Source organism: Chionomys nivalis, chromosome 8 (genome assembly GCF_950005125.1).
Source record: "Chionomys nivalis chromosome 8, mChiNiv1.1, whole genome shotgun sequence".
In the NCBI taxonomy this organism is placed as follows: domain Eukaryota; kingdom Metazoa; phylum Chordata; class Mammalia; order Rodentia; family Cricetidae; genus Chionomys; species Chionomys nivalis.
This window is the reverse complement of record NC_080093.1, coordinates 64,602,180-64,746,358: the sequence shown is the minus strand read 5'-3', so window position 1 is coordinate 64,746,358 and position 144,179 is coordinate 64,602,180. Positions and strand designations below refer to the sequence as shown.

The 144,179-nt window shown below is 48.4% G+C and overlaps 1 protein-coding gene across 4 annotated transcripts; it reads right to left on the bottom strand.

Annotated features, from left to right (window-relative positions):
- Window positions 1-26,492: 26,492 nt before the first annotated feature.
- On the bottom strand, window positions 26,493-109,103 carry Chst15 (carbohydrate sulfotransferase 15). 4 transcript variants are annotated; one of them, XM_057778926.1, is made up of 8 exons: window positions 108,189-109,103; window positions 62,903-63,899; window positions 61,801-62,140; window positions 59,383-59,529; window positions 54,980-55,136; window positions 39,955-40,111; window positions 31,686-31,833; window positions 26,493-29,118 (listed from the first exon to the last, which is right to left on the bottom strand). In XM_057778926.1, exons 2-8 carry the CDS (start codon window positions 63,446-63,448, stop codon window positions 28,928-28,930), a joined length of 1,686 nt encoding a protein of 561 aa, XP_057634909.1. In that variant the 5' UTR covers window positions 63,449-63,899; window positions 108,189-109,103; the 3' UTR covers window positions 26,493-28,927. The 4 variants fall into 4 exon arrangements, with proteins under 4 accessions (XP_057634909.1, XP_057634911.1, XP_057634910.1 ...); XM_057778928.1 differs by having other exon boundaries at window positions 108,311-109,103; XM_057778927.1 differs by having other exon boundaries at window positions 108,935-109,103.
- Window positions 109,104-144,179: the final 35,076 nt, after the last annotated feature.

Sequence of the window (144,179 nt, the reverse complement as noted above, 5' to 3'; positions counted from 1 at the left end):
CTGGGGCTATATTGGGATTTTATGAGTCTCTGTGTGAAAAAGATTAACATTCAGTGTGAAATTCTGCTCCTTTTGAAAACTCCCCTTCCCACTGCTGCCCATCATTCAGTCACAGCAGCCCTGGCTGCCTCAGGGACCGGCTCCCGGAGATCTTCAAGTTAAAGTAAACCACAAGCATTCGAGAACAAGCGGGGATCAGCCACCCTCCCTTCACATCCAGGGTGACTATTTTTAAGTGTTCATGCCACTTTTCTCAGCACACTGACACAGACAGAGCCTTCTAAGTGGTGCCCTTCCTTCCTCAAACCTCTACCTCAAGAGAGTGTGAAAGGGTGGACCAACCAGGCTGGCCCAGCACTGCCTGCGGTTTGGCCTTCGGGGTTCCCTGTCTGTGAATCCTTCTGTCCTGAGCAAACCAGGATTATGGGTAGCCTAGAAGGAGAGGTCATTTCCCAATTAACAATAGTAGAGTTGGGAGTCCATGATCTCAGCTTCCAGGATGCCCAACTGAGTGAGGGCTAGATGATGATCGGGAAGCCCCAGGGTGCCAGGCAGAGGTGCTAGGCGCCTGTCCAGTCATCCCAGCTGGGGAGGAGTGCCTACAATTTACCCTAAACATGGAAATAAACTATGATGATGATGATGATGACGACGACGATGATGATGGGGTGTGTGTGTGGGGGTGTGTGTGTGTGTATGCCCATTCCTGGGAGGGTAGGAGCTATCTGTGTCTCTGAGGCTTCCTACCCCTCTCCACCTGAAGGCAAGCCTCTCCATGTGGAGACTTAGAGCTGATCCAAGCTGACCATGGCACACAGGACCAAGACCCATGGACACGATCCATTTAGCCCTCACTCTGACAAACCAACAGAACAAGAGGAGGATCCGAAGTAGAAGCAAGAAGCTGCAGACTACTGTCGCATCCCCCAGCTGGTTCACAGGAGAGAAGGAACTAGGTCTAGCTCCAGCTCCCTCCACTCTCCACTAGGCGACAATCCCACTGCTCACAGAAAGCTGTTACCCGGGTCCAGTACTTCCATTAGCCCCTGTAAGGCCCCCAACACTGGCCCTCAGCTGCCCATGAGCACACGTTGCTTTCTCAAACTTTATTTTTCCACATGCCCTATTTGTTTACAGGTGGCAAACAGGTTCCCCCTACTCCCTGTCTGCTCAAGAACCCCCAGAGCTCCCACATCTGCTCTGACCACCCCCCCCCCCATCGCTCCTTTCACAGCCCATCCCAGGAGCCTCCAGCGCCTATGCCCTTCCTAATCCAAAGACAGTTGCCGGCTCCCTTTTGGGTGAATGACTCAGTGTGAGAAAGAGAAGCCTGTGCCCTGCCCTGTGGCCCCACACTCAGATCAAGGGGTCCTCAACCTGCCCGTTTCCCTTCCCAGAGGGCCCATGCCCTGCCTGGCTTCTATAAATCATTCCTTGGTCTTAAAAGAGTTTTGCCACTTGCAGACAGTTGTCCATGCTAGACAGAAAGAAGCAGGGAAGACCAACGATGAGGTTCGGGAGGCCCTGCATCAGACGGTGACCTAGAGCAAGGATCTCCCTTCCCAGCCCTGTTCCTAGTCTCTAAGGAAACACAGTAGAACGCCCCCTCCAGCTTGACAGCCCAGCCATCTTTATGTAATTAATATTTCAGCTGGCTAAGGTCATCAGTGGAAACCAGACAGAGAAAGAAGGGTAAAAACAAAAGAGGCTATGTTGGAATTCGCAGCATACACTCCCAGGCCCTGTCCACGATAAAGACTCTCTTAAAATTGGGGCAAAACCAGCCAAGATCTGATCTCTACTACTGAAGCCAAGGGGGAACCTGAGATCTTCCCAGGGGCTTTGGCTGGGAAGAACTGGGGTGGGCATGGCAGGGAGGAGCCGGCACAGAAGCTTGAGGACAACCCTGGTCTCCAGGGGTTGGGCCCAACAAAAGAGTCTTGTGAAGTGAGGAGCTCGGTGCCTGGCTTCCTGTGCTTTGGTGACCCACACAGAATAGTGTATGACCGCGTCTGGACATGGTTGCCATTCCTCCCGTCATGCTCTGGGCCTCGCTTGGCTGGAACTCAAGCCCTGGCCGTGTCCATGGTCTGTGCCCAGGCTGACCCATCCCAGGGCAGCGAGGAAGGCTCAATGGCTCTCAGGAGTTCTCAGAAGGCTGGCATGCCTCTAGGGGTTTCTGGAATGAGCCCCACCTGTATAAAATTTCAGAGTTTCCTTCCTTTTCCAGAGTCTGAGCTGAAACTCAACCTCAGCATTTAAAAGCAATAACAGAAAACCTTCGTCCTCTTCCCTCTGCAGCACACAGGGACAAGAGCCTCACAGTCTGGAATCTCTGTGGAGGAAACTCGGAATCAATTCCTGGGCCAAAACTGACCTGGGAAGGGCCAATGCTGATCTGGGAGGGGCCAGTGCTGACCTGTGAGGAGCCAGTACAGACCTGGGAGAAGCCAATACTGACCTGGGAGGAGCCAGAACAGACCTGGGAGGAGCCAAGGCTGACCTGGGAGGACCCAGTGTTGATTGGGAGGGGCCAGTACTGACCTGGGAGGGGCCGGTACAGACCTGGGAGAAACCAATGCTGACTTGCAAGGAGCCAGTGTTGACTGGGAGGAGTCAGTGCTGATCTGGGAGGGGCCAGTGATGACCTAGGCCTCTGCCTGGCAAACCAGGCCCAGGCCGGTTCTGACTGGTGGTGGGTTAGCCAGCATCAGCTGCCCCACCCTACAACAGCATTGTGAGGCCCACTGGCGAGTACCAGAGGAGAGTGTCCCACAGTCTCCCAAAACTTCAGGCGTCTATATCAATAACATCTCTCACATGTCTAATGCTAAAGCTGCCTTCTAAGCACTTCACAGAGATCTAGTCCCTTTTATCATTTCCTTTTTAAAAAATTAGGTGAATAGCCGGGCAGTGGTGGCGCATGCCTTTAATCCCAGCACTCGGGAGGCAGAGGATCTCTGTGAGTCTGAGACCAGCCTGGTCTACAAGAGCTAGTTCCAGAACGGGCTCCAAAGCTGCAGAGAAACCCTGTCTTTGGGGAAAAAAAATTAGATGTATATGGGCATTATCTGAATGAATGCATGCCACATGTGTGCAGGGTGCTGGGAGGCTAGAAAAGGGTGCTAGGTCCCCTGGAGCTGGTGTGGAGGTGCTATGAATCACCCCATGCAGGTTCTAGGAGCTGAACTCAGGACCTCTGGGTGAACAGCAAGCATTCTTAACTACTGAGCCATTTCCCCAGTCCCTCCTCGCCCTACATGTGTGCCTTGTGACAGGTTCTCATGTAGCCCAGGCTGGTTACATAGCCTTAAAAAATCTGACCATTCTGCCTCCATCCCCCTACTGCTAGAATTACGTATGTGTCCACCATGCCTGGTTTATGCTCAGGATTGAACACGGGGCTTCACAAATACCAGAGAAATGTGCTATATCTTTTGTAGTTCTGTGAAACAAAATGTCGGGTAGCCCAGGATGACCTAAAATGCTTTAAGTTGCCCAGGCTGACCTTGGACTTCTGCTCCTCTGGCCTCCACTTCCCTAGCACCGAGATTACAGTTGTGTGCCACTAGGCTCTGCGTTTAGTCCCATTTTACAGGTGAGACAGTTCAGTGCATAGGGAAGGTTGCACTGGTCCTGCATAGGTTGGGCCTGGAAGGGAAAGCGGTGGCAAGGGCTGATTTGGGGCCGACTCGGAACCACACTCCCCATGGGAACTGAGAGAATGATCTCAAAGGGGCAAGGGAGGGGTAAAGCAGGGATCCAGCTCCTGCAGAAGATGCTGGCTCAGAGCCCCTAAGGGACAGATTCCAGGCCCTGGAACAGAAAGGGCAGGGGACAGGACCTAGCCCAGAATGCCAGAGATCCCTCTCTGGTGGGGAGGAAAGCATCCTGGCCCTAACTGGTGGAGGGTGGGGCTGTAGAGGATGCCAGCCCCCACTTTCTTGGAGTTTGGGGGAAACTGCCTGTCGCTGGTGGAAAGGGAACATTTTGAGTACATTCCCAGGCCCAGCCTGCCCCCTCCTGGTGGCAGTGGAGGACATAAAAAACCTCCAGCAAAGGGTTACTTTGTAGCATTCTCAGGGCCGGTTTCAAATCCAATTCAATTTGAAAGCTTGTTAATTGTGTGCTGTGTACGTTTGCATCATCCTTTCCAACTCTTCACAGGATGGAGAACTTTCATTTCCAGTCCATTTGTCAATTAGATCATTGCACAAAAGGCATAAAATGTCTGGAATATTCCGTCACACCTGGGGCTAGGAAGGTGAGCATCAAAGTTCAGGGATAAATGAGCTGGACTCCAGGGCCCCTCATCCTAGTGTTTCTGAGGGCCACTCAAGATACATGGAACAAGACCGTGACTCGAGCTCAGAAGACTGCCCCTTGACCCCGTGTCAGCAGAGCCTTGGTGAGGGCCCTCGGGCACGGGGTGGGACTCGGGGTCCAGAGGTGCTTGGAGAATGCCTCTCAAGACATAAATACCTGAAATGTTTTATTCAGAACTCAAGAGCAGGGTCTCAAGCAATCTTAGCTGGGTTAGCTGACACACATCCCTTTCCTGTTAGTGTTATTGAGTCAGCGGAAGTAAAAGCCCTTTCACAGTAATGTGATCCCACAGGCTCCTTAGAGGACCATAAGGCCAGCAGCTGTGTGTCTTTCATTGATCCAAACTTAATCACTAACAGAATCCCAGACAGGCTTTCTGCCTGCTGCTGGTATTGAAGCGCTGGCAGCAGAAACTGCCATGTTGACAGCTGTTGGCCAGGACCCTGGGCTTCTATCTAAAGCAGAAATTAATATCTAGGCCACAAGCAGAGCAGGTGCTATGTTCTTCAAGCTGGACTTACCTTGGAAATCAAGCCCCCATCCACCAAATACCAGTATTATGAGCCCCCAAGGATGGTTCCAATCTTTGAGAAGTGATAGGATTGTGAACACCATGACTTCACCCCGTTACCAGATGTTGCTGTCCGGACCTAGGATTTCCATGTTCTTGGAGCCTTATTCAAAGAATTAAAGGAACATGAAGATTTAGGAGTAATGAATAAAGGTGTTTCAGAAGCAAAGCAATCATGCAGACTGGATGTGGTGCAAGTGAGCAGTGGGCTCCCCGAGTTGTACTCAATAGCATTAGTCATTTTCAGGACTTCCTTTTATGGGGTCTGGATAGAGGAAGAATTAGTTACCAAGGTGCATACCATGGGTGGATCTCTGGGTTAACTGACGGATTTGAATTATGTACATCTAAGCTACCTGTGCACCCCTTTCCCATGATGCATCTGATTTTAACCACCTGCATACCCAATTAAGCACAAGTATAAGGTGGGGTCTTCATCAGGGTTTCTGCTGCTGTGATGAAGCACCCTTTCAAAAAGCATGGAGGAAAGGATTTATTTCATCTTATATCTTGTAAACCATCATCCAGGAAAGTCGAGGCAGGAACCTGGAGGCAGGAGCTGGTGCAGAGGCCATGAGGAATGCTACTTACTGACTTGCTCCTTGTGGATTGCTCAACCTGCTTTCTTATACAAGCCAGGATCCCATGTTCAGGGGTGGCACATGCACAGTTGACTGGGCCCTCCCCTATCAATCTTACGGAAGCATTTTCTCCATTAAGATACCCTCTTCCCAGATATGTCGAGGTCTGTGTCAAGTTGACAAAATCTAACCAACACAAATAAAAAATGGGAGGCTCAGTTTGCCCCCGCACCCCAAACTAATTCAGGCCACATCAGCCCCCCACTTCCTGTGCAGAAATATGTCCTGGTGCATACTTCAATGGAAACCAAATACAAAACAAAGAGATACTCAAGGTTTCCGGCAGGAAGAAAGATCATTTCTCCCTCCTGCTCTCTGTTTCTCCCTCTTCCCAACCCCTTAGATTTCAAAGACCCATGGTCACCTGTAGAGAGTTCTCAGAGTCCTGTGGTGACCCTGCTCCCAGACCCATAGCTCAGGGAATTAGGACAGGAAAGAGGGTCTGGCTCCCACTTCCCTGTGTGACCTCCAGCTAGGGTGACTGGCCCTCATGAGGCTTCCTGGAGTAAGGGACTTGAGTGCTGAGGTCACAGAACTCCTGGATAACCAATGGCAAGTCAGTCACCCCAAAGCCAAACATTCTCTGTGGTGTGAACAGTACTAGGCCCCAAGAGAGGAAGCCTGCTGAGGGGAAGGGCCCCTCCTCCTCTCCCTTCCCCAAGGATGCGCAGGCTTATTTCTCTTATTTCTCTGTGTCTGGACATAAACTTATCATATTCAACTAGGGCTGGAATATGCTTTACTCTCTTGGATGCCCTGTTATTTATGAATTCCTAATCTGGAAGCAGCGGATTTTTGGCGTGGTTGCTGGCACTGGCTCTCTCCAGCTCTTATAGATCAAGATTCTGCAGAACCTTGCAGGACTGTGCAGGACAATGGGGCCTGGCACATTCTTCCCCGGTTTTGGCCGAGCTGTGCTGCTTTGAGCATCTCAAGTCTTGTCATCTCTCATGTATTCTCTTGTCTCCCTTTGTGTTCAGGACTACTGCTGATGAGCCCTGTGCCGCTGACTTACTGAGCTCCTGGGCTCACGCTGCTCTGAGCTGTGCTAGGCTCTTCTGAGTTCTGGTGGTTAACCCACTTCCCTTCTGAAGGCAGGTGTGCTGGCCTGAGTCAGAAATGGAGCTGACTGTTAAGAAAAGAGGAATTATTTTCAGATCTTTCTTAGTCTTTTGCCTGTTCCTAGACAAGGTTCTTGAACCTAGGTGGCCTTAATATTTCATTTCAGTGTTGGTTTATCATGGAGTAGTTGGTATTGATTTACCCTGGCTACAAAAACAATTTGAGTCTTTGGGGAAGTTAAGAGACAGCGAGGAGCTGGGAGTACAGCTCAGTTGGTAGAATGCTTGTCTTGCATCCACAAAGCTCTGTGTTCTGTTCTCAGCACTGCATAAACTGGGCACGGTGGTGTACGTTTGTAGGCCTAATGCTCAGAAAGTAGAGGCAGAAGGATTAGAGGTAAAAGGTCATCACTGGCTGCATAGCAAGTTCAAGGCCAGCCTGGGATACATAGGACCCTCTCTTCACAAAGAAATTAATCTAGTGACTATTTTTCTTTTCTATGTCCTCCTGCAGGTGACACAGGTGACTCTGCCTGATTTACCTTTCTGAATGACTCCCAGCTTATGATTCCTCCTTTAGAAACAGAACAAGTGCCCTAGCATCCTACCCTATAAGTTGACAGCACCCTCTTGTTGGGTATGGCACCCTCTTGCTGGATGTGGCACTCTGCTCACTCCCTTGACTCCGTGTGACTTGCTTAGGCTAAGCATGGCACAGCAGAAGTTAGAAGCAATAGTGGTTCCTAGAGGACAATCAGCATGAGGCAGAGCCAGGTGACCCCAGAATTCCTGCCACATCCCTCCTAGACCAACCAGCCTATGACTGACCACTCAACCAAGACCAGGAGAATTGCCCAACTGAGCTTGTTCACATCCCTAACCCACTGATCCTAGTTACAACGAATACTGTGACATCAAGATGTGGTTGGTGGGTTATTTTGTTTGTTTTGGGGAGATTGAAGGTTTAGGTGTGTGTATGTGTGGGGGTGTGCCAGTGTGGGCACCTGTGTGTGAGTAAATGTGAATACAGGTGCATGAGAAGGGGGACTTGGAAATGTGGAGACCAGAGGTCAACACTGGGTGTCCTTCCTAGGGACCTTGATTTCTGTGACAAGGTCTTCTACTCATTTATGGCTAGGCTGGCTAGACAGCAAGCCATAGAGGTCCCCTTGTCTCTCTATGCCAACAGCACTGGAAATGCAAGCATGTGCGGTCATACCAAACTTGTGTGCTTTGGGTCTGGGGATGGAATTCAGGTCCTCATTAGCACTTTACTGAGTGAGCCATCTCTCTAGCCCTGGGGCTGGTTGCATGTCTTCTTGTGTTGGGTTGTCTCATCTCTGAGTGATCATTGCAGCTAGTAAGTCTGATAGCCACTCATGGAGCAATTGTGCAACTGGAATGACTTGAAGAACTTTGCTTAGATATAGCCCCTTAAATTTTCACCACAGCCCAGTAACATGGAGCTGTTTTGCTAGTGGGAAGACTGAGCTACAGTGAGATTAACTGAGCAAGCTAGGGAACATAGCCCATGCTTTGGGTCTGTGTGTGTGTTTCTTTGAGCAATGTGTAGAAGTGTTCATATGATGGCATAAGAACGATTGACATGACATGATACAGGGTCTTTTTATATAATATGACATAATGTGGGATGGTATAGCATGGCATTGTGTGGTATGACATGACATGGCATGACTTCATATGATTGACATGATCTGATATATGATCAACATGATATGATATGTTACCATATGGTTAACATGTTATGACATGATGTAATATGCCATGGCATGATGTACATGGTATAAAATGACAAGGAATGAAAAGATATTGTTGACAGAGATCTCTGTCCTGCCTGGTCCTGCAGGCATGCAGGTGTTTAGTCCCAAAGAAACACACAGAGGCCTACATTAATTATAAACTGGTTGGCCTAATTAGCTCAGGCTTCTTATTAACTTTTATATTTTACATTAACACATAATTCTTGTCTGTGTTAGCCATGTGGCTTGGTACCTTTTATCAGTGAGGCATTCTCATCTTGTGTGCTCTGTGTCTGGGGGACGACTGCAGACTGAGCATTTCTTCTTCCTAGAATTCTCCTGTTCTGGTGGCCCCGCCTATACTTCCTGCCTGGCTACTGGACAATTAGTATTTTATTAAACCAATATAAGTGACAAACCTTTACAGGGTACAAGACCATTGTCCCCCACAGCAAGATATTATTGGCATGATAAGACATTTGATTGACATATGGCATGACATGACATGATATGGTATGGTATGATTGACATGACATGTTATATGATATTGTATGTTTAACATATTACATGATATGATGTGGCAAGACATAGCATGAGATACGACATATATTCTTGACCTGTGACATGGCATGATATGGTATGATGTGATTAGTGTGATGTGAAATATATATTTCACATAATATGGTAGACATGACATGACATGACATAGTGACATAATTGATATGATATGATACATGATTGACATGATCATTGATGTTATTGAAATAATATGATATACATGGTGAGGTATGAGTGAGATGGCATGATATCAATTAAGCCAAATGCATAGGACAACTGGAAAATGAGATATGTAAGTAGCACTTTCCGTAAGTACTGGGTTTTAATCCTTTCCCTTCCTGTTGATGTTAATCTCTTGGAGGCAAGTATTATCTTTATGTAAAGTGTACCCCTTGGATGGAGTGCTGAACATCATGCCTGAGCTTGATCTCCAGGACTGTTAAATATCTTAAATGTTCCTCTCCTCCCAGCATTTGACTCATTTCCTTTATCTCACAGATATCATGGATGTCTGGTTTCAGAATGGTAGCCCTTGAGTTTTTATTGCCATGTACACAAGAGCCATCAACCTGGAAGAGCAGCTATTGTAGGTCACTTTCTCCTAACAGCATTTCCTGTGTGTAGGCTAAAATTTGTATCTGGTAGAGGAGGGCTGTATTGGGGTAACACAGAGGCAAAATACACTGTGACCCAAACACAAGAGGGACCGAACACAGCCACACTCATGACAAAAAGTGTCTCTACCCCCAGCAGCCATCAACAGCCAATGACTCTCAGTTAGGAGGTGGGCCTCTGCTATCTGAGCTAGAATTTTGACTGGCTTGACCTCATGTGAATCTTGTTTAGGCAAACACAGTTATTGTGAGTTTGTGAGGACAATATTTCACAGCAATCACCCCCATCTTTGCTCTTGTACTCTTCCTGCTTATCATCTGGAATGTTCCCTGACATTTTTGTGGCCATTGTTGTTTGGTGGGGGAGTAGCATGGCTGCCCCATTCTTAGTGACTTAAATTTGTCTTTGCTCTTCAGATTCAGCCCTGACAGTTCAATTCCAGGCCTAGACACCTTAAACCCCGAATAGCTTTTCCCAGTTCTGCTGCTCTCACATTTGAGGCCCACTTGCACTATCTCCATGGTAAACCTTATGTTTAAAGTCTTTGTGTCATTGTTTCTGTTAATGGAGTTGATGTGAGTGCTACTCCCAAGGTTTGAACTTCTCTGAGATGAGGGGCTGTAACTCAAGAGTCCCTGGAGCCTCTAATCCTTGGGGTGATCATGATCCTTGTGATCCTTGTGGATCTCTGTTTACCTTTATCCCTCAGGCAAGCACCTTCTCACGAGAATAGAGACAAAGCTCGATTTATATCCTGCTCTAAAAATGCATCTACTGGTAAGGCCAGTGTCCCCTTTTAGGCTCTCTTCATTCTCAGCTGTCTCCAGATGATGCTGGGAGAATTCAGGTTTCAGAGAACATTCTTCCTAGCGAGGACAGGAATACGGATGCATTTGTCAGAGGTTCTGGAGGATTTCAGAGGCCCCAAGATGGGGAGGCCATGATTCCACAAATGCTGGCGAAGATGTGGGTGGAAGGAACTATTTATACACTGCTGATGGGAGCATGCATTCCAGTCCCTCCAGAAATCAGTAAGGACATGTCTCAAAAAAACAAAAAATCTAAAAATAGAACTACCATATGATCTTGCTGTGCCACTCCTGGGTATGCTGCCAAAGGCAGCAAAGTCAGCATATCACACAGAAACTTGTACATGTGTGTTTATTGAACACCCTTCACAGACCCAATGTATGGAACCAGCCTAGGTACCCATCAACAAATGAATGGATAAAGGAAATGTGGAGTATAAACCCAGTCCAGCTTCATTCATGCATAGAGAAGAACAAAAGTAATTTGTTCTTTCCTGGAAAATGTAAGAAAATAAGCCAGTCTCAAAAGATAAACCCATTCTCTATCATATGCAATATCTAGACTATAAACAAGTACATGCTTGTACATATACTTTTTGGAATGAGGAAAGGGACCAGGTAAAGGGTGGAGGTGGAATAAGAGAGAGTGCTGGGGAAACAAATAGGAGTCATGTATAATAATATACCTGAATAAATGTATCATAATGAAGACCAGAGTTTTGTACAGTAATTTTTAAAAAGTGAATAAAAGGATAATAGCTGATAGTCTTCCCAAAATGGAGACATTGATGTGATGTGGGATTCCCCTCTGTATGCTATGAATATGTCTTATTATCATTGGTTAATAAAGAAGTTGCTTTGGCCTATGACAGAGCAGAATAAAGTCAGGAGGGAAACCCGAACAGAGATATACAGAGAGGGAGTAGGCAAAGTCATGCGATGCCATGTAGCTGCCCAAGGAGAAAGACACCAAAACCTTACCCGTAGGCCACAGCCTCGTGGTGGTACATAGAGTAATAGAAATAGGTTAATTGAAGATGTAAGAGCTAGCTAGAAGTACGCCTAAGCTATTGGTCAAACAGTGTTGTAACTAATATCGTTTCTGTGTGATTATTTGGATCTGGGTGGCCAGGAAACAAATTGCAATCTCCCTTTACATTAAATGCACAAATTAAAAATCACTGTATGACCTAAGCAAGATATATGTAAAAGAAACCATAACTTGCTATAGTTAAACTGATAAAATAATACAGAAATACATTAAAGTTGCTGCAGGAACTGGGCATGGTTGGTGCCCCCACCACTGGGGAGGCAGAGGCAGGCAGATTTCTGTGAGTTCACCACCAGCCATGTCAATGTGGCAAGTTCAAGGTCAGAAAGGAATGCAGAGTGAGATCTTGCTTTTTGAAACAAGTCACTGAAATAAGGAAAACTCACCTGTAATTCTATGTACAACAAAATATCATACAGCCTTCAAAAATAAAGGGATTTGACTTAGTTAGGTTTTAGTCTTTGTGACAAAAACACAAGATAAGTAATTTAAAGGAAGAAAGGTTTCCTTTGGCTCTCAGTCTTTGAGATTTCAGTCCTGGGTGAGATTTCACTTGGCCTGAGGTGAAGCAGTTCATCATGGCAGAAGAAAGAATTCCCCTCATGGAAGGCAGGACGCAGAGAGAGGGAGTCAGGAAGTGGGCAGTAACCAAATGCCTCTATGATCTACTTTCTCAAACTAGGACCCATTCTGGCTGTCTCCCAATCATGATATCAATGGATTAAATCATTGATGAGGTCAGAGCCCCTAGTGACCCACTTCCTCCAACAAGGCCCCATCTCCTAAAGTTTCCACAACCCCTTGCAACAGCGCCTCCAGCTGGGAGCCAAGTGTTCAAACATCTGAGCACGTGACCTCACTCATGTGGAGACATGTGCACATGCACCCCCACACACAAACATGTACACACACATAGCATACCTACAAAAAACAATGTCAAAAGAGGGCTGGGGATGTAGCTCAGTGGTAGAAGGCCTGCCCAGTGTATCGGGGGAGTGCTCTAGCTTCCATCCAAACAAAGTAAAAGTGATGGTACCAGCTATGGGTGTATTTACGAGTCAATGCCACAGAAGCCAGGAAAACACACATGGCCCTAAGCTGTAAACTGCACCCTAAACTCCCATAAGGGAAGCTTTGGCCTATATGAGGCCTAGAAGACCTGGGCAGAGTGTGCCCAGCACTTCTACTCCTTTCAAGCAAAGCCAGGTCACAACACAAAAGGCATGCCCAGGACAAGCCCGGCTCTGCTCAAAAAAGGTACAGAAGAGCGTTCGGTTCAAAGGGGAACCCACCCTAATCAGATCCCACCAAAGCAAGAAAATTCCTCCCACTTCCAAAGAAACACTGTTTCTATGGCTGGGTCTCATTCCAGCTCCAAAGGCCCTTGGGGGGGGGGGCGCATAAATGCCCTTTGGGGGGAAAAAACATCAACAGCACTCAAGAAAAACCAGAACTTCTTCATCGTTTACTCCTTTTTCAGTTCACATACAAAGAAATAGGTTTCCTAACAACTTCTGCCAGTTCCTCTCCTTTCTACCCCCTCCCCAGCCCCTCGTACCTCCCAGTATCTCCCTTCCATCTTCTCATCACTTCTTTAAAGTTACAGGCCTCGCTTTCCACTCAGAATAAGGGAAGTAAGTAGATGCGATCACCAGGGTAACTGGGTCCCCCGGCACTTGCTAGCAATGGCCCAGATCAAATTATAAACCAAATATGTTTAAAAAGATTAAATGCATACGAAGGATTACAAAATATACTGAAAGAGCAATATTCTATGAAAATAAAATAGCAGGCAGACTTGAAAATGGACCAAATCATAGTTTGGGAACTAAAAATAATTCCCCCCAAATCATTTAAATTTTAATAGTTTTGATATTACAATCGATGGTATAAACCCATAGTAGGCATTAGCGACCTGGGATGTAAATGCACGGGAGGCTATGGAAGCTGTGCAGACAGTGGGGGGGGGGGGGGGCGGGGAGTCAAACAGCAAGAGGCAGAGGCAGGTGGATGGGAGGGGACAGCAGGAACACAGGAAGATTCTGAGCACAGCGGGGACCCATCCGCGTGTTCCTCTATGCTGGGATGATCACAGCCTGTCCGCGGGACAGGTTAGCACAGGTCTATCTCAGGCTGCTAAGAAAGTACTTAATGGATCGCTGCTCAGTGGAGCTAAGCAGGTTCCCTTTGGGTGCTAGGCTGGGAAAGCTACTCCAGAGGGTGCTGAGGGAGGTGGGCAGATCTGAAGGTGAGAAGAGCCTGGACAGCTAGACAGACAACTAGACAGACCCAAGGCCACAAGCCCAGGGCCACAGACTAGACCTTCCAAAAACGTTCAGAGTTCAGTCAATATTCACCCAATATCCAGGCATCTGGAATCTGGTCAGTGTGAGCCTGGCTTGGTTTGGCTTCTTGTGGGGACTGTGGGTGCCCCTAAATCTGTACTGTTGCACTGTGGCACTTCTCTAGCACCTCTACCCTGGGGTACCCCAAACCCAAAGCCATCTGTAATGATTAACTTTGACCATCAACCTGAATGGGCAGAGAGGTGACCAGAAGACTAGCAAAGCCTCCCTCTGGTGTGACGTGTGTCTGTGAAGGGGTGTAGGGAGAAGAAAGAGGGGTGACCCGCCCTGAAGGTGGGCAGTGCTATCTGAAATCCCAGTAAGAGGCCCAAACAGAATGAAATGGAGGAAAGACAAAGACCATAATCCTCCCTCCCCATCCCTTCTAGTCACCATGATGCAAATGGCTCTTCTTGGCCACACCCTCCCTGCCAAGGAGGACTAAAATCTCTGAGTCTGTCAACCAAAGCAAAAACCTCCTTAGGATGTTCGTGTCAGGTGTTCAGGCATGCAAGGAGAAAGCTAACCAACACTACAACCCAGTCTGGTAAAGCAAACTTTGTCACTGCTGGAGAGACAGCAAGGTGTCATGGTGGGTGGTGGGGGGAAGAACCCAAAAGCAGATGGTCAAAGAAGGATGGATTTGCCCCACATGGTGATTTGAATAGAAATGACCCCACAGATTCATAGGTCTGAATGCTTGGCCCATAGGGAGTGGCACTTTGAGTAGGTTCAGCCATGGAGGAAGTGTGTCACTGTAGGGACAGGCTTTGAGGTCTCCTGTGCTCAGCTAGGTCTAGTGTGGCCGTCTCCTTCCGCTGCTTACGGATCAAGATGTCGACCTCTCAGCTACCTCTCCTGCACCATGTCTGCCTGCAAGCCGTCATGTTACCCCTTGACGATAATCGACTGAACCTCTGAACTGTAAGCCAGTCCCAACCAGATGCTTCCCTTTATAAGAGTTGCCATGATCATGGTGTCTCTTCATGCCAATAGAAACCCTAACAAGGACACCCACCCCACTTGGTCACTGTAAAAGGCTGAGAGTGCAGTCCAAGAAGATAGTCCTGGACCTGTGTGTCTATACTAGGCTGGATGGATGGATGGTGAATTAACACAGGAGACAGCATGGGAAAGGGTTAGGAATGGGTGAGTCACGGTTCCCTGGGCCTGCCGAATCTCTCCCCATTTTGGAGGGAAGAGCTGGATGGCAAAGACTGAGCAGTCAGAGGAATGGAAGAAGTTGCCTGGAGCCAGGCAGTCTTTCCACAGGGTGGGGAAAGGAGAATCCAGAGCAGAGGGAAAGTTTGGAAAAAGCTGAAAAGAGAGGGGTAGGGAAAAGCCCTGCTCAATCAGCAGGTAGATTGATGGCACCTCAGGCCCTCTGTCCTCACACGGTCCCCTGGCAAGAGGAACAATCCCTAGACAGTGGAAGCTAGCGGCCAGGCCAGCTTCTGTGCACCCTCTCCCAGCCTCACTGCTCCGATGGTCTACAGGGTTCCCTGTCATTCCTCCTAGGAGCAAGTAGCATGTGGGACTCGCTACTGGGGGGTCGACATTACTCTTGGACCTCTTCTTTATTCCTGGCCCAGGTCAAAGGTGATCCCTAAAGTTAAAAATGGTCCTGTCTTGGTGGAGTTGCTTATTTCAAAGATTAGGGAAGGCCTTCCTAATGCAATGCCTGTGTTGACCACAAGAGGGCAGCACAGGGACGCCTATTGGGTCTTCCTGGTCGCTGGGAGAAAAAACTCTAAGGTGCTGAGGAGGGGACTATCCCTCCCCGATACACACACACACACACCACCACCACCACCACCACCACCACCACAACAACAACAACAACAACAACCCCACCTTACCTCTTTTTACACTTTTGCAAAAACACTGTAGAAGTTAGTGGCTTTAGTGACAGGGCAAGTGAATTGTTTTCAAGTCGGTAAAGAGGGAGATCTGCAGAGGCCCCTTGAAAGCCTCTAGACTGCACTCCAATCAGAAGCCCCCAGTTTAGCCCTCTCTCCAGGCACCCATCCCTAGAAACTGCTGCACTGCTGTGTGTCTGGGGATGGGGCAATCCAGTCAGCACTTGTAGAAGCTGTAACCTTTGAAGTTGGTCTTGGGGTCCAATAAGGAATCAACCCTGTGGACCAACAGTGTGGACAGAGAGCATGGAACATGTCGGGGGTGGAGGATGAAGCATGGATAGGACATTGGCCTAAGCTGAGTCCTTGCAGGCTGCCTGGGTCTCTGCCTTTAGAACAACTGCTGGCTCCCTTCGGAAATTTCCAGAATTCCATTTTGCTGAAAGTGCTGTCCATGGCAGGAGTTCCCCAGATTATCTCATATTGAGGTGGGAGTAAACAGTGGTTGCCATGGCCACTGTGGAGAGGTTCAATGGCCCCTCTGTGGGCTGGAGGGCAGCCCTGGAAGAAATCAACCTCAGCTCCATTCCTCCACCATGATTTGAACCCACCGCAGTCCAGACTGACCACAGCTGACTGACTGTGGCAGCCCCGGGTTCCTAGCCTCTACGATGGCCTCACCCAGGAGGTGCAGGGACCACATCTGGGCATTTCCTCACAGGATCCACAGCACAGGGCACAGAGCCCACTATCCAGGTTCAAGCAGGTTGTGGGAAGGATGTAGTGGGGGCAGTGAGGAGGCAGCGAGGTCACTGTGTCACTCCTGTGGGTATAGGATGAACTAGAGTCCAGAGGGGTCCCAGTGGCCATTTCTAGGCTTTGTGAGTGAATAGCATTGAAGCTGCAACCCGGCCTACACTCAGTCCCACTGCCTGCCCACTACTCTGCTTTTAGAACTACCTGGCCTCCCAGCCCACACATGGTCCAGAAGGTGCCACCTGCCGCCTCCTTAAGAATCTTCTTCATGCCGGGCCAGTGGTAGTGCACCTTCAATCCCAGCACTCGGGAGGCAGAGGCAGGCGGATCTCTGTGAGTTCGAGACCAGCCTGGTCTACAGAGCTAGTGCCAGGACAGGCTCCAAAGCCACAGAGAGAAACCCTGTCTCAGAAAACCAAAATGATAAAAATTAAAATTTTTTTTGAGAAGCTGGTGTCAGGACCGTCTCTGAGCCAACAGACCTAAGCTCGGGGCCCTGATCTGTTTCTCGTGGCCTCGGGACCCGGGTATGTTCTTTGACCCCTCTGACTGTCTATTCTCTGGCCTTTGTAATGGAACCAGAGTACAGACAGGACATGCCCCAAAGGCTGTGGAGAGCCCAGTAAGGAACTCATGGGTGCCCTTTCATGGGGCCTGGTCCCTACCTTGTGACAGCAGCGTTAGCATGTCTCATTCCCACCCACTCACCAGCTGGTCTCCCAAGTGACAGGCTTCTCACCACGCCAGGAAACATCCCAGATGATGCTAGGGACATGCGCCGGCCCTCCTGGTTTTAGGCCAGTGTGCAGAATGCTCCAGTCAATTTTATGTTCACCACAATTCAATTATATTTGTCCCCAGGCCTCTTTATAACAGTTGTTTTGGACATTATAAATATGCTATTTAATTAAATATTAGATAAATCAGCAGTTTTCCAACTGGCTCATCCCAGGAGCCTTTACAGTCTTGACATTACTCAAGACCACAGGAAACAGCATGTATTATGTGGGTAGGTGTGTCTGTCTGTCTGTCTGTCTTCTCTCTCTCTCTCTCTCTCTCTCTCTCTCTCTCTCCACACATACAGAGAGAGAAGGGGGCAGAAGAAGAGAGAGGGAAATAAGAAAAGAAAGAGAAAAGTGGGGAGTGATTGGAAAGGAGACCAGATGTCAACCTCTGGGCCTGCCCAAGCATTTGTGCACATGAACTTGACACACTTGGGCACACACAAAAGACACAAGAGCATAAGTGAATTGCTTGCTGAAAACCAGGCCGGCAGCTTCGGAAAGCCACGCTCACACGTGAAGAGCCAGAGCGCCACCTCAGCGGCTTTTCAAACACCCCCTGGTTCCCAGGCCCATTATAAAAACCGAAACCTGAAACTTGGGCTGACTCATCCCAGGGGTTCTCTATGGCAGACAACACTGCGTGTAGACCTATGCTGGGAAGAGGCTCTGGCCCCACACCACGAGACAGACAAGCGAGCATGCTTTAAATATGGCATTTAGTAGCATTGCAGGGCCCTGGGTTCAACTCCCAGCACCGTACACTATTTTAAACATGTGAGAAATGTTTGTATGTTAGGTTGGTAGGAGTTGCCAACCTGTCCAGGTTGCCTAGTGTTCTAGGTTCACTCCCCTGCTGTGACCAAAGGCTGAAGGTCACTTGGTGTGTGGGGAGGTGGGAACTTACATTTCTAGGTCATGGCCCATCATTAAGGGAAAGGAGGACAGGAAATGAATCAGAAGCCATTGAAGAACTCCCCTTACTGGCTCATGTTCAGCTTCCTTATACAGCTTGGGACCAGCTACCTAGGAAAGGTGCTGCTCACAGCGGGCCAGGCCTTCCTATGTCAACTAGTAATCAAGACATTCTCTCCTAGTCATGCACACAGACCAACGTGATCCAGGTAATATCTCAACGGAGGCTTCTCACAGATGACTCTAGGCCACACCAAGTTGACAATTAAGATTAGCCAAGTCTCCAAACTACCTCCATTTACAGATGATGACCCAACCAAGCCTCCTCCCATCTTGGCAAATGGCCCTCCTCCACCTTGGGCTGGACACCAGCTCCAAGTCTCATCCTTGCCTTTGGTCATTTTGCCTTTAGCCTTGCCTTGACTCCTCTGCTAATTGTTCTACTCTTTATTCATCCGATAGCGGAAGCCGGCCTTGTGTGTTTGAAAAGCAGTTTCTTTGTGACTTTAAAGAAGCCACCTAACCTCTCTGAGCCCCAGTGTCCTCCGTAGTGAAGTGGGAAATCACATATAAGCACGCGTGTAGACTCACTCCCAACAGCCAACAGTTCCTGCAGTGTGCTGGTGCGGCCACTGTCACATCCCCCACGGGCACAGTGCCTCAGAGATGATGCTCACACATCCACACCACTCTCTCCCCATCCCTGTGACCAGCCAGGACCACCACAGGCCGTAATCTCAGTCTGCCCTCTGGCTTGTGCACACTCCATTCGTGATGACCCAGAGCTCTGCTCTCACGGAGTAGCTGACTGTTTACAGTGTCTGGCAGGAGGCTCAGTACACACTCCCTCACCCAGCCCTCTGGTTTCTAGAGTTTTCACTTCTCTGGTGGAGCCTCACCTACTAAACTCAATGTTGATATCTCCCTGACTAGGATATAGATGCCCAGACATAAACTGCTTTCTGGGACCAGAGACTAATCACATCCCATTCTGCAGGGAAGAAGGCAGAAGCACAATGGCACCAAGTCCCCTATATGGAGCCACACATATGAGCTAATGGAGGTCAGTCCATATGTCCTCGATTCTGACCACCGCATTCTTGGGGACACTGAGTTTCTCCAGCTCCTGTGTCTTCCCACCTCCATCCTAGGTCTTCCTCCTAGGCTGATCTCCTTGCCAGCCTTCAGGACTCTGCCCGAAAACCATTCCCTTATCTGACTGACTGACGGATTGACTGGCAGCTTCGGGGATCAGCAGCCCCTGTCCATGGTCTGAGGACTCCAAAGATCTCTCTGCCAATTTCTGAGGACTTGTCCCTAAGGCCAGCAAAATCCAAGGCCAAGCCTTACTCCTCCATAGCCTGGGGTACCACTTTGCATTTCTTTGCTCTAAGGCTGCTCAGTCTAGGCTCCCAGGACTCAATGTTGACAGAAATATCTTCCACCTAAAGCAGTTGATGGCTGTGGCAAGAGGACAGCCCATAAGCAGCAGCAGGACACAGGCGACACATTTCAGGTGACTGGTATGTGATGAGTGCTCTTAACATAGCCAAGTGAGCAAGGCTGGGACACACACAGACACGCCACACACATACACAAACATACATACTACACACAAATACATGCACAAACACACACACAACATACACACACATACACAAACACACATACACACACAAATACATGTATAAACACACACCACACATATACAAACACACCCATATACAAACACACATGCCACACACATACACACACAAATACATGCACAAACACAAATACATATACACCCATATACAAACGCACATGCCACACACATACATAAACAAACATGCCACACACAAATATATGCACAAACACACACACCACACTGTAACATGAGGGCCTGCTAGTTGGGGTTTCTGTCCTGCCCAGTTCCCACAGCCGGTAAGCCCCCCCCAAAAAAAATCACACAGAGAGTCTGCATTAATTATAAACTGATTGGCCTATTAGCTCGGACTTCTTATTAGCTCTTGTAGCTTATATTAACCCATTATTCTTATCTATGTTAGTCACATGACTTGGTACCTTTTTTCAGCGGGGCTGGTCACATCTTGTTTCTTCCGTGGACTTGGGGAGGAATGGGCTTCCTCCTGCCCAGAATTCTGTTCTCATAGCCCCTCCTGTACTTCCTGTCTAGTTGACCCGCCTATACTTACTGCCTGGCTAATCAGCGTTTATTTAAAACATGATTGACAGAATACAGACAATTCCCACACCACCACACATACACAAACACACATGCCACACACAAATACATGCACAAACACACATACACACACATACACTAACACACACATATACAAACACACATGCCCCCCCCACAAATACATGCACAAACATAAAAACACACATACATATACACACACGTGCTCGCACATGTCAGCCACCAGGTCTCACTGTAGGACCACAAAGGCCTAGAAAGGGTGTGTGAGACAAAAGTGCCTGGAGCACTGAGAGCAACGAGAGGCAGCGATTGGCGCTAAATGAGAGTGAGTTGAAAAGCTGAAGTCTGAGTCTGAAGGAATGCCTTGGTAGAAGGACAGGCCTTCGCGGTCTACCCCGCATGAGCTGAGGATGCCCAGGCTTCAGAGAGGAGAGCATGCAATTAGGGCAGTGTGTATGTGCATGTCGAGGGGTGGGGGATGAGGGAGTAATGGGTCCAGGCGAGCCACGTGGGGCTACGGTGTTGCTGCGGGAAACGGTACCGAAATGCTTCTTAGTCCCTCGGGTTTGAAGTGTCAGGGATCCCTTAAGAAAAGAGCTTGTCACTCACAACTCCACCTGGAACTGGGCCACCCTACACCACACCACCCAGGAGGGTCAGGAGGGAGGCCTGCCCTTTTTCTAGGGAAGAGTTGGAGACAATCAGGGGAGCAGTTAGTGTGCCACTGGGCAGAGTTTTATACGGGGTACTAGGGTACAGGACCTGCCTTCATTGTCTGGCACCTACCTGATGTAAGGGATGGTAGTGAGGGCCCCCTAAAAGATCCATGAATGAGGGGTTTCCTGAGCTTTGCATTGATGTCCTTACAGGCGAGTGACTCTCTAGGGATTGGCCAGCCTGGGAAGATCCCAGGAGCAAACTGGAAACCATTAGGTACCAATGGTTTAACAGAGAGAGGATTGTTCTCCAGTGACACTGATGTCTTCAGATGCAGAAGCACAGCATGTTGGCGCGGGTAGGGCCCGCTCATGAGAAAGGGCTTCCTTTCCCACTTGGCAAAGCTGGTGCAGCCTCTCAGGTGGAGGGCAGGTGCCCTCCACAGGTGTTTTCTCTACCTCAGCCTCTCAGCCCCATAGGTCTCTTTGACAGCTTCCTCCTTCTGAAATGCTAACTCCCTGCTGGGGCTCCACCAGCCTCCACTGTGACTGTTCCTCCCCCTCCTACTCTCTGAGCCTGCAGCAGGGGGCCCCAGGAGCCCAGGTTACAGCCCTCCTGCTCAAATGGCCTTCCCACAGCTGTTCTTGACTAGTCCCTGATGCTGAGCTTCTCTTGCTGAACTCCCAGCCTAAGAATTCCTAGCCGGTGTACCTTCTGGAGCCAACAAGGGCCAATCCAACCTGAGTGACAGGGCAAAGAGCTTGGGCTCCATCCCTCCCCCATAGAACCTACCTTAGCCTTCAGGCTGAGCTCCCTGCCAGGTCCTGCTCCCTGAGGTGCCAACCCCTATACTTCTCTCACCCACCCTCTCGCTCCCACAAATCTTCATTGGGAGCCTCTACCCTTGAGTGCTTCTTCGGGTCAACCTCTGTGCCTACACCACTCCTACCACCAGCCTCTGGGACAGCCCTTGTACTAATCGAATGTTATTACACTTGGTATCTTGGGCACTCGCTGATCAACTGGCCTTTTAGAGCAAGAAGGTGCCTGGTACCTCCTGAGAGAGGATGGGGCAGGTGCAGTAGCTCTCACGGAGGACAGAGAGTGGACACCCAGAGCAGGAGTTAGGGCCTTGGGGCTATCTGGCCAGCATGGACTCTAGCAGGACCTGGCATGTGAGGAAGCTATCCTTACCCTGCGTGGGGAAGACCAGATCACTGGTTCCAGCCATGCGTGCTGTCAGGCTTGGTCTGGGGGTGAGCACACAGGGAGGTGACCAAGTACAGCAGCTAAGGAGAGTTTGGGAGCCTCAGATCAAAGGTGTTGCTGCCCTCATCGCCTCGCTCTGTGCTGCTTTGGGTAGATGATCGATTCCCGTCCTCGGCAGCAGGTGCCACATGACTGGGGCTTCTTCTGCTCTCAGATACCAGGCCACATGGATGACCCCCCCCCAATCCTTACTGAAAACAGAAAAGATCAGCACATAGGCACATGAACTACAGGCCAACCTCGCCCCATTGCCTGGCCCAGGGCCTTGTGCGAAGTAGATGTTCAGAAAATATTTACTGAGAAAATGAAATGTTAGTTCTTTGAGCAAGTTCTAGCTAGGGTGTGTACCTTGGTGCCGCCCAGGCAGGCCTGGGGCCAGAGGGTGGAGCTGTCCTTTTCGGGCTGTGACTCAGGTCTTGAGGGACACCTCCCCATAGGTCAGCCTCCGGTAGCCTGTCTGTGTGGGAGGCTTAACCCACGGGCCAGCCAGCCAGGGGCAGGGAAGGGAGGGCACCTCTGTCAGCCAAGACTCAGTGCAGCAAGACTTTGAGTGGAACAGGTGTCTTGAATGTCCTTTGGTTCCCACGAGGAAGCTTGTCACCACTCAGACCCCCAGCCCAGGTGATACCAGAAAGAGCTATTCCTTCCTGAGGACATCTGAAATGAAGCCTGTAGAAGTGAGTCAGGACACTCAGAATGCGGACAGCCCACCGACCAGGGGCACCAGGGTGCCAAGGACACGCAGTGTGGCACCAGGGCTAAAAGCGTTGACACGGAAGTGAAAGTTTAAGGACTCCAAGTTGACATTGCGCACCGCTTTCTGGGGACCCGCACTTTGTGACGTCGGCTTCTCTGATACTCAGCCTGCATCAGTTAACTCTGATATCTACCCACTCACGAGGACAACAGAAAAGTTGTGTCCCCATGGTTACAGAGTGGATCAACTGGGACACTGGCCTTTAGACCCAGGACTCACTGTCTTCCTCCATGATATTCTTCTGAGGGTTAAGAAGGGTGGGGGGGCTGGAATCTGAGGATGCCAACTGGAGCATCCTTCTTGGTAGAGAATAGCTAGGTCAGGGGAGGTGCCACCTCCTCACCTCCATTCCCAAGACCCAGCCTTTCTCTGTTTAGCCATGAAGGGAGTCTTCAGGGACCTACTGAGTTCGGTCCCCATGGTCATTCCACTATTTTGCCTTGGGTAAGCCACAAGTGTACTTGTGACCTTTATTTCATCCGTAACTGAGACCCACCTGCTTCTAGATATGACCAGGGTATGACTCTCTTGAGGACTTTCAAAGCACCCCAGAAAACAGGTAGAACCCTGGTGACCTCTTCACTGAGAAGACAGATGAAGCTTGATGTCCCCCAAACTGCTGTTCTAGCTATGGATTCTCCACTGTGAACTAGAAGGTCTCTTTCACACCCTTAGCTGTGCCTATCACAGAGCTGCTGCCATGTGCTGCCCAGCAAAGAGGACATTCCTCTCCCCACTGCCCTGAAGACCCTGCACGGGACACACCCACATATCAGTGGCAACCGAGGCACACGGTTGCTCCTCTCCAGCTCATATGCCTGATTTGCACGGTCACCTGAAGGTATGATAGGATTAAAGCCCCATCATTAATCCCACATCACTCCTCCTGGGACAGCAACCTGCAGTTTCAAGGACCCCATGGCTGCTCACAGACAGTTCTTCTGCCTGAGTCATGCTCAGGAGCAAAGGAAGACAAAGAGGAAAAAGGATGCTGGCCAGATGGGCAGGACCGGGGCCAGAGCCTGTGCCAGGGCAGAGGCAGAGGTTATGAAGGCAAGGCCAGCCTGGGCCATTATGCAGATGGATGCCAGCAGGGTTGGAGGTCAGCCTTGCAGAAGTTGGGGCCAGAGAGGCTGTGAGCTTGAAGATCTCTTGGGAACTTAAGAAAGGATTCTATTTTTTGCAACCTTTACAAGCAGTTGTCTCCACAGAACAACAACATCAACAACAGCCAGGCTTTGGAACCTCTTTGCTGCCTCACAGCTGCAACCGGGGGACGGCCAGAGTAGGCTCACAAACACTAAAAAGCAAAGGCAACCACAAGCCCTTAAAAGATGCTTCTCGTAGAGCTCAGTAGTCTATCTAGGTTGCACAGCAGTCAGCCAGGTGAGCATCTTGGCGGGAAAGGCACAAGCCAAAGGGCTTACAACTGTGCCTCCTGTCCCACTCACCCCATCACAAAACACTGGAGTATCATCACAGAGCCTCTAGTGAGCTGCTGCCCCCTCAGTCCTGCTAGGGCTCCATATGGTAGAGCCACAGGCTCCTAGGGCCCCTCTCCTGTGGTCAGCGGCATGACAGCCTCCGAAGATGTTCACATGCGCGCCCCAGAACCTATTGGTATGTTCCCCTAACATGGCAAGGGAAACTTTGCAGGGGAGGTCTTGAGATGGGGAAGTAACCACAGATCGTCCCATGTAACTCCAAGGGTCCTCACGAGAAGCAGGGGGTGAAGAGAGGCCACGTGACCAGGGAAGCAGTGGCAGACAGAGATAAGAGTCTAAATATGCCATTCCAGAAAGGAGCTTATGATTCAAAGCAACTGGCAGTCTCTCAGAGCTGGAAAGGCTTGCTCATAGCTTGGTCTGGGGTCCCAGAAGATACAGCCTCGCTGGCCCCTGCTTCAGCCTAGGATGACTGGTGTGGGACTTTTGTCCTCCAGGACTGTATGATGAGAAACTCACTCTGTTTGAAGTCACTAAGATGACCTGAAGGATCGATGGAAAGGGGCTGGGGTCATGGAAACAAGCCGGAAGCCATAACAAGGATGGATGCTAGCGAGGCTGAAGGACACTCTTCCAAAAGCCCTGACTAGGGAGATTACTGCCCGAAGCTCCCTCTGGGATGAAGATACATTCCAGCTGAAGTGACTTGTCACAGCAGTAGCTAAAACCCTCACTCAACTCTGCCCAACCCCATTCCTTCTCTGGTGCCTGCAGGGGAGCTGGTTCCAGGGAAATCTGAACTCCTTGAAGCTAACTCTTCCTGCAAGTCTCCACTAGATTGGCGTCACACACAGGGCACCAGGATGTCCTCAGGATGTGATTGCTGTCCCAACAGAGAAATGCCATCCTGCACAGCACCACCCAGGCTTGAGGCTGTAGCTGTGGCCTAGCAACAAGGGTTGGAAGAGCTCCTGCAAGGGAGCACAAGCCCTCAGAGGCATGTCCTGGCCTTGGCCTGCTTCCTGAATCCCACCATCCTCTAACTTCTCCTGAAGCATTCTCACTGAATAAAGCCAGCCCCAGATTGTGCTGAATCTAGCCCCACACTCAACACACCAGAGTAAGGAGCCATGCTGGGAGACAGGTCCCAGAACTGTGGGACAGACCAAAGGGCCATTCTGTGTCCAGGATGACCCAAGCTTCTAAGTGTGGAATAAGCCCTTTCTGTGGACTGAATGGTTTCCATCCTCAAATTCATGTGTTGACATCCTGAGTGGGTGGAGCCTCTGAGTATGACTGCATTTGAAGGGGAGTCCTCTAAAGAAGCGATGAAGTTAAACGAGACCCCTAGGGTCTCACTGTCATCCTTACGGCAAGAGGAAAAGGTATCGGGGACCTGCACAGAGGGACATCCATGCAAAGAGGAGGAAAGAGAACAGTCACTAATGAGCCATGGTAAGAGGTCCCGGAGAAACCACTGTGCTGGTCCCTTGAGCTCACCTGAGCACTGACAGACTAAGCATGTGTTGTGTGGTGGCTGAGTGTGAAATGTCCCCACTGGTTCACGTGTTTGAACACGGTCTTCGGCTCTTGACATTGTTCGGGAATGTGGAACCTTTGAGGGCTGGAGCTTCACTGGGAAACGTGGCCCAGTGTGTAAAGGCCCCTGTCTGAGTTACTTTGGTATGGAGGCCAATGCTGAGTGGGACACCCTCTCCTTCTTCAAGCTTGCCCAGCTTCCTCAAGCCCCAGCAATACCCTGCCTACCCAGTGATAAGATACACCCAGAGTCACCAAGCATCCAAACTCACATCCCTGAGGCCAGTGGTCTCTCAGTCTTAGATTCCTACATCTGAAGACCATGTGAGGGCCACTAGGAGCTGGACAGGACCTCCCAGCCTGTCTGCCAAGCACTGCAGGCCTCCACAGGGATTTCCCCAGGGAACAGGTGTGGCCCTGTGACTGCTCTGGGTTTTCTTCTGCTATGAGGATCATGGGCGACCCTTTTGTGATGAAGAAGGCAGGGGAGGTGGTGACCATCCCCCCACCCCCAGTGACTCGCTCGCGCACACAGGACACCATGGAAAGAACTGGCTGGCAAGCTTGTGATGGAGGGCCCACTCCCCGCAGGCACCAGCTGTGTGGGTCCATCTTTAATTCTGTTAAATATGAATAAAAGTACAGAATAAATGTGACTCGCATATCATACCTTATATGACACAGGGAGGGAAGGTTTCATACAACCTGGCACACAGCTTTGGGAATACGAAGTGTCTTCGGTACCAGGTCTGTGTTTTGCTTTGGTTTGGGGTGACACACTAGGGAGCTACCACCAAAAAAAAAAAAAAAAAAACACTACCTGTGCTCTCAAACAAGAGGAGGCCTCGACCGAGCAAAAGCAAAGGCAATGCTGGTGACGCCTGGGGAGAGACCATTAGAGGCCAAGCCGGGTCTGGATAGCCCCGGATGGAAGAGAGGGGGGAGGGGCTGCATATTTTAAAAAGATCAGCAATGAACCAAATAATATTGGAAATAATACCTTTGGCAATACTTCTGTAAGAAGCAGAATTACGCTACATGTTATTCACATGCATAGGAGTGCGCAAGAAAAAAATGTCTTATAATTGTGGATGGGGTGGGGTGGTGAGAGATATGTTCTGGAAAATGACAGGCTAACTGGTGGAGAAATTAATCCATAAAGGCATTGTGTCTCTAATGGAGGGAGAAGCCTCATCAGCAAGATAGCTGAGGGGAACCCACTCGGTATAAGCACCCGCCACGCATGTGCACTCTTGCACACGCCACACGGCCATATGTACACACACACAGTATTCCAAATAAATATTCATTCTCTCTCTCTCTCTCTCTCTCTCTCTCTCTCTCTCTCTCTCTCTCTCTCTCTCTCTCTCATCATTTCTTTCCAAAGCATCCTTGTTCTCTGGCCAGATTTCCCCACTGGCGACTCAGCCAAGTGCTGGCTGTGAGAAAAGCGGGGATTGTCCTGGAACGCAGACTTCAAGACACACAGCCCCTTCAGTAGCAGAGCTGGCCCAGTCCATGCTGATGCTCAGAGCTCTGCGCACCTTCTCATGAGCTGAGAGTCCCATCTCCAGCAATGGTGGACGGCAGAAGGACTCACACAGCCGAGCAACTGCGCATCCTCCTGCCACCAACGCCCGGCTTTTCTCACACATTCACGTGACAGTCGGGTATGTAGTGTGTACACTTTCTGACGCTGGCGGACAGGATCCTGACCTGAGAATACAGCTTCCCAGGAAGCATCCCTTCGCAATACTCCAGGGAGAAGCTTTGTGACATTCCCCCTGGCCCTGTGTGCCAAATGGGCTTAAGCTGTTCTCCCTGGTATTCCCTGGATGACAAGACCGTCAGCTTATCCATTGCAAACCAAGTTCCTAAAAGGCCCAGAAAGGCCCATAGAGAGCCAAGCTATCTCCTCGTCACCACACACCGCGTTTAGCTCAAGCTTAGTCTGTGAGATGTGTTTCTGAGGACACGGGTGTCTTGAGATCCTTCGTGAGTATGGAACTTTGGCCACACACGACAAAGAATGTGGATAAAAGGTTCTTCCGACAGGAAGATGGAGGAAGGGAGCCTGTAACCAGCCAGAACCAGAAACTGAAGCAGCTTGCACTCTCTGGTGACCTTCCACACATGGCGAGGGCTTCACTTCCTTTCCCGCCAACTGTTCAACGCCTTGAGGTTGCTCTATTCTGGCATTAACACCAAAACTTCCCTTTCCAAATACAAACTGAATTTCTTGAGAAAACATCCAAAGGTGCAGAAAAGAGAGGCAGGGTTAGTCAAATCCAAGGCGCAGTTTGTTTAAGAGTGCCCCTTCTCTATGCTGGGCATAAATACAGTCTGCGGGGGCAGATTAGGAGGTCAGAGAGATGAGCGTGCTGCCAAATACCAGAGTTTTGTTTTGCTTTCTTTTGGGCACAGCAAAGGGAACAGGGCTTATTTCTGATGTCACTGAAGGGCTGACTTGGGAATATGAACCAAAATGAAAAGTGCCTGTATTCTCCAAGCAGCTCCATTCCCTGCTAGATGGGGTTAGCCATTTAGGCAAGGTGTGCTGGGAAATAACACATGAAGAGTGGTTCCAGTCAGCCCCAAAGCACGGCCTCTAGTGAGCTTGGACTTAATCGGATCTCAGAGCTGTCCAATCCTACACCCAGACAAGCTCTCCTGGAGGTAGGAGGTCAGGGGTCTGTGGGTTCCCCAAACCTCCTCTTCCTACCCACTGGGTGCCAGTCTACCGTCCTAAGCTCCAAGGTACTCTGGGAACAGACAGGAGCCTAACCCTAGTGTACTTTCCAAGGCTTCAGGTGGAAGAATTCAAGAGCAGAGCTGTTGAACATGGCAAAAGAAATGTCAGATAGTTCCCATTGACTATCGCCTTGGAGGAGAAGAGGGCGCCGGTGGCTTTCTCCACACTGTGGGTGACAGTTCTCCATCAGGAGACTTTTAAAGTCATGGCAATGACAGAGTCTGTAGGTCTGGCTCCGGCAGAAGGGACTCAGCTCTCACGTCGTCTTCCAGGCAAATGCTTCATCATCTAGGACCTGTGCCAGCCTAGTGTTGAAAGGCCCATAGAAGTCCTGCAAAATCTTCTGTGTGATTGGCCACATTGGCCCCAGGCTACGATCCTCGGGACGCCGTGTGTTAGATGCAGGGCTCTTGGTCATCAACGCTTCTTGCTTCTCACTTAGAGGCCCTATAATGAGAAGGAAAATGAACCTGTAAGGCAGGAGGTGAAGGGACATCACAAGAGTGCCAGCTGTACTTCGGGCAAATACAAGACGTTCCTGTAAGAAGATACATGGCCGGACTGGAAAGATGGCTCAGTGGTTAACCTCCCTGATTCTTGCAGCAACTACAATCTTGTAACTCCACTTCCAGGGGATCTGATACCGTCTTCTGACCTCCGAGGCCACTAGGCACACAGATGGTACATGCACATACATGCAGGTAGAACAAACATAAGATAAAACTAATAATTTTTTTTAGATAAAATGAAATGAGAAAGATCTGGTTAGACCCACTGGAAGAAACCAAAGAGGGAAGAAACCACTAGATGCTGTAAAGCGATTCTAAAGTCTAGGGTCATGTCTGCCCTTGTGGGATGGTGTCCCTTTACCTGCAGCCACTCTGCATTGGCCGCCCTTCAGGGCCCTCAGTTGTCCTAGGTAACTAAGTACAGGGACTTTGGTTGCCTGGAATTCTGCCATCATCGTTTTCACGTTGGGTTCCTGAGTGACGCAAAGGGCCTAGACCCGAGTGAGTTCTATTTCCTCTTTCTTGTGTAGTGGCCATAAGGGTGGGGGGACTGGGAGCCCCTGCACCTGCAGCAATTGCGTCCGTTGGGAAATGCCTCAGGGCAGGCCAGCAGGGGTTACACATGAGGCTACACCTCCACACCCCAAACTTCTGAGTCATCAGCTGCTCACTGGCTCAACCTCTCACTAGAACACTATCTCCTTGTGCTTCTGGACCCCAAGCATGCAGGACCCAACTAAAACCATTGCAATAGCACATTATCTCCGGGTTATACAAGCCAGAAAATTGACCTTACAGTCCTGCCCCTATTAGGAACAGAAAGCAACCACATAATTCAAGAGATTTACAGGTGGTCAAATCAAAGAAAAATGGTTCTAAGTCTTAAATGGAAAAGAGAGTGTCTATATTTCAGCCCATACCAGTTCTAACATAACAACAACAACAACAATAATAACAATAATAAAAGAAAGAAAGAAAATTTACAACATAAGAGTCCTGAATACCAGTGGTAGCCAAATACATTTCAAGAAGCATTGAGTTAACAGAACTCCTAGGTCAGGTCATTGGACCGGACTATAGGAAATGTCCCGTGAAAAAGTGGTGTGGGCTGACATTTACAGCCTTAGCAGTTGTCCTTGGGTGACTCATTCACACCCAGACAGCACTCCTCACCTTGTATGTGCCTCTACCAGCCAGGGGCACAGCTGGTTAGCAGAATGCCCTTCAGCTGGTATCCCCAGGCTGAAGGCAGGCCAAAGGTCAACCATGAGCCATCTCTGACTTCAGGGATTCCCTACCAAACACCTGAGATGCTACAACAGCCATACTTCCAAATTCCACGTCCCTGGAGAGCTGTCCTAGCCACCCACTGCAACCTTGAACTGCTTCAAATTCAAGCTGTCTCCTCTGGCCTTCCATTAACGCCTCTATGCTCCTGAAGCATCTGGGGCCCCCCATCATCACTAGGCCCACCGTGACAGTACCTACCTTCCCCATGGATATTCATTTTATGAGTTAGACCAGGCTTTCTTCTCCTAGGTTGAAAGAGCTGAGAGGAGTACCTCCTCGCCACAGCCTGCCCAACACTGCGTGCGCAGGGCTACATGCAGCGATACCTACCCAGTAAACAGGAATGGAGGACTTCTTCAGAAGTCCCTGGACCTCACACAGTTCATTTCTTCCCATTTTATGCTTAACCTAGTACACTCCTAAAGAGCCATGGAGAAGGGAAGTTGCCTCAGAGGGTAAAGTACTTGTAAGGCTTGTTCTGGAAACATGAGGACCTGAGTTTAAATCCTCAACATCCCCTTTAAAAGCTGGGTATGGCAGCATGTGTCTCTAACCCCAGTATTGGAAGGGAGGGAAAAAAAAGACAGACCCTGAGACTCCCTGGCTAATCAGCCTAACCAAAACAACAAGCTGGGTTCCATGAGATCCCTTTCTCAAAAAAATGAGAAGAGTAGGGAAGATAACGGATGTTGACTTCTTACCTGTGTGCGCGTGCACACATCCACCCCCATCACACACACATACACACACATGCAGATACACACTCACACACAGGTGCAGATACACACACACGTGCTCTCTCTCACACACACACATACACACACTCTCACACACACACACACGCTCTCTCTCTCACACACACACACACACACTCTCTCTCTCTCTCACACACACTCTCTCACACACACACACACACCAACACACATAGGTAGAGCTACACATGCATTCTCTCTCTCTCTCTCTCTCTCTCTCTCTCTCTCTCTCTCTCTCACACACACACACACACACCAACACATATAGATAGAGCTACACATGCATTCTCTCTCTCTCTCTCTCTCCCTCCCTCTCTCTCTCTCTCTCTCTCTCTCTCTCTCTCTCTCTCACACACACACACACACACACACACAAACACATACTGCAAATACACACACAAATGAGAAAGCTCATGTCCCTGGGGTTTATGTGGAGCCCCACTACCTGAAGCATGGCACATACCCAAGTTTAGAAACTGGAAGACCCTGTGCATGGTGTACTTGACATTGGATGCGTGGTCTTCCAGACGCAGAATGAGGAACTGTTCCTTACTAAAGACAGTGAGCCAGTCCAGAAGGTACACAGCATACAGCCCAACCTGGAGCCTCACCTAGGAAGGAAGAGGAGGATGTTACTGCAGAAAGCACTTCCCCAGCCCTGTGTGGTGCTTTTCCAAAGCATGACAGAAATCTCTCTGTAAAGCAACACAGACTCAGCTAATGATTGTTTTCTGAAGTCAAATATTAACACAAGGCGTCTGTGCCACATGTGCGAAGAATCCCCACACTTAGGGCTGCACATAATCTTCATGACAGCCCATGGGTGGCTCCAACTTTTACTCACAAGTGAGAACAGAAGCCTAGGAAAGATGTCAAGGGCATGCAAGTCCTTAGCATAACATGTGGGTGGCTGTCTCCCTGCTGTCAATCACAAGAGACACCTCAAAGGCAACCATGACCGTGAACACGTGTGATGTCCTTAGAACATAACCATAGAGGAATAAAACCAAGCACAGGCAAAGCCTTCCTCCTTCCCTCCTACTCATTTCCTGAGTCTTTACCCTGTTTCATCTTTCATGCCAAACTAGAAACTGGTAGTAAAGAACTGATCCACTCAAAGATAGGTCTGGCTCTTGCCCTCTGGCCTGGCAGGTGACTGCTAAGGCCTCTGGACTGCACTGCCCAGCAGGAGCAATTTTATTTCCCTAGATGTGAGTACCAGTCAAGCTAACAGTGATTTCTAATGGAGCTGTGGTCTCCAGAATAACCAGAGGGTCAGTATTTTCTTAATGGATTTTATTGAGCTCTACATTTTTCTCTGCTCCCCTCCCCTTCTACCCTCTCCCATGGTTCCCATGCTCCCAATTTACTCAGGAGGTCTTGTCTTTTTCTACTTCCCATGTAAATTAGGTCCATGTATGTTTCTCTTAGGGTCCTCATTATTGTCTAGGTTCTCTGGGATTGTGAAGTGAAGTTTGGTTTTCTTTGTTTTATGTCTAAAAGCCACTTATGAGTGAGTACATATGATGTTTGTCTTTCTGGGTCTGAGTTACCTCACTCAATATGATGTTTTCTAGATCCATCCATTTGTCTGCAAATCTCAAGATGTCATTTTTTTTCTGCTGTGTAGTACTCCATTATGTAACTATACCACATTTTCCTTATCTATTCTTCAAATAAGTGGCATTTAGGTTGTTTCCACGTTCTGGCTATGACAAACAATGTTGCTATGAATATAGCTGAGCACATGTCTTAGTAGTACGATTGAGCATCCTTTGGATATATACCCAAAAGTGGTATTGCTGGGTCTTGAGGAAGGTTGTTTCCTAATTTTCTGAGAAATCACCATACTTATATCCAAAGGGGCTATACCAGCTTGCACTTCCACCAGCAATGCAGGAGTGTTCCCTTTACCCAACATCCTCTTCAGCATAAGTTGTCATCAGTGTTTTTGATATTGGCCATTCTTACCGGTATAAGATTGAATATCAGACTTGTTTTGATTTGCATTTCTCTGATGACTAAGGATGTTGAACATTTCCTTAAGTGTCTTTTAGCCATTTTAGATTCCTCTGTTGAGAGTTCTCTGTTTAGGCCTGTACTCCATTTTTTTTTAAAAAAAAAAATTGGATTATGTGTTCTTTTGAGGACCAATTTCTTGAGTTCTTTGTATATTTTGGAGATCAGACCTCTGTCTGATGTGGGGTTAGTGAAGATCTTTACCCATTCTGTAGGTTGTGGCTTTTGTCTTGTTGACCGTGTCCTTTGCTTTACAGAAATTTCTCAGTTTCAGGAGGTCCCATTTATTAATTGTTTCTCTCAGTGTCTGTGCTGCTGGGGTTATATTTAGGAAGTGGTTCCCTATGCCAATGCATTCAAATGTACTTCACACTTCTCTTCTATGATGTTCAGTGTGGTTGGCTTTATGTTGAGGTCTTTGATCCATTTGGACTTGGGTTTTGTGCATGGTGCTAGATACGGGTCTATTTTCATTCTTCTACATGCTGATATCCAGTTATGTAAGTACCATTTGTTAAATATGCTTTCTTTTTCCATTTGATATTTTTTGTATCTTTGTCAAAAATCAGGTGTTCGAAGGTGTGTGGATTAATATCTGGGTCTCTGATTTGGATCCATTGGTCCTCCTGTCTGTTTTTATGCCAATACCAGGCTGTTTTCAGTACTGTAGCTCTGTGGTAGAGTCAAAACTTCAGAAGTTCCTTTACTGTGCAGGATTGTTTTGGCTATTCTGGGTTTTTTGCTTTTCCATATGAAGTTGAGTACCGTTCTTTCAAGGTCTGTGAAGAATTTTGCTGGAATTTTGATGGGCATTGCATTGAATCTGTAGATTGCTTTTGGTAAGATTGCCATTTTTATTATGTTAATTATGCCTACCCAAGAGCATGGGAGATCTTTCCGTTTTCTGGCATCCTCTTCAATTTCTTTCTTCAAAGGCTTAAAGTTCTTGTCATGCAGGTCTTCCACTTGTTTGGTTAGAGTTACTCCGAGATATTTTATGCTATATGTTGCTACTGTGAAGAGTGATGTTTCTCTGATTTCTTTCTCAGCCTATTTATCATCTGTGTACAGGATGGCTACTGACTTTTTTGAGTTAATCTTGTATTCTGCTACATTACTGAAAGCATTTATGAGTTGTAGAAGCTCCTTGATAGAATTTTTAGGATTGCTTATGTAAACTATCATATCATCAGCAAATAGTGAGAGTTTGACTTCTTCTTTTCCGATTTGTATCCTCTTGATCTCCTTTTGTTGTCTCTTTGCTCTAGCTAGAACCTTAAGAACTATATTGAATAGGTATAGACAGAGAGTGGACAACCTTGTCTTGTTCCTGATTTCAGTGGGATCACTTTGAGTTTCTCTTTAATTAGTTTGATGTTGGCTGTTGATTTGCTGTATATTGCCTTTATTATGTTTAGGTATGTTCCTGTATCCTTGCTCAGAGGGTCAGTATTGATGGAATCCCAATAAGAACTCTGGACATTACAACTTGGGGTGGCAAGATTCCTCACTGTAGTCATGTGGTCATGCATCTATCACTGCTTGGAGGTGCTGGCACACCTCTGACTGAAGGGAGGTATGAACTGGAGGCTCTGCCATTCACTTTCCCTTGCGGATGTGACTCTGAATCCTTCCATGCCATAAGTTATGGTCATGGTCATAGGAGCCTTTGGTGTGCCCTATGAACCCTTCTACAATACCAAATTTGAAGATGGTTGGTGACTTTCCCCCAGAACCCCCAGCTGAGCTGGCGTCAGAAGTGGGAGCATCTCACCCCTCCAACCTCCCTACTCAGACCCTTTTGTCTACTCCTATTAACATCCACTATACACCCACAGGCTCCTGGCTGGATCTCTCATCGCTATACTCCGTCCTTCCACCTGTCACGGGCATGTGCTTTATAAAGCAGTGAGCCAGCCCTCACTGGCCCTGGCTCAGGGCCCTAGGGCTCTCCATTTGGAAAGCCCCGAGCTGCCTCCAACTTCCAATTCATTCTTCCTCTGTGGCTCCTCCTTGGGGCATTCTCTTACTTATTATTTATTTATTTGTTTATTGAGGCAAGCACTCTTCATTATTCTCCCTGACCAACTTGACTTTGAGATTCCTGGGGGTAGGGCCATCAAGTCACCTTGTACAAAGCTTTGTGTCAGCGCTCAACGTCAGCTCCTGGCAGAACAGTATTAACACAGCAAGGGAACATTTTACAGAGTGTGCATGCAGATGCTAACCGTTTTCATCTCTCATGGTCTTTTTTCCAGTTCATCATTTTGCTAACAATGGAGGAAGCCAGGGAGGAAGGAAAACAATTAGAGGAAAGGCCTAAGTTGTCTCTGAAATCCCTTGGCTGTCGCTAAGCCTCGCTTTGGTACCACACACCGGCTCACATAAAGACTTCAGACTGGGCTGAAGGCAATGGGCATGTGCCAGTCCCAGGAACAAGCAGACACGTAGCCTCCAACACGAAATAAGGATGAGAACACCATGGTAGGTCAGGACTCCAGGGGCTTTCCCCATCTCTTCCCGACCAGTTTGCAGCCAGCCTGGCCTCTCAAGGTTCATCGCTTCCAGAAAAACTAACTACTTTTGTAACTTGACAGCTTTCCAGAAGGAAAGGGGGTGACTGGTCAGCGACAGGACACTGGTGCTTAGAGCAGTTGTATCCTGCCCCTGCATCTGCCCTGGTGGCAGAAGAACCTCGGAGACCATCTTGGTGAGAGTCTACCACTGCCCTCAGGACACAGCCCTGCAAGGTCCTGGCTTCACGGGGCCCTCCTCACAGGGAGGGCTGGTCCAGGGAGTGAGGACGTGGGATGCCGATAAATGTGCTGGCTCCCAAGGGGAGAGCCTCCCACCCACTGGTTCCAGAACCCACCTCCCCTTCAGCCAGGGAGAGCTCTGGGCCCCTCAGGGACATTGTCTATGCAACAACACGATTGCAACTGGGAACCATGAAGATAGCCCTAAGACAGCAAGCACCACACAAAGTACTGCTTAACTACTATCTGTCCAGCTTAGGATGGGAATCAAAACAGAGTTAGAATCAAAATAGAACCAACACAGAGAAGATATTTAGGGCAAGGGCCCAGTACATTTAAAATTAGAGAATGCCAGAGTTGAAGGAAGCCTTTGAGCTATGGATGCCTGGTGACTCACTGACAAAGAGTCAGAGATCAGGAGGGCAGTGGTGTCTGCCTGGACTTAGCAGCTAACTCCTGACAAAGTCCATGAGGTCCAGTCCCTCATAGACATGATGCCTGTTCCACCACAGAGCAGCTCTGGTAAAAACCCCCTATGGGGCGCGAGGGACTACGTTATGGGGGACCCAAGGCACACCTCAGGGAGGCATAGGAAGCAACACAGGACATCCTAAAAAGTACCTTGAGGAATCTAAAGACCAGTAGGGACCAACTCATGGGAACCCCAGAAAGCACCCGAGGGGATCCAGTTTTGAGCCGAACCAAGTGAGAGGCCCAACTCTGGCCCAAACAGGAGCCACTGCAGCCCTCACTATTCCCCCAGTTTCCGGTGGGACCGCCACCCAGCCTCCATTCTCACTGAGGCAGTCACTTTCATTCATTCAGCAAATGCTGTGTGTGTGTTCACACAGTGTATCAAGTACCACACCAGGCAGTGAAGATGTGATGCTACTTCACAGACAAGGCCCTGACTCCTCAGAGACAGCTCTAAACTGATCAAGGAACAGACATCTGTCATCACCAATTGTAACAAGTGTTATGGGGGAGGTCAGACTAAAGATAGTTATTAAAGATGAGGAGTTCTTGGACAGGCAGGCGAAGCATGTCGAGGAAGAGGGGGAAGAGCCACAGAGAAGACTCTGGAGCACAGCATAACTGAACACACACATTTCCACAGAAGGCCAGTTAGGCAGATGGGTCTCCCCACCTGCAGCCTCACCCCCAGCCTAGACGGGTCTTCACACCTGCACCGTCCGGCAGAATCTGCTATATGATATCTAGGGGGAGCAGAGGCCCTGCCCAAAGGCCATCTGAGGACCTAAATGGGGAGAGGGTAGCCATGACACAGTGATGGAAAAAGAGGGACTGTAGGGAAGGGAGGAGGCCCTCGGGCAGTGAGGTGCCTTATGAAGGCCTTAATAGAGTACCCAGGGCTAGCTGTGGTGGGTACGCCTGCAATACCAGCACCCAGGAGACGAGACCACATTTCCCATGCTATAAATGGGCTGCATGAGCAGCTGGAAAGGACTTTTCTCCCCATCCCAGTGAAAAACCATCTCCTGAAGTAGTCTCTTTTCCATCCCTAACTGCCTACTCCTCTTCCGGTGCAGAGCCCCTCCTGGACTTCAGCTACCCTGTCCACTGCCAACGCCCCTGGAGCTCTCTCCCTTAGACAGGAGGTGCCACACTATGGTGTTGTCAATCTCGGCAAGTCACAAATGAAATTCAGAGTACATGCCTCCTGCTGGCTCAGAGCCACTTTTAAGAGCGAGGAAAGGAAGACCAGTTTCAAAGCCTATCAGAACTGGCCGCCTGTTGTTAGCTGTAGGTGGGAGACACATTCCATGAGTCTCAGTATCCCCATCTGTAAAACGGGAGTGACTTCAGAGGTCAGGGAGGAAGCAGAGTTTAGGATAGTATCCAGTGAGCAGTGAACTGAAGTTAGATACTTCCTGTCTCTCACCAGTGGACTTGGCAAACATTTAGTAAGGATGTTTCTAGTACACCCAGAGGTGGAGAGTATCACACAGCTGCCCATGAACTTTCCACCCAGTCACAATGGTGTCCCAATGTTCCGTCAGCCTGTAGCCAGGAAGAAGTGAGGAAATACACCAGGCACGGCCCCTCTTCTCTGTGGGAGGAAACGGCTATGGATATCCTGTCTCTAGAAAGGCTATTTAGAGACAGCCAAAGTACATCCAGTTTGACTGGTGCAGGCTTTGTCTTTCCCGGGGCAGACCTCAGGGTAGAATGAAATGTCATCTCATGCGGATCAGCTTCTATCAGACACTGACCCTTCACAGGGCGGTAGAAGTTCGGTTTACAGCTATTAAACCCAACTACGCCTGTGTCAGGACACCCAAAGCCCTGCCTCTCTCTCTCCATGAAGCCCAGCCAAATGAGGCAGGAATGAGCCTACATCTGTCCCTCCCTCTCTGAAGTCTTCCTCAGGAGAGCTCCCAAAGAGAGAGCTGGGTGCTGACTGCTTGGGTGAGAATGTCCTTGCCTCTCTTGGGAGACACACTAGCCAAACCCCTCACTCCTCACTGCCCATCTGGCCTGCTCCTGCCGCCCTCTCTCTTCCCTTCTTTGCGGGCTTGTGTTGAGAGATGCACACCACCATCACAAACAGGAAATTCCAGAAGGTCCGGGAAGGAAGTAGCCCTGAGGCAGGCGGCATCCAGGATTATCTGAATTCTCCCAACAGACCACCTGCCTTCTCCTACCCTCCAGCACCTGCTGCGTGTTAGCGCACGAGAGCGGACTTCTGGAGACAGGCTGGAGCCCCAAAGAAAGCTGGGTTCAAAGCCTAGACTGGGGTCTCAGATTCCCCATCTACTGCGTAGCTGGCTACAAAGGGCAACAAGACAGAGCCTCACTATCCCTGTCTGTAAAAGCAAGCCCCAGACACAGGAGGGTCTGTGTCTAGGGACACCCCCAGGCTGGTGCGCAGCCAACATGGGCAGAGTCCATCACTTCCCAACCAGGTTGGAGCACTTCCACTCTTCGGGGGGATCCAGTTGTACCAGGAGGCAGTACCATACGTGTATGAATGCAGAAACATGCGAAACAACTCTCAGTCTTGAGTTCCCATAAAAGCCTGGCCGTTTTATAATGAAGAGCTGAGCTTCAGAGAGGCCATGACAGTTGTGCAAAGTCACACAGCCAGAGGGAACCCACGCCACCGACTGCCTCCAAAGCTTGCCTAGCTGAAAACGTGGCTACCTCTGCTGATCTTCCTTGCCAAACGGCAATGTCTGCAGGAAGACACCCCTGGGTAAAAAAAGATGGTCTGAGAAGCCAGGCAGAGAGACTGAAGTCTTTCCTCTGAGCCTCACTGTCCTGGAGTGGGAGGGCCTCACCTACAGTCATCTGTGCATACCTGACGTGTGACACGGCTTTACATGGGAGCCTACAGCGGAGATGCGACCTCAGCTAAGTCACTGGATTTACAGCCAGCAAGAGTTTTGTGTTGTTTGCATAAGGCTGGAACTTTAGGTGTATTACTTAAGAAGAGGCGGAGAACAACAGAGAAGTCGAGAGAACATTCTTCAGTGAAGACCTTGCCGGAACGTTCAGACTCGCAAGCGGGTAATTTGGAACCTGACGGAATGGTCCGTGCCGCAGTGATGCCGGAGACAACCTGAGGACCAGAGTCTTCCTGTCTCTAATTACAGAGTGCGCTTTGGAGCCTTACTAAATGGCAGGCCTCTTAAGTGCACCCTGGATCCCTAGTAGAGGGAGGAGATGCATGATGCCAAGTGTCTGGGTGACAGGCAAGAAAGAACACAAACAACAGGCTGGAAAGATCCAGCTGCTCTCGCGGCTCTCCAGGCGGGAGTATCTGCTTCCACATTAGCCACCGCTCCGAGGCAGCTCGGTATCATACGCACATTCGGATGCTCTGTCCCCCATCTCTGCGCTAAAACCCTGTTCACACAATGAACCCCGCCCCCCCTCACAGAATAGTATCCAAGTGGCCCCACTCTGTACTGGCTTGGCTTGGCGAATACGCACGGGCATGGCGTTGTTCAGGGTGTTGTTGTAGACACAGGCACGCAGCGAATAATCCAGCATGCAATTTTCAAACAGCTGCAGAGCCTCCGTCACCTTCTCGTGAAAGTCGTCCGCAGATTTATTTGAACTTGCAAAGTAGAGATAGTCTGAGTACAGCCTGTGAATAAAATAAATGATACTCTTACCACCCAAGAATGGGAAGCCACACCACGTGGGCGACAATGAAAATCATCTCGCCATTACTTTAGCTAGCTTGAGTTATTAAAATACAACAATTTCTCTTCCCTTTCTTTCAGATGAGCCCCCTCCCTCCCTTCTCTTCTTGTTCCCACCCATAATGCACTGCCTACCCTTCCCACTAGGACATGTCTACCCCAGCCCCAAACACCAGTCAATGGTGGCTTTTGTTATTAGCTTGTGGTTGTTTGATGTCTTTCTTTCGTTAATTTTATTTTATTTATTATTGGGATGTGGGAGGTCATGCAGATGCCACAGTGCCTGTTGTGTGGTGATTAAAGGACACCTCTCTGCAGCCAGTTCTTGCCTTGCACCTTTGTATGGGTTCCATACACGAAACTCGGGGCCAGCAGGTTTGTCGCTAGGTCACCTCGCCTACATCTGCTTTTTAAAGAAAACCCATTTATTTATTGGGAGTGGGGGTGGTGTGTATGCCACGGCACGCGTGTAGAAGTCAGAGGTCAGCATGCAGTTAGCGGTCCTGTCCTTCCACCATGTGAGTCCAGGGACTGAACTCAGGCTCTCGGCCTTGGCAGAAGGCGCCTTTCCCCACTGAGTCACTCAAAACCCACCTTGCTGCTTAAAATTCCTTCTAGTTCCCTCAGACGGCAGTTATTTCCACAGGTTTCAAAAACCATTCAAAAGCAAAGAGAAGCCATGAATGTTCTGCACTGTCTCATTCCCTTCTCTTGAAGGGACCTAAGCCAGGGTATGTGCCATCCAGACAGGATTACAATCCCCTGTAAGCAAAAAGCTTGAGGCAGGTGAATGTCTGAATTTGAAGCCCATGGGGGATAGATATAAAGTCATTAGGCCAGTTTTGACTACTGTGTAAAAACCCTGTCTCAAAACAGACTAAAAGCACCCACAAATATGCATGGAAACACCTGCAGACCGGTGTGCTGTGCAGACACCACACATGGGCATTTGCATGTAACCACATTTTCCACAGGAGTTGACCGTCTCCCTTAACCTCACTTGTCAGTGGTCCATTTTTCTGTGTGCAGTGTCCCATTTGAGCAAGAATTCTGCTGTTAAAAGAATGGCACACGCCTTTAATCCCAGCACTCGGGAGGTGAAGGCAGGCAGATCTCTGAGGCTACCCTGGTCTGCAAAGCAAGTTCCAGGACAGCCAGGAATACACAGAGAAACTCAGTCTCCAAAAAACAAACAGAAGAAAAAGAAAGAGGGGGTGGGAGGGAGAGAGGGAAGAAGGAAAAGAGAGAAAGAGAGAGACAGAGACAGACAGAGAGAGACAGAGACAGAGAAAGTTAGTTAGTTAGTTAGTTAGTTAGTTAGTTAGTTAGTTAGTTAGTTAATTTATGAAGGTATGTGCTAAGGCACAGGCCTATAATCCCGGCACTCAGAAGGCTGAGGAAGAAAGATCTTGAGTTCAAGGACAACATATTGGACAATATAAGGAATAACACATTAAGTTCAAGTCCAGTTGTGACTCAAAATCTAGACCCCTGGAAGAGGGAGGAGAGGAGAGGGAAGAGGAGGGAAAGAAAAGAGACAGGAGGAGGGACAGAAAATTCATGGGAGGCCACTAGAAAACTAAACAGCTACAGAAATCTGTTGATGTTTAGGTTGTAGATGTGGCTAAACTGACTAGGCTGTAACCCACCCCCACTCCTAAATCGTGACCACCCTCTGACTTGGCAGGGAGCCTCCTAGCCCAGAGATGTTCCTTGCCTGCTGAGTGCTGAGGGAGGAATCCTGGTGCAGCAGCTTAGCCAGACTCCCCCCACCCGAGTTCCCCTTTAGTGATGTCCACTGCCAGCCCATTTCTTGCATCTTAAAATCCTGCTTCTGCTGTACTCCAAGCTGAGCTCAATCGTTCCCCTCCACAGCAGAGCCCCATCACAGCAGCCGGAAATGAAGTCGGCTTGAATGTTTCAGCAGATGCTGGGATAATTTCTTCCCTTTGAGAACTCCTGGGACGTGTTTTCTAACTATTTCACCTCCGTTGCTGCTTGCAAAGAAAGTAAGAATTCCCCGCTGTCGGCTTTGTTTTTCCAGATGTTTCCCTTTCTGCTCCTCTTGCAAACACCTGCCCGTGCTCCCACAGCTCTGTAAGACATCCTTCATGAACACGCAAACCCTAACTGCACCCCCTACCAAGGGCGATGCTGGCTGGGCTGGTGCCAAGAGCCTGGGGCTCTATGGCATGCTGCCCTCTCCTCCCAGCGCTGTACTCTCAAGCCTTCTGCATCCCCAGTCTGTTATCTCTCCTTCTAATGAGTCCCCTTATCTTTATGTGTCTAAGGATGGGATATCGGCATTGAACATCACCCCTGTGCTCCCACCTCCACTGAGCTACATGCATCCCGCAGAGGTCATGGCTTGCTTCCAGGCCTCCTGCTGGGCACTCTCTCCACTCGTATCTCTGACAACACGGTAACACTCTAGGTGTCGACCCCCACCTGGTGCAATGTCTTTGAGGTCTCTCCCTCGGTATTCTTTCTCAGCCAGGTTCACAGAGGATGTTTTGAGGTGTTTGGGGTTGCTCGGAGGTTGCCTAAAAGCGGCAGCACACAGGTGGGACTGGAGTGTTTTGTTTATTTCAGCTTGGCCAGCCGAACATTTCAAAAGAACTTGCCTTGGGCCAACAAGATGACTCAGTAGGTAAAGATACCAGACACCTAGCCTATGGTTCTGAGTTCAATACCTGGGACCCATGTAGTATGTAAGAGATCCTTGTAAACACAGATAAGGAAGCTTGTATCTTCAAAGAAAGATGTTTACCTGTCTACCCAGAAGGTTGGGAAACCATATAGTTTATGATCTGGTGGTCCTTTGCTATCTCTAAGACCAGGTTTCACACAAATCCCACAGAATATTGTATTTGTTTATTCCAGACCTTTTCCCACCAAACCTTGAACTTTGCTTCTCGGTTCATAAAATGTACCCTTGTGAGAGGTGTCACTCGTATTTTACAACAGCCTAAGTGACTTCTATGTTATTTTAGGGCCAGGCCAATCCTGACTCCCACATGTTTACCTCAGCCATTCTCCCTAGAGCCTTAGCTTGATCACTGTTTCTAAGTCAATGGAACTCATCTTTATGGAAGACGCCACACATACTTTGCAAACAGTTTCAATATAAACATATCTTAAATTCTGTTGTACAAAGGGTAGTGAGTTAACTGTCATCAGGAAACTTTTCTCCAAAATGGTGCTGTGCTTAAATATGGCTAACACCTACTATCTGGTGTCAGATTCAGGAAGTTTGACATCGGTGATGGCTAACGATAGTTAAACTGAGTCGAGTTTCATTCTTGCCTCGAACTCAGATTGTTCCACTGCTGCCCATAGAGATTGCAAGGACCCTCAGGGGACCCACACGGCAGAAGGAAAGTTCTAGCTCTTGAGAGTTATCCTATGGCCTTCACAAGCATGCCGTGGCATATGTGTGCATGCACACTCACACACACACACACTCACTCACACACACACAGAGCCACATTGTAAATTTTAAAAAAGAGTACTACTTTCAAACTGACTTTCCTCATGACATCACATGCTTTCACAAGGCATGAGCAGAATGATCCCCAAGATTCATATGTTGTGGTATTTTGAATGTAGCTGTCCCCATAAGCTCATAGCAAGTGGCGCTATTAGGAAGGTGTGGCTTCGTTGGAGGAGGTATGATCTTATTGGAGGAAGTATGTCACTATGAGGGCGGACTTTGAGGTCTCATATATGCCCAAGTCGTGTCCAATGCTACAGTCAACTTCCTGTTACCTGCAAGATGCAGAACTCTCAGCTCCTTCTCTCCAGCACCATGTCTGCCTGCATGCTGCCATGCACCCCACTCTGATGATGATAATGGACTGAACTTCTAAGTATATGTTCTCCTTTCTAAGAATTGCCTTGGTCATAGTATCTCTTCTCAGCAATAGAAACCTTAACTAAGACATTCATTTACCCAAGTTAATCCATCTGGTGCCACTGGTATCAGTTGTGCCATGACACCTTCCTTCTTCACCATCAGAATAATCACTGCAGAGCATTTGGTTACAGCCAGGAATCAGATTTGCATGGACCTCAGTATGCAGGTCAGAACCCTTCCTGAGACACGTGTATCCTAGCATCTCTGTCAATAAACAGTCTGACTCAACCCAAGAAACTGTGCCAGAGAAAAATGACAACTGCTTCAACTCTTGCCCAGCCCTGCATGTAATACACCCAAACCTGACCCTTACTAGGATGCCCACAGAACTAGCCACATAAACTCCCTCAGAAGAACCCATTCATTGGCCCAAGGCTCCTTCCTGACATTTCCCCCTGTGGTAATAGCAATTCTTAGAGGCATTTGATTCATAAATAAAATGAGTAATTAAAGACTGACTCAATTCTTGGTACCTGCCTGCCGATTCCGTGAAGTTCTTCAGCGATGGGGAAGTAATCCGTGAGGGAACACTAGGATGTGTTCAGCGTTCCATCCAGGAACTTGCACCCCACCCAGGTGAGGCTAAGGATTTGCATGTTCAGGGTACCCAGAGGCAAACTCACCTATACCAACTACCTTTCAACTTTATTAGTGGAGGTCACTTTCATGACAAGGTGAGAGAATTCTGGGGCAGAGACACACTCCAGTAGCCAATCACAGAATACTGACATCTTTAAAAGCCACCAGAAGCTGCAAGCCAAGGCTAGACAGAGGACAGATTCAGATACAATGGAGGGTACACAACCCTGCATGACATCCTGATCTCTGACTTCCAGCCTCCACACTAAAACAGAAAAGTGTCTGTTGCTCAAAGCCACTGAGTATGGGATGGTTTATTGGAACAGTCCTAGAAAAATGGTAGAGTCCTTAACCCAAGAAAGACGAAGGGCTTATTTATTCAATGCCATTCTCCAGAGACCCTGAACGTCGGCCCCAAATGTACAGAAAGAACTGGCCGTGAGGTCATAATTTCCTGAAGGAAACAAGAAGGTGTCTCATGGCAAGGCAGGAACTGAGTCCTCTGAGGCAGGAGGACAAGGCACCAACAAGGCTAATGACCTTGGATGACTGACAAGCCACTTGGATGATTAAAGCCCCTCAGAAAACGCTGTCAATGACAGCAAACAGGTCGAGACTATGTATCTAGAGAACCTAAAAGAGCCGAGCAGGCAGGGGTGTGTAGCGACATCAAATGGAAAGACACCGACCCAAACACTCACAGCTCAGGCTTTAACCTCAATAGCACTGTGATGACGTGAGGAGAAGGAGCAACACAGTGTGAGCTGCATGAATCATCACAGGGCTGGAGGGACACCAATGCCACCTGAGGCTGTATTGACAAAGATAGCAACGAAAGTCTGTGGAGGGTACAGGAAAGTGGCAGACGATTCCAGACCTAAAGGGACACCCATCCTTGGTGCTAGGTGCCAGATGGTGGTTGGGAAGAGAGGTATCCACAGGGAAACAAAGATTCGGTAGGAAGGACTGCTCTTCTGAACCCCTAAAGGACAGACCAGTGGGTGGAAAGTCCGGCTTCATAAAAGGGAAATTTTCTCCGGTGAGGGCAGCGGCTCCAGCAGCCTAGAGTAGAAGGTGGAGGACTTGCAGTAGCATGAGGGGCGGTAGTGGAAGGGGGGTTCAAAAGCCCCTGGCTCCCCGTGTCAGCACTGCCCAGCCTCCTCCTGTAATCTACCTCATCTTCTCGGGCCCAAACCACTCTGAACAGATGGGTGTTACATTTGGCCAAGACTGTTTCCAACGGCAATTCCAAATATAAGCCCAAGAACATTCCAGGCCTTCTGTGCTGGGGTTATTTTAGAAGCCTGCTGGTGCAGCTTTGTAACTGTGGGCCTGCGTGAGGGCCAGACATGCCTTGTCAGTGTACCCCACTTCTGTGGAGCACAGAGGAGGGTCCTGAAATCCCAGGAGAGGTGCTAGAAGGGTGTGTTCGTGGGTAAAAGAGGGCTCCTCTTAAAATTACCACATATTCCCACAGAGACAGACAATGCTTCGCCATATAATACTTGGGTGGGGGCCTCAATGGCACGGCTGCTCAATTAAGGGGTTCTGCTATGAGTTAGCACAAACCAGAGGTCAGCATACTGATAGCAGTTAAAATGGGATCTGGGGCTAGGGTGTGGCTCAGTGACTGAGCACTTGGTTGGCTTCCATGTATGAGACTCTCTGTTCTCCCCGCCTTCATAGTTTGCAGGGGTGGGGAGATAAAGCAACTGCTGGTCCCTCGGCTTTGCGAAGGCCAAGTCAAGTTAGCCTCTGTAATCCCCCCATTTCCAGCCTGTGACTGTTTATGAGGGACTTGCAGAGGCTCCATGGTAGGCACAGTGTGCATGTCCTTATTCTGTACCCCACAACCACCCCATGAGATCCATACCCCATCACAGAGGAGACTGGAGTTAAGACAGATTCAGGGGCTCACTCCAGGTCACACAGCCCAGAAACAAATCAAGGTCTGCCTGGCCCCAAAGTCCATAGGCCCCACAGTCCCTCCCAATTTCAGGTAGGAGACAAGACAGTGGCTCACCAAGGAGGATGCCAGCCATTTGAGTCAATGGTTTGAGGATATTATCTGATGTCTCTATCACTTAGGTGCACGGTGATTTGGAAGCACGAGTCAATTTTGTTCTGGAGCAGCTTAATAAGTCACAAGAGACTGGTAAAAAAAAAATTACAACGGGTGACAGAGCAGCAAACAAACATGGGGATGACACAAAAAATGGCACTGCCATCGTCACAAAAAGCCAGTGTGTTATGGTGTGTCACCACGCTCATCTACAAAAATGATAACAGCGATAAATAGGCGTTCTGGAGCCCATTGCACACCGCACACACTGCGGTCACTTGTTACTCGGAGAAGCTAATGGGGCTCGCATCACTCAGTAGCTGTCAGCAGTGTTTGTTGCCAAGACCTTCAATAGGTTCCTTCATCACCTTCCCTCCACACGGGGACTCTGCAAATCCAAGCTCCAGGTCACTGGTTTGGGGAAACCTCTCTCTACAGCGGGTTTCTCCTTTCGTAGCACTTTTTCTTTCTCATAGCCCTTCCATTGCCGTATATAAGCACATCCCATAGGATTCAGTCAGTGACAGTGTGGCTACATACAAGGTTGTACAACCATCACCATGATCTAGTACGAGAGCATGCTTCCTTACCCAGCATGCGACAACTGATTTTAACAGGCAGGGCCATGTCAGAAGTCACATGATCCAGCTCAGAGGCATGCACTAGCCTTCTAGGTCAGGCTAAGTATAACCATTGGTGGCTTCACCTGGTAATGTCCTTTCCAGGGTCTGCTCCATGTTCCTTCCTCCCAGTCACTGCTCCATGCTCCAGACTTCTCAAAGATACATTCTGAGAAAGGCTCCAAGGCTAACACTAGTGTAGTGACCATTAGCTGTGCTGATGCCTCTTGAGCGGGCCCTCCCCAAAACACTGTCCTCCTCCCTGACCGCCACGAACCACCCCCTCCACCTGACAGCGTTTCTGTCAGTGGCTGCATTTCCTCATCCAGGAGCCCCTGAAAGGCGGGCGCACTTTTACCTTTCAAATAACTTTACATTCCCATCTCCCAGTGCTGTAGCCATGCAAGGGTTGTAATAAACGGAACACCGAGACGGTCGCCAGAGCAGCTGGCCTCATTATTCTCCATTTGCCAGCATCCACATTCTAATCACGGATCAATAGCTTCCCAGACTCTGATACGACACATCAATAATCATTATAGATATTTTTCCTACATGAAAAAAAAAGTGACCATTTCGTGCAGCTTTAAAGAAGGTCTCTGTCTTCCTGAATTACAGACCACAAAGACTTTATCATGAGCTACGATGAGTCAGGACTGGCTAGGCCAAGTTACTTGGAGAAACGTCTAGGGTCACTTTAGGCCAGACAGGTGACCCAGAGGAGGCACACATTATCTAAGTAAGGACATCTAGATCAGAGATGTCACACTTCTAAGTGACACAAGAGTCCTTGTCAGCTGGGACACTGAACAGGGCTCTCCCCTCCTTGTGGCGCCCAAGGCTCCTTGAGCACAGGTGGGTTCTGTGTCTACCTCTGCCTTTTCCAGTGTGTCCATCACACCAGTGTTCACCGCATGGGGACAAATCCTCTGGAAACATTACACGTCCTCCTGGCATCCCTGAGACACAGGGCTTACACAACACCTCTCGCAACTCACACGTGATCCTGACGGCAGAAAGAGATCATAAGCAGGGGAGAAAATCAGGGGGCTCCAAGCCAGCCCAGGTCATTGCAAAGGGGTGGCTGCCACACACTAGGGCTGGCTAATGGGTGACATACATTGACCTCTCCTACAACATAGCTCCAGAATCTTTATATGTGACAAGTCTGGGCAGTCCTCCAGGCTACCCAGAGCCCACTCCCAGACCCCAACCATTAGTACATTCCTCTATTCTCAGAAAGTAGACAAACAGCACGTTTCTTGCCCCAGGATGTCTCCTCCACTGTCCCCATTGAATTGCCCTTTGCAAATAACCTCTCTTGGAATACACAGGATGGCCAACGGGCTGGCAAAAGTACCCTCAAGACAGTTTGCAAGCTGAGGGACTCAAGTCCCTTACCTGGTGGCCACCCCAGATAGTCTTCACACAGCACCTCAACAAGGACACCCACTGTTCTGTGGTGTGACTGCTACAAGCAACTCCCCCTTGCTCAGCAGTCTGAAGCCAATGCTCCCAGGCCTGGAGAGGCCCAGCTAAGAGGAGGGTTTTAGCAGCAAGTGATGCCTACCTCAGACAAAGGTCTGCAGCCACTAGGGTGCTTCCCTGGGCCAGTTCCCTTCCACTGGAGCTAGCTCCTTCCCTGGGTCAGACTTTGCTCCCTTAGATGCTGACATAAGTGAACAAGGCCCATGTGGGCTCAGTCCTCCATCTCATCTTTACTGTCCACACAACTTTGCAAAACCAGAAATCTCTCCTTTTTCAGAACTTTTTCAGAGATAGCAGAGCTATCCCTGTTTGGCTGAGAAACCCACCTCACCCAGGGGAAACACCCAAAGAATTCACATCCAGTAACTAATGGATGGGAAATACCCCAACCGGGAACCATGCTAAAGGACGATTACAGCCACAAGGAAGAGTTGTGCAATCTAATGTCTCTGTGGGATGCATCAGAGATCCCCCCCTTCCTCTGTGGGTCTTATCTTCACATCCCTCTCAGAGTGGTTTGCAGAATCCTGTTGCACACAAAAGCAGCCTTCAGTGTCCATACTAGCATTGATCCACCACATCAGAGGAACCCTTGGTTCCGTGAGACCCAGATGTGATGGCTACTTACTCATCGCGGAGAAGTAAGAAAAATTAGTTGAGAAATCCATCACCACACCTGCGTGTGTGCCACAACCACCCTCTCACTTGCTGACAAAACTCAGTGAGGCAATATCTGAGCAGGGCACGACACAGAACTCAGGTGAGCAGGTGCACTGATTTCACCCAAGTCTGTGCTCACAGCTCTACTAGTCATGGGCTCCAGGAAGCATCATCTGTACACAGCGCCTTCAGCGCATAGAGGACACTCAATAATATTTGATGAATGAATGTTAAGCATGCACGTTTAATTAAATAGCAGACCCCTTCCCGCATTTCACTGATGAGGAGCTAAGGCACAGATAGCTTAAGTTTCTTGCCCCAGGGAGTAAAACCTTCAGGTGGCAGAGCTGGGATTCTGAAGCCAGCTGTTTGGGTACCCAGGGATGGTCTTTTTGGGGCACCATGCACTTACACATCTGCACACACACTCAGTGGTAGAAGCTGCCCCCCATCTACATGCCTTCATACATTCTGCAGACTATGGGGACTCAACCAAGCCTATGTCTCCATCCAAATGCTTAGCCTCACTCTTCTTGTGCTCCCCAGGACTGTGGGCAACAACTTCACCTAACACCTCCTTCCTTCCTAGTTTATATGTAGATTATTTCTTTAACCAGTCCAGGGGGTTGCTATAAAGTCAGTTTATATAAGCAGATGAAGAACACAGTTCCCTAGGTTTCAAGGCCCAAGGGATTAGCATCAAGACAGAAGACTACTTAACCGAGTGGAGCTCCTCTTCCCTGTAAGCCCATCTCAGTGAACTGTGGGAGCACCCATTCCTCGATGGTCATTTCTGGACATCATGCTTTGACTAGATGGAATTAAAAGCAAAACTGGAGACACCATAAAAGCCTTAATAAATGGTGCAGAGCCCCTTCTTTGTGTCCCTTGAACAGAAGAGGAATGTGACAGGGTCAAGGGAGCCAGTACCTTCCTCACAAACCATTCCTCAGACAGAATGGGAGTCCCTGAGTTAGGAAATAAACTCTACTGGTCATCTCACAATAAAAAAAAAAAAAAAAAAAAAAAAAAAGGACTGGATCATTTCAGAGAAGGATTAAATGAAGAAAATTTCTGCTTTTCTATCGGTGGCTTGTTTTTAATTAAGTGGACAATTTAGCCCAAGAATTCATTAGTTCTCAATTGTTGCAGTCTCTTACAGTCTCTTTGCCATTCAAACCACCCCATAGACTTCTTTGCATTATTCCTTTGTTTTCCCCCAGGGTGGGGGCTGGACTTAATGCTTCAGTCTTTTTCTGGGAACCTAAAAGTCATTAGAGTGAGCATCCTCCAATCCCAGCATGTTCAACCCCTGTGCCTTTAATCTATGAACAGAAATAAAGGCTGTGACTCAGAAACTCCTAAGGACCTTCCTCCCCTCCAGTGAATTCATAGAATTTAATGACCAATCTGGACCAATCCAACTCGCAGGGAGCAGCCCAAAGCATCTCCCACGTGCAGAAGTCAAGGCCAAAGAATAGCTAAAGTGAGCCAGAGGCCCAGGAGCCAGTTCAGCTAATGAGGACTTGGGCTCTAGTGTTTGTTTCTTCAAGAGTAACCTAAACATCCAATATTTATCATTCTTTCTGGTTGAGTCAGGGAAGAAGCTGAGCTGGCCACTTCAGATAGGCCATCAGCTACGGGTTTCTAAAAGGCGAAATTCCCACCGTTGCGTATTTTTTTGGTCATGTTTCAGAAGCAGCAAACAGCTGCTGCTCTCGCTAACTCAGCACATGACAGCCTCCTGCAGGTGCTGGAGCTGGCATCGAGCTGAAGCTACTCTTCTGTAGGCTACAGGGCAGGCTCCAAGTTCCCAAGCACCGGTGAGAGACAAACAGCCAGAAGAGTGGTCGGACCAGGGGATCTATCTGTGACACACAAAACATGGCAACAGTGTCGAGATGGCAGACCAGCCTGCTGCATCACAAGGGATCTGCTAGCCAAACTCTCCCTTGCTGCTTTGATGATACTATCAGCCATGTTGAAAAGCCTAGTGGCCAGGGATTGAGAGCCACCTCCAGTCAAGTCAGAAAAGAACAGGGGTCTGTGATCCAGCAGCCCTGTAGAAACCCAGCTCAGCCACAACCACGTGAGTGTGAGAGCAACTCAGTCTCCCTCCCAGGCCATCAGGTGGGACCCCAACACTAATAGACACCTTAACCCCGAAGCAGAAAACCCAGTGACAAGGCATTGAGGCCCCCGATCCCCAGCAACTCTGAAATAGTAAATGGGCAGAAGCTATGACATTTTGAAGCAGTTTGTCACACTGCTAGCTACCTAATGCTGCAGGCCACCTACCTAACACATGCCGCTGCTAGGCACCCCTTCCCCGACCCCAGTACTATCACATTGGTTACAACACGGTCGATACCTGCAGCCCTGGACCACTACCACAGCTTGCCATTCAACAACTAGGCACCGAGTACAGCACTTAGCATGCAGTAAGGGCTCAATAGGTGCTTCCCTTGATGGAACATTTCTGTTAAGCTGAGGGCGAGGGAAGCTGAAAGCTTTTGCCTTTGGTTTCTGGCAGAGGTTATGTGTACCTTAAAAACAAGCAAGAAGAAAACACAGTGGGCCAGTTGAACCTCCTGCAAAGTGGTGGCCCACAGCCGGGCCAGGAAGGCAGATGGAGCATATTCTACTTCTGGCCACGAGTCTAAGCTTGGGCTCAGTTTCCGAGTGCTCCTGTCTTCAGGAGTGGATGTACAATTCTAGGAAAGGACACTCTGGGGGAAGACGCCTCCACTCTACCTCAAGAAGACATGTTGTAGTGGCATTTCAATTGTAATTTAATAAATAAAGAGTGCCTGAAGATCTGAGAGTTACACAGTTCCACTGGTCAGCCTTACAGTCCAGGTTGTTATGGTAACACACACCTTTAATCCCAGTAGCCACACTATTTGCCATAGAAATGGGGCGGTTCATGCCTTTAATCACGGTGGTGCACACCTTTAATCCTAGTCCTAGATAGGATTATTAAAATGGGAGGAAACAGCTCTCAACACACAGTCTCATTCTGAGATTCTGGGAGGCAGGATCGCCATTTCAGACTGAAGTCGAGGTAAGAGCCAAGGGCTAGCTGTTTTGCTTTTTGTATCTTCAAGTTAAACCCCAATTTCTGACCCTGAGTTTTTATTAATGGTGCTTCATTTGGTGCCCAACTTTTTGTGGCACAAATTTACAAAAAATCCATTTGCCTGAGGCGTTTTAGCCACCAGTTCAGGCCAGGGCTGGGATTGGAATTCCAGCTCTAAGAATGGAACCCAAACCTAGCTACCTGGATTTGGGAGAAAAACTAATGCTCCTAGCTCCCAACTGCCCCAACTTAGCTTCCATGTAAAGATGGAAAACATACAGAGCATCTGGATACTGTATATTAGTATGTTGTCTTTGAATTGTTTGACCGCTGAGGAAGGAACAACAGCTGCTCAAAGACATTTGATTATTAATGTTGCTGGATTAATGCAACCCATATATTTTGAAAATGCCTTGATTTCAAATTTTAAGTCAAAAGATATGTTACTTTGGAGAAAAGGTTTTGCTTTTATTTACACAGGAAATGAGAGGCTGTGGATTCATTCTGGGTTAAGAAAAATAAGGTTTGATCAAGGAAGACCCCTGAAAAATCTGTAGTGGGAACAGATGGCCCAGATGATCCAACGTGTCAGAGCAACCTTTGATACAGTTTCCTCTGAGTTCAACATCCAGAACAACTTCAAGACTGCTAGCTGAGATGATCCAGCCTCACAGAATACTCCAGTAAGTCAACTGAGACGCTGGCACTGGGTGGTATTCCAAGCATAGGAAACCTCAAAGCCCGCCCTCACAGTGAAACACTTCCTCCAACAAGATCATGAGTAGTTTAAATATAATTTTCCCACATAATCTCATAGGGAGTGGCACTATTAGAAGCTGTGACTTTGTTGGAGTGGCTGCCTTGGGAACCACATGAAATGGCTACCCCATATTGTGGACCTAGAAAACCACTGTGTCCCAGGCTGCTCCAGAGAGATTGTCCTCTGTCCAATAATCTAAAGAAAGAGCTGGGAACCTTCTAGAGCCTTGTGAGGTTTTGAAAACCCAGCTCAGCCAGTGGGAGGGGCAAGCACGTGCTCTCAGGCAGTCATGATAGAGGCTAGACAGCATATTGTACACACAGGTGCACACACATGGCACACGTGTGCATGACAGAAGCTTCAAAGAGTACACAGAAAAACCTAACAGTTATCTACGTGGGAGATCATACATGGCCTGTTTCCTTTATAGTTCCCGATGCATTCCCTTAACGCATTTACAATAAACAGTTATTGTTATAGTCAGGACGGGAAAGCCGTAGCATCTGAGGAAGCAATCAGATAGGCATTTCCTAGGACTGCGCCACCCAGGACAGGAACTTCATCTGTCATTCAGGAAACTAGATTTGTGAAATGTAGGTGTTAGCATGGCTAGCTTCTTCTGAGGTCCCATGCCTCTCCCCCAGCTTTTAGGAAGTGCAGCAATCCTTGGCTTCCCTTGGCTTGTAGCCCCATCCTTCAATCTCTTCACAAAGTAAATTCCCTAATCCATCTGCAAAGGCCCAATTTCCACATAAAGCTACAGGATTTAGGATTTCAGCAGATCTTATTTGGGGCAGGGATCATAATTCAACCCATAGGAAAACACAGAAACTAAGGAACAAAGGGCTGTAGGCCTTGTCTTTAAATACCAGGTAGCTCTCACAGTTTGGAACGGTTAGATTGGATTGTGTGGCTTACAGGAGAATAAATGAGAATAAGATGTGGCTAAAAGACCGTTCATCTCCAGAAAGGAAGCTGAGCTGTTCTGACCTAGACTTGAGTGGCAACCGCTTGTTCCTGAAAAGATGGCATTTGGATGGCACAGCAAACTAAGTGATGTAAAGGTCCTGACGGTCTACAGCGTATACAGCATTGCCACCCGGGTACTGTCTGATCAGCTGTACCAGCTCTGCTCCATCCAGACCTGGGCAAGTCCTGACCTTATCAGAAGCAGAGTAACCTGTCAGTCATTTCTCCCTTCCTTGGTTTCCAGAGAAACTGGAGGCAGAGGGTACATGTTCAGAGCTGCACAGGGAAAGGACCCAACAACCAAAGCCATTAGGATTCTGGGAGTCAGAGCACAGAGAACCCCAACACACCTGACACCAAGGGTATCCTCAGCCTTAGCAGCACCTGCATCCTCTGTCCCTCGGTCAGACCCACCAGAGGCTAGCACCCACAGACCGCAGTCAAAACTGCTGAGAAAATAAGCCACGATTTGTTTAAATACAGAGAGGATTGCACTAAGAATAACATTTATGTAAGAAACAGCAGTAATGTAGCAAGTTAAGCTTGTATATTATTTTTCTTAAACAGGCAAATCTTCTCTGTGATGAGATGGAAACACTGTGCTCCAAAAAGCCCTTTCTTTTCACCCAAAATGCAAAGCGTGCCCCCCCCCCCCACACACACACACACACACTCACCTCTCCACAGGGTCCCTGAGCATAACAATGAGCTTGGCTTCAGGCTGAAAGGCGTGAATGAAGTCTTGGGTCAGGAATGGTGGCTCACCATCTGTGCTGTTGTCATAGAAGAAGGTCCAGGCATTGTTATCCCACATCGTAGAGGCGCTGGCCTCTCCTGCAAACAGACAGGGAGCAGATGCTGGGCCATAGAGTATGGGCTCCCACTGTGAGCCAGAAGCCAAGCCTGCCTTCTGTGCCTTCCTCTTAAATAGCCATGACCAGCAAGCTTACAGGCCATTGTTAGCAGATGGGGACCCCGGAGATCTGAAGAGAGGACAACAGGCACCTACCTACCTCTGCCGGTGCCGCCGACACCTCCACCCCCACCCCCAGCTACTTCCTTCAGGATGAGCAGAAATACAACCTTTACTAACACTTAGGACCTCAATTTCACAATATTTGGCTTTGCTGGCAGCTCGTAGCTCTGTGGCATTTTTAAGGGCCCACTGAGAATCTATTAGACGGTTTCCTTCAGAATGTGTCAGTAAGAGAAAAGAGTCATCTGCCGAAGCCGACCCTCAGTGGGAAGTCGGATGCGGTTCACATCTATGTTTCCTTGGATCCATAACAGCTAGTCACAGGGCACAATCTGGGACCAAAGCCCAGGGGGTCTCAGCCTCAGTCCCCCCGCTTGCCCGCATGGCCAGCTGTCTATGCCCACACCTCAGCCCCTGCTCTTTACCCAGTCAGTACTCTGTAGGACAGTTTAACACTATTTAATCAGCGTCCTCCTGAAAGGAGGATGGAAACAGTCAACACAGCTTTGGGGAGAGAGATGAGGCCAAGACACAGGCACTTAAACAACAGAGACTCTTGAATAGTTGAGCTAATTATCATTGTTGTTGTTTTGTTACTGTGTATGAATGTGTGAATGTGTGTGTGTGTGTATGTGTGTGTGGTCTGACATCTGAACATGTATGTGTACCTGCTTGTGAAGACCAGAAGTCAACACGGAATGCCTCCCTCTCTATTGCTCTATCTTTTTGAATCTGGGTCTGTCACTGAACTCTGAGCTTGCCAATTGCCTAGACAGAGTGGCCAGTAAGCCCTAGGGGTGCTCCTGCCTCCACCTCCCCAGCATTGGAATTACAGGAACACACTGTCACGTCCAGCTTTCTCCAGACATGCTGGAATCCAGACTTAGTTCCTCATGCTTCTGCAACAGGTGCCTTGCAGATAAGCCATGTTCCCAGCCACATTTATCTTGTCATGTTTTCTGACTGTCTGTAGAGATGTAGAAGGGCAGGGACTCCAGAGACCCAGTGAGAGGATATCGGGCACCCACCCTTCCATAGCCACCACTACCCCCAGTCTATTTCTTCAGGATGAACAAGCCAGTCAGCTCCACACTTGATTCCTAGACATGGACCATGTGCCACATCTCAATGTTACTCATTTAGGGACAGTTAAGGGGTCTTCCTGGTCAGTGATAAGCACATTATAATAAGATAGCAGGCCCTGTGAGCACACTGTGGACATGTGTGAAGCCAGCAGGCCCTGTGAGCACACTGTGGACATGTGTGAAGACAGTAGTGAGCACACTGTGGACGTGTGTGAAGACAGCAGACCCTGTGAGCACACTGTGGACGTGTGTGAATACAGTAGTGAGCACACTGTGGACATGTGTGAAGCCAGCAGACCCTGTGAGCACACTTTGGACATGTGTGAAGACAGTAGTGAGCACACTGTGGACATGTGTGAAGCCGGAAGGCCCTGTGAGCACACTGTGGACATGTGTGAAGACAGTAGTGAGCACATTGTGGACATGTGTGAAGACAGTAGTGAGCACACTGTGAACATGTGTGAAGACAGTAGTGAGCACACTGTGGACATGTGTGAAGCCGGCAGGCTCTGTGAGCACACTGTGGACATGTGTGAAGACAGCAGACCCTGTGAGCACACTGTGGACGTGTGTGAAGACAGCAGACCCTGTGAGCACACTGTGGACATGTGTGAAGACAGTAGTGAGCACACTGTGGACATGTGTGAAGACAGTAGTTAGCACACTGTGGACATGTGTGAAGACAGCAGGCCCTATTCTGCTGCTTGGTCTGTGATCGCGTCAGGAGAACACTTCTATCCCAGCTTTCTTTCCTTTCCTAGTTTATTTTCTAACAACATAACTAAGAGAGAAAAGACAAGTCAAACCTTTGGCAAGTCTACTCACCATAAAGAAGAGAATATGAAATGCAGGTGGAGAATATAACCTGAACCTGGCACTAATTCTGCCAGATCTCAAAAGAGAACTGGTTCTAAAACCGTGCAGGCATTGGTCCATCTTCCCACCTGTCTGTCCACCCGGCCTTCATCCACCCAGAAAGCACCCGTTTGACATGAGATTCATGTCCCACATTGTCTTGGCACAGGAGACTGATGAGGCTAAGAAGGGAAACAAGACTGGCATAGACGCTGCCCTCTAAGAGGTGACCTAAAGGTCAAGATGCCATCGGCCACTAAGGGAGTGGACAGGGACAAGTCACCCTGCAGGCAGAGCAGGACAGAACCTGACGGCTTCAGTCCTGAGTCCCTGGGTGTCTCTTCTGCCAGAGGCTGCTAAAAAGAAGGGCCTCCTCTGACCCACGGCCCCTCTCCCAAGCTGAGGTGATCCTTTGACCTCTGCCAAGGCCTCCACTGAGGGGAGGAGGAGTTGAAAAGGGCTGAGTCACATTCCAGGGCTGGGGGAAGCAGGATCCTAAGCTAGTCTGGCAACCCCATCTTACAGACCTGTAGGCTGGGATGAAAACAAAGACCCAAAGTGGCATAGAGCTGGCTGGTGACAGGGAGAACCAGATGCCAGCTTGTCATCTGCTTCTCCACACTGCCTGTCACACGAAGAGGCTATCCTCAGACATAGCACCAAACCTGGCTTGGAGTAGATATCAATGTAGTATTTTTATTTCTTGTTCTTTTTGAAATAGAGCAGTGACTATAAATAGGAACCCAAACGAAGGCTCTCCTTTCTCGTTCATTTTCTAAGTCTGTTTCTTGGCTTTGGTAGGAATATTTTTAGCTCTTTCACAGAACCTGAGATTTCCCCAGAGGCATATGGTATGGGAGTCTCAGAAAAATATTAATTAGACTTATTAAATAGGGTGTTTGCACCCGAGTTGAAAATTAAAAAAAAAAAAATAACTAACAACCAATTCATATTGTAGGTATGAGTGTAAAGTACATTCCCAATAGATTCAGAGATTTTACTTATGAATTTGAAAAATAAAATTGATCCATCCATCAGTCCAGGCTTTGGCAGATGCCAGAATCTCCTCACAGAGGCAGGAACAGGGTCCTCATGCAAGCAGCTGGTCACAATCCATCCTACTCACCCAGAGATTCATTTGGTTTAGAGAATCAAAATGTAATGGAGCAAGGAACACAAAATAGATCATTGCCTCGGGGAACCAATTTAAGTGAAATGTATGATTCAATTTCTCTGTTTCAGAAGGCGTTGGAGATAAACGCCCCATCCCAAGCTAAATCTGATGAAAAGAGTTCCGTCGAATGAAAGGAGTCTAGCATCTAAAGCACAGAGTTGGGGCTGGAGGTGGCGACGCCCTGCTGTGTGCTGTCATTTGGGCTTCAGGTACTCTCACCATTTGAAAGACCACAAAGGCTAGAGGGAGGACGCTGTGAGGAGAGAACTGTGCTCATTTGATTAGCTGCGATAATCATTTCATTAAGTGTATGTACTAAAATGTGTGCATCTACAGAGAAACAAATTTTTTTTTATTTCAACAAAACATTCTTGAAAATTTTTACATCAAGCAATCTCAGTTTGTTTCATCTCCCATCGCTTTGTTTGTTTGGCTTTGCTTGGCTTTGCTTTGTTGAGACAAGCTCTTGCGAAAGAGCCAAGGCAAGCCTCAAACTCAAGATTCTCCTGCCTCCACTTCCTGAGCACGTGCCACTCCGACAGCCTCATCGTGAGTACTCAAAGGCTCTTGGGTTGCACAGCAGCTCATCCCAGAGGATTGCAGAGCTCTGCTAAGACCAAGAGGAGATGCCGGCTCCTTCCCACAGTCCTCGCGTTCAGCCAAGACTAACCCCGACCAGGGCATTGTGGGAAGAAGTAAAGCACTCCTGCTCAGTTTAAGGAACAACAAAAAAAATGGCAACTTCCTTAAAAAGTCATTTCAGCCATCCATGAGTCTGCACAGAATAAGCAAGCTGATTAAATGCTTCTGCTTTATGATAGTGGTCCAGGTGGTGTGACTGTTTTACCTGGGGTAAGAGTGACAGCCGTGTGAGGAAGGGATTCACCTGTAAACGCTCTGCAGGTGAGTCACGGATCCAGAACACGGATCAGGACCCCAAAGAGGCTGCTTCTGCCAGCTCCCTTGAAGCTGCACAGAAGCTATACCTACCAATGATGATTTTGTTCATCTTGCTCTGGTCCTCTGCAGAGGCAGCCTGCAGCCCTTGATGGATCTGGTGTGCGGCCAAGTCAAAGAGGTCGAGGTAATCTTCCACAGGGTAGCGGTCTCGTAGTCCGTCCCTCAGGCGGACAATTCCTACAGGAACCGAGAAGTGAGTTACTGGCCGAGTGGTGGTGGCACACGCCTTTAATCCCAGGACTAGGGAGGCGAAGGCAGGCGGATCTCCATGAGTTTGAAGCCAGGCTGGTCTACAAAAAGTGGTCCAAGATAGCTAGGGCTACACAGAGAAACCCTGTCTCAAAAAGGCAAAACAAAACAATAATTAAAAAAAAAAATCTGAGTTACCGAAGATAACATTGTCACTGACAGGGTGGTGGGGGAGGAAAAGGCCAAGGGTACCTAACGTTAGCAGCAAAAGGCTTGATGCAGATTAAGTTTCCGGAGGAGGCACAAGGGGGTGGGATGGAGAGCTCTGTCAACCGCCTGCCTCACGCCTCAGTATACACACGCCTCACAAGGTGAAAGGTACCTCCACTGCTGGGCAGTGGCCACTAAAAGAGGCCATGCCTACTCAAGAGGTAGAAAGAGGGACATGTGGAGGGCTAGAGTTGAGAACTGACTCATATTTTTACCGAAAGAGACTAAAGCAACCATGCAACAGTGGAGCCTAGGATTTGAGTGGCATGCCAAACATGAAGAAGGACAAAAGAAAGGTAGCAAGGAAGCAGCCTCTTGTCGCCTGCAAAGAGCCTCTTTCATCAGTGCACCATGGTATCAGACGCTCTAATACAGATGCATTCCATCGAGCACCCTGCTACTTGCCCAAACACTAGGGTGAACTGATAGTGCCCTGGATGGACACGGGTTATGGCATCAGCTACACATACATGAAATCTGTTCCCTGCCTTTAACCATCCTGTAAACACTTCAAAACATGCACTGCCCAGCACCACAGCTACCAAAGTTACTGGAAAGTAGGAAGAAAACAGTTCTGGCCAAAATAGCAAAAGATTCAAGGTGATACTAAATATCAGAAGTTGAGGCACGCTCTGTCCTTCCCTCCTTCCTGCTGGGGGAGGGGGGAGCTGGTTCTCTTTAGGGGGAATATCGGCTGTGGTGGGGGAGTATGTGTTCATACACAAATACATCAAATGCCTTCAGAAGAGGCACCTTGGCTACTCAGCAGCTACTGCTAAACCACTCCTGAAGGAATAACAAAAGGAGAAAGTCAAACACTTGTCAGGAAAAGTTAGTCTAAGGAAAACATCCTAGATTCTCTTCTACTGACCTGGGTCCTTTATATGGAAACTACCCTCGTGGCCCGCCCAGACTTTGGCAGACAACAGGTCATGTATCACCCATTAGCTTGAGTGACCAAATGTCTCCTGGCAGAAGGAAAAGGTTATGGACAGGAAACAGTGACCAAGGGCCACAGGGTGCCTGGGGCTGGGTGAAGCAGAAACCAGCCTACAAGGAGGGGCAGAGCAGGCGGGGTCCACAGTCAACCTTGGTGACCAGGGGGAATATGTGTTCCCACTGCATTTCAAATACATGAGGTAGACAGGGCAGGTCCCTCAGTTGAGACCAGAAGCTGTGTCTCCTCCAGGTGTGTTGGCTTCAGTAAGGCAGCCCAGAGCTGGGTGACAGACACCCCAGTTCCTGGCATGCATTGATCCCTGCTAAGTTTGTAGGTTAAAGTTCTCTGGGACAACGAAAACCCTCAGGAACACACATACATACAGACACTCACCACCACCAACACCAAAACCACCAATAGAAACAAATTCTGCACCAGCCCCTTGCCCTGCACACACCTAGCACTCAGCCAGTGCTCACTGGGTGTGCCTTTGCCTGTGAAATGCAGCTACGGTTTGAGTGTATCCCTCAGAGGTTTATGTGCTGGAAGCTTGGTAAGGCTGGCACCCACGGTGGGATGCTGAGGGTCATGGAACCCTTTAAAAAGCAGAGCACGGTAGAAGGTGATTTGCTTCTGGGAGTTCTGCCTGGAAAGTTTAACGCTGCTCTCTCGGAGTGACTTTGTTCCTGAGAGAAGTTTACTATAAAGCCAGTCCCCACCATGAACTTGGCCTCTGTTGCATATGGCTCGTCACATTTTCCTTTCTCCACCATCTTGTAATGCATCCAGCAGCCTCTCAACAGGACAGCAACAACATGCTTTTGGGAACCCCTAGAACCATGAACCAAATACATTTCTTTCCTTCTAAGTTACCCAAATGCTGGTGTTTTGTGGTTACGCCACAAAACAGATTAACGCTACTGCCTACCGACAAGGACTCACGTCTCTGAATCTCGGTACATCTTCTCTTCAGAACATCACGCCCATCCCTCACCAGTCATGACATGCATCCATGGAATGACCAAGAGATAGTGAGATCCACCACTCACCAAAGCGCTTCCGGGTCCACCAGTGGGGCTCCTTGATGGCTGAGAATTTCACTTCTGGATGCAGCCGGAGGCGATCATAAAGGTCAGTAGTGCCGCACTTGGGTTGTCCGATGATATAAAAGTGTGGCAAGCAGCGCAGGCGGAAGTGCTTGCCATGCACATGCGACAAGTGACCCCAGAAGACTTTCCGGAGGGCGTCGAAGGTAGAGCGGAAACGCTTGGAATAGAGCACGTAGGAGTTGGTCAGGTAGGGATCAGTGGTGTTCCTCCCAGAGAATTCCTCGTACCAACAGGGACTCTTGCTGTTCGGCAGGAATTTATTGGGGATTACAGAGAACATCTGCAATCAAAGAAAGAAGGAGACAGACACAATGAAGGAAAACAATCAGCAAGAACATGTTCTAAACTCGGAGACATAGTGACACACACCTCTAAGGCCAGCACTTGGGAGACAAAGGCAGGTGGGTCTTTGTGAGTTCAAGGCCAACCTGGTCTACAGAGTGAGTTCCAGGACAGCCAAGCTACATAGAGAGACCCTTTCTGGAAAACAAATCTAAAGGATGGGGCCGGGGAAATGGCTCAGCAGTTAGTGTATACTGCAGTCAGATCAGAGTTTAGTTCCCAGCTCTCCCACCCCCATCGGGCAGCTCACAACCGCCTGTAACTCCAGCTCCAGGGCATTCAACTTCCACTCTGGCTTCCAGGGTCACCTGCCCTCACATGCCCATACACCTACACAGGCACACACATGCACGTGACAAAAAAATTTAAGAATCATTTTTCAAAAATACTAAATAATGGTTAAAGTGACTTTAGCCACCATGACCCCATTCCAGGCAAGAAGGACCCAAATGCAGTGATGAAAAGAGATGGCCTTAAATATCTCTGGTACAGCCATTCGAGACAGCAAATTCCCTCCTTGGCATGCCATAGCATAATCACATGACGCTATCTAATCCCAGAGGCTGTCAAATTATCTTTGCTGTAGACACCTAGGAAATGTCTGTCCCATTCCAGCTGTGCCCCCTAAGATAGTGGTAGAGAAGGAAGAAGTAACCATTCTTCAAAAGCCAATCATCAATAATGACACGAGGCTACTCACATGCAATTCCTGCCTCTTGAGATCTTGTAAGTCTGGGAGTTGCCTGGTCGTAAACTCAATCCTGGCAGCGATGCTGTCAATAATTAGCTTAACGCTTGGATAGTCCTTCACATAGGAGATGTTATTTATAGAAGGTTGGTAGTGGTGCTCTTTCACGTCACTGGGGTTCTCACTGTCCATCAAGCTGGGGTTGCTGGGGAAACTCCCGTAATGGAAAGGAGATGAAATCAGAAGCTCCTGGTGAGCCCCGGAAAGGAGATAAGAAGCCATCACCAAGGTCATGATTATCAATCCAAAGACCAAGCTACATCGCTTCCCCTTCCTGAAGCGCAAAAACCCACCCCAGTTCTCATTGCCCTCAGTCCTCACTTCGAGAACGGCAAGCAAGTTCATCTGCCTACTGTCCACACGAAACAGAATCTTGTTTTCCCCTTTGCAAGCAGGGCACACTTGATGGCCGTGATGGGGGCCTCCTTGGCAGGCGGCTTGCTGCTTGTGTGTGTCCTCAGGAAACAACTGTATGCAGCAATTGATGCAGTGCCTCATGGTAGAGCCCTTGGACAGCCTGCTTAGAGAGCCATGGACCAGCCCTCAAGGAGTTTGCTGGGAAATTTTAAGGATATCCTGTGATGACCAAAGATGATAAAAAAAAAAAGGCACGAGCAACAGAAACAAATGCAAAAGAGAGCAGACACCAACGCACTAGAGAACGAGGCACATTCTTTGGTTCAAATACGGAGGTCAATACAAAAAAAACCAAATCCCAGTCGTCTGTTCTGGACCAGCCATGCAACACTGAAGCAGCCGCAGGTTTGGAAGCAATTCTGCTTCTGCTTCAGGTTTTTCCCAGGGCACCAAAGAAAGTTGGAGTGGCATCCGTGGGGAGCATGGAGCCACACTGGAGATTAGAAGACATCATGGGATCCTCATTGATGGGTAGACTGGCATTCCTCCGGAATGTTTTCTCGTCGTGGGGAGCCGACTCTTAGCAGGTGACCTAAACAGAAAAAAAAAAAAAAAAAAAACTTAAGTTGTGTTGCACTGTGTGGTAACTATGACAGTACAGGAGTTGCTTCACAGAGATGGGCAGATGTTTAGCTGCCTCTTCCGCCTGTCCATTTCAACCCTACTTACTTGTGCGTAAGCAAGTCACAGATCATAAAGTAAATGGAGATGTTTAGGGTCTTTGTGTTTTAATTCTCTGTCACCAAATGTGACCCCAAACACCACACTTAGCATGGCTGATACACCCTTCAGGACCTCTGCCTTCACCCATCTGAGCTATGACATCCCAGTATCGCCAGCTTGTGTAACTACAGTCAGATTCAGCACAGCCGGTTTCTTAGTTAAACTTCTGCTGCTATGATGAAACACCAAGACCAAAAGCAACTTGGGGTCGAAAGGGTTACTTCATCTTATACTTCTCCATCACAGTCCATCTCTGAAAGAAGTCCAGGCAGGAACTCAAGGCAGGAACCTGGGGGCAAGAACTGAAGCAGAGGCCGTGGAAAAACGCTGCTTCCTGGCTTGCTCCTTGTGGCTTGCTCAGCCTGCTTTCTTACACAACCCAGGACTGACAGATCAAGGGTGGCACCACCCACAGCGAGCTGGGCCACACAGGTCATTCTTTAAGCAAGAAACTGCCCTAAAAACATGCCCACAGGCCAATCTGACGAAGGAGTTTTCTCAATTGAGGTTTCTCTTCCCACTTAACTGTAGCTTTTGACAAGTTGATAGAGAGAGAGAGAGAGAGAGAGAGAGAGAGAGAGATCCAAGACCATCAGTGATTTCCAATTTGAGGCATGAATCAAAACACCATTTTTACCTCAATGATACATGTGAGGCGTGTAAGGAGGGGGATGGGAACGGCGAGGGAAAGCGGAAGGAGACAGCCTGTCTCCTCACAGCTTCTCCGTCTCTCCACCACAGCTTAAGAAGCAAAAGTTAATGAAAATTCAGCAACAATGAAATGATCGTCTTCTTCAGTCAAGTGTATCACATTAAAAAAAGAAGAAAACCATCTGACTTCAAGTTATTAAGCAATTAAATCCAATGTACAGGATTCCCCAAAGTCACGTAACACTTCGGACCCTGAAGGCATTTTTCATTTTCATCATCCGGAGAAAATGCGATTCTTAAAAATCCATTAACGTAATGCCATGGTGGTAAAGCGTATTTTTTCCCCAAATGACACTTCTTTGGAGATGTCATTAAAGGAGCAACAGATGAACTAATGAAAGAGCCTTACTTGATTTCTAGCCGCCATAAACACCGCTACCCCCAAAACTGGCTGTGAGACAAGCTCTCTGAGTTCTCATGTCTTCAGCAGTAAAATGAGAATAATAACAGTGTTTCCTTGTATCTTTTTTATTTATTTATTTTGGTTTCTCGAGACAGGGTTTCTCTGTACCTTTGGAGCCTGTCCTAAAACTAGCTCTTATAAACCAGGCTGGTCTCAAACTCACAGAGATCAGTCTGCCTCTGCCTCCCCAGCGCTGGTATTAAAGGCATGTACCACCAACACCCGGTCTTTGTAACTTTTTAAAGACATGACATTAATTAATGTGTGTCAAGCGTTTGTATAGGCCTGACATGTGCTCGGGGACCCAGGAAATTCACAACATGATAACAGCGTCATCATTGGCCACACTGCCATCTTTAATTGCCAGTGAGTTCTAAAAGCAAGTGATGCGCAGTCCCAGATGGGAGACCTGAGCCACATTCTTTCTCCTTAATTACCCAAGGGTGGTGAGCTCGCATCCCATTGTACTTGTATACACCCCAAGCAATTCTCTGTCCCCAGAGAAGCGGCATTAACCAAGCCTTCATTATAGACTCTACATATTGGCTAGAGATCTGAACAGCCACCACTCTACAGTAGAAACCTTCATGCCACTTGGATCCAAAGCCCATGTTTTCTTGAAATATGTTGGCACCAAGTAGTATTTCTTCCACCCACAGAGTGCCCTGCGTGCTGCCAGCATTAGTGTGTAAGTATTTAGAGGAGTGGAGAGCTGGACAGATTCTATACAGCTCACCACAGCAACACTCTGTGGACCTTAATATGAAAATGAGCCTTTGTGAATCCACAGCCAGGAATATAATAAACAAAAGTTGCATTGTGTAGGCCTGGGGGATGGCTCCAAGGAGAACACACTTGCTATGGGAGCATGACAATCTGAGTTCAGATCCCCAGAGTCCACATCAAAGCCAGACACCTCAACCCGCACTCTGTTTCGTGGGAGATGGGAGACAGAGGCAAGAGAATTGCCAGAAGTTAGGAGGCTAACTAGCCTGGTATATGCATCCGTGAACAAGAAAGACTGCCTCGAACAATATGGGAGACAAAGAAAGACTTGTGAGGTCATCTGACCACATACATATCATGTCATGTGCCCCAAATTCACACACACACTCACCACATTGGTCAAAGAATTATCACTATAACCAGGAGGTCACACTGAGATGTGCTAGTCTAAGGGACTAGAGTCAGGCAGAGCCTGGGACAGCCAGAGGAACATACTTGAGGAGCGTGGGAGGAGATGCCCTGGGACCAAGTTAGGTCCTTCTCCTCCCTTAGGGCAGCTAGCAGAGCATACTGGAAGCCTCTGCTTCCAGCCTTGCTCTGTCACCCCTGACCCATTGCTTGGTACAAACAATTCTTCTAAATAAAGAAACAAAAGGGCAAGATCCCTCCCTGGGAACTCCATCCCCGAAGCCAAGAAAACATTTTTTTCACTTGTCAAAGACAGGGCCAAGGCAGGGTTTAAAATGAGGCTCCAAGCAGGGACTCAGTGAGAGGATGTTCACACCCTTCTATCTTACTGCTGGCTTAAAAGAAAGAAAACCAAACATGGACTTTGAAGCCACAGAACAAGAATGTACATCATTAGGATCCAACAGAATGGGCAGAACATTTCCAACCAAGAGCTAAGTAAATAAAGCTTAGGAATGGGGAAAGCTGATAAAGTTAATGTGGGTGGATGGGACCGAGGACAGGCTCCGACATGCCCAGTGTGCCTCTACCTAGCAGCCGTCCTCCAGCCAGGCAAACCCTTCCAAGACCGGTTTCCTACTCAGTAAAGGACCAGGGAGATCACTCCCCAAAACACTGTAACACAGTGCATTCTAATTTCATTCATTCACTAATTCAGTACACACTTTCCGAAGGCCAACTATGTGCTGGGTACACCCTAGGGTGGGGACCAGAAGTCAATATAAGATGTAGCATGTAGGTACATGTGCACAGACATGTAGCGTTGGTATTTGGCCTCAGCCCTCCTCCTGCTCAGCACACAGCTAACAGCACTAGGAGCCACTAGGAGCTTCAGGATGGGGAGTGGTCTTCAAAAAGCCCAAGCCTCGGTTCGAAACTTAAATTTTCAGGTAGGATGAAGTCGAACTGAAGACCGAATACCTGGTGATAGATGATGTAATAAAACTCCATGTTGACCTAAGACCCCTGCCCAAACTCAAAACCACAGGGACCTGAGGGCTTCAGGGTTGATGAGCACACAGAGGCGGGTGAAGGTGGGCATCGTGAAGGTGGGTATTCTTCCCTGTGCCTGACTGGCTGTGTTCCTGCTGGCCAGTCCACATTCTCCTGATAAACTCCTGCTGGGGCCCTTCCTGGAGAACAAGGCATCCCTCCAGGGACTTACTGAAACCACTCGGGAAACCCTGGGAACCTTTGCCACTGTGTTCAATCCAGACACAAGCGTGGGTGTTGGGAACCCCCACTCATGACCGAGATGGAAAGTGGAGCCGTCTCTTGAGAATGAGCCCTCAGACTCCAGGCGTTGGATGCAGACCTTGAATGGCAAGACCCCAGGACGGTGTCACAAAACTGAAGAAGTGGTTGGAATTGGTAACACTTCTGGAGGAAGGGGACAGTGAGCATTTCATCAAGAAAAAGTTCTTCAAGAACTGTCTTATTTTTACAAGGACTGTTTTTTTCGTGTTGTTGTTGCTTGTTGTGGTTTACCAAAATTATATAGACACTCTACCATTTGTGAACTGCATCTCAACAAAGTTGATTAAGACCCATCCTGTGACCAGATAATGGAATCACTGGTGCCCTAAGCACATGGTGTGAACCTTTATTACCTCTAGACAAGCCATTCCCTGGGTGGACAGGAAAGGTTCAGAGGGGACCCTGACAGAGGTCTCTCTCCACCTGAGCTGGCTTTTACTCCATCTTGGCCAGGGGTGTGGAAAGGAAATCACAGCTCACATGATAATCTCAGGCACCAATAAGAGTCACAAATTTCCCAAACAGCGAAACCATGAGAAGCCAGTGTTTAGTGCCACAGTGCGGGGCCTGGACTGGATAATTCCTCCCAGCACAGACTGCCCAATACTGTAGGATACGCAAGGCGTTCAACAGCATCCTTAGTCTCCACTGCTAGGTACTGAGATAGGGCAAGCAAAACCAGGTCCAGACACAGACAAAGGTCCCCTTGGAGGGCACAATCTCCCCCAGGTGGAGCCTGTCTTAGAGGAAGGCATTCAATGCACACTGAAGAGAGTCAGTGACTTCAGAGGTGCCGCTGTGTGAAGCCTGAGGGACAGGAAAAAGCCAGGTTTTATGGAAATGGAGGAAGCAAGGGAGGGGGACACCCTGGGGGAAATCGAAGCCCCTGAGAACTAGCTATGGGTAGATCCTTGGGTACTCGTGCTGGCTTGGAGAAGGTAGCAACCACATTGGGGGAGGAGTAGAGATTGGATTCTATGTGCCTTGAAGACTAGAATCAGGGGTGATATTGGCCCAAGTGCATAAAGAGAGGCCCGCTACATATTCTTTCCCAAGGCTCTCCATGAGCTGTGTGGCTATTAAATAACACAGCTCAATGGTGGTGGTGGTGGTGGGGGGGATCCAGTTCACATACCTGTACGAGAAGGAGAAGAGATTGCTATCACTTCCCTTCGCTGGCGTTTCCCATACACCACAGGTGATCCCAGGGAACAGCCACTCAGAAACTTAACACTCAGGCCTTCTTCCTTCAGAAACAGGTAAGACATTCCGCCCGCACTTCGCCTGGCTGGAATGCCGGTGCTCGGTGCCAACCGTCTCAGGTTAGACAGGGCTCTAGGTGCTTTCATTCATGTAGTAAAGCAGGGTACTCAGGGATACATTACAGCTCTGTCGCCTCCCGGGCAGAGCTCCACGCTGTGCCCCATGGATGCAGACCAAAAGTGTGGGAACCCAGGGCTACTGTGAGATCAGATAACTGGTCCCCAAATAGAAAGGATTCAATTACCCAGCCTTTGCTTGGATGCCCCCTATTAACCTACGTACCCCAGGCATCATTAGCAGACCATTTATAACAAAATTGTAATCGAGAGACCCAGAAATACCACTTTAGATTAAGTAATTGAATGCCCCTCAGTGAAAGATCGATAAAGGGCATCCAATTTCACCCCAGGAAAAACTTATTAAATTATTGTAGCCAGAAGCTGATAGAGCAGAAGAAAGATGTATGGAACTTCAAAGGAGATCTGGATGGACCTCAATAAATAGCTTCATTTAGCCAAAACATTCATGTCTGCCCTCTGGGGGAGAGAGGGGAAAATAGCTAATTACATGATTTTACTTTTATGTCTTAAGAGGAAATTTTTTGAGGGGTCTTAATTAACCTTTTCCTAAAACACAAAGCCTTCTTCCGGTTAGTATGTCTAAATGCTGACATCTCTCTTTGGGCTTTGTATATGAAAATACTCTTTTTTGTCAAGGAATATTAGTCAGTAAGTGGAGGAAGGAATTTTTTTTGAGTCAGCTCAAAGATATGAAGAGACCAAAAAGAAGGCTGACAGAGTTCTGTACAAACAATAAAGTCTCTCTCTCTCTCTCTCTCTCTCTCTCTCTCTCTCTCTCTCTCATTCTGTGTGTGTGTGTGTGTGTGTGTGTGTGTGTGTGTGTGTGTGTTGGCAACAGATGTCACCATCAATTGCTCTCCTTGAGATATTTCTTGAGATAGCGTCTCCCCCTCCCCCTGGAGCCCATCAATTTAGCTAGACTGGTTGGCATACAAGGCCCAGGGATCCTCCACATGCATGCTGTGCGTGTAAGCACGGGCCTTTATCTTGTACAGTAAGTGCTTGACAATTAAGCCATCTCTCAGGCTCCAGTGTCAATATTACACCTAAAGTTTTACAGTCAATTAACAGAATGGATTCGCTCCTCGCCTTGACGTCCAGCATCCTCTAGCATTATAGAAAACACATCATGATCTGGTGAATAAAGATTCCAAGCTCTGGTCTACCAAGGGACCTCAGACAAGTGACTTACCTGGGCCTCTGCGTTTTGAAATGGCAGACGGTCAGGCATAGACCACCCACAGCTTTGGAGTTAAGAGCCTGAATGTTGGGGCCAAATTGCATGGGTTTGACCTTGACAGGACATTAAAGCTCTCTCCTCCCTGTTTTCTTGACTAAGAAATGAGACCAATCAAAGACTACCACTGCCATGAGCATCAAGTGCACTAACGTTTGCAGCATACTCATGAGGGTGACCCATCATAAACGATAGACGTTAGTGAATATCGCATACACATAACGCTGGCCCACAGTAGCACTGATGCTAATTATTATTCATAAATATTACTTAGGACACATCGTATTACTTGGCCCTATTTATTATTCCTCCCTGTAGTCACACTCATCTCCCGTGACAGACTTCGCACTTTACAGTAAAGAAGTAGACTATTTCCTTACCCTTCAACTTGAGTCAGGTGACCTGTTTTAGCCAACAGAATGAGGTAGAAGAGACCACATGCCAGTCTTACGCCCTGCTGAAAAGGCACACAGGGTGTGCCTATTCAACCCACTGGCTTCTTTGCTGTCATGTCAGAAGAACGTGGTTGAGTCAATAGAAGGATGACAAACACATGAAACAGAGCCCAGGACAACACAGAAGAGTTGGAACCCAACTGACCCAGCCACCCATCCAGAAACCATGTTCTAAGTTTCTCATTACGTAGTAAAAGCTAACCAATATGGTGTTACAGGTCATGAGCCGTCAGAGCTACAATGATCAGCTGCAACAACTGTGTGTTCCGAGCTGCACAGAGCCGACGTCTGATTAACGCTTAGGAGAGCACAACACAGTCAAAGCAGTCCACCAGGGATGCAGCTAATCATGGAGTCGACCCTTGCTCTGAAAGCCTCTCTTCCCCCAGCACCAGAAGGAGGTAATGCCACAACAACACTGGGAACCAGAAGGAAGCTCTTCCCATGTTAGGCCACAACTGCCCCCACACACCAAACTAACTTCTGGCAAATCTGTGTTTATGATAGACATGGCTATTTTGTTTCAGTTATCTGGACAACTGACCCCACTTCCCAACAGGATGTACAACCCTTCCATTTAGCCTCTTTGAGGTTATTGCCATTTATCACTGTGTCCCCTTTCCCTAGCAAGCCCTTGCCGTAATCTGACCCTGATAGGTTCCTTGCCAAATTTCATCTTTCCTGGTGCCTGGAGCCTCTTATCAGTGCTTCGTCTGCAAGTATTCCCTGACCACGGTCATCAGGCTCTTCCTGACTGGCCTCAAGTGCGTATCACACCACAGGGGTTTTTGCTTAATCTACAGTTGGCACACGGCAAACTTCCGTAAGTAAAACACAGTCTTTGCGTCACTGGATAAAGCCTCAAGCCCTCACTCCAGGGTTACCTGCTTTCAACACACTTATAATTCTATTCCTAGATGTCCAACTTGAATATCCACATCCAATGTGAGGTCACAAATTCCAAAAAGAGGCAGATGGCAGCCCAATTTCCAGAATCATGCCTGCCCCTAAATGTTTGGAGGAGACTAGGAAGATTGCTGCAACAGAGAGAAACCCACAGGGGACACCTAGAACTTCTCCTGAAGGGTCATTTGCAATGGGAAATCTCTAGCATATCTTGAAGACAATAGTGAGCATACTCAGAGTGTAGGTGAACCCATGCACTCCAGAGTTATCGGCCAGGCAGTACAAGTCTATAGGCACCTGCTCATCCAGCCTTGTCTTCTATCAAGGGAACAGGTGCAGCACCGTTTTTTGCTTCCCAAGAACACGAAGCTCATAAGAGACAAACACAGCAAGAGAGTCAAGGGCCTGGCACCCCACCTTCACTGTATGAACCTCCCCAGAGGGCCACCCTGATTTCAGGCTACTATCTAGCTTAGTCTCGTCAGCAGCTCACCCAGACCCACCGCTCCTCTCTTTCCTGGTCCCTTTGAGAGCCTGCCTAAAGATCAGCTTCTCTGTCTCACAGGGGCTCTGCAGAGAGAGGGTAGGAAGGCACTACCCAAAGAGAAGGAGATAAAGTAGGACATTGTCAAACTTTCTCTGAATGCCTTGTTGGCTCAGGGTCTGGTGCCACGTGTCCTGCACAGAGAAGGAGCCACAGGAAGTCAAGAAGCCTGGGCCAGGTGCTGGCTGAAGGAGAAGGAAGAGGCAGGGCTGGGTGCACTGGCACATCTGAGACCACAGAAACACAAAAATGACCTTGCAAAGCAGACAGGTTCAGGAACCCACCGATACAAGTCCCTTCTCACTCCTGCAGGTGACAGGCCAGGTTCCGTGAGATGGGTCATAATGTAGGAATGCTCTCAAGGCTGAGTACCCAGTAGGAGCTTCCTTGTGTGTTTCGAAGGAGGGCTGTGTTTCGAAACTTGAAAGTCTAAAGTAAGTACCCTCCCAGAATGGCAAGAGAGCTGCTGGGTAGCGAGGGTCCTGAACAAAACTCCCTCCATCTCTCAAACCGGACTCAAATACTGGGAGTCATTATTATGAACTGTGACCTCTCTCAGGTCCTTAGCTTTCTCATATGGGAGCCATGAACTGGAGACTTCCCCTTTGAGCTTTAACACGTTCAGACACAGGACTTGAAATTGATTTCTCTTTAACAAAAACCTGCCATCATCACTTCTGCCTTTTGTGGCTGCTCAGTCACTAGTTTTGAGCAAATGTTAAAAATCAGCACAGGTCTCACTTTATCAGTTTCCACAGAACCACTCTTAAAGGTTCACCATGCATTTGCTCCCAAAAGCAGACCACCCTTCCCACCCCAGCCCCATTTGTCCATCACAGGGTATCAACTACTTGCACCATGCTCAAAGCCTGAATTTGCTGGGGCTATGAACATGGGGCCCACACAGTCCAGAACTCAGGAGTATCCAGATAACGCTAGGGACATGATCATCTTCCTGCTAGAATGGTTCAGCCCCATTACAGGAATAGCCCCAACCCCCACCTAGTGCCAGGCAAACTGCAAAAGACATACCTTGGCTTAGGGGCTGGAGACACGCTAACAACAGTGACAATGCCTGGAGCCACAGTCCCTGACAGCAGGGACAGGTGGGTGGGTGGGTTCATCCATCTGCTCCAGCTCTGACCAAGCCAAAGGCAGCCAGATGCTCCGTCTCGTCAATAGTCGTGACATATCAGGTTTGCTTCACAAAGGCATAGTGGGCAAGGGGCTTCCAATATGCTCACATGGCAGGTGCCACTGGGTGAGCTCCACGTGCAGAAGGAACTCTGAAGGTCTGTGTGACATAACAGGCAATTTTCTGTTTCTGAGCCCAGCGTGTCAAGAGGGCGACGATTTTCGAGCACTCATTCTATTATTTCGAGTGGTGATTCAAATCATCGGGGTACTAGATCTTCCACTCAAGCCGGGCTAGTAAACTGTCTGCGGCATTCCACTCAGACGCAACCTACAGAACCCCAGCTTCGTGCTTCGCTTTGGAGCCTGCCCACCAAAATAGCTCTGGGGAACATAGGGACTGTGGCCTTTGGACACAACTCCCAGGGGAGCATGTAGATTCAGGGTTCCAAGGAGCCCAGAAACAGTGAAAGAAAGAAACAAATACTGATACAGGGTCAGTCGTGTGTGGAAGGGAACATACAACCATTCTTTATTTGGCAGGGGAGAGGGTGGTTGAGACAGGGTTTCTCTGTAGCTTTGGAGCCTGTCCTGGAACTAGCTCTTGTAGACCAAGCTGGCTTCGAACTCACAGAGATCCGCCTGCCTCTGCCTCCCGAGTGCTGGGATTAAAGGCGTGTGCCTCCACCATTCGGTTCCAATCATTCTTAACTCTCTAAGACCAGCATGAGGATCCTCAAAGTCCATGTGGAAAACTGAGGCACAGTAGCATTAAACACATACCCAGAGCCACACAGCTAGCCAGTAGCTATGTTCCCTAGAGTTATTTTGGTGAGCAGGCCCCGAAGCAATGCATGAAGCTTGGTTACTATAGGTTGCCCCTGAGTGGAGTAACAGACCGTGATTAGAAAACCACAGGTCTGTTTGACTGGAAAGTCTGAGACCTTTGACCTTTACCACTAGATGAAGCTGCCACCAACAGAAGCTGGCAGAGTGGCATGTCAGCCAACACCTGATTGGCCAGTCTGGATTTGAGACCACTAAGGCAAGGCAGCCAGGCTAGACTGTGGAGCTGCACAGAAGCGCGGGGCCAGTGATGCTCACCTCCGAAGAGCATGCGCCTCCCATTGGGTGGGTACTCAGTAAATACTCCCACCTTAGTGACAGGAGAAAACTCCAGGATGCTCCACTGAGTTCCTAGGAATGCTCCAAACAGGGCTTCTGCAGCTTGGTGACAAGAGCAACACCAGTGAACACCGACCTGTTTCGTATACACCAACCTCGGGTTGGTGTGGATGTTAAGGTTTCGGTGTTCTGAGAGTACGAGAGGCAAGAGGCGTAACCACTATCCCCACTGTCCAGGTGGCTTGACTATGACTTTCACGCCATATACTTCTTGCTTGGTGTGACTTACAGAGACAGGAGAGAACATGGGCCTGAAGACGAGGCAGCTAAGGACCCAAGAATCTGCACTGGGCACCAATCACAACGTTTCAATAGTCATGTGACCACAGACAAACTCCCTCATCACGGAGACCCTCATTCCTCTTCTAAAAAACAAAATAGAAAGCGTCACGTTGCCGAACAGGCCCAACATTCTCAGGAATTCAGGTGTTTGAGAGCCAGTTATTATTCCTCTTGCCTGGCTGTGAGGTTCCCAGCACGTGCAGCCCCAATCCGTAACTGCTGGGGACAGCGACACACTTGCAGACAAGGGTGATTTGGGCTCTCATGTGGCTGGAGTACAAAGTAGTCACCCTCCAACCATTTCCCCCAATACAACGAGGGGGAATGAATGAAAGATGATGTGCCCAGGGAGGGAGAGGGAGAGGGAGAGAGAGAGAAGGAGGGAGGGGGAGAGAGAGAGAGAGACCAAAGGAAAAGGATGACTCTGTCCACCTTTGCATCCCTAGATCCTCCTTGTCCACTCTGATCCTGAGTAGCAGGAAGTGGCCAGCCCAGATGTCCTTCACGGGTCTCTCATAGAACAGAACTCACACACTGAGCACAGAATACGAATAATGATCTTGCAAATGTACAGCCGAGCCCTGGAATGAATAAATTAGAGGCGGCACAATTGAAAGGGGAGCAGCTGTGAGCTCCCCACCAGATGGCTTCCCTGATCTGAATACTTTTAAATATTGTTTTATTTTCAACGATAAGCAAAAGAAGAGTCTGGTTAACCCTTGAGTGGGGAGAACCTCCTGAAATACTTCAGTGGGACCTCTTTCTTCTTGACAGGAAGAGCATGCAACCCATCCGACAGTGTCTTCCAGATGGTTTTCCAAGGTGAAGCTGGACATAGCATGCATGACCCGTCGCCAGGAGACCAGCCCTTACCAGGTGTGGCAAGAGGCCAGCAAGTGTGGCCACTGGAGACCTCTAAAATGCGAGGAGCTGCGCGCACCTGGGGGTACGAGGCACCTGCATCACAAGTGCAAGAGTCCATGTTTAGAATATTTAAATTTTAACATCATTTTAAAACTAAGTGGTAGCCAAGTACATGATAAAATGAAACGTCATGTTACCGTTCACTGTTGGAGGACCATGGAGGGCCACTGGTAGGTGCTGGCTGGTCCTATACCAAGGACCCACCGAAATCCTCATCTATTGACCACTCACAACGCTCCAGGTGGAGTGTGGCCACTCTGTAGTACCGAAGGAAGGGAATCAGAAGCCTCGGGCAGAGCCTACTCTAAAAATATCACAGCAGGAAGCATATCTAGACACAGCAGGAGCTCCAATTGGCCCTCTCTCCATTGAGCATGGAGATGCACATATCCCCTATCCATCAGTTTCCAGGAGTGACTGAGGGTGGAGCTTGGGGCACTTGGCCTCACGCTTGCACAGCTCCATCTGGCTTTGATGTTCACTTAGATCAAGTTTTCCTCTTGCAACTACAATAGCAGTAACGAAATAATGAACATTAAGCAACAAAGCAGGGACAAAGAGAAACAGGCTGGAACACGCCCTTGGCTTCAGCTTCCCCCCTTGCACTTAAATACATGCACTCCTTGCTGTCCTCATCCAACAGGTAAACAAGGGATGGAGATGAGGCCTGAGGCTAGGAATGATCAAGCGAAAGGGTTGAGTGCAAAGAACAGCAGAAGAGGAGTTACCACCCAGATTTCTCGAGTATCTTTGAATTATTAACATTTCCCCACTAGCCACAGCATGAGACTCAACCGTTGTCCTTCCTGTCACTATTGCCATCACCATCATCATCATCTTCATCATTATCATCATCATCAGTTAAATTCCCACTTGACTGAGAAAGATGCACTTGAGGACCATCCCAGAAAGGACGCTGTCTCTTGCCTTCTCTATCACAATGATATGACACCCAACAGCAGACCACAGAACTCCCCAGAGTGGGTGTAGATCTTTATGAATACGCACACAAGTCAAAAGCAGAAGCCCAAATAGCTCTGGAAGACACTGTTTCATGAGTTATTCACTCATGTCTAAGGAGCCGTTAACAGAGATGTCCTTGGATGTGGCTCCATGTGACTGCACGGGCCATGAGACAGACAGGTAGGTACACTCTGGTGTAAAAAGAATGGTGGAGAAAAGTATATATATATATAAAATGAGGCTCCAAAACTGAGAAGTACTGACACAGCCCACATCTGGACCACATCCATCTCTTCCTGGCTGTGTGTCTCCAGGCCAAATGCTTTACAATTCTGGGCTTGTTTGCTTCCCTTCAGTGTAGAGAAAATTGCAGCAGGAAATGCTGGAGGATTAATGGGATCATCCAAGCAAAATGCTTCCTTGATGCCACCAGAGTTTAAAAATCCCTGCCGTGACCACCTCCCCCTTCCTGTCATGGCTTTCTCCTTTCCCTAGGTCTGCAAAGATTTCAGCCAGCAATAGGAACTTTGGTCTGGTGTCAGAAGCCCCAGCCATACCTGAATGATGCCAGGATTCTTAAGGCAGAAGACTAGTAGGGTGAGAACAAGCCCATACAGAGAGCCCCCTCACCCTCAAGTGCATCAAAGCCTACACAGGAACCCCAGAACACTGGGCCCACCAGACCCAATTTCTGGAACTTTGACTCAAACCTGGAATCTACATTTCCAATGTCTGTAAAGTAGGTCAACCAAGGATTTATTTACAGACCCAAGACACTAAACACAGATATGCTGTCTATATCAGAAGGGGAACCTCACTCCATGGTTATTAGTCAAACAATTTAAAAGTTCCTGATAGACCATGAATTTTGCTTTTTGTTTTTTGTTTTTGTTTTTGTTTTCATTAACTTTGCCCCAAGTCTCCATAGCTGAAGCTGAGGAGGTGAGTGCCAATGTTCTGACAAGGGTATGCTCTCCAAGAATCCTGGTGTCTGCCAGGTGCTACTACAACACACTGGAACCATGGCTGTCTGTGGCTGTCTGCAACCAGCCTGTCAAGGACATCACTAGCTGGGAGGGCACTGCCGTGAGGCCAGGTGAGAACCCGGGGAGGCTGTAACAAAGCAGATGAAGGCAGCTGGCTGGCCCCAAGAGCTGCTGTGCCCTCGGCTCTATGTAAACAAGTTAATAAAAAAAAAAAGTGGGGGGAGAAAGCATTTATTCAAAATATAATCAGTGCATCTTGGCTCAAGCACAGACTCCCACAAAGCAAATGATGTGTGATATGAGAAATCTGTAACCTCAGAATTAACTACAGAAGAGTGCAAAGTCACACACGGAGACCTGGGCGTGTACACCCCCACTCCTGCCCTGTGAAGTCAGGGTTTCTTCTCAGAGGTCAGACTTCCTCCTGGACTTGAAAAGCAATTGTCAAAAGGGAAAGAACCTTGCAACTAACTTCCTACCAAGTGACTGCTCTGGTCTCTGTCTGAAAAACAAACATCTGGCCCAAGAATTCCCAGTCCTTGGGTCAGTTCATTGGCAGTAGCAATGCCTGTCAAAGGCCTGCGTGATACAATCCCACACTTGCAAAAGCACAGCAGGCTGAGAAGCTGACTGAGACTTGACTTGGAGTACTGGGTGATTCGGGATGAGCAGAGCAGGCATGTTTGGGCTGTGTGATACTTACAGGGCAGTGGACACCCACGGTGAGGCAGCAACCACACCAACCGTGTGGCCCTGGAGAAACAGCTGCCTCCAGTACTCCCGCCATCATCAGAGTGGTGCCCAGAGTCACTGGCTGTTCCGTTACTGCATCGTGGGAAAAATTAAAAGAGAAACCGAAGTCCACCTGTCCACAGGCATCTTTCATCATGTCTGCCTCTATGTGCCAGTCTGTGCCTTCCTCAGCCTCTGGCCAGTACCTCTTTCCAAATACCACTGGTCCCACCGGCCCATCACTGCAGTCCATGCTGCAGGCCTGAACCAAAGCTTCTCCCTGACTCCCTTGCTCCTCAAGCCCCTTCCACTGGGCATTCCTGAGGGTATCTGATAGCACCTGCCTCAATCACCAGCTGGTGAGCTCGGCGCAGAGGGGAGAGCCTCTGTTCACTTTTACAAACGTGACCCAAAGGAAGGACACCAGAAAAGGAGACGGGAAACATCAGCATGCATCAAAACTTCATGCAGTCACAAGTAAACATTCCTGATAAATGCTCCAATTTTTATATCTAAAATAGAACTTTAAATTCTGCCTCTCTGGGATTAGTGCCTGTCACTGAAAATGCATTTCTTGGTATTTTGCTGGTGGATGTTGCCACTAATATGGGGGTGTGTGGGAGGCTGGCCCTGGCCTGAGAGCTTCCGATGCCCACACCCTGTCTGCAGGGGACTGTGAACAAGGGGACGGTAAAGGCCCCAGGACCTGGCTCTCCTGCCAACCCCAGTGCGCCTCTCTGCCCTTCTAAATTAGCTTTCACACCTCAGAAAACAACAGAATGATACGTCTTGGTAAATTATGATTCTGATCTGTGTGCAGAAGTTCTGTTTTCTCCATTTTCTTTTGTTTTGCCCCATTTTCAGCTCTAATACCCCTGTCAGGCAAATTTTCTGAATGTATTCAGACCACACCATTTTTTTTTTAACCACATGCCTTAAAATCCCAGGTGCTGAGCTCAGGACAAAAGAAGTGTGCATGGGAAGTGGGGGGTCCCTCCTCCTTGTGGACATTTCATTCCTCTCCTATAAAGGGAATTTGGAAGTGTTTCAAAAACATTCAGTATTCAGAGACTAAAACCCCTAATTATCCTGCATCTCCTGTCTCTCTCCTGGGCTGGGGCTCCCTCAGCTGCTTTTCTCCGTTCTATACTTCGGAAAAGACAGGTTACATAATGGATCTGCTGGGGCCTATGGGGGAAGGCAAGTCCTGGAGTTAAATAGATACCCTACTAGAGAGTGCTGAGGTCAGGACTCCCCTCCAGCATGGAGAGAGTTGGAGGTGTCCCTACTAGAGGGTGCTGAGGTCAGGACTCTCCTCAGCATTGGGGGAGTTGGAAGTGTCCCTACTAGAGGGTGCTGAGGATGAGCATGGGAAGAGTTGGAGGTGCAGATGAGACAAAGGGGTCTGGTGTTTCTTAGCTTTGAGAGTAGCTCCGCAAGGCTGCCTCTGTCTTGTCTCAGGATATAATTTCTCCTACCTCCTCACCACCCCGACTCCCCCCTTTTATGAAACTGTCACAGAGCAATCCTAGTGACCTTCTCAATGTTCTCAAACCAGGATTGTTTCCCCTCTCCCATATTAATACAATCAGCAGATGACCTCAGCAGACAGGGTTTGATTGACAGTTTTTCTGGGATTTTTCACATCCAAACACTTGCTGCAGGGGATCGTGAATGGAACTCAAATATTGCTCCCCACACCGGCCCACAGCATTCATTTCACAATTTATAAAAGACCTGGACACATTCCCTAAGGGGAACCCCAACTTAGGCCAAGCATCCCCATACTGGAGGGGTAGGTCTGGGCCAAGAGCCTGTTCTCTCCCTGTACCCCACACTGCTCCCTCATCAACCAAAGCCCAACCCTACCACGTCTTTCTAAGACAACAGGCTTTTCGGTGTCCCCAGGACTGTGTAGTGCCTGCCACAGGCTCAGCCTCCTCTTTTGTCCCACGCATTAGCCTCTCTCTAACACAATCCCCTTAGGTTCTGACCCACCCCAAAAGGGCCTTTGCACCTGAAGGAGGAGAGGGCTACCTGCAGATCCCAAAGTAACTGGCTGGCCTTCTCAGAACATCAGTGAGTACAGCCTCCAGTCCCAGGTAACCAGGCACTCCCAGATGCTGCACTCCACAAACACACATGTCAAAGAACACACCTGAGGTCAGGATTGTGGTAAGCAGCATTTTTCAAGCCTCCTTAGAACCATCTCTGGAGATCACGAAAGAAGAGGAATCGTTTTCAGACACAGCATAAGGCCCTTGCCTGTTCCTCTCTATGGATGGTTCCTGGCCTATCATTTTCGTTCACATTATTTATTGAAATCACAGGCAGATCTCAGACTTCTTCAGCCCAATTTTCTCAGTCATCAGCACCAAGGAAGGAAGCAGAAAAGGGCAGGCCTCTGTCCTGGGTCCTAAGATGTGCAATCCAAGTGGTCACCAAGGCCACTGGGCAAGGGTAACTAGATGACAGTCTTGAGTAATGCTAACAGCTCCCAGGTGAGCAGCAAGATGACAGCCTGCTGAAGACCAAAGCTTTGATTGTGTGTGTGTGTGTGTGTGTGTGTGTGTGAGAGAGAGAGAGAGAGAGAGAGAGACAGAGACAGAGAGAGACAGACAGAGACAGAGACAGAGACAGAAAGAGAGAGAGAGAGAGTTTCAGGTTGGTTTCAAACTCCTTATGTAGTTAAGGCTGACTTTGAACATCAAACCCTCTTTCTTCCACTTCTTCGTTCTGGGATTGTACCACTTGACATTAGTTTTGTTTCGTTTTGTTTTGTTTTTTGAGGTTTTTTGTCCCCACTCCCACCCACTCACCCCCATGAGAAAGAGATGTGTGTGTCTGTATGTATACTGTGAGTACATGCATGCAGAGGCCTGTGTGTGTGTGTGTGTGTGTGTGTGTGTGTGTGTGTGTGTGTGTGTGTATACTGTGGCTACACCCATGCAGAGGCCCAAGGAGAACACTGAATGTCTTTCTCTATTGAAAACCACTTAACTGTTTGAGACAGGGCTTCTCACTAAACACAAAAACTATTGCTCATGAGCCTGGCTGGCTAGTTGCTCCTGGGCCCACCCTTCAGTGCTGGGGTTATAGGACAGGCACCCTTGGCTTCTGTGTGCTTTTACAGCTGGTGGTCTTATTAACTAAGCCAGCCCCCAGACCCTTCATCTCCATTTTAACTTGAGGAGCTGAAATGAGGTTAGTGATGAGGACCTGTGTCCTTGTAACTAATCCTCTGCTCCCCACTGCTCAACACACAAACCACTCCACACGGAGTCAGTGCTCTGCCAGCCCCTGTATTTTCCTCTGGGCCCCCTGCTCCTCAGAAGGTGAGAACCTGAGCCAGATACTCCGGGAATTGCCTGTGGAATCGCCCATATGTTCATTTTTTGCTTCAGTTACTTCACTAATTGAGGCAGAGGTGCTGAGAGTTTTGACATTAAGTATCTGAGTAATTGCCTTGTTGCCTCTTTTCACTTCCTGTGCTTCGACACAGCCTTCCGTGGCCCTTTGAAAACGCAACTCTATCTGGGGAGAAAAGCAGCAAACTTCAGTCTCTAACTCACTTTCCCAAAGTGTTTGATGCCTTAAGCTTGGAGTCATAAGTCAACCGCCTGAGAAAACTTCTTCAACTGTGTGCTTCTCGGGCTTGGAAACAAGCCTTGGCCTGGGTCTCAAACTGAGGACAAAAACTGACACAATCCACGGAAAGCACTGAGTGAGAAGCCCAGTGTCCTGTGGTTCCAGACCACCATGACTGTCTTTTCCATTGCTATTCCCATCGCCATTTCTACAGTCTGTGTTTAGTGACGTGGGGTTGTGTCCATTGTCTGGTCTGGGCCATAACACGCAGGTTATAGAGACAGGCTTCTCTCTTGTCTCTTCTAGAAACCAGATTCCTTGAAATGCTTCAGATGCGAAGCAGGAAAAGGTGAAGCCATTTTCACGTCCTCTCTACGGCAGCTGTGAAAAGTATCGTTACACTCTTATTTAAAAAAAAAATTCTTCAGCCCACCTTAATATCCCTGCTCTCAAATAGGGGAAAATCAGAGGAAAAGTTTACTCTTTAATTTTTATGATTTATTTATCTTTATTTTATGTGCATTGGTGTGAAGGTGTCAGATCCCCTGGAACTGGATTTTCAGACAGTTGTGAGCTGCCATGTGGGTGCTGGGAATTGAACCCGGGTCCTCTGGAAGAGCAGTCAGTGCTCTTAACCGCTGATCCATTTCTCCAGCCCCAGAAAAGTTTACTTTTAAAAGGAGACCTTTTTTTTTGTGAATGGCTCTAAAGTGTTTGATTTTAATAAAAAACACAAATTAAAATTGATTTAAAAAAAAAAAAGTCTTTTTTATTTTAGCACGCTCTGCTTTTTGGGCCCCAAGTACACAAAGAAAGTATAGAAAGTATAGCGAGATGATCCATGCCAGAGAGTGTCAGAGCACGCCTGCCTGGGCATGTATCTCTGGACATGCTGCCACAGGCACCGTGGGACAGGACGAAGCAGATCCAACACCAGCCTCTGCCATGCAGAAGCACAGATGCTCCTGGGTTCTGCATAAGCCTCCAATCCCACCTTCAGGCCAGCTCAAGGGGACCATTAGTCTGTGCTTTGCACTCACGAAGCAAGCTGTAAATGCCCACGTTCCAACATCCCATTGAGTCCCCAGCAGACAGTTCAGGCTGAGCTGAATCCTGCAGTCTTGGCCCTCTTACAAACCAGCGCCTCATAACCAGGAAGCACTAATCTTGCAAAGTTCAAGTTTATCCCAGAAACTTCCCAGGCTCCCTCCCCACTGGCAGCAGGGAACAGTGGACTAGAAGCAGAGACACCATGTCAGGGTAACACAGAAGAATCCATCAGGACTAGCCATGGGGATTTTAGAAGAGATAAGGCCCCGTCTTCACTGTGACAACACATCCAGGTCACCGAGCATGAGAAGGTGACACAGTAGAGCACCATGCAGGGCCTGTGGCCTGGAGAAGGCTGAGGACCCACGCTGACAGTTTCAGGTACTAGAAACATACATCACTGGCTGTAAACAGAGAGGCAGGCACCGGTGCACAAACTGGAGCAGTGTGCCCCTTCACGAGCTCCCTGTAGGGAACACACGCAACAGAGGCCAATCTGAAAACGGTGCATGCCCAGATGGCCAGCTTGTCCTCACCAGAGCAGATTCCAATCTTCTTGAGGAGGAATACGGATTTTCTATCATACAACCTGATACCTGACTCCAGTCTTTCTTGCCCGAGGGACTGAGCCGTCAGGATTCAGAAATCAGTGTGCATTAAATGCGGAATATACCAGGGTCAAGAAGTCACCCCAAAAGAGTATTCCCCTGAATTTGAAATCCAGCTATTCCTCCCTCTAATTGTAAGACTTTGGACAAGTGGCCACGCCTGCTTCCCCCAAGGCACGTGGAAATGGTGACATGGCCACCATGCTCCAGGAGAAAGTAACTAGGATGGCTGGAGAAACTCTGTAAAGGAAAAACCAAAAAGCCAATAAAGTGAACAGATCTAATCCCAAAATGACAGATAATGTCTGTCCCCGTTCACGTGATACCTAGATCTTTACATAGATTAAGTAAACTATGCCATATATTATATAACATGAAAGTAGACTCAAAACTGTCTAGGGCAACAGAAGGGACTAACAGTGGAGAGACAAGGGAGTAGGGGGTACGGGCATCTGCTCAACATACAGTGTGTACCAGTATGAAAATGGCCTAAGGAACAGTTTCACATACAATCACACATTTCACATCAAAGATTCAAATGTAAACACCCAGCCTGGGGGTGGGGTGGAGGGGCAGGCTGCAGGTTGTATTCTCGACTGAGGTGGGAAGATACCCGGGGAGAAGTGGCAGGAAGAACAAGGCCCCAACTTTCCCAGGGTTCCCCCTTTTTGGACAGTGGACACAATGGGCAGGACTCCCACAGCCAACCAGAGTCCAAGAGACCCACACGAGCAACCAGGGGTCCTCAAGGGTAGTCATGCCCAAACACCACTCTCAGGAGACAGAGACAATGGGAAACGGGGGTTTCCTCCCGGCTCTGAACTCCCTGCTGGACTTGGAAGACAGGACACTCCTCACAGCAGCTCTGAGCGTGAGCCCCAGGAAAAGCTCATTTCCGTGTGCTGTTCAAGCCACCGTCACCATTTCCACACGTCTTCATAGAGAACTTGTTAATGAAAAATGCTCATTTTCAGCATGTCCCATTCTGGGTGCTAAATTGCCATCTGACCTGAGAGTAACTGATCTGTACTTATTTCATAATGTGATTTTTATGGAGTTATATGCCCAAGCTGCTCCAAATACTCTTTTAAAATAATCTTTCAGCACTGGAGGTGAGAATCTACTTTTAAATTTAAATTAAGTGAAATTAGGAGAAGTGAAAAGAATCATAAAGATCTCATTCCTTGGGCTTTACTGGTCACATTACAAGTGCCTGCTGGCCACGTGGCATTGCCAGGGTGGGTCATGCGGGTAGGTAGATGGTGCAGGTGGACAGGCTGTAGGTCCAACGTCACCGAAATGTTGGGACTGCTCGAGCTGTGAATCCTGGAAGGCGAGGTCAGAGTCGCACGTCTCACTCCCTCCTTGCAAGCCTGCCAACCAGAAGGCGTTGGGAAGCCACTTCCCTGAGCTGCTATAACATAAGACTGTGCAATGCTCGTCCCGATGGATGAACCTATGTAGCTGAAGTCATGAGGGTAGGCAACAGCCTAGGTGTAACAGCTCCAACTCCTTTCCTCTCCCATCTCCTGAAGACCTTGTATGATTGTGCATGGCAGCCCCAGACTCCCCTCCAGGCTAGCTTCTAAATCAAACACTTCCATCTCAAAGATGAGCCCTGAGACTCTACTCCACAGTAGGCACATACTCCAGAACACCAAGACCAAAATGCTGGTCCTAGCCCCTTCTCAGAGACTGACCAATCCCCAGAGCCCGAATTTCAACACAGATTACACAGTCCCAATGTAAGGACTCTCTCCCTCATCCATCAATCCAGTAGTCATCTTCTGGGAAGTTCGGGCAGGACGCAGAGGGCGTCCTTTCTCTCACGTTCCCTTATGCAGCCTCTTACCTCATTTTTCAGGAGAATAACACTGCAGGGGGACCTGTTGTGATCACTAGAAGGGCTGGCAGAATCGCCCTCAAGTTCATTCCCAGCCAAGCTATCCACCCCTGCACATGTGCCCATCAGAGACACCTCCCAGGCACAAGCTGGAACAGCCCAGGTTCTGTTTGTAATGCTCCAACTGAAAGTCTTGCAGTGTCAGCCCACAGTGGAGTGGATGAAGGCAACCCAACTACAAAAATGAACAAGCAACAACAGGGAAGAATCTCATAAAGGCAGGTGTTGAACAAAAGAAACCAAACATAAAGGAAAATATACCGCATGATTCCGCTGTCATGAAGTCCAAGATTCAAGCAAAAAAAAAAGATCAAGGCTGTGGAGGTGAAGCAAGAGGTTTCCCATGGGCGGGGTGGGGAGGTGGCTAGTGACCTTTATGGCAGGGTCAGGACTTCTAGGTTGTTACTCATACTCCTGCTGGTCGTCCACGGGGGAGCTGTTTGTTACTGTCCTTCAGGCTCTATACTTATGGCATATATCTTTGATGTAAGTTGTACTCTAGTTTAAAAACAGAACATAAATCATGGCTATAATCTCAGAGCTCAGGAGGGAACTGCAGGATTAGGAGTTCAAGGCCAGCCTGGGCCACAGGAGGCCCTGTCTCAAAAAAAGAAAAGAAAGAAAAGAGAGAGAGAGAGAGAGAGAGAGAGAGAGAGAGAGAGAGAGAGAGAGAGAGAGAAAAGAAAAAGAAGAAACAGTTCATAACATTAGTTTAATGGGTAGAGTTAAGTTTCTGTCAATGGTGTGGAGAAGATCCCATGGGCCTTTCTCTACAGCCTAGCCCTTGCATACCTTCACCAGGAAGGTGAGTGTTCTTCCATCAGATCAATGCCATTTCCTTTCAGAGGTGCCAAACCGAACTTCCACTCTCCATACATTTCTAAGTGGCTAGCAGCATTCATAAGCACTTGGGGCTATATTTTATGATCTGGCAGGCAGTCAGATGGCTAATGACCTCCAAGTGCCAAGGTCTTAAACGGTTCCTCTCTAGTGAAGACAGCCAGCAGGTTATAAGCCTTGCTTAACCACTCAGTGGCCACTGGTAGATGGGGGCACACAGTCAGGGAAAAAGTCTTAGGTGGACATGTGAAATAATACATACATACATACATACATACATCATTTTTTTAGATATAAATAAAATGGTCCATTAACAGGGGAAAAAAAATCAATCCAGTCCCCAGGAACAGGTTTCTAGCATATTCTAAAACTTAGGAGGAGATCCACAGGTCCATCAGCCGTGTTGACATTTGGGTGACCTCTTCCCTGATGGTCCCCTGATACCAATAACAAGACCATGGTCACAGAATCCCTGTAGACTTGACCTTCAGGGAATCTTCCAGGTCCTTCTATACCCTTGCCTCTGGGTTCAGGGCTTCAGTGCCCTAGGCTCCCCTCCACGCTTCCTCTCCACAGTCTAGAGCTCTGAACCGCTACCCACCACCCTCTCTGCAGTAGGCTCATGTCACTAACACACCACTCAGCAGTCTCCCCTAGCTACTATTGAAACCAGAAGAAGGTAGCTTGGTTCCCTTCAAGGCTCTAAGCAACTTCATGAAGGCAGGACCCAGGTGTGTACCTCTGTAATCAGGTAACATGTCACCTGCCCCTGCGGGCTGAAGAAACTGACTCAGGTTGAGCTATGACAAACACGGGTCACAGTGACCAAACACCATAGCTTGCTTTTTCTTTTATCTCTACAGCTTGCTTCCATTTGAGGACACTGTCCAGGATGCTGAGTCCAAGGCATTAACAGAAATCTACTACCTGGTTCTTTCATTCATTGACAGGTGCTACCGAGTACCACTGTAGCTGGCTCTGGGCACAGAAGGCAAACACAACAGAAGGGACCCCGCCCCACTCAGAAGCTGCTGAGGCTTCACAGAGGACAGAATTTAGCTTTCCTGTTTCCCTCATTCTCCTTTCTTGTTTTTTTTTTTTAATTTGACAATTAAGATAATTATTCTCCAATATCTTTAAACCAGACTTATCCAAGTACAACAGGCTCTCGTGTCAGGTAATAAGAATATCACAGATTTTTAATCCTATTATTCTCTTTTTTAAAGTCAAAACAGTGATTGTGGCGGTCTTAACAGGAAAAATAAACAAAACCAGCTTTCGCCTGAACACGTAAGCTCTGTGTTTGTTATTCAGTGACTATGTTAAACACAGGTTCAGTGCTCTACAGCCCATGAGGATCTAATTCCAGACAAGCAGGTATAGCCGACCTCCCCCTGGTGTGCCGCAGCACACCTGGCTGCCCGCCACGCTTCCTCCCCATAGCCAGGAGGCATAAAAGACAGCCAGTTTCTTTCAGGGGTCATAGCCCCCATTCAGATTTACCAACTTGTGAGAATGCAGAGTGAGAGCAGAATCCTGGCTGGCTGGGGATTCACAAGTCCAGTAGCCTCGGTACAAACTGAGGACAAAAGGTGGTGACCATGGAGGCCGCATGCATCACTGCCCCGTGACCCAGCTCTGAAGAAGTGTGGTATATGGGTAGCCCTCCCTGTGTAACTCTGAGACCCTCAGTTCCCCCAATCAATGTTTAGGTAACTTTAATCCTTGTTCAAGATTCCTGTTTCCAACTGAAAATCCTTTAAAGTCCGAGCTGCCCTAGGCTGGGAGACAGCCCTTGACATTGCTCTCTTTCCTTTAGCTTCCAAGAAGAACAGGCACCTACCACATCTTGGACCAGCCTACCACACCTGGATCCTCGTGCTGAAAGAGAATGAAGCCTTGACAAGAGGCGGATAGGTTCCTTCCAAGCTCTGCAGCTACTTGCTCCAGAGGGGAGACACCTTCCACAGCTCCTTTTCTCTCCAAAATGCACTGTCTCCCTCGGGAGCCCCCTGACTTCGCAGGGTGGCATTCTTCACAGTAACCAGGGTGACCTGTGGTGGCCTTTGAGATTGTAGGCTCTCTCTAAGAACATTCCACTCAGCTACAGAGGGCAGAGCCCAAGCAGAAAACATCAGAGGGAAGGAGCCAAGAAGAAAGAGGAGATCAGCTTCCCCTCTTGGGACTGAGACACAGAAGCAAAAAGCCAGAAAGAGAAGCTCAGGGTAGCCATTCACAGCACTAGATAAACATACCAGCTTGTCAGCTTGTTTTCATCATGCGGGGTACAAGGATTCACACACACACACACACACACACACACACGAAGAAATGCATATTCATATTTTGTCTTCTCAAGGCAGAGCTGTGAAGACTGTGAGCTTCATTAGATATCTAGGTCCGTGCCGCTGTGCATTCTGAATAACCCAGGGGTAATTACTCCAGAGTCTTGATGCATGGAATCCGAGCATCGCATGAAACCCCAGCTCTGATTAGAAAGATCATGATGTGTCACTTCAGTTCGTCAAGCATTCCCTAAGAGTATCCCCAGACAGACACCCTTGTCCCCAGACAGGCACCCAGCCAGCCTCCTCAGAGGTCTGTACTGCGAATACAACACACCTCCGTTGTCTGGACATGTAGAGTCTGACTCTCTCTGTACGGCCTACATCGCGTACCAGCTTCAGTAGCATACAGGTTTCCAGGGCCGGCTGGATAGACAAGAACTCAGCAGTTCCACAGTCACATTCACAAAGCCAAGCCATGTTCAAACCCTCTGCACACTCGACTTAACGCTCTGCTGGCCCCATTCTAAAGTTCTTAGTTTTTTAATTCGGGACTCATATCACCATGTTGCGTTGGAGCCTGTAAATGACATTGCCAGTCTAGAGATTCACAGAGTTTAATAATGAAAGCTAAGATGCAGCTCAGCTTGGAATGAGAATGACCCCCACAGACTCATCTATTTTAAAACTTTGTCCCCAGTTGATGGCACTGTTTGAGAAGGGATGGAAGATGTGGCCTTGTTGGAGCAGGTGTGCCACTGGGGTCAGGCTTAGAGGTTTCAAAAGACTTGTGATATGCCCAGTGTGTCACTTTCTCTACATCCTACTTGTAGATCAAGATGTGAACTCTCAGCTCTTCCTGCCATTAGGCCCTTGCTCCACCGTCATAGACTCTAACATCAAATTAAATGCTTTATTTCACAAGTTGCTTTGCTCATGTGTTTTATAGATGCGTATTAGCAATTCCAGCACTCACGGGTAAATACAGGAAGATCAGAAATTCAAGGTCATCCTTAGCTACATATTTAGTTTAAGGATAGCCCAAAATATATAAGACACTGTCAGAAGGAGAAGGAGGAAGAAAAGGAAGAAGGAGAAGGAAGACGGAGGAGGGGGAGTAGGAAGAGGAGGAGGAGGGAGAGGAAGAGGAAGAGGAGGAGGGGGAGGAGGAGGAAGAGGGGGAGGAGGAGAAGAATTAAGACGACAATGAGGTTCGGATGGAGAGAGAAAACATTCCCAGGAATCTCTTCCTATTCTTTAGAGATAATGATGGCAATCATTCAGAAAATTGCATTCTGTCTCTCAGATTTGGGATCATCGCTGGGACCTTCCTAGGAGTGCTTGAGAATGCGGATCCAAATGATCCCTCTCTCGGGAAGAGCTAGCAGCAGCCTGTTTATCACAGTTCCCATCTCAGGACCAGCTCCCATACAGCTCTGCCTGACAATTTAGCCAACACTAGGCCCTTTAATTTATCGCACTAATGTGGTTAGACACTGGTCCCCGGAGTCAAGCAATCTCACAGGCACTGAAGAGAGGCCATGGAGGAAATTTATGAGCCAAGGCTTATCCCTCACAGCCTCTATAAATGGGAAAATCTTTACCTTCGTGGAGTGACGTGCTTAGTCCCCAACCAGAAGAGAAAATTAAGCCCTTCACCCAGTGCTCTGCACTGTTGGTTTTTACAGCTTGTCCCCCAGCCTGAGCGGCTTAGACACCATTTATAAATAGGCTTCATTTTAACCTTCCTTGGTAGAGAATACAAAAACCAATTAGGTACATGCAGATAAAGTTTGCACATCCCATTCTAGTGGCTTGTCACCATTTATGGTACCCATGACAGGTACCATCATTTGAGTCTTGAGTCCTGAGCATACGTGGAGGTTCTGGGTCCGCCTGCCACTCGGAATTTTGCACCTTGAAATAAATTTGTAGGTAGCCTAATTAAAACACATCAAAACATAAATTAATGGGAACTAAGGCTTCTATCACAGCGAATAGGGCTATAGAAATCTCCCTACCTTAAAACGTCTCCAAGGGGCAGGGTAGGGATTTTGCTTGCTTCTTTGAGGGTTCCCAGCCCTACCAATAGAATCATTTCACCAGAAAAACCAACTGACTTAAATTAAGAGACATGACAGAACTCAGACAAGCCCATCTCAGAGCTGTCTGGTCAAGTGTGTAGGCCTGATTCAAGGACTAAGGCCTACCAGGCTGCAAGCAGTCTCTGATTCAGACTGCCTGGGTTCAAGTCCCCACTCTACCACTGAGGAACTTAAACTGTGAAGTGGGGGCACTGAGCTGTTAAGCCTATCTCCTCAAAGGCTTCCAAGAATATTAAATGAAAGCAGCTCATATTAGGTCCCCCATCCACACTGGTCACTGTGATCATATCTCAAGAGCTCCAGATCTCTGTGCTATGTTCCATTATACCATCCTGAGCTGAATCATCCCTCATCTGTAAGAACTTCTCAAACCCAGGTAGGAGGGTTCTCTCAGAACACTCTCTAGGGACAGAAACCCATAGAGTACCACATGGGCTGCAGAATTTGAGAAAAACATTAAAGACGCTCTTCTAGGATTTATTGACCTGACGAAAACTAATGTCATTGACTGCCAATTGGAAAATATCCAAAAATCATCTAAAAGATAAATGACAGGGCTAAAATTCTCGAAATCCTAAAATGCTTCCAAAGTGCTGTGGATCCCTGGGCTTAATAACATCAGAAGGCGCAGGATGCAGCCTGCAGCTTTGTTAATGAGACTGGGCCAGCCTCAATTTCCTGGCTTTTATGGGGTCTCAGGGTCACAGATGATGCTATCATGGTAGGAAGCTGGGCGAAGGGGACATAGGAACACTGCAACTTCCTGCATCTCTAAAATTATTTCAAAATAAAAAGTTAAAATTATGAGGCAGCGTTAGAAGTGGGGAAAGATTAAGGGGGCCCTTGGCAGGTTTTCAGCCTGTCAAGACAGTTTCAGACAGTTGGGCTCGGGCTTGGAGAAGAGAGATGGTGGGTGAACATCTGGAATGATTCTAAATCAAACTGCTCTGAAAAAAGAAAAGAAAAACTATTTTCTTTTCTCTCCATTTTTACTAAAATACAAGGAAGTGTATATTTTATACACAACTTAAAAAAACTAATCATAAGCAATAGGAAGCAGATCTGTATATCGCCACATATAAATATTTATCGGCATAACTTTCTGGTGTGATAGTCGTAAGAACAGCCAAGGAGAACTGGGGGAGGCCTAACGCACAGAAAGGGACAGGAATAATCTGCTGAGCACCTGTCAGTTCGTTTGCAGGGAAGAAAGGCTGGGGTTAACATATTATGGCTGTAGCCCAGCTGTGGACAAGGTCTAGGCGGAGGGCCCAGGGAACCCTAGTATTGCACCATGGAGACATTAGAGCATGGAATGGGGAGGCAGCCTGGGGGTCTACTACCTAGGAGACAGAGAGGCAACAGCAGCAGAGGGAAAACCCATGGCAGGAACCTCAAGAGAAACATCTGGAAGCAGCAACGGCAAGGAGCAAGGACTAATCAAGTTCTGTAGAAGAGAGCAGAGCAAGAAAGTGTTGATCTGTGGGGTGAGGCGGCCAGCGTGCACATTTCCCGTGCCCGGTTCCTGTCCCTGCTTGAAATTATCATTGGACTCAAGTTAACAGCCTTGCTCACCTTTGGACTTTGTGTTTATTTCAGTATTGTTTTCAGGAGTATGCTTCCAGCTGTTCACCACGGTGTCCCGTCCACCACGGTGTCCCGTCCGCCCCTCCCCCGCCAGCTCCCGTTCTCAGGTCAACCACTGCAAAAGAGACTGGGCTGCTGGTATATTTCCATCTTTCTTTCTCTTCCTGACTTCTGAATCTCAAAGCAGCTGCTGGCCAGCAAGGCTCAGATGGGTGTTCATCATCCTAATGGAGGAAATGGCAAATGGCAATTTGGGGTCAGACTATGTGTTCTTATGAAGGGGGATAAAGGGAGAAAATCTGGCCACTCATCTCAGCAGGTCTCCCCAGATACAAAGGCAGCGAGCAGGGTGGGGACAGAACAGGTGAGGAAGCCTGCAGCCATCCTAGCACTGTGGGTCAAGACATTTGCACCCACTCTTGCTGCCTTCTTTCCAGCCATCAGCCTGTCTATCCATCCACCCAGCTGCCCAACCCTCTCCTTCCAAGATGAGGGAGGCTCATTTCCTGTTCCAAGGGGACTGAGTGGCAGCAATAAAACAAAGGCAAGTGGGTGCTGTCAGCCATTGTCACAGATGACGCCCAAACCTTTGGCCTGGCTGCTGTGGGACAGAGGGGTGGGATCACTCACGAAAAGAAGGAAAACTAATCTAAACTACACACACACACACACACACACACACACGCACGCACGCACGCACGCACAGAGACACGCACGCACGCGCATGCGCACATACACACAATGCTGAACAAGAGAAGGTGAGGTGCATCTAGGAAATCTGGACATGAGACCTAAAGACAGTCAGAGGAAGTCGGAACAGACACTCAGGACAGATGAGCGTTATTGTCACGATCACTGTCCTGATTACCTAGCCTTCATCTTCAGTGTGAAAGAGCTAGAAATGCCCCCTTGGAGAATGATTGTAATCACAGTCAAGCTCCAGAGAGTGTTTCCTAGCGAAAGAGCTGGGCACACATAGCTCTACACACGTATGCGCATGCGCGTGTACACCTGAGCACACGTACACCCATGCACACACAGATGCCGCCAACAAGCCAGTGCAAACAAACGAATAGAAAACCACAGGAAGTCTAAGTCTTTCTAAACCCCGCCGAGTTTCTAGTACACTGATTTAGGGTCCCTACCTTCCCTCCCGATTTTACTTCTTTGCACAGTTGTGAAGGCTTATTTGTTGTGGCGTTAGTAACAACAGCATGATAGAGCTATGCCAGTTAATTTGGGAGAAGAGATGAACAATGTTTCAATTCATCTTTCTCTCATCTGCATCTTCCTCGTGTACCTTTTCCTGAGTGACCTTCGCTGGACCCTTGAGGCTTGGCCTGCTGTTTGGTCTGCCCTCTCTACCTCGTAGTCCACCACAATGTGAACAGTACCCTCCTCATCCTCCCAGGGCCACCGAGCTTCCTTTAGACAGAAAGCAGCACCCTTTAGCTCCCCCACCTTAGAGACAATGGCAGCTTCTCATTCACCCTTGTGCCATCTTGCATCCCAGTCTGCCTCTCCTCCAGCATCTCTCTAGCACAGCTCCAACAGAGAGGTCAAGGTTTGAGGGTTTGAACTAAGTTCAGAATAGGAAGAAGCCAGATGGCTGTCTATTGGACAGGGAGGTCCTTCTTGTCTCCCTGACCCAATCCATAATCCTAGGTTTCTCCATCATAGTGGATTCTGTCAGCATGACCACATCATTAAACCCATGGCCACATCATTTCAATCATCAAATAGAAGCTTCTCCTTCTATGACTGTCTCCCACCTCTCGGAGCATTGGAAGGTTCTGCAAAACTGAGGGGCACCTCTGGGGTCCTCTGGGGGTCTCTACTCTGTTCTCTGTGCATCTCCATGAATAAGTGGGCATAACAGGCATCTGGCTTTCTGGTCTCCTGAGGTCAGTTTTGGCCACGTGGCTGTCTTGTTTGCTGGTCTGGGTGGCAAAGGACCAGTTCTGAGCTCCCCAGTATCCTCTATAGCCACTTCACAGGACTACGCAGAACTCTCCGAAACAGAGAGACCATCCCAGCCACAAAACACACACATCCACCACAGTGGAGCTCAAGAGGGACTTGGAAACAGAGCATGTAGACACAGCCAGACCCCCAGGACTGCACACTCTAGTCCATTGCCAACCCCAGCCAGGGAGGCCTCCAGCTTGGCCCCAATGGAGTTTCTCACATGCTTTCGTCCAGCACAATTCTTTAAAACACAGCTTCTTAATGTCTCCTGGAAACACAATCACAGCCCCTTGTTTATAGACTTGGCCAGATCAGATAAAATTTCATCCTCTGAATTGGTTCCTAATTTAATTACTCCCCCCCCCCCCGCCCCAGATCAGCAGCGGCCTCTCTGGCTGCAGGGAAAGAACTAGAAAGCCACTGGCGCCACAATTTGCAGCTCTCGTTGGTATCCAGTGGAGATGAGACTTTCCCAGGCCTGTGCTAGGTTAGGAGTGGGCTGAAGCAAGGCAGTCACCATCCGTCCACCCACCCTCACCTACTCCCCAGCCTGGTCCAGAAGGCAACCTGGAGTTTTACAAAGACTTTGGAGGAACATAGAGAGTAACTGAATTGTAACTCAGAAACCTAGATACAATCCTGGCTCTGTGTGTGTCTTCTCTGGGGCCTCAGTTTCCCCATCTATAAAGAAGATCTGAACTATGTTCAGCGCAGGCCCTTGGAACTCAACAAGTCAGAATCATCAGTACCCTCCCCCCCCCAGCATTACAACAAGCAAGGTCAAGACTTCATCTATAATACAAGACTTCCTTAGGGCCGGAGAAAGAAAAATAAATAAATCCCTGTTGTTAGGAGAAAGCAAAACTATCTTAAAACAAAACGAAATGTAACTCTAGAAAGGGAAACACATTTACGTGAAAAAGCCTATACACAAAAGTTTACAGCAACGATGCTCGTGAAAGCCAAAACCTGGAGACACTGGAAATGACTCCTGAGGGACACTTGGGAACTGTCGTCAGTCCACCCCACAGACTATTCTCTGGCCATGAGAAGAATGGACTCTTATGTTACAATGTAGATAACGCCGTCCACAGAACACCACATTCTTCATGATTCTGTCCTTACAGAAGTCCAGAATTGAGAAGTTGGACTGACAGAGACCAAAAGTTGATTTGTGACTGTTCAGGTGGTGGGGATCAATGGGGGGGTAAGCAAAGGTACAGGCTTTCTTGCTCAGTGGGTGAAATGCCATAACACCGGCTGTGATGTCGTGCACATACCTATGGAATACACAGAAAACATTAAATTATCTATTTCACACAGATGAACGACATAGCATGTGTCTCTTGTCAACTTGGCTAGATTTAGAATCACCATCGAAGTGCACCAGTGAGGTATTAGTGAGGGTGTTTCCTGAAAGACTCAACTAGAACAGGAAGACTCACCCTGCCTGTGGGGAGAACCATCCCACAGGCTCAGGTCTCTGGCTGAATAAAAAGGAGAAGTAAGCTGAGCACCGACAGAGTCTCTGTCTGCCTCCTGACTGTGGCTACAATGCGCCCAGCTGCCTCGTGCTCCTGTGCCAGGCCTTGCCCACCATGTGAGCTGTGCCCTCCAACTGTAGGCCAGAATAAGACTTCTTCTTAAGTCACTCTTGTCTGAAATTTTTGTCACAACAATGAGAAAAGTAATTAACAAGGCATGTGATAGCGCCAAAAAAAAAAAAAATAATAACCAAACCTACTTTTAAAAGAAAATATTAACTGAGGTTTCTTTTTAAGGCCTTCTGTATGATTTTCAAAATCCTCCGGATGAGAGCTATGTTCTGCATATATGAATACAGGAGGCAGCCAGCCCCTAGGCCATCTGAAGGGGAAGTCCTGTGAACAGACAGGGCTTCCTCTTGTAAACCAAAAACCTGCTGACTGGAGAAGTGAGCAGCCCGGAGGCTTTTCCATTGATTTGTTTGCAACAGCTGAAAGCAAATTTATCCTCCACCACTCAAACAGCAAGGAGGCTTCACCTGCTTTTTAATACATCATTTTTATTCGGAGCCAAATCACACACAGGGCAAAGGATTAGTGGACTTCCCATGGTTGGCTAGGGAGCAAATGTTTCTCCTTGCTTTGGCCTGACAGATATTTCTGAAGAGGGGATCCAAAGCACTAGCTTCCTTCTCTGGCTTCAGGTATCCCACCTGCCCCTCACCCCCAGCACCTCACTAAAACTGCTATCAAGTGGGTATAAATAGCTTCTCAGAGTTAGCACAATGCAAATGCCAGGCTGATACATTAATGGGCACCCTTTCACCCCTCCTCTCATCCTCCTGATAACTTTCTTAGGTAAGTTCAGCACTTCCTAGAAACGGTTATTGCCTCACTTCCGACATAACGCGCTTCCATTTCTGGACAGAGGTGGAACTCCCTGGAATATATTTTCTGTATTTAAAAAAACTGTGGCAGACAATAAGGGCCACACCATTGTGAATCAAGCCAAATACAAGCACAGACAAGAATAGTGTTACCTTAATTCAACCCTTAGAACGCACAAGATGCCCCTAGGGTCTCACTCCTAAGCCCAGATAACATATCCTTTGGGTGAGGCAGGTCACCTAAGGCTGGTCAAAGGCTAGTCAAAGGGAAATGGGAAGTTTCATACTTGATGGTGTGTAACACAGAACTCTATTCTTCTGCCCTTGGACCACTTCCTCATACTACCTCTTCCATTTGGGGTTCAGCACCCTAGGATTGTTATGAAGGAAATGATCCCAAGCAGGAAAGCAGACATTGCTAATCCCAGAACTCCATTCCCTTTGAGAGACAGAGATGAATAAGGAAAGATGGATCCTGTTGCCTCAGCGAGTCCTTGACCCAAGCCATCCGTGTTCAGTGGATGGAGAGGAGGGCAGCCTCATCTAAGATAAGATGCATGGGCTGGCTGGGAAGCGAAGACAATGGAAGCCCTCTACTCCAGCTCCAAAAGGAGCCAGAGATGAGAACCAGAGATGGGGGAAAGCGAGAGCCCTGAAAGCACCTTTCTAGGGTCCTCCCAACTCCCCTTTCTTTGCCCTTCATCCTGCAGCGAGAAGGAGGCTGCTACATGAAGGATGCTCAGGGTCCATCATGGTAGGGAAGGCTATAGACAGGCAACTCCATCCAGCCTCAGGAGCTTACAGCCCACCCTATTCACATCTCAGTAGCCAACCAGCAAGCAGAGAACTAGGGGCAGAGAGACAGCCAGGCTACAATTATCTAGCTCTGTCCCTCTCAGCTGCCACTCAGACCCCATTTCCAAAAGTTCTACAGTCTCCCAGAACAGTGCTACCAGCTGGGGACTGAGTATTCACACAAGTGAGCCTGCAAGGAATGTTTCACACTCAAAGCATAGCAGCCTACCCTACAGAAGCCCCTGGCCATCTCGTAATGTAAAATGCATCCATCCGAACTTCAGAAGTCCCTGTAATCTCAAAGTTCCAACACTGTTCAAAAGTCCAAAGTACCTTCCGCGACTCACACGCTCTCTTAACCAAGAGTTCTTCTAATAGCAAACACCAAGTAACATGTTTTAAATACACATTGGTGTGGAATAAACATTTCCATTCCAACAGAGAGGAACAGACACACTGCAAGGGAAGACCGACTAAGGCAACACCAAAACCCAGCAGGACAAGACAAACAAACCCTGTAGCTTCATATCTATCACCCAAGGCGTTCAATGGAGGCATCTGGACTCTAATAGGCTTGAGCAACCTCACCCTTAAATCCTGTCACCTCTAACACATGCAGACCCTTTGGTGTCGCATAGGTTTTGCTCAGTGCCTGTAGCATCCCTTTTCCTGGGATGTAAACATTCCCGGTCTCCACTGCAGCTTGAACTTCATCTCCACAGCTTCACAGGTAAACCTTTCAGGAGCTACACACTCAGAATGTGATTTTCCTGCGTGTTGCCTGTCCATCACGGCTGTTTTCTGGAACCCTGATGCAAGCCTCCACCACCCCAGGGCTCTTGAATTCTGCATGTTTGCAAAATTGGCACAATTTGGACAAAGCCAAATTCTGCCAAAAGCTCAAAATGAAGCCTGGCTCCCAGGGACTTTTGGCTGCAGCGGCCCCAAAAGCCTGGAGGGCTGCACCTGGGAAAACACCTCCCTAGACAATCCTGCTGGAAGAGGATAACCTGGAGGCTCTATCTTCTTAAGTGATTTCTTCTCCCACTGGTTTACATTGTTATACCCTGGAGTCTTCCATAAGTGAGATCTTGTCTTCAAGGTACCATTTCCACTGTCCTGGGGCAAGAGCTGCAATTTCTCTTGAATGGCACTAATCTCTTTAATAGTCCAGTCTGATTTGCCAGGACCTGCCTTGTCCAGGACTTTAAACAAAAGCACAACCCTTTCCTGGCCAAACTGTTCATTTTTCACATCTTTTTTTTTTCTCCATCTTGCTAAAAGCAGCGAGCACTAACCATGTCTTGGCCTGACTGCTGTGTTGTCTTCAGATTTCCTTCACTAACGAGTTAGGCCATTTCTATTTCATTCAACCACTCTCAAATTTTCAGAACAAGGACAGAACAAGGCCAAGTTCCTTGCCAGAATGCAACATAAACAACCTCTTGCCCAGAGGGAATCTTTTTCCCCCCTCTCTTGAGCCCGACTGTTACCATCCACAATTTGTATTCGTGTTCTCGTCTTCCAGATTCCCATCAGAAGACCTAGTAAGTTCTGCTCAGTTAGTCTATGGATTTTTAAACTTGTCCACATTTCTCCTGTAAACCAGTTCTGAAAACCCACAGACCACATGGTCAGGTTTATCACAACCACAATCCCATTCTCAATACTGATTTCCTAGTGAAGTTTTCTCATTGTTAAGACTAAATGCCTGACAGAAGCAACTTAAGGAAGAATTTGTTTGGATTCATGGCTCAGGGGCTACAACCAATCATGGCAGGAAAGGTTTTCTCTGCAGCTGCCAGAACTTATCATGTCTTGGTTGCCAATCTGCAAGCGCAAGACGCAAGCCAGACTCAGAGACGGCCTAGACCCTCGAGTCCTACCTACAACCTTACATCCACCAGCTAGGCACCCCCTCCCAACACTTCTACAACTTCCCCAGCAGCACCACTAGCTTAGAACCACATGTCCAGACACACGAGTCTGTGGGGGACATTTCACACTCAGACTGAAGTACCAATGAAACCTGCTTGATACGCTGGCTCCTTCGAACGGAGGCCACTTGAGAAAGAGGATAGAGACTGAGGGTTCCTCTGGGCCCTTTGTGTGCCAGGCGAGGGTCCTCTGGCAGAAGGTCTGTGCTGAGAGTCCCCTCCAGGCTTTGGTCAGTGTGGCAGAGTCGCCTTTCCTGGTTGTTGCTCCTAAGATGGTGTTAGTTACTGAGACTTGAGCCACACAACACAGACTCTGTTGACAGTGACAGTGCCCTTATCCTCTTGTAATTTGTGTGGCCATTCCCCCCACCCCCGACTCTCAAGCCCTGCTCCTTTCTCTAGCCATCCGTCCCTTCATCCCATGTCCTAGTTTGTGACCCTACGATGTGGATATAAGCAGCTATGTTCCTCCATCTGTCCATCTGTCTTATGTCAGTTTAATTTCTTGTAACCCAGTCAAGAATCCAGATGTACAAGGAAGACATTTTTCACCCTGCGACGCTCTCCATCCAGGACTGATTGAGAGGAAGTCCCAGAAGTGACCTTGCCCCACGCAGGGCAGATGGTCGAGGCCAGTTCCCGTCAGCCACTAGCCTTGAACCCGGAAAATAAGACAGGCTAGAAAGGCAAGCAAACATTTGGCAGACCTGAGCTAGTCTCCAGAGGACAAACGAAAAGCCAAATTGCCCCCAAAGGCGATGATAGAGGAAATTGTCACATAGATTCCATAGTTCAACACCAACCCAGCAATGAGTCCACAAGGGTTCCAAGATGACTCTCCTGGATGTCTTCCTAGAGCAATAAACACCTCTGAAATGACATGCACAGTGAAACAACATGGGGATCGACCAGGACCACCAAGCCAGCTCCTACCTAGATGAACAGGAAACGGAACCAGAAATTAGGGTTAGATGATGCCATGGGGCCTGGTCCCAAAGGCTGCTACTGTTCACCATAGCTCTACCGCTCAAAATACAAAAGGATCAGTCGTGTGTACTGAGACTCACTGCCAGCAATACAGATTCTTCCGGGGCCAGCACTTTCCAGGAGGCCTGGAGATCCCTCACGCACACAAAGTAAACATGGTCTGGTATGTGTACATTTGGAAGACTCTTTATATAAACAGGTTCACAAATTGGAGGAGAAAAATCCTCTGTAGACTAATAGTTTGATTTGGGGTTTAGAAATTACAGTCACTAAAAATATACACCAGGACAAGCTTTATATTTTTAATGTAAATATTTACATTCCAAATAAAGGATCCTGGAACCTTAAGACAAGCTATATGTTCCAGGCACACAAAATGCTAACAGCCCCTGGCTCTTGCCTAAATAGATGACCCTTGTTTATATTCTTGGAACAGCAACCAAATCCCCATAACATTCTTCCCACAACTCTCAAGACGCATAAAAAAAAGCAGGGATTGTTCTTAAAAATAACTGCTCCAAGAAGATGCCAGGAGTCTAGCGTCATTACATCAGGCTCTTCTAGAAGGTCACCAAGTGTCAACTCCTGGATCATGACACCAAGCCCAGAATCCCTATCTTCTGGACATACATGATCATCCTTCAGAGACCAGCTCTCAGACAGATCTTTGTAAATTGATGTACGGATTCAATACGTGACAATCACTCCCAACTAGGAGCAGGGCCAGCCATGAGAAAGTGACAAGGGACAGCCTCCTTGCTGATAAGGGGCCCACTAGACCAGGCAAACAGACATTACCCAGAAAGTCAGACCACACGCTACACATGGAAAAAAACTCGAAACTGAGAAATACAATGGAGTGGAACTGTAGAAGCTCAGAGGAGGCACGCTGCACATGGATGGGACAAGAAGGCACATGACAGTGGCCAGCTGGGCTTCCTAATAGTGGCGATGCTAAGGCAACAGCTGGGACACAAGGAAGAACAGCCAGATGCAGGGGCTCCCCTTCTCGGTGGCGAGAGGACTTGGGTGCAGCCAAGTCTAGGCTGGCTGGCCAGGGAACCTGGCACAAAGACAGAACTCCACCCAGTAGACATGCAGGCCAGTGGCAGGCATAAGGATGCCAACAATCCCAGCATGTGGAAGACCGAGACAGCATAGCACAAGTCCATCGGTTTGAGACCAACCTCAAGGGCAGAGCAAGACAAAAAGGAGAAATGGGGAGGGAAAGGCCCACTTCTAGTTGAGGGGCCAGGAAAGAAGGAAAGAAAAGCTCTCTGGCTAGCAGACAGCCATTACCTCCATCCAAGTGGACTGCATTCAGGTCAGAATGTAGCCTTGAAGTCTGTGGTCAAAGCAGATAATAACACAGAATTGATACATCACAAGCACATTACGGCCACCCTGCCCACCACATGCCCAAGAGATGACACAGACCAACCTATTACTGGATATTTGATCACACTGTGAACTCCAAGATGGTGTTAATTAACTAAAATCAACCTTGAGGCAAGAGGCGAAGCCAGGATATAGTTGACAGAAGTAGCCATCGAGAGTTAGGGGGAGTCTGGAAACCTGAGAGAGATATGCACAGGAAGTAGTGAGGAGAGATTTTTGAATTTGGTGGACTTTTGAGTTTGGGACAGCTAAGGGGAGCTCTCTTGTTGGGCCACTGGCTAAGAAGGAAGGTCAACTGGTTTCTTCTTGGCCTCTCTGAGCTAGCAGGTTTACCCCAGTATCTGACTCCTGAGTTTTTATTGGTAAAATAGAACTATAGAGACTTAGTTAAAAATTACATTAGGATGCAGAAGTCCCATCAGGCCTCGGCCTGAGCAGTGGGGCAGGGACTGCTGAGCCAGTCAGGAGCTGAGACAGCAGTAGATTCAGGTGCAGCCGCTGTGCTACGAAAGCAACACCAACTCTTCACCATGGACCAGACACTAAGCTCAGCATGTTGCTTCCTGCCCGCAGGAGAAGGCAGCATGTGGGACCTCTCCAGTGTCTAGGCCGGGAAGTAGCTGCACAGTCCCAAGAATACAGAAGACACAGATGGTCACTGCCTGCCTCACCTCTCCTGCTGCCTGCCCCAAGGAGGAAAGTGGCTATCCAGAAGGGACCGAAGCTTCCCATGTGTGCAGACTGCGGAGTCCATCAAACTCTGTTTCGTAGTATACCTCACCCACCATACTGGTTCAGCATATGTGCCAACCTCAGCTTCAGGTAGGAACAAAGTCACATTTGAGTTCCACCATGAAAGTGGCTGGATCTGAGGAGGATCCCTGAACCTCAGCATGTATTGGTCATAATAAACCTCACTCGGCAGCAGTTGTCACATGAGAAAACTGTGATACATTCAGCCTTGTCCAGGGTCATGGGAATGAGATGGAAAACCACAGCGGGGACTTTAATGGGAATTGCCATGAAGCTGCCGGACGGGCTCTGCCAGGGACCTTAGGTGGCTTTTCTGAGTGGCTGGGGGTCCAGCCCCTGAGCTAGGAGAATGCACTGTGTCTCTAAACATGCTGACCAAAGTGTTGGCTATTCTTCCAATCAGCTGAGCTCGCTCACAAGCGCACAAAGTGCAGGCATGCTCCAAGCCCATTCATCAGCAGTGTGTCACTTCCCTCCTCCAATCTCTTCCACTCTGAAATGCAGGGTTGGGCGGCGTGATAAAGGTGCCACGGGCCCAGTACCCATAGGGTAGCTAGCTATATGGGCACAGAAAAGCACGACAGTTCCATCCTGGCCCATCTTCCTCTTAGGTGGCTGTACCACTATCTTTTTGACCACAGGGAACAAAATAGCCCAGCAGGCACATATTCCATTTCCAGAGAAAATGTGAAACCATCGGCCCCAGAACACAGTAAGGAAAACATAATGGCGTCCAGCCTGTATCTAATTATCTGCCCATGTTAGGGTATTTTCCAGACACCTGGGTGACTAGGCTGCCCGCTTCAGTGTTTCTACCACAAACACAATTCTGGACAGTATCCAAGTTTCAGTTTTTTTAAAATGACACCCTCTGCTTTTGAGGATCTGCCAGCCTTACTTTCCTCAGAAATCTAAAATGCCTGAACCAAGATGAGTTCTAGAAGTGTAAACGAGGTGTCAGGAGCACCTGCCCTCGCCAGGAGCTCCCCTCCACATCCATTCCCTCTTAGGTTTTTTCAAACTCAGAGAGGGGCTCAAGATGTGACGTTCAAAGGCCAGCTACACCAGCACATTTTTTTTCTTCCTGGAGAATGGCCTGGACTCTACTTAATGTGACAGCATCAAATAGACAGGCACCTACAGCCTACCTACAGGGCCAACTAAAAGGGGCACAGAGGGTACCCTGTCCCCTCCCTGCACAGATGAGAAGATGTCTGGGAGAGTTAAAGCCACAACCTTGGGAAACCTCACTGGGACAAGGCAATAAGGGGCTCCCCCTAGCTTGCTCTCTCTCTCTTCCCCTCTTTTACTGCTTTTCTAATTTTTTATCTTGCACGTGCTAGGCAAGTCCTCCACCACTGAACTACATTCCTAGTCAAGGCCTCAAGGTAGACTATATTAGACAGAGGACATGATGCTTTAAGGCAGTGACTCTCAACCTTCCTAATGTTGAAACCCCTTCGTACAAGTTCCTCGTGTTGTAGTGACCCCCCAACCATAAAATCATTTTGCTGCTACTTCGTAACTGTAACTTTGCTACTGTTATGAATTATAAAATAAATACCTGTTTTCTGATGATCTCAAGTGATCCCTGTAAAAGGGTCATTTGACCCCTTAATGGGGTCACAACCCACACGTTGAGAACCGCTGCTCTAAGGAACTATAGATACACGGTTTAGGGGTGCTGTGCAGTTTTAGGCCTCAAAGATATTCCTCTATCATGTTAGGAGTTCTAGAAAAAAATAATTACACAAACCAATGCTCACTGAGTGCCATTTACCAGGCATTGTTCCCAGCACCTGGCAGGGACTTAACTCTTACAGGACACCTGGGCGAAATCATGCGAAGACTCCAATCTCCAAGGCACTCACCAGACTCCCACTGCACTCTCCCAAGGCCCCTTGAAGACGCCTGTCAGCCGCATTATGTAATTCTGACTTGCACAAGTTCTGCCTCGCCCACTAATCTCATTGCTGTGCAGGAACTGCGTGCTGAGAGCTGACTCTCTGCCCCCATGCACCTGGCCCAGGGCCACACCTAAAGGGAATGAATAAATATTGCATGGAGCTGCTTTCTACCACAGGGGTAGGGGGGTGCTTCCCCTCCTCTCTGCATCCCTGCAAATTCTGTAAAGGACAGAAACCGCTGCCCACTTGCCAACTCCCCTCCACTGTTAATTCCACTCACGGAAACACAGTCTTCTCCTGGAGTGAGGACTGTCTCCTCCCCCCTTCACCCATCCTCCCTGCACATAGGAATAACCAAAACCATGGGGAGGGTCTCCATTGCCCTCCCTTGGACCTCTAAGAGACATGAAAGGATACGTATGTCTGTGGGACCTGCCTAGCACAGGGCTAGCTGTGACTGTATAGGGGCTCCTCGATTCTCGTGTTTTAGGAAAACAATTTCTATTGACCACATCGACACCAACCCTTCTCTTCCTGGATATTAGGCTGGACAAACTAAGTATATAACCGCCACTTTTATAGTCTCCTCAGGATGTGGGGAGCCGGGTCTTCGCATGCATCATTTCGTCATAGTGTTTCAGAGGAGAAGCAGTCTCGGGGAACACACGGGACCCAATACATGAGGACAATAAAGAAACCCACAGTGTAAGCTGAAACGCCTTGTCTCTGAATACTCGACCAGCTAAGAACAAACAAGATCTCTTTATTCCCAGCTGGAGGACCCAACTGCCCTTTGAAGTAACTTAATATCCACGGTACCTGAGCCTCCCAAACTTACAGCGCAGAAAGTGACACGGGTTGCATTCTTATTCCCAAGGACTCAACAGTCACTTCTAAGTCACACAGTACTGAAGACTCATCTGCTCGAATGTATGACACTCCCAAGCCTGCTACAACTTTTGAAAACACAGTTTCTACCTTTAGAATTGAAAACATCTCTTCTCTCATACGGATGGTCTTCCAATGGCATCTTTACAACTAGGGGCCAGCTGAGGCTCCAGGAAGGGGACAGGCTCAAGAGGTGAGAACAGAAGTGACAGCTGCCAACCCCAAAGAGTGTCCTCATCTGAGAGTTTGTAAGAGACCCAAGCCAGCATAGTGGCCATGAAGAGCCACCCACCCCAGGCTTTTCTCCTGTTCCCACAGCCAACCCCTCTCTTACACTGGCTTTGCCTTACTCTCACTCCGAGACCTGCAGCTGAAGGTCTGTCTGCCTGTCCTAAGAGAGAGCAGGGGCTCTGTCTTATTCTCATGGCATCCCTAGGCACAACTATGGGGTCTATACAGTAAACCAGCAGACAAGATGTTTTATGCGAAGCCTCACTGCCCTTGATGGGGTTGCATGGACTAGCTGTGGGACCCACGACACAGAGCATGTAGAGAAGCCTGGGCAGGCCTCCTCTAGCTCTAGGCAAGACAAGTAGACACCAGTGTGTGAGCCCATGTGGACCATCACCTGTCTATACAGTTTAAGTCTTCTCTGACATCTCAACACAGGACCACCACTACCACCACTGTCTCACCTCTATCATTCTTAGACTCCAGCCCATGCATCCATATCCAGGCTTAAGAATTGTTTGGAAATTTACAAGACCCGTGGACTCTGCTTTTTCCCAACTAGCTGGAGCCGAGTGGAGGCTTCCTGCTGTGTCACTCACCTGCTCAAGGCATCTCTCTCCTCTCCACAGCGCACACGCACACACAAACACACACACACCACCACCACCACCATCACCATGCAAATCTCCAGCATGTTCTCTGCAGTTTCAAAGCTTCCCAGCTCCTGGGGCCCAACTGGTTAATTTGAGATTGTTTGTCTCAAGACACTGAATAGGCACAATCCACTTGCCACTGGCCCAACCTTTCCCTCTTTTTTTTTGGCTCCTTCCTGATGCAAGGATTACTCTCTTGGGAATGGGGGAAAGGGAGGCCTCTCTTCAGATGCAAGGGAAGACAGGGTGTAGAAGGAACAGTGGCCCTCACAGCAGCCACTGTTAACAGCACTAGATTCCTGGGTAGGACAGTGGCCCAGGTTTTGTATGCATCAGAGAAAAGCATGACAGACCAGCCTCCTCCAGTGCTGTGTTTCCTTCAGGAGATCCTAAGATAGTTCCTGAGGGAGCCAGACCTTGGGAAGAAGGTTGGACCTAAGTCTTCCTGTTCACCTATGCCCTAGTAGGGAAACAATAGCAAGTCACTTCACCTCTCTTGAGGTGACAACAAAGAAAAAAAATATCTTCAGTTTTTCTTTAGTTTGGGGGGAAGCAAACTTGCTGGTAAAATCCAACCCCAAAAGCATTTTTATTCCCAGCCTACTTTGAACAAAACCATATGATGTGTGTGTGTTCACGTATCAGTCAACAGATCCTGGTTCAACAAACACTTGGTAAAATCAGCAAATGCCATATTCTGAAGAAGAGGTCTTGATTTTACGAGGAGGCAGCTGAGAGGAATTTCTGGTGGAGAATAGAGGGACTTCAAGAGAAACTTTGGGAAAACCTCTAACTCAGGGCAACCACAGTGGAGGAGGATACAGGTGTTCTCTGGGGGCCTATTGGTATGATCACTCCAGTCCTGGGAGTGATCCACACCATTCAGTCAGGCATTGCAAAAGATGGGTGCACTGAAAAGCTAGGCTTCAGTAAGAGAGGCACCCCACCGGTCAGAAGTAGCAGTTGATAATGGGCAACCAACCTCAGGGAGTCACTGACCACAAGCCCTCACAAGGCTTTCCTGAACTTCATTCCTGAAAACTGTACTCTTCACGGATGGAGTGAAGATGTTCAGCAGATTTACTAGGAGACGCAGGACAAGAGCCCCCCACAGCCCCCCATCAGCTGGTTCCAATTCCTCCTCCCCCCCCACCAGCAAGCGCGCTTACTAAAGGCGCCAATGTCCGGCTACCAGCCAGCAGCCTAGCAGCAGGCAACCCAGTCCCAACATTGGGCTGCTCCAGCCGCTACTCCAGCAGCGTTGTCTGCCCCGAGGCTCAAGACAGGCAAGCAACGTGGACACTCAGAACGTGATGGAGCAGTCAAACAAGGGTGCGCGGGACCTTGGAATCCTAAACGTGGACACTGATGAGCGTAAGCCAGCCAATCAGTTCGCCCGAAGAAGAAATCAGGCGCTTCCCCAGCTCTCCATTCATTCCCTGCAAAGCCTGGCTCCCTTCGCCCCGGCGCCATCCGGAATCCCAAGGGGCTCCACCCGGCCAAGTGCGCCAAGACCTGCCACCAGCCACCACAACGCTCGCTTCCTCTCCACCGGTGCACACAACCCCACCGATTAGCACGCCATCGCCAACCCTAGCGTCGCCCCCAAGTCCGGGCCGCTGCCTTCCCGGCTCCCGGCGGCACTCGCCGCCGCCCCGCGGCCCGCTTCAGACAAGCCTCGTTCTACCCGCTGTTCCCCAGCTGGCCGGGGACACCACCAGACTCCTTAGTCAGGCCGCTTCGGGGACTAGGGGACAGGGACGAAGGAAAAAGCGGAGAGTAAAAAAGTTCAGGCCTCTCCATCCGTTCTTCCCAGGCCTGTCCCCACAGTCCCTCCTCAAGAACCCTGGTCCTACAGACGCCGACGCCTGAAACTGTTCCCCAAAATCCACACGTGCCTTCCTGCTGGTAGCCGTGTAGCAGCTACAGCCCGGGTTTCCGAGGCGGCTCCCATCGGTACCCAGAGACAGTGGTAGATGCCCACGTACCTGCCCCGGGCTGTGCCTGGAAACTTCCCCCAAAGTGTGCGGGGGAGGGGCATTGAGCACGGTTAGGAGAACCCCGGTCCCCAGTTCTGCCCGCGGCGAGCTCGCTCCAGAAAATCGCCGACCTGTCTGTCCATTGGTCCTATATCCAGCGGTCCTCCGCCTTCAGCTTCCAGGGCTGGCTGGCCCAGGGTCGCGCGGATTCTGACTCCTTGGGGCGTTTCTGCGGGACAGCCAGCCGGTGCGTGCCCCGCGGCGTGCGTCCTCCGCCGGCCTCCAGCTGTCCACAGCGCCACCACGCCACCACCCGGTCCCCTGTCTCGGAGCTCGGGCCACATTCGCTCTGGCTAGGGAGGGGGCGTGTGAGCCCCGGCGCCTCCACCCGCAGTCGTTCCCGCAGGGCCCCTAAGCGCGCTGGGCACCCAGAGCGCGGCCAGGACCGAGCAGTGAAAGGGACGCCTCCTACTGGGGACTGCGCCTGGAGCGTGGAGGCCCGACCGAGGGGTGCGGGCCCAAACCTGCCAGAGCTCGGCGCGCTCCAAGTTCATTGTCTGCCTGGGCCGCCGCCGCCTCCACGCCGGGAGCAAAGCGGGGAGTGAGGCTGCGCGCTGCCCCCGCCACCCAGACTCCCAGCTCCCAGTCCCGGCCAGCCGGAGCGGAACCCGCAGAGGGGCACCGGAACCCCGAGCCAAACCTCCGCGTGCCGCTTCTCGCCGCCCCCAACCCTTCAGCCCGCACCCAACTTGTACCTGAAAAGCCCAAGACGAGCTCGGAAGCCTCTGCAGCTCCGACTCCGCGGGAGCGCGCACCCAGCCCTGCGCCTAGCGCCCCGCATCCAGGGCGCATCAACCTGACTCCAAGAGCGCTAGGAGGAAAAAGTTTGGGAGTGACTTGCAGATGGAGAATGAAACCTCTGAAGAGAACCCTCCCCCCGCCCCGTGTCGCGCTGACACACAGCAGCTCGAGTCTGGAATGCGAGATCAAGGCGTGCGCGCCCCGCTGAGCGGTGGGTTTGGTCCCCGCCCCCTCGCCCTGCAAGTAAATACAGTTTGTGTGTTGCGGTAACTCTGAAAAGGCAAAACCGAAACCTGGTGTGTGTGGCTGTGACCCAGGCTACCAGAGACAGTTTTAAGGAACTTGGCCGTCCAGAGGCAGCCCATACATTGATATTCAAGGCCATTGACGCTGGTGGTTTCGGCGCCCTCTGTTGTATTTTTGCATCCTACAAAGGCTGCCTAGCTCTTTAGCCTTATAGGTCTGCTTCTTCTGAGAGGTAAGGTTCTGCAGGACACTGAGCACCACTGACTGCCGCAGTGGCCCACGGGGGGCTGCTCCAAAGAAAGGCTCCAGTGGTCGCCCCCCCCCCGCCCCATGCTGTGGGCTGAAGATGCAAATCGGTTAGTGTAAAGACACCTTAAGGCTTGTTCGGGAAAGCTTCTGGAGCACCCAACCCAGACTCTGGGAACAGGATAGAAGCCACAGTCTATTCCCATGGCCAGAATCCAGCACCTTGTTTCTCGAAGCAATAGGGAAACCACTCTCTAAACTGTAGAATGCTGGCACGTGTAAGAAAGGTGTTTCTAGACAATGGGAGTCCCCCTTCTCTCTTGCTGGAGGTTGCACCTCATGCCTTAGAAGCTACTATCACCCTGAAGTCATAAACTTCTGGCTCAGCCTCCATGGCAACTGACTCAGAGGTCACAATCAGAGGATTATAACTGCAGATGGGAACCGTGAATGACAAGGGAGTTCTTCAAAACCCCTGTCTTGTTTTCCAACAAATACTGCCTTTTACATAAAGATCCGCAAAGAAAGATTAATGAAGCAATGAGGCCGGGCTCCCCCCTCCCCTAGTCAGCAGACTGTATTTGCTGTTTCCCGTGTAGACTCGGCCTGGCGATTTGGAGGTCTTTATTATTTTTTTTTTTAACAAAAACCTTTTTTTCTAAAAATACAATGAGCTGGTTTTTGCAGAGTTCACAATTCCCAATAGATAATGATGCCATTTTTCACGGTCTTACACACGTTGTGGCTTTGGGGCTTATTTATTAGCTCCGGAGAAAAGACTGCCTTTCAGTAACGTTTATATGCGCGAGTAATTGCGCTGGGACACAGTGCAGGTTGCTGTTAAAGAGGGTGGGTTGTGCAGGCGCTGGCAAGCAGAGTCCTGGGCCAGGCAGCTGTCAGAGCAGGGTGTGCAGCCGGTTTAAGCAAACACAGGGAAGGTTCTTTGGAAACGGCAAGGAGGAAATCCCCTCCTGTAAGAGTGTGTGGAACATGATCCCCGGGCCACACGTATGGGGGCTTTCCAATACATGCCCCATTATGGAGATGGCGCTGGGCCCACCCAGATGACTTTCAAATTCAGGTGTCAGAAATCACAGCTGACATGGGAGCAAATTGTTTTTAAGTAAAATCCCTATGCCGCTTTGATATGAGTTCCATCGGGACTTTCCAACAGTATTATACGTGTTCCTGCGATTACCTAGAGAAGGATTTCTTTCTTTTCCTCGCTCAGCATTAACTTCAAAAAATTATCAAGAATTGCCTGTTATCCCAAAAGGCTCTAGCAACACCCAAATGCCCTGGGTAAGTAGTGAGAGGGAGTGAGGGATGGATGGATAGCAACGGGGAGAGACTAGTGCTGGTAGGCCTTTGGCAATTCATAAGAAACAAACACAGAAAGTTTAAGACAGTAAACACGGCCTCCTCAGCATTCATTCCCAGGTTGTCATGATTGGGGGTAGAGAGGGAGTTGTTGCCTGGGTTCAAATTCTACTTCCAATACCTACTAACTAATTCTCCGTAAATCCCTTCTTTCTGAGCCGCTAATGGTCCACTGAGTTATTAATTCCAGCTCTTCAGTTTTTCACAGTGGTCACACCCGTACATCTGTGTCACTATAACAAGACACCTGAAGCTGGCTAACACTAAAGAAAAGGGGTTTGTTTACCCCATGATCCTGGGGGCTCAAGAGCCAGTATCTGGCAGAGTTCTTTTTCTACTGGCAGACTTCCAAGGTAGTTCAGACCATCACACAGCAGGGAGCCTTGTGTCTGTGTGTCTTCTGGTCTTCCTTCCTTTTCTTATAAAGCAAGTACCTAATTCTAGGACTTCCCACTCTGGTAACCTTATTTGATTCTGATCACCTTCCAGAGGCCCCACCTCCAAATCCTGTAGTTGAAATTTCTCCTGATGTGTCACAACAAGGATTGCATTTCATCATATGCACGTTTGGCTGACACACTTCTCAACAGGATCAGTGACATATATCTCCCCTGCCACCACCTCATGGTGAAAGGACTGCTCCTCTCAGCAACTTGACTTTTGCCTTTTTTTGTGTGGGGGAGGACAATGAGATATTGGGGAACGATTAGGTCAGAGGCTGGAAGTGCTCTTGTGAGGCCAGGCTTGCTGTGTCCTATTCTAGTGGCCCGCCTTATAAAGAGCATGTCTTAAATAGGAGCTTCGTTTTTCCTCAAGGCTCCAGAATGAACACTGTGAAACAGACCTGAGTTTATACGCTGGAGCTAAGCGATCCCAGCTCCAGCTGCACTCAGAGGCACGCCAACTGATACACACACACACACACACACACATAATCAAGGTGGGGGGCGGATGTTCCTCTGTTGTAAGCTGTTTTGTTACACAGCATTATTGTGGCAGCAGCTGACTGAGCCATTTACAGCAGTGTGTTTATGGCAAAGCACATGCTAGGCACAGGGGTGGGAGAGATGACTCAGCAGTTAAGGACACTGGCTGTTCTTACAGCGGACCTGGGTTCAGTTCCCAGCACCCATGTAGTGGCTCAGAGCTATCTGTAGGTCCAGTTCCGGGACATCCAATGCCCTCTTCTGGCCTCCACAGGCACTGCATGCACATGGTATACAGACATACACACAGGCAAATGCTTAGCCGTATGCATAAAATAAAAAAATAAATCTTTAGAAATAGAAAAATGTTAATCACAATTATTGGGCTATAGGAAACAAAGTAGCTATTATTAGTGAGCATCATTCTTGAAAGTTTTGTAAATAGTTGCCATATAATTGTTTACTAATGAATTAAATGAGTGATGATTATAACTTGAATAAAGATTTTATAAGGGACAGTACAAGGACATGAGAGCATTGTAAAAAGGGCCCACTACAGCTTTTACAGTCACATTCATTCATTCCGGAAGTATTCTCTGAACACCTACTGTGTGCCATACAATAGGATGACTGAGGGAGCCACTGAGATAACTAAGGTCCATATTCTTCCTAAAGGGACTGCTACAGACCCCCATGAGACAAGCAGTACTTTCCCATTCTGCATCCTTAAACCTACCCAACAAACCATGCTACTTATGCCCATCCTTCATGCTGGAAGACTGAGGCTCAGAAACCAAGAGTGTAGAAGCATACCTGTTTGCTACCTCCTGGTGCCAATGACACCAAGTTAATGGTGGGCAAACCCATTAGAACTGGGTTCCTGTCCCTTTCTGGCCCTCAGTCAAGCCAGGGCTGAGTAAACACGAGGCCCACAAGGCACAGATTCTGCTTCAGCCATAAAAAGGGCTTTGCCCTGGGGGCCTGAGGGCCCTAGAGGTCATTGCAGAGGCTCTCAAATTCATTCCGGCAGCTCTAGCTTCAGATTTCTGCACCGACCTGCTTCCCACCCTGTGACTTTGACAAATTCAGACTCCTCAGTAACCCGAGTGCATTTCAATTTTTATAAATTTAGAAATCCTCCCGCAGTAATGCATCCATTAAGTGTACTTTAAACCAATTTTGGTATGCTAATCCATCACAAATCGACGTGAAATTTGGGTTCTTGTGAAAATTTCCTACACCCGATCCAAACCCTCTACAGGATTTAGGATAGTAAGAGGTTCCTTAAAGCGGCAGGCTTGACTCGGCCCTGAACGTTCAGGAGGACAGGGGGAAGCCAGAGCTGATTTTAAACAAATACACACGTTCACACACAAACTGTCTGTGATAATGGGAGGAGAGGGGCAGTTATTCCAAGAAAAAAAAAATGCTGCCAGATCATTAAGATTTCAGAACTCTTGGAGCAATGGCGTCACACATGTTACTGCATTCCCAGCCCATAGCCCAGTCTAGTACCACACACACACTCTAGAGGTGCTTGGCAAAGGGGCCTATTGGAGTTACCTGCTTGGATTGTGACCTGCCTCCTGTGATTGTCCCCGTTGCCTAAAATTTAGACCTTCTCTCCCCACCCGTGAAGCGTGGGAATGCTGAAGGAACAATCGGAGCCTCTGAAGAAGAACCACGTGAGGATGGGAGTGTGGTCAAGGAAGCCAGGGGAGAGCACAGCCCTGTAATTGGCAGCATAAAGAACCCAGGGGTGGTAAATGAGACATAATGTCACTGTTATCACCACGCAGGACTCGGTTGCTACCGATTGTTGAAGGGCAGTGCCTATTAAGTAGATGTTTTTAGCTGCATAATAGACATTTTGCCAATAAGATCAAGTTTACAGCCCGGAGCATTACACTTACTTGCTTCTGTCATAAGACCTACAACCCACCCAACCGCAGAACTGAGCGGTTGACATGGTAAATGGTGAGCATCATCACCTGCCCTGAATGTGAAATACCTGTACCTTCTAAATAAGCTTCATTCTCCTGGTGGCAGGTTTAACGCAGTCAAATGTTACAAAGTGGTGCTTGGGAGGATAATGGGAATGACGCCCACAGGCAGGTGCTGGGAACTGACTGTGATGTGTTCTCCTTGTGTCTCCTTAGGGATCCAACTCCCACCACCCTAGTTCTGCGATGCTGTCACATGCACCTGCCTGGGGGCCTTCGGGAGTGCCACTGTAGGTTTTGAAACTGTGTTATGCCAGGCCAGTCAGCCACCATCCTGGTCGCAAGCCTGACTCATCGTAAAGTCCCTCAGGAGTTTTAAAATACAGAATCCTGGGTCCTGATAGGTTCCAAGTCACAGGCTCTCTCAGACCCACGTCCGTTCTGCCTTAGGGCTGTCTCTTTAGGTTTCTCCTGCTAACTGTCCTTTTCCTCCCTTGACCCCTACTGACTGGTTCTTCCTTCATATACACCAAGATCTCCCCAAACATTATCTGGTCCTGTCAACCCTCTGGTCAAGACCTTTGACACTCATGTCTCAAGCCTCCATGGCACCAATAAGACAACTGAGGTCTGTATGGCCAGGTCAGGGCCAAGGCTCCCACAACTGTGGGCCTTCCTCTTTTCTGGTTCCGTCTCACATCAGCTTCTCGAGTTGATTCAGACAGGACTTCTGTGTCAATGGCATCACAAAACACTGGTGTCCTTGTCTAGGAACTATCTGCTCTTTAGATGGATGTCAACTAAAGGAAAATGGGCCCCTGAGAAACCACTCTGATGAAATTAACACCCAATGTAAGTATGGCTTTGGCTGTGGGTGGGCATCTGGGAGGGGAAACATCCAGATCAAGCCCTTCTCCTGCTCCATCTCCATCCTACCAGGGCTTTTCTAGATGCAGCAGTTGTGCCAGAGAACAGCTGCAATCCCCCAGGCTCTGGTTTGAACCTCGTTTGCCCTGGCATCTCTGTCTCACATCCTTCCTTAGGATATGAATGTTAGGACTGCATGGTCCCTTGGGCTGTTACCTCTCCACGTTGACATCAGAGTTTCTTGTTACCCACCTAGAGAAGTGAACATCTCACCACCCTAGCCTTAGTGATGAGGAGCAATACCATGTAATAGTCCACAGGAGTCAAGAAAAGATGGGTACAGAGAGCACCCTTTCTCACTTGAGCTTTCCTTCAATACATGCTCTCAACTGATAGGATGAGGCCCACCCACACGGAGGAGAACAATCGTTCATACTCAATTCACTGATTCCAATGTCCGCGTCTTCCAAAAGAAGATACACCCAGCATACCATTGGCTGAGTATCTAGATATCTCAAGGCTCAGTCAAGTGCTACGTAATATTGGCCATTACAGGGGTCATTCAGCTTCTGGCTTACTTCCTCTTCTGCATTGGGAAGTAAACCTGCTTGCTCAGACACTTCCTCCTAAACACACCCAGGAGTCCCAGGGCCCCACTCTATCCTTAGGGGCCCCTAGTCTGCAAAGACATACACAAACAAGGGCTAGAGCTGGTTGCTGCCTTCTCTCTGGCTGCAGAGATCTTAGGCACCTGGCAAGGAGCTAGCCTGAAGAGAAGTCCCCACCCTCAGTCACTCCAGGTCCTTCAGGCAATTGCTGTAGCCAGGACCTTCCGGTGCCATGATTACTTTTAACCCACATTCTATCAACACACTCACGGGGAAACATTCATATTCCGGAATGTCGGTAGACAGAACCGTGCAGCTGCTGGGAGTGGCTCTGTGATGGGGTATGGGAAGAGTTGGGGTGTCAGGAAGCAAGCTGCTGGAGGGCACAGGCTTCCAAGGCATCTCCAGTGTCACTTGCATTGTGAAATAATCCACTATAAAAAGAGTTCAACAGCATCCATAAAAGATAATTTGTTTTCATAAAAATATAAAACACTGCTATCATTTACTATTTAAAAAATTATCACAAAGTAAACCAATTGAAAAGTAAACAAAGAATTTACCTTAGATCAGAGCCGTGAGCAAGGGCTAGAGGCCAAGGATCAGAGCACCATGTTGTCTCACAGGGAAAGCTTTCTAAGACTTGTTAGGAGTCTACGGATGCATGTAATCCAAGCACTTGGATTCTGAGACAGAAGGATTGCTGTAGATTCAAGACAAGCCTATGCTATACAATGAGACCCTGTCTCACCAAACAAAATCCAAGTCAGATTTTTTCAATTTTTATTTTTTTAAATTACTGATTTATTTATTTTATGTTCATTAGTGTCTTGCCTTCATATAGGTCTGTGTGAGGGTGTCAGATCCCCAGAACTGGAATTACAGACAGTTGTGAGCTGTCATGAGTGCTGGGAATTCAACTTCTCTCTTAACCACTGAGTCATCTCTCCAGCCCCCAAGTCATATTTTAAGGAATTTGATGAAAAACTAAATTCTCAATATGCGCTTTTTTTTTTTTTGAGACAGGGTTTCTCTGTAGCTTTGGAGCCTATCCTGAACTAACTTTGTAGACCAGGCTGGCCTCGAACTCAAGAGATCCGCCTGCGCCTGTCTCCCAAGTGCTGGGATTAAAGGAGTGTGCCACCACTGCCCGGCAATATGTGCCACTTTTATCTCTAACAGCCCATCCAGGCACCACTAAAACCCCTCAGGAATAGGTGAGCCCTGAAGTCCCCGCCGGCACCTGTGGTGTCTTAGCTGGTGCCTGTGGCACTCAGGGACAGGGAGGACATTTAGACTGAAAAGGAGGTGAAGAATGGAGAGGAAGGCCAAAACAACCAGGAGTCTGCACTTCAGAAGGAAATGATTGGCCTCACTCCTGGCCTTCCAGGCTCCTCCTCTCAGTTAAGGTTTCTACTGCTGGGATAAAACGCTGACACAAAGCAACTGGGGGTGGGGAGCTGCTTGCTCCTCCTGGCCTGCTCAGTTCATTTTCTTATACACCCCAGGGCCACATGCCCAGGGGTGGCCCTGCCCATAATGGGCTGACCTAGTCCATATCAATCACCACTGAAGAAAATGCCCCACAGGCTTGCCTACCGTGCAGTCTTAAGGGGTGTTTTCTTGGTTGAGGTTCCCTTTAATCAGATGACTGTAGCTTGTATAAGGTCCACCAAAGCTGACACATGCCTACATCACTACTTCTTCCTCTTCTTCACCCTCTTCCTCTTCAGGGTCTCACTATGTATCACTGGCTAGCCTTCAACCTACTAGGTAGAACAGGCTGGCCTCCACCCTCCAAACTCTAGAATTATGTACTTCTTGTCCTCAACTAGCCTAAATTTTCCATCCTGGGGCTGAGATAGCGCCCCTAGCTGTCCACCTAGTGCGCAGCTATGAAAACAGTTATTTCTTCTTCCAGTTCACTCAGAGAACTGAACACGTGATGGGAGAGTTGAGGAACATACTCACAGAGACTACTGGGATATATAGGTAGGTAGGTAGGTGGATGGATGGATGGATGGATGGATGGATGGATGGATGGATGGGTGGGTGGATGGGTGGGTGGGTGGGTGGATGGGTGGATGGGTGGATGGATGGGTGGGTGGGTGGGTGGGTGGGTGGGTGGGTGGATGGATGGATGGATGGATGGATGGATGGGTGGGTGGGTGGGTGGATGGATGGGTGGGTGGGTGGGTGGATGGGTGGGTGGGTGGGTGGATGGGTGGGTGGGTGGATGGATGGGTGGATGGATGGGTGGGTGGGTGGATGGATGGATGGATGGATGGATGGATGGGGGTAGATAGATAGATCTAGATAGATAGATAGACAGACAGACAGCTAGACAGACAGACAGTTTGTTTTAAAGATAAGGTCTAATATAGACTAGGCTGACCTCAAACTCACTATATAGTCTAGAATGATCCTCCTGCCCCTACCTCACAAGAGCTAGGATTACAAACATGTGCCAGTCCACCATATGCAGTTCACACCTAGTGTGCAAGCACTCCATTATCTGAGCTACATCCTTGGCTCCTGGGTAATTCTCCTTTGAAGTATTAATAACGAGCGAGACCCGTCCCATCCCATAGATATAGTCCCTTGCTATCAAGTCCTCATGGAGAAGCTAAAAGTATACCGTAAAGAAACAAGGTTCCTCAGGTGCTCAGGACCTGTCCCAAAACAAAAATGACTTTACAAACACTTTCTTATCTGTCTGGTTCTTTGAGCCAGTTTGTAAATCCAAAGGTTCATGGAGGAAATACTGGTGCACTGTTTGGTAAAGTTAGCAGCTGGGTGAAAAAAGAGAGACCTCCCACTCAAAAAACCATAGCTATTAACTTATCACTATACCGTGCAAGACTGACCATATGACTCAGGGTAGGAGACTTTCCTAGCATGTTCAAGGCCAGGGGCAATGTAAAGCATGGCAAATGAATAAGTAAACAGATACAAATTTAATGCTGGTCCTGCTGAACCCTCCACCCTTGGGAAATCTTTAGATCTTCATAACTCAGAGGAATTAATATTCTTTAGCTCATTTCATATATAAGAAACTTGCTTTGACCCCTTCCTAAGTCTGCTAGACCATCCATGCATCTACTCACAGGACTAGGACCCATGAGGGTGGTATGCATTCTGCCTATTTGGCAATCTTTACGCTCTCAGCCTGGGCTTTAAAAAATATCAACACAGGGAACCCACAGGACATGAGGTTTGCTGCACCCTGGCAGGTTTCCTGCTGACTCAGTCCTGCTGGGAAGGAGCCAACCATGGTTACTTCTCAGGCCTCTGTAAGAAGCATTTCCGTAGACTGGTCTTCTAGCTCATATAAGGCACCAGGGCCTCAGGCCTGGGCAGAGGTCTCTGCAGACGCAGCCGTATTCCTCCAGCCCACTGCTTCCCTGGGGGATTCCTTAGGCATAGAGCTGTCCTCTATGGCTCTGGAGGCTTGTATTGTCCTCTGCAGAGAGGAGGAGGCAGCCAGGACTTATATCTGCAGCTTCTGGCTCCCTTTCCCACACTCATGTTTTTTGTTTGGTTTGGTTTGGTTGTTGTTGTTTTGGTCCCCCCCCCCCCCAATGACATGGCCTTCTGGCTCACCTTCACTGTCTGAGAAATGCCTGGAGTGAAATTCAGGGCTTGATGCATTTGCAAAGAATCCTCCTCTGGTGGGTTCCTGTATTAGTCAGGGTTCTGCAGAAACATAGAGCTGAATGTGGTCTGACTGTCTCCCACCAGGAAACCCAAGGATCCAATATGTTCAGTCCTCAAGGCCAGATGTCTCAGTCGGTCTTCAGTATACACCAGAATCCAAAAGAAGTAGGCTCTAATGCCAGTGAAGGGATGGGCTTGCCAGTGAGAGCCAGAGCAGGCAGGCAGAGAGCAGGCTCCCTTCTTCTGTGTCCTTTAGGCAGAAGGTGTGTCCCAGATTCAGGCTGGGTCTTCCCATCTCAAATTATCCAATCAAGAAAAATCCCTCGTAGGTGTTCCCAGCCACTTGGGCCTTAGTTAATTTCCAGATGTAGTCAGGTTGACAACCAAGAGTAGCCATCACAGTCCCCAATACCTAATTCATCCCAAAAGTAAGATAAGAACTCCTGCTACCAGCAGTGGGGTTTTGTTCCTTGTGGCTGAGCAATGAGTCTGAAGTGATTTAAAAGTGATCCTCCAAGTCAGGTGGTGGTGGCTCATGCTTTTAATTCCAGCACTCAGGAGGCAGAGGCAGACAGATCTCTGTGAGTTCAAAGCTAGCCTGATCTACAAAGTAAGTTCTAGGACAGCTGAGGCCACACAGGGAGACTCATCTCACAAAAGAAAAAAGGAAAAGAAAGAAAGATTAAGGTCCTAGAACACACCATCTACCCCAGTGTAGTATTCAATGGCACACAGGTTTGTGTGTCCAGGTCCCCTGCATAACAAGAACACACCACTTGGTCTAGGGACTGTGTCCCAGCCTAGCAGCCACCCCCAAGCTGAGTTTATTTGCATTAGGAATCTTATCCACTACCAGAATCAGAACTTTGCCTCCATGGTAACATGTGAAGTTTTCAATCTGAGTGTATTTGCCTCCAGTCTTTGGAAAACCACTGGTCTGATTTCCCAGCTCCTCTAAGCAGGCTGAGAGGAAAGGAGGAAGACCCTGCAGGCAGTACTAGGTTTGGTTAGTGGAGTAGTGCACCACCCAGCTCCGTGGTCAGACCTCCGTCCTAAGCCTTTAAAGCTTGTGTCCTGCAATTGCCGAGTACACCCACTACCGAACTTCTGGTTGTCCTTCAAAGCTGACCATGCCCCTCTGACCCACACCTGAGGAATAACAGTCATGGATGAAGATCTGGAGAACTGTCATTATCTCCTCCCTGGTGACACTACGGAGAAATCAAAGACCTGACCCCTCCTCCCCTAACCCACTACCATAGCCTCCATTCAGCCCTGCACCGTCTTCCCCAGAGCCCTAGAATAGATTGCCACAGTGTCTCTTTACCCAACCTTCACCCCATCACCTTCAGTGTGGCCACAGCTCCGGAGTCCAGATGGCTTGCTGTCTTATCCCAGAGATTATCTAGGCCGCATTCAGTCCTCATTTTCTCTCACCCCTGCAGATAAGCTGCCCAGGGCTTCCCCAGCAAGGTCTCTTTCTTTTCCTTCCCCATTGCTTGGAAGACACGCTGCCCCACCCTATGTGCATACAATATTTCCCACTGAGTAGGCATGAGTCCTCCTGCATCTTATAGCTGCCTTCCCACTGAACTGATACCTGTGATGTGTTCTTGCCAAGGGACCAGGAGTGGGATGGCAAGTGCCATTTCTGGTTGAATCAGGGAAGAACACGTGGATGCTGTTATTTAGCCTCCTATCATTGCTGAGATGCTGAACCACTGAAGCCAAAGCCATGTCAACCACTGAGGCTCTGTAAGTACACGGGATATTGAGCCTCTGGACACAGCCTGTGCATGGCACACACAAGTAGATTAAGTGTGTCTAACCACTGACATCTTGGGTAGCAGACCATAGCAGAGGCAAGCCTGCCCATTCAGACTAGTACATTAAAGTCACCCTCTAGCAGGTCACACTAAACCCTATTATCTGTCTTCTTGCGGTTTCCACAAATGAGGGGTATGCCCAATAAATGCCATTGAAAGCTCCTCTACCTAGGCCAGCCAGCTCCAGAAATGTCCTTTCAACGTCATTCAACAAAGAATTATATAAAGAAAGATGGATGGGGCTGAGGAGATAGTTCAATCAATAAAGACCTTGCTATGTTACCATGAGAATCTAAGTTCAACCCCTAGCACCCACATAAAACTCGGGGTGTGTGTAATGGCATGTGTTTATAATCTCAGCACTGTGGAGGAAGGGACAGGGGGATCCCTGAGACTCACCAACTGGTCATGACAGCTGAATTATGAGCCCCGGGTCCCCGTAAGAGAAGCTATCTCAAAAGATAATGTGGACAGTGACCAAGGAGCAACATCCAAGGTTGACCTCTGTCTTAGAGTTTCCATGGCGGCAATATAACACCATGCCCGAAACAAGCTGAAGAGGAAAGGGTTTGTTTCAGCTCATAGTTCCAAGTTCATCATCCAGGGGTGTCAGGACAGGAGCTCAAGCAAGGCAGGAGCCTGGAGGCAGGAGCTGAAGCAGAGGCCATGGAGGATGCTGCTTACTGGCTTTCTCCCCATGGTTATCTTCCTTCCTATACCAGCCAGGACCTATATTGTTCAGGGGTGCCACTGCCCCCAGTGAGCTGAACATCAATCTCTAGTTAAGACAGTTCTCCACAGACTCTTACATTCTCATTCGAGAATCCCTCTCCCTAAATAATTCTAGCTTGTGTCAAATTGACAAAAAATTAGCCAGGACAGTCTCTAAAAAAACCACCCAGGACAATCTCTGAGCTCAGTATCCATGCACACTCGAACACACGCGGACACACACACACACAGACACACACACACATACACGGCAGAGTTTTCATTCCTGGCTTCTACCAGGACACTCAATTCAATGGCTTCTGTTGGACCAAGGGTTCTCTAGGCCCAGAGCCTACTTGACTGCCCCACCTTCTGCCCTTTATTTACAAAGGTGGAAGAGGTTTGTGGGCCTGAGGCTCCTCATTGCAAACACTGAGAGCAGAGCGAGGCAGGAGAAGGGAGCTGCAGGCAGCCCTGGCAGGTTTGCTGCTGGTATCACATGCAACACAAGGGAGTCATTATGCCCACTGTCTTCAGTACTGGGCAAGAAAAAATAAAAGCGACCCCCAGGTAACAAGCAGGAAGGCTGTTCAGAGGCCAGGGGAGGTCAGCTCTCAGAGCGGGCGTGGCAGCAGGACCACGGCTGGGAGGTGAGCAGACAGCTTGTGTTTTGTTCTTTGCCAGCTGACTACTAATGTCAGGCTCTGGGGGAAAGGGAATCTCAGTGCAGTCTTGGGGCAGAGGCTTGCTGAGATGGCTCTGTCCCTCCCACTAGCCGCTGGGCTCCAGGAATCCGATGGAGGTAGTTGTTTGTTTACCTTTCTCCACTGGCCTGATTTAGGACCCAGAGACCGCCAACAAGTCAATGCTTAAAAATCAGCTCCTAGCTTTCTTAGGGATTAGAAAATGCCCAATCACCAAAGCCTGTCTTCCACCCGATCTGCTGTCATCTAAAAAAAGACAAAGGAAGAGAGAGCCCTTCTCCTTCCTGTAGACAGCCAGAGGGAGAAATCAACAAGCAGGATTGGACAGAGCCAATGGGAGACAGGAGAGGTAGAGGCAGAGTCTTGTCATTCTACTTGAAAGTGTGGCCCTCTCTATCTATCTACATTTCTGGACTGAGATGACAAATGTGTTTGGAGGTTAAAGTAGTTTGAATTGAGATTTTCTGTTACTTAGAGCAAAACCATCCTAAATTGAAAAATCAGAAACCTGGCATTTATTCTGGAGGCCATGGAGAATAGATCACGAATATTGGTGGATGGAAGGATGCACACTGCCTGGTCAAAGGCACAAAGCTACTGTAAAGATAATGGACTCACAGAGGAGTTTTATGAGCCAAGATCAGGAAGGATTGGAAGCAGGCAAAAGCTGAGGGTCCACCAGTCATGCCACCCCTACCCTTGCAAAGAAACTTCATCAGAAGCAGGAAGCCACCCTTGGAGCAGCCCACCCAGACTCTGAGACAGAAACCTAGAAAGAAACCATACACCCAGTGCAATAGGCGTCTCTCCATGCTGTTGGACTGATAGAAGAACTCTCCAGAGACACAGCACTCATTGCCTTTCCACCCACGAAGACCTTCTCTCCTTGTATTAGCACCAAGTCCTTAGAAAGCACGGCTAATTGAAAACACAGCCACATAAGTGCGGGCATCACCTCCTTGTTCCACTCGCCAATAAACAATGCAGGAAGTCTCTGTCCCTAGGCTCAGGAAATGGTAGTGTGGGGACTTGGGAAAAGCAGATCACAGAAGTATGGGCGTGTGGTCCCTTCTGAGCTGCTTGGATAAGCCACACTGCCTGAGGCAGCCGCCTAATGCATCCTAAACACCCATTAGATGCTTGGTAAATGGACAACTGGAAGCTTGGAGCACTTAAGGGACATTTGTGTGAAGTTAATCCAAACTCTCTCGGGAACCCCGCTGTGGACAGCACACGGAGTCACAGACTGGAGTTAGTATAATAACTCAGCTCTCTTTGTTTCCTCTCTCATGACTCCATGCCGTCCCTTTAGGCCTTAAAACCTTAGTTCCCTCAAGAGTCACATGAAGAGCGGGACTCGCCTTTGTGTGGATTGGTTTGCTGCTGAAGGCAGGGGTGAAACTTGCCTCTGTGGCAAATGGAAAGGAAAGAGTTAAGATGGGGTGGAGGGAGGATGAATGTGGGGGGGGAAGAGGGCTTGGAGACACCGACTTGTCACTGTGCATAAATACTTAGGCATGGCGACGTCCAGGCTCCTAAAATGTATTCTTTCCTAGGTTAAATGTTATACTGGTGGGTTCTGTTTCAGGAGTATTCCTCTGTGTCTTTTGGAAATGAGACTGACTCAGACTTCTTTAGTGGTGTTAGCCCAGGCTGAATGCACTTCACCAAATCCACTATTGCACCCCAAAAAAGTCAGTGCTCTGACAGGTTCCCGGGCTTCCTCCAATGTCACCTGCACTCTGCCGGCCAGGTTGGCTACAGTTTTCACTGTTTATGTCCCGCTTTAAATCCCCGAGCCTCTCGTGTCCCTCTTCCTTTGTATGAGGGCTGGAGGGAAGTAAGAAGGTGTGTCCTTAGAGGTGGCCTCTCAGAGAGGAGCTTCCTCGGGAAGCTGCTCAGTTAACAGCTTTTCCGTGCCCTTTCAGGATCCTCGCAGTGCCTACGGGGCATCAGCCTGGTGGGTTAGCATGTAATAAACCCAAGGGAGGTGAATGCTCACACTGCAGAACTTCCGAAAACAGATAGTTGGGCTTAAAATTACATAAATGTTCTTAGTTCCCGTGAGGCTTCTTACTGAAGAAGCTAGTGTAAAAGACGCCTTTTAGAACATTCTATCTCCCTTACAATTGTTCTATAGTCTCCTTCACCCTGTAGTATACGAATGTCTCGGAGGGAAGCTGTCCCTGTTAGCATATGAAAACCATGCCTATCCAATGCTGGCCACAGCCTCAACCTGAACCCCACTAAACTTCCCAGAGACCATAATGTGAACCAGGATAACAGAATGGAGAATAATGAGAACAGACAGAGAGGGTCAGAGCCAACAAAACCTTTGTTGCAAGTATCTCACCTAGGAGAGAACACAGTCTTTACCAAGGAGGCAACTCCCTTCTCAAGGTAACAGAGAAACCAGGGCAAAGGTCAACCTAGGACTAGGCACATACAACAGAAGGGAGAGAAAATGCCAACAGTGGCTCAGAGGTGTTCCTCAAAACACGCAAGGCTCCTTGGCTCAGAGAGACTTCTGAACGAATCGCCTGGTGGCAAAACAAAGGGTCTCATATGCTTCCATTCCCTCCACAGGGCCCTGGCAACTCTGGAAGAAAGGCTCCTGGAGGGGCGCAGCTAATGTCCCCAAGGACACCACCTTCCCAGTGTGCATGGCTTTCTATGAGCGCTGCTAGCACCTGACTGGGAAACGCCACATCGAGTTCTGTGCCATTTTCAAGAGTGGACATAAAGAAGGAGGGCAGGGTCATTTGATGGAGATGGGAGAAGGATATCCTGATCTTGTCTCAAATGGACCAGGAGTGCTTGGCCCACTGAAGGCAGAAGAACACTCTTCTGGGTCATATGGATTATCTTTGGGGACAGAAACTGTTTCATAGTTATTGCTGATTGAGAGGTTTTCTATTAATTCCTTCCGGAGGACAGATTCAGGAATATTGAATGCCTAGTTGCCTCTGAATTAATTACATCCCCAAATACCTTAACCAACACATCATGCAATCAATGTCTTGCCAAATGCTGGTGGTTCAAGAAGCCATGGAAGGTCAGTGTCAGATGAGGGAGGGGAGCACTACGGCACTGAGCCACGGGGTTAATGCAGGTCACCTCCTGCTTGGGTCTAGGTTCTATTCTTACTCAATATTGGCCCATTAATAAAGTGAGTAGACAGAAGTCTCCTCTCATCAAGGATCCAGAAAAACAGAAGCAAGGAGAAACTTTTGCTGGAGAGGGCTGGGAGAGAAAAGGTGGGTCACAAAACAGAGTCAGAGGCATGACTTGAGACACCAGACCTTGTACCATCAAAGCCCTGAGACCCAGAAGACATTAAGCAGCGTCCTGTGCCCTGTGTCCTGTGTTACATATACATAAGAGTTAGTTCTGGTTTTGTATGACTCATGACATTCATATGTGTGAAGGTATAAATTCTGCTGAATGTTCTAAAATGTTTATTTAGCTGGGTGGGAGTAGTTCACACATTTAATCTCAGCACTCAGGAGGTAGAGGCAGGTGGATCTCTGTGAGTTTGAGGCCAGACTGGTCTACAAAGCAAGTTCCAGGACAGCCAGAACTGTTACACAGAGAAACCCTGTCTCAGGAATATATATATATATATATATATATATATATATATATATATATATATATATATATGGTGTGTGTATGTATGTATGTATTAGTTTTTCCCAATACCAGCACTGATCTAGGTGTTAAGGTAACAGTCACGAATAAATCTGACTGAATCCCTGACCTCAAAGAGCTGGAAGTAGGTCCTGAGCAAGGTATATAAATGCAGTCAGTGCACCACATCCTCTAGTTTTGTATGAGAGAACTCAACCAACCACAAATTGAAAATATCTGAAAAACACTGCATTAGTATTGAACATGTGCAAACACTTCTTTTTGCCATCATTCCCTACACAATACAGAATAACAAGTATTTACATAACACTTACGTCATACTGGGCACTATAAACAATGATTTGAACAATTTCAAGTGTAGGGAAGGATGTGTGTAGGTTAGACGCTAGAATTATAACATTTTATAGAATGGACCTGAAAACATACAGATTTTGATAGATGAACAGGGTCTTGGAGCCAATTCCCGGTGGATATCAAGGGACAATTAATCAGAGAATAATGAAATAAAACAATGAGATCATCAAGGTTGACAAGAGATAGACAGTGTCCTCAAGAAGCGTAGCTGTGACAGGAAGCAGCTGAGCTGGGTGTGGGCAGAGCGGAAATGGAATCACAAGACTGGTTTTGTTTTATGAGGGAAATGTACAGCATGTTTGAATAGTTGTGGGTATCGTTAACCCACAGAGGAGGAAAACCTGGGTTCAGGGGAAGTCAGAAATTGCGAGAAGAATGTCTAAAAGCAGGTGGGAGACAGTGGGATCTGACATCATAGATTAGGTTGCATCTGGATGCAGAGACCTCTGTGAGAGGAGAGCTTTGAGGGGCAACCAGAGGGAGTCAGGGACTCTTAGGTGGCTTTATATTTTCCCTGAAGTGGGGACAAGGGCATGAGATGGGGACACTGAGGGTTTGTAAAGACCAGAGAGCGGGAGTGGGGCCAGACACATGGGATCACAGTCCAGAGCGCAAGGAGAAGTCATACAGCGTGGCTATGTTTTCCTGTAGCCACACTGGCTTCAGGGTCCAGGCTGCTGTGGAATGGTCAGAAAGCTGGACTTCAGGAGCATGGCGATTTGGAAAGAAAGCATCACAGGCAGAGAGGGACTGGGTTGCCGGGTAGAGAGCAGGCAGGGGCTGTCAGGACAGCCTGGAGAGTTCATGCTGGAAGAGGGACAGGAGAGGCCACAGTGAGAAGGGGACAGATCTCAGGGAAAGGCCCTCCTTGTGGGGTCAGTGGGTTCCTGAATGCAAGAAACCAAGGGGGTGGAGTTCAGGCACCAGCTGTAGCTTTGATTTAGGTAAATCTTCACTTAAGCATCTTGCGACACTCTTGACAGTGAAATCAGGGGCTGTCTCCAACTCTTTTACAGGCTTTTGGGCCCTACTCCTTATACTGGGTTGCCTTGCCCAGTCTTACGATATGGAGAGGGGGAAAAAAGATATGGGATGTACCTAATCTTATTGCGACTTGAGATGTCATGTTTTGTTGCCCTTTTTTAAACAGTAATGAGTGAATGGGGGAAGGGGTAGAGAGAGTATGGGGGAAGGACTGGGAGGAGGGAAGGGAGGTGAAACTGTAGCCCGGATGTCAAATAAATAAATAAAAGTATTTGAAAAAAAACTGAAAACACTTACAAGGGCTAAGGGAGCCTAAGCTACTTCCTTTATCCTATTCTAGAGAAACATTTAAAGAAAAAAAAGAATCCCCACCTGCTTTGAAGCATTGATTCATTTTTGCACCTAGGGTCCACCAAACAAACCCATTTTACAGACAGGACAGAGGAGACTCAATAAGGAGGAAGGTGTGTGTCTCAGTGCAGGTCTATAGCTTGCTAAGGGAATGTGCAGGTCTATAGCTTGCTAAGGGAATGTGCCTGTAGTTTCTAGTCGCCAGCCCAAATCCTCCCCCTCCCCGCCCCGTAGTTCACCTTTTTAATACAGATGGTTGTGAGCAGCCTGGTGTGAGTGCTGGGAACTGACTCAGCTCCTCTCTAAGAGCAGACCGCACACGTTCGTAACCACCTGGCCACCCTTGTTTCTTTCCTACTTTCTCACCAACAGACCTCTCATCCTCACCAACTTCCGAGCAGAACAGACAATTTCACAGAGGTCAGCACCCTGACCCTCAGTCTGACCAAGCGATCTGGAGATTTTTCCTAAGAATGGAGCTAGCTTGCTTCTGGGGGTGGAGGGCTCCTTCCTACCCACGGTTTAGGATGATCACTTCCTCGCTGTGCCCCGTGATGTCCCCGCATACAGCTGGGATCGGTCCCGATGATCCCGGAGTTCCTAACTTGCAAAGTGGAGCATCCTTCAGGCAAGCTTTCTTTCCCCTCTCTCTTTCCAGTGGGAACCAGCTTGCATCTATAATTTGATCACCATTAGCACACCACTTTCAGAGCAGTTTGGGGACTTTAAAGCGACTGCTCTAATTGCCCCCGGATCAGCCCCCTGAATACTTTTTTTGAAATGCTAATAGTCATATGTTCCACTGAGAATTTGAAAAAGAAAAGAAAATGAAATTGTACTTTTATGAAAATTATTCACTGTTACCCTAAAAACACATTCCATTTGAGATTTCATTTCAGCTCTGAAGACTAGGCTGAGAGGGGGTGGGAGTTGGCTGGACCAGACCTGCAACAGGAGAACAGACAGCACAGAGGGGCTTTTCCCAGGTGGCATGGACGCCCGAACAGGCCAGGCAGGCCCCACCTCAGATAACAGACTTGGCCCTGACCCACACTTGATAAAATCGGCCCTATAGTAAAGACCTTCAAAGGGATAAAGAAAGGAGATCTATTTTCCTCCATATCCCTTCCAGTCTCTTTCACAAACAACCCCAAGACACCAACCCAGGAGACCGAGACTTCTTTTCACCTCAGCCCTTGACTGCCAGAGACTGAAACTGAGAGGAAGCCAGCCCTTCTAGGAGTGCATGCGGTCTCATGACTCCCGGCGTCCCCTGCTGAATGGGGACCCAGGCATAGTTATCAGAGCCCTTTGGGATGTACTTGAGACAGAAGGCTCCAGAAGGACAGGAATGCCACTAGAAAGTGACCTGCCTGTGGGAAGAACAAAGACAGAATCAAGACTCGATGCACAAGCCACCAGCTGTGCACCAGTCCCCACATACACCTGATCTGTGCTGGGCTCTTGGCAGCACTGCTTACATGGCCAGCCTCACTCTGCCCTGGTTTGCCTGGTTTAGATCCAGCCTGGCATCTGACCTGGCCTTCTCCCCTGCTTTGCAAATCCACCTGTAGGCTTTGCCCTGTTCCCCTATGTATTCTCTGCAGGATCCCACCCCTTCCCTGCTCCCCATACACCCCCTGTAAGATCCCAGCCCTTCCCTGCTGTGTACCCCTATAGAATTACACCCTCTCTCTATTCCCCATGAACCCCCTGTAAGATCCCAGCCCTTCCCTGCTATGTACCCCTATAGGATTGCACCCTCTCCCTGCTCCCCATGCACCCCCTTGTATGATCCCAGCCTTTTCTGCTATGTACCCCCTGAAGGATTCCCAACCCTTCCCTGCTACGTACCCCTATAGGACTCCACCCTTTCCCTGCTCCCCATGTACCCCCTGAAGAATCCCAACCCTTCCCTGCTATGTAACCCCTGTAAGATCCTCCCACCTTCCCACTTTTTCTCTCTCTGGTCTCAGTGTCTGGCATAGCTGAGCCCAGAGTCCAGACACATTAGAGCTGGAAGAAAATGGAATATGGCTCAGGAAACCAATGCAGAGGATTCTGGTAAGGATCATCCTCATCCAGACTTGAGTCTATGAGGAAGTCTCTGGCCTCTTTGGCCCTCAGTTTCTCAATCTACAAAAAATAAAAAGTTTGGAATATATTTCCGTCAGTACTATCCTGTGAACAAGTCTGCCTGGAGAAGAGTGGGTGTGGTCAGTCACCTTGTCACACACATCTCCATTCTGTCTGTGCACCAGGATCTGCTTTGGACATTTTTAAAGGCACTAAAAAACCACCCCCAGCCCTCCCCCCCATGAAGTCAGAGCCGGGGGGGCGGGGCACAGTCATGTATTTGAAGTGGCTATTTCATCCCACTTGCTGCTTAGATGCATTACAGGGAAACTGAGACGCAAGGGAGCACTCTGCCTGGTTCTCATCTTGGATATGAGTCCATCTTCAAGCCAGCATTCTGAATTTCCTGGGCCAGATCCACTTTTATGCAGAATGGTGGGACTAGGTGGAGAGCCTGTGTGAACTGCTTTTGCAGGGACCACCTCCAATCCCTTCTCAGTAGCCCAGCTGTGACCCAGGCTGGGATCCCATCTCTCTGTAGCCATTTAGTTTTCCATCAGCCAGGGTCAACAGCGGCTTGCCAACAGGCACCCCGATAGACAGCCCAGAGCACCTGGACTGTATTAGTAAGATTGTAGGCTGGAGAATGATAACTCTCCCTTGTCACGATGTTAAAAAAAAAAAAAAAAAAAAAAGAAGCAATTTTGTAAGGAAACAGACTGTGAGAGCCTGCCTCACCTTGCCCACCCACTCTGCTTGATGAAGGGAGGCCAGTGAAGGGGAGAGGAGAGTCAGCAGGTGCTGGACAAGGGCTGACAGACATGGAAGGAAAGTCCCCAGCATGTGTGCTGGGGCAAGCACCCCTCCAGACCTGGGAGAAAAGACCCCAGACAGAGCTGGTGTTTGCTGTCTGGCTCAGCCTGCTGACTCTGGTAGGGATTGCTTACTGCAAGCAAGCCACCTGGCTGAGCCAGGCATTCTCACCTGGATGCGGGAGTCCCCGTCCCTTTCTAGAACCCAGAGCAAGAGCTCTTCTACCTCCCTAAGAAGCCCCGCCCCCAGGAGACTCGTCTTTGCCCTGGCTGCTCCCTGTTCTCAGCAGCGGAGGCGGAGGTAATGTTTCATTGTTGTGTTTTTTCTGTGTATCCAGATATGGTGAGGTAGAAATGTTTTTTGTTTGTTTGTTTGTTTTCTGTTTTTTTTGTTCACAGCAGAAGGGAGTTGGAACTTTAGCTTTTCTTCCTAGTACTGGCAGAATCTCTAATCGGACTCTATCTCTTCATCTGCAACATTGGAGTAGAATGCAACCCAGCTCTGAGGTTGTGTAGAGGGAGGGGCTAACTACAGAGTCCCCATGCCCACAGCCGGCACCAACAAAAACGAGGAATAGTCCCTCCCCACCAGCTGTGCTAGGCTTGAATGTGGCTTTCTAATTCTCCTTTGTTTTTTCATAGACACAGTGAATGTTCAGCAACTAGGTGCTGAAGCCATGGCAAAGAGCCTAGAAGAGAGGGCCCAGGCTTGCTCCCTCCCTGAACCAGCACAAAAAGCTGCCCTCCTGTCCTTGGTGAATACTGACCATCCTGTGGCCATTTCCTCCTCACAAACACCCAGCTTCAGACACATTTCCCTGCAACAATAGGAGGAAATGAGAGGGAACTGGGAACTCAGCCTGAATACTGCTGAATGACTCAGAAGCCTGCCTTCAGGATGCCAGTGGTGTGAAGCAGAGAGAAGGGAGATGTTAGCTTGACTGCAAAGGAGAGCAGGAAACGGTGCTCTCTCTCTCTCTCTCTCTCTCTCTCTCTCTCTCTCTCTCTCTCTATCTATCTATCTATCTCTCACACACACACACTTTCTCTTTCTCTCTCACACACACATATACACACCCTCTCTCTCTCCCTCTCTCTGTGATGTGTGCAATGCGTGTAGCTATAGGTATGAGTGTGGCCGATGTTTATGTGGTGATATGCATACGATGCATATGTATGATTTGTGTGTGGATGGTACGTATCTGTGGTGTGTGGGAATGTATGTGGTGGCTGTGTGGTATACGGTACATATGTGGTGTGCAGTATTTATGTGCTGTTGTGTGGCTGTGTGTGGTAAACAGGTGGAAGGAATACTGTCTGTCAGTGACGAGACCTGTCTCTTAGAAGTTCTTAAGGCAGAAGGAGCCCTGGAGCAGGACAATGGGGTTGCGAACACGAAAGCTCAGAGTGCCAAACTGAAGAATGTTCTCAGGGAAGCTAGTGTTTGTTTCTGCTGCAGAAGGTCCCGGGCTTCAGGATATGGTTGGTCACTGTCAAGAGTAAGAGCTGGTGACGTCAGGAAGTGCCATCCAGCAGAACAGACCCCCTATGATGAAGCCCTGGAGGGGAGACCCAAGTGTTTGCTGAAGGCCAGGAGCCCTGCAGAAGGCCAGGGGTGTGTGTATTTGAAGGTCATCAGATGCAGGTCAGTAGGTCATCTCTGAGATGCCCTCTCTCTCTCTAAGTCCCTGTTTCTGTCTGTACCTCCTTCTCCCCCTCTCTTTTCTCTGAGTCACATGTCCTCTCTAGCTCTCTCTATCCACTACGGCACATTTGATCCTGAAGGGCACAAGTACTGCCCATCGTCTCTTCTCTCGGTCACTTGCTCGGGTCCTCCCTTCAACTAGCATCTCTGAGATGCCACTGTGAGCCTGGCACTGGAAGGCAAGGAGACCGCATGGACTCACTTTGAATTTCCAGTTCTCTAAAGGAAGAAACTGAATGGTGCTAAGCCAAAGAACAGCTGGCCTGGGATTCCATCCCTCTGGTCCAAACAGCTGCAGAAGGAAGAGTTGCATCCCACGACTCCAGACCTTCAGTGGCACTGTAAGCAAGCAAAATCTGAAGTGCTACCTGCCACTGATTCCTCGGAATGAGGCCGTATCTGCTCCTTGATATGCCGGCATATTGACAGGGCAGATCTGTGACAGCCACTCTGCATTCTGCAAAGCCAAAGATATTGAGGAAGTTTGCTCAAAGACTCATCAAAGCCATAAAACCCTGCTGAAGTATAAGGAGGTACAGTCCTTCCTCCCGGTGTGACTGCACAAGACTCAGCTGGATCACTGGATAAAGTATCGAACATCTTGCATGTCATTTTCCATGATGACAAGCATCCTCTCAAGGCCATTTGCAAATATGAAATGTTCTGATCTGTCCTGATCCTGATGGCTGAAGTGTTGTCACAACAGCAGAAGCCATGTGCCTAGGTGCCGTACCAGCATGTCATCTCCACAGCCTTGATGTCACCATAATATTGCTCAACCTTTTAGCAGCCTGATGACTTGGTTCTGGTGTTACCCAAGTTCACTGATGTAACACGAGGGCTGGCTTGTTGGGGTTTCTGTTCTGCCCAGTTCCCACACAGAAAACCACACAGAGTCTGCATTAATGATAAACTGTTTGGCCCATTAGCTCAGACTTCTTATTAACTCTTACAACTTATATTAACTCATTATTCTTATCTATGTTAGCCACATAGCTCGGTACCTTTCTCAGTAGGGTAGGTCACATCTTGCTTCTTCGGTGATCTGGGCAGGAATGGGAGGAATGGGCTTCCTCCTTCCCAGAATTCTCCTGTTCTCACCGTTCCACTTCTACTTCCTGTCTGGTTGACTTGCCTATACTTCCTGCCTGGCCAATCAGTGTTTATTTAAAACATGATTGACGGAATACAGACAATTCTCCCACACCACACTGAGACTGTAGCTAGAGAAGGGCTTCCCAGTAGGAGACAGAGCCAGGGCAGACACCTGGCAGACACCACCAGCCTCCTGCCCTTCTTCTCTGGACTGAGAACTGTATGCCAATTTTGTATTTAAGTCATTCACCCAGGTAACCTCTGAGTCCATAATCCATGGGAAACAGTGAGGTGGATGCTTTGCAGAGAAGAAAGGATGATGAGCAGGATGTCACCCTTGCTTGTTGAGGCCTCATCTGGGGGAGACACGATGCCGAGAAATGCTTAAGTGGGATGTGGAAGAAAGCAGTTTCACACAGATGTTCTAGCTAAAAAACAGATGAACATTCAGGAAAGCTGCTGCCAAAAAGATATCTTAGTGTCTGTTAACCATTGCTGCAACAGCCAGCTATCGCTCAACCCGTCTCATCTGCCAATGAACTGTCTCTCCCAGCAGGCCTTGCGAGAGGTGTGGGTAACCAGAAGACTTCATACTCATCAGAGAAAGCAACTGAGACACTCTGCTTCCCACCTGGCCCATCAAAACCTTCCACAGGTCTCCCCTGCTCTTTCCTCTCCAGCTCATTAGAACAGACAATCCTATGAGAACCCAGAGGTGCTCCAAAATGGCACTGAAAAATGGCAGAGACACAGACAGAAAGAGCTAGAATAAGTCACTAATGTCTTAGTGGCTGGCTGTTAGTATGGTTCACGGATTGCTACAACAACGAGAACAGAGTCAGGAATGGCAGTGTATGCCTTTAAGCCTTTAATCTCAGCGCTCCCGAGACAGAGGCAGGTGGATCTGAGTGTGACATCAACCTGGTCTACAGAGTGAGCTCCAGGACAGTCAGGGCCCCACAGAGAAACGTTGTTCAAGAAACCAAAGACCACAAAAGAATGAGAGCAGATGTTGACCATGTTGAACTGGTGAGATTTAACTGGCGTGCTTGTAAGCTAGAATGTCCTAATATAACCACTTTTCAACTTTGGATCATGCTAAAATCACATGTGGAGCTTTTTAAATACCAAGATCCCTTGAGCTTGGCCTAGATGTCCTGACTCAGCAAATTTAATGTATGATCAGAGTATGCACACCCTGAAAAATCAGTCACAAAGATTCTCATAGAAACTCTGGTGAGCATCCTCCTTAGATACAACCAAGGTTTACACAAATATTATTGTAGAACAATTATCTGACTTTAGGGATCAAAGAGAATGCTCGTTGGCGTATGCATTTACCTTTGAGGTCAACCCAGCTTCTCTTCTCCACCACCAAACTGCAGTTTCTGGGTGCTAGGAGTTGACCCTGACCCATGCCACCCCCAAGTCTCTGGCCTCACTGCAAGTCTCCTCTGCTTGCTGTCTGATGTCCCAGCTAAGGATGAATCCCCTGCTTAGGCGGAAGCACAGCTGTTGGGGGAGGACCCAAGGCTGCATTTGCCTCCAGGTAGGTAGCTGGCTTCTCAGAGCCTTTCTCTGCTCATCTCTGTATTGGCAAGCCCAGGTCTTGAGTTTGTTCTTGCACCCAGATACGCTGAAAGTCTGATTTCCGATCTGTGAAACCTTGTAACATTCAAGCCTGGCCTAGTTACATATGCACTAACCTTGTTCTTTGTTCACTAATCTTGTGGAAATGTATGCTAACTTCACTGAGTGTGCACCACACTTCTGGTTAGAGAAGTTTGCATTCCTGCCATATTCTTCCTTGTCCTGGTGGACCCCTAGTTTGCTCTGGCTGGCATCACACTTGTCAAACCATATCTGCATTGATCTTCTCAGGCCTCTCTTGTACGAAGCTCTGGGTGTACTCAGGCCACCTACGAGGCTCCCTGCCTCTCTCTTCCTTTATCTCCACAACACAGCTCAGCACTCAGCGGGTCCCAGCACACAGCAGGTACTTCTTAATACCTGCGAGCTCAGGGTTCCAGCCTGGGGCCAGCATTGTCTGACCTTAGATCAGTTTTCCTAAAAATACAATCTTAGCTGTAAGCCAGTGACTTCCTAGGCACAGCAGCCTCCCTCTGGAAGCATAATCCTCACCAAGAGGCCTTAAATTCATCCCATTTCCGCATTTAGTACAGGAAAACAAAATTTACCTAAGGGATTCTGAGGAAAATTCCATTCCCTATTTTAATGTCAGAACTGAGATTTGTAATTTCCTAATGGATTTATAATGGGAAAAGAAATTACCCCTTAATACAGAATTCTGGCCAGACACCAAATCTGTTCTCATTTTGAGTTGAGTCGTATGACCTCTGAGCAGCAGAGCACCCATCTTCCTCTGGGCAGTAAACTGAATATACCCATGGAACCAGAACTTGGAGACCCACTGGAGGTAACTAATCAGAGCCAAAGGGAGAGGCACATGCATTTTCTTCTCTAAAATGTGTCACGGGAGATCCAGAGTGGGGCTGGCAAGATGGCTTGGCAGGCAAAGGTGCTTTTCTCCAAGCCTGATGCTGTGGGTTCAGTCCCCGGGACCCTCATGGTAGCAGGAGAGAACTGACTTCCACAAGTTGCTTTCTGACCTCCACATGCATTCACACACACACACACACGCACACACACGCACACACACACATGCACACACATGCATGCACACACACATGCACACAAACACACCACAAATAAATATATGTTAAAAAATAAATTCAGGATAATTCAGAGATGATGAGGGCCAGGTAGCCAGTTATCACTCATGAGTTGAGGACCACAGATGGAACAAACATCTATTTCTCACCATGTTGGAGGCAGGAAATCCAGGGTTAGAGGGAAAGCAGGACCGAATTCTGGTGAGGGCTCTTCCCGCCGGCAAATCCTCATGTAGACAGAGACAGAGAAAGTGAGAGAAAACAAGCTACTCCCTGATATTTCTTCATATGAAGACATTAATGGCAGCGTAGGACCCCAGCCTCCTGACTGTCCCTCTACACCCAACCCCTTCCAAGGAGTCCATCTTTAAACACCATTAAAATGTGTGTTAGGGCTTCAACATAGGAACGTGATGGAATTACAGACGTTCAGTCCTTGACAGGTGGCAGGGCAGGTGTCACAGACCCACTGCCATGGTTTAGCATTCTTGGGAGAGAGGCCAGCACCACCCAGCCTGCCAGAAGACCCCTTTCTCTCAGCCTTGCCTCAAATCTGGGCAAACCTAAAACACTTAAGTAGGTGTCTCTGTGGGTCTTGTTTCCAGAAATTCTCTGCCCCTACGTGGAAGGATTTTAGCCTTTCTATAGCAGATTTCACGGGCCCGTGAGACCTGGTTCCCTCTGAGAAAGAATCCACCCATGAGGCTGATCATGTTCTCTTCAGGCTCCTGCAAGATGACCTCTTGATCAGGAGGGTGTGCTGGGGAAGAGCAAACACACAGGGAGATTGATGGGAAGTGCATTTAAAGTCCGCCTTGTCCAGACACTTCAGCTGGGACGGTGGTCTCTTTCTTTGCCACCTGGCCCTTGTTTCTAACACAGCCTTCAGTCTATATCTAGCAAGCCTCAAAGGGCACTTCAAATGGACATTTATGCCCAGATCACAGCGTCCCCCCAAAACCAACTAGGAGACCGAGTCCTGTATGTAAAAACAACCAGCCTGTATTCTTATTCAAGTTCGAACTCACACTCTTCATCTGTCCAATCTATTGGTGTAATCGCAGACCCTCAAGCTCAGCTGGGGTGAGGTTTTTATAATAGCAGAGGTTGGGGTGAGGGATCTCTAAGGCTCAGGACCCTGATTGGATAACATTTGTCTAGGGGTGTCCTGGTGAAAAGCAATGGGTGTGTGTGCTGGCAGGTGATCCTATCCACAGTGGTTGGAACATTAGGAATTTCCTTTGGATGGTCTGTTCCTGGGTGGTGCCTGGTGGTCTCAGTTTCTGGTCTTTCTTGGAGTATGGCCTTAGGGTAGACTACAGAGACTCGGCCTCTATTGAGCTTCTAGTCGCTGGGTCCTACAGGACACACGCTATAGCTCTCATCAGCTCCCAGTCCCTCCCTCCTCCTCAACACACCCACTGCTGTGTTGCCCAGATCCTCACCACACCTGCTTTCCTGCTTGGGTTTAGAAGGGAGCTCTGAATGCAAGGCTGCAGTCTCAGACTGTGGTTTCCCTGGTGGGCAGAGAGATAGGGGAGAGCCATCGCTAGATAACAAAGACGATGAATTTCCAAGATGGCAGCTTCTTCCTTACCCTGCCAACTTGAGACCAAAAGCCTGGTGACTTAAGACACAGGCCTTGATGACTTTTTCTTCCAACAACAGGCCCCCTGCGGATGGACTGGCTCAACCAGTTCAAGGCCTGATCAGGACAAGCCGGCCATGAACCACTGCTTTCTTTCTTCAAACCACGCAGTACCAAACTAGGAAAGGAAAACTCTTCACTTTCCCAGCTCTCGATGAGAGACTGGATTTTTTTTTCCTTCCTGAGTGCCCCCCTCTGCTTTGCAGAGGTCTTTTTCCCTGTGTATCTGCTGCATGCATGCATTTCCTCACTCCCAATAAGCATCTTTCCTCAACCTGTGACTCTGTCTGTGGTGTGTGCTATGTCTCTGCTGTCACACTCAAGATGTTTCCTGTCTTTTCCTCTTCAACTGGTCCAATCAAGACCCCTTGATTGCATCAGAAGGGCTCTGCTGCCAAGCAGGATCCCAACTGCAATTTGGACCTGCTTGGAGAGTCCATCACCCAGGGCTGTAAGGGAATGGAAAAAAAAAAAAAGAAAGGAAGGTAGGAAAAAGAGAGAGAGAGAGAGAGAGAGAGAGAGAGAGAGAGAGAGAGAGAGAGAGAGAGAGAGAGAAAGAAAGAAAAGGACATGGCTGCTTGTAGGTATGGTGGAAGAGAAAGTTTATTGTAGACGTGCGGGAGAAAGTAGTCAGAGGCAGAGGCATCTGGGAGAGTCCAGAGTCGACATGACCAGACTGAGCTGAGTCACTCGGGACATGGGGAGGTGGGAGAAGGGAGTAAGGGGAGAGAGAGGAATCGTGAAGCAGCCAGGAGGCCAAAGGTACAAGAAAGGGGCAGGCAACCAAAATATCTGGATTATATAGGAAGAACCTGGGGTGGGGGGCATGCCCAGCCTCTGGGCTGGAGAGTTCAGGGTAAGGGGGCAGGGTGTGCTGGCCACACCCTGTAACAGTTAGGGACTGAGGAATGTGGGAGAACCTGGTAGCAGGTTCACTTTAATATGTTAAGCACCTCAGTTGTTTGTTGGGGCTGGAAACTTAACAGAAAGGAAAGTCTTTCTGTTTCTATTCAGATAGAGGTGAGGCAGCTGGGAGACCTCAGAGCTCCAGGCCCAGCAAGGCACTAATAGTCAACTGGATAGAAGGGAGGAGTGGGCAGAGGGCTGGCACAAGGCACAAACCACAAGAGGCCATGCATGAGGCCAGTAAGTCAAAGGTGGCCCGGAGACCATCCTTGAGGCCCCTTGAGGGGCAAAGGGTGTGGACAAAGTTCCACAACAGGCACACTGAAGACACAGCCCCTGGTGTCCAGGAAAATAGGAAGTGAAAGGCCTTGAGGACTTCAGGCAGGATAGCGGCTTGTTCAGGTGGCCTGGTCACCACATTCTTCCTAAGACTTAGTCTTCTACCCAGAAGCACAGATCCAAGCTCATCCCACTTCCTTCCCCAAGACAACACTGTGTCCAGCTGCAGTACCAAAGCCTTTAAGTGCTCCACCGTGGCCTTCATAGCCCCCACGGGCAGACCAGAGGCCAGCCATCCTCCACTTCCACCTCCAGTGCTCAGGGACACTACTGAGGCATTGGTCCCAGGGGCAGCTGATGGCGCTGAGAGCCTCCGTGGTAACAAGAGACCAAAGACTGCATTATGGACAAGAATTCCTGGAAAGAAGCTGTGTTTGCAGATCTGACTCACGGATTCAAACCTCAGTGCCCATGGAGAATTTGGAACGTGGCAGGACTGGCTCAGAGTTTAACTGCAATTTATCTTTTTGCTATCTCTGGCCTCGCAATGAGCCGCACTCCTTGCCCACCTCTGGCTCGGATCTAATGTCTTGATAAAAAGATAAAAATCGCTGGAATGTTAGTTTAACAAATCCTCATTCTCTACCAACCAGAGGGCTAAGAATGCCCTCTATCCCACAGCATCTGAGACCTGGACCTGAGATTTCTCCACCTGTCTGGAACCTACTTCTCTGGTGTTTCCACAATGCAGACAGGTATCTGCAGAAGCAGAACTTCTCCTTAATCAGAATGATAGGAAGGCCACTGTCTCCTGGGAGTGGAGACTGTGTAGCAGGGTTAGTATGTTTTGATTTATGATCTTCTCTATTCTGTTACTTATAAAAACTGCATGAAACGGTTTCCCCATTGGAGCATGAAATTTGGAACTAATCTATTTCTGGGCCATAGTCACTCAAACGTGCCTCCAGGATAAACTGCCTCTTCCTCCTTTGGAGGTGAAAGCTGTGTTTTGTGTTGAAAACGTCATCAGATTTCCAGAGGGTCAGGGCTCTCAACCTGGCGTCTCCTGTGTGCCAGGTATGGGGAAAGAGTTGGGATAGAGGCACAGAGTTGAGTGCCTGCTCTGCCACCCAGTGCCCTCCCAGTGATGGACTACTTATCTTCAAACCTTGTTTTCCTCATCTAAGGAAACACCATGAAACAAGTCTCAAGGGGACTGTGAGCTCACTCCCTTCCCCTGCCACAAGCTCCCAGTCATGGCACCTCAGTCTCCCCATGACCCTGCTGTGAGACTTCGGGTGGGCCACATTTCCCTTGGCACATGTTCCCTCATCTGTGAATTGAGACTGAATGAGACACGCCACAAGCCTTTTCAATAAGCACCCCATCCCTTCTCCAACGTTTAGCACAGCCCCAGAAACGCACAGAAATGAGCTCTTCGGGTGTTGTGTTCACCCTGCGAACCACTAGTACTGCGCAGATCTCCAGCCATGATGTGTCTACCCCTTCCACGGTTCATCGCCAGATGATTCCTAACTTCCGAGTTACTCTGAGGGAGGCCCAGCCTGTTGGGGTGGAGCCAGGTGGAGCAGCCTGGGAAATGAGCCACATTCCTCCCCTCTCCCAAGAGATCATAGGTCCAAGCCTGCGGCCTGTCAATACAGAGGCTCTCCTGAGGCGCTGACTCTTCCCGCCTGGGCCCTGACAAACCTTCTTTCTCCCCCATGCAGAGCCTGAGCTGGTACAACCATAATGCAGGTTGTTAAAAGCTTCCTGGGAAGCCGCTGCAAGAGGGGTAATTAAGGTAATGAAGGGCTTTCTAATCCTGCTTCTTGTTGCAACGTCCATTCCCTACAAATCCTCCTGAGAGGCTTCCAGAAGCACCCAGAAGCACCTAGGCCTTTACAACCTTTTCTTGCATCTAAGTTTGTCGAGGGAGAGGAGAGGGAGAAAGAGAGATCATGGAACCAGGCCTGTACACCCTGTTAGACCAGGATTGATGGAGTGACATGGACAGCAGACAGGCATCTCCAGAAGCAGAATTGTTCTTCAATCAGAACGGCTGAGGGGTCGCAGTCTCTCCTCAGAGTGGGGACTGTGTTTGGTTTGTGGATCCCCTGATTAGAAGTTTGCAGAAGTGTTGTCGGTCAGGTCAACTTTCCTGTCCACGGCTTCTCAGTCCACCTGAGGCTTTTAGGTCATTAACCCTTTACACCCCAGAAGACAGACAGAGAGGGCCGAGCCACCTTCCTTAGACCCCACTCTTTTTATAAGAACATACTACTAGTCTCCAGAAGGATGTTGTGGTGGAGCCGGGGCAGCCGGGGGCAGGGAGCTGAGCTGAAACAAGAATGCTCTGTGGCCCAGCTGCTCCCACACAGGTCTCCCAGGAGGCTAGAGAAGCAGGTGGGCAGCAGCAGTGGCTCCACGGATGTGAACCTGTGCCTCAGAGGGGTGCTAAGCACAAGCCATCTCATATACGGATGCAGAAATAGCAAGACCAGGACCCAAGGCCAAGCGCTCCCAAAGCCGCTGGACCACTGTGGACAAAAGCATCCCTGGCTAAGCGCCTTCCTCCTCTTCGGGCTGATCCATAGAGTGGAGAAGACACAGCCCCTTTCACTTGCTGGAGGAAGCTAGAAGATCCTGGCAGGCAAGGTGGAGGAAAGGGCTCTACAGCTTCAAATGCACAAGGCCACAGTCCCAGTGCAATGGACATTGCTGCAGCACAGGAAATGATTAAAGGCACTTTGGATAGGACAGAGTCAGCTGGGCTGGGATCCACCAGAGGATCAGGACCTGGGTAAGCTTGATTTGTTTATCGGGAAAACTGAGGCAGCCGACCAGAAATGCAGAGCATCTCAGTGCTGTGGGGTAGTAGAAAGGTTATGTGACTACACACAGGTACCTGGGCTCAGTTCATAGCCAGCCCAGGAGATGCCAAGCCAGGAGCATGCCTCCAAGTGGCCCCAGTGTTAGATTGGGCTCATGCTACAAGGAGACACCTTGGTGGTCTAGGCAGGGGTCTCATCCCCCTCACCTTCCTCGCTCACTCTTTCTCCTCACTTCTCTATTTCGTTCCATGTGTTTCAGTCCAGGAATGCTATGTTTAGTCCCAAGACGACTGTTTCAGAAAAACAGAAGAATAACAAGAGGTGATGGAATCTCGGGAGCCACGAGCGATGGAGTAAGGTAAAGAGAGGAACAACAACTCGAAAACTGAGCTAAGAGAGAAAGCATCTGCAATAATGTCACCAGCGGCATTTTGCTGTGCACATAGGGATTTCCTGCAGAAGCCAGTCCCCTCCTCTTCCTTTGATACAATGCCAATCTCTCCAGAGTCCCTGATATTACCGGTTTGCCTCAGGCTGAAACTCAGAAGTTCCTAGATATTAAAAATTAACATGGCACATACCTTTTTCTAAAAGCAAGAATAATTTACAATCAAGGTGTTTTTTTTTTTTTAAGTTGAACAAAGTGTCGTGAATAGGGAGGAACGGTGAATCTGGAAAGAGCTATGGAGCTTGGCTATGATCAAAGCATGTATGAAACTCCCAAATAACTAATAAAAATGTAATAATAATAATAATAATCAGTCAAATTGGAGACATGGCTCAACAGGGAAGTGCACTGACTATTCTTACAGAGGACCTGGGTTCGGTTCCCAACACCCACAAGATGGCTCATAACTGTAACTCCAGTTTCAGAGGATAACACCCTCTTCTGATCCTTTCAGGCATTATATGCAATGTGGTGCTCCCTACTAAAATAATAGTTATGACTCACTTAAAAATAAAAGCTGGCTTTGGAGTTGGACAATGGCTCTGTCCTTCTCTAAATCTTAGCATGTTGTTAAAAAAGAATTCAGAGTTTCTGTCTCATGTCAGGAGCTGTCTGGTATGGGACAGAAAGAAGAAAGAATTTAGAAAAAAATACTTTTCTTCATACCTATTTTTGTCTCTATCGTATCTTTCATTGAATATATGTCTGTATAAATAATGTTTAAGTTTTCCACAATAACAATGAATTTTCCTGCAGTAATCTTTGAAGTTTCCAGGAAGAAGATGGGGCCCCACAACAACGACTCCACCTGGTTGATATGACATCATGATGCAAATAGTGCTATCATAAGACCTTTTTGGGTACCAACTGCTCAAGATGGTTCCAACTTGGTTAGCTGAAATGGTGCTCCTTTTTACAATGTTCTGGCCTGAACTCCAAATAGGATCCTCACAAAAAAACCTACCGGATACTCAGAGACTATTTGCATTTATACCAGACAGTAATCTTGAAACTTAACCATCATTTTACTTTCACAGAGCCCCATAGAAAGAACATCGCCCCCATGACATCTGGAAGTAATTCTAGAAGACGACGTCCCCTCTCCTAACAAAGTTTGTCCTCAGGGTTAGGGATGTGGGTTGATTATAATTGGTATAGGATTAGGGGTTGGGATGGAAATTATGTAAGCTCAGGATCTCTTTAAAAACAAAAAACAAGAAATTTGATAGGATAATAGATAGATTAATGTGAGCTTACTCACACTAATAATAGTGAGTAATAGAGTGAATACTTGTGAGCTATTATTTATAGGCAATTTACCTTGGTATAGATTCTTGTATATTGATACAAATTCAAGTTATATTGAATGTGTTCCTATTTCTATCTATAATATTTGTACACCTAGGCAAAGTTTTTTTGTTGTATGCATGCATGCTTCTACCTCTCCTTAAGACATTTTGTATATTGATACAATTTTAGGATATACTTATCATATTGCAATATACATTTCTACCTCTGATCAAGATACTTATACATTGTTTACATTTTGAGATCATTGTCCTCATTTGTTGCACAGTTGTTTAAAGATTGTTTAATATTTATTCTAATATGAAGTCTTAGTCTTTAAATTATATAGGTATTAAGAATTATAGGTCAATAGTTATTCGTGTTTGTCATACTTATAGTTTGACTAATCAGGTTCTTTAGAGATATATAGATTATATTTTGCATAGATAGGTAATCTTCAAACACCTCAAAGAGCTGTAGAATATGTTATTTAAATAACTTAGGATTCTGTTGACATGAGACAAGATTGCTCCTGGCAGCACCAATCTATTCCTAAGAGAATGTTGAGCATGGAAGACACTCCATTTGGAGCTTGTTTTCTTCTTGGTAAAACTGGCCTTTGGGCAAGGAACTGTCCATGCACCCACCACTGACAAAATGCATGGTGTCCTGACAGAACAAGCAGGATACAAGAAGAAAGACTGTCAAATCTTGCCAAGACAGAGTAAGACAGTTTTGAAATTTTTTCCTGCCTCTGCAAATGGTCTGTCAGTTACTCTAGGTCTTAGCCAAAGTTGGTTGCCCCAACATTGCAAATGAGACTTTGGGTGACTGCCCTGGGAGCGAGATGTCTCTGTCAATTCTAGAGCTTTAAAATTTGCCTACAATGTACTGTCTGTTTACTTAGGTAATATTATATTATTCTGGAGTCTTTGATGGAGTTGAAAAATAGATAGTTAGGG

What these genes read in the sequence shown, in the direction of transcription:
- Chst15 (XM_057778926.1), bottom strand. Translation starts at nt 63,448, where the DNA reads ATGAGGCACTGCATCAATTGCTGCATACAGTTGTTTCCTGAGGACACA. An exon ending in TCAAGAGGCAGGAATTGCAT is followed by an intron (nt 62,141 to 62,902) that starts GTGAGTAGCCTC and finishes CTTTGATTGCAG; the next exon opens with ATGTTCTCTGTAATCCCCAA. An exon ending in GTGGACCCGGAAGCGCTTTG is followed by an intron (nt 59,530 to 61,800) that starts GTGAGTGGTGGA and finishes CGGTTCCTGTAG; the next exon opens with GAATTGTCCGCCTGAGGGAC.